The following is a 124738-nucleotide window of genomic DNA, read 5'->3' as shown; positions in this document are numbered from 1 at the left end:
GTACTTGTTGATTTAATTGCTTCCAAGATATCTGATGAGATGAGGTCTGTTGGAGTGGGTTCAGGTGCCTGAGGTGGATCTGGATCATCACTTTCCACAGGAGGACATCCTGAACCAGGGCAACTACCGTGTTTACGGAGGAAGCCATTAGAGTTGAGACAATGAAGCTGTGAGCACGACCGGCACTTGCCTCTCCTAGTAGTGCCAGCCGTGCCATTTCCCTGGCTGCTCACTTCCTCCTGGTTGGCATCCATCTGCCTAGACTAGACTGTAGGAGTGGAGTATGACATACATATGATATATTCTCTATAAGTATTACAATGCTGAGTTTACAGAATTTGGTTATTGTGTGGTTTACATGTAGTAAAATAATAATTACAGAGTGTACCACTAGAACACCTAGCATGGCTAGGCATTTCGGGCAGACTTATATTAAATCTTAGGTTTTAAAATGTTACAGAATTATGAGATAAGTTGGTATTATGGCTAAGTCATGAACAAATTATAGAGTAATGAGCAATAATTTGTTCATGATTGTAGCCAAAGTATAAACGTAAGTAACCATTCTACAGAATTCATTACCTTTGTAACTTGTGAGCTCATTACCTTTGTACCTAGTTCGGCTATCAAAACTTTGGGGGCCCAGTCCCTGGACCCATTACGTACCTCTGTAATCTGTAAATACCTTTGTAACTTGTCATGATTGTGACCAGACTTACCTGGAGTTCATTACCTTTGTAAATTGTGAGTTCATTACCTTTGTAAATTGTGAGTTCATTACCTTTGTAAATTGTGAGTTCATTACCTCTGTAACTTGCTCAGCTATCAAAACTTTGGAGTCCAGTCCCTGGACCAATTATGTACCTCTGTAATCTTTTGACTACCGCCCACAGGATGGGTATGGGGTGCATAATAAACATATTAAACTAACTAACTATGGCTAAGTGACTAAATACTAGTTGTGAGTTTAGCAATGTGAATGCTTTTGTTTTGGCACTATACATAGTTTCAGTATTGGAGTATCACAGGCCAACTTTTGACTAGTTAAGATTCATTATTTTGAGATTGAGATTGATATTTCTGTTTATGGTCAAATGGGTGAGTGAGTATAAGTGTGAACCACCAGGTGGTATTCGTATTATTAGTTGACAGGGTGTATCAGGGAGATAAGATGTTTTCTGATGGTAGTTTTGAAGGTGATGAATGTGTCTGCAGTTTTGGAATTTTCAGGTAGGGTGTTCCAGATTTTAGGGCCTTTGACATACATTGAATTTTTGTAAAGGTTTAGTCGGACACGGGGAATGTCATAGAGATGTTTGTGTCTGGTGTTGTGCCTGTGGGTTCTGTCACAACTATCAAGAAAGCGTTTTAGGTCAAGGTTAATATTGGAATTTAAGGTCATGTAGATATAGATTGCACAGTAGTAAGTGTGGATGTACTGAACAGGGAGTAAGTTTAGATCTATGAAGAGTGGGGAGGGGGGGTGTTGCCAGGGATGGGATTTAGTGATTATTCTTACTGCGGCTTTTAGTTGGGTTATTATTGGCTTTAGGTGTGTTGCTGCAGTTGAACCCCAAGCACAGATAACATAGGTGAGGTATGGATATATAAGTGAAGGGTATAGTGTGAGAAGGGCAGTTTGCGGCACGTAGTATCGTATCTTGGAGAGGATCCTAACCGTTTTGGATACTTTTTTGGTTATGTGTTGGATATGGGTGCTGAAGTTCAGGTTGTTGTCGAGGTATAGGCCTAGGAATTTGCCCTTATTATGCCTGGTAATTAGAGTGTTGTCGATCTTAATGTTAATTTGCGCATCTCCTGCTCTGCTACCAAACATAATGTAGTAGGTTTTGTCAGCGTTAAGCGTAAGTTTATTGGCTGTCATCCAAGTCGATATTTTGATCAGCTCCTCGTTAACAATGGTGTTGAGGGTGGCAAGATTAGGGTGAGAGATGACATAAGTCGTGTCGTCAGCAAAGAGAATGGGTTTCAGGTGTCGAGATACGTTTGGAAGATCATTGATGTATATGAGGAAGAGCAGGGGACCAAGGACACTTCCCTGCGGAACTCCAGTATCAAGTGGCTGTGTTGTTGACGCTGTGTCTTTAATGGTAACATACTGATACCTATTAGTAAGGTAAGATTTGAAATATGCAAGCGCATGGCCTCTTATACCATAATGGTCAAGTTTGTGGAGTAGCATGCCATGGTCTACTGTGTCAAAAGCTTTTCTTAGGTCAATAAAAATTCTTAGTGGATATTCCTTATTTTCCAATGCTGTGTAAAGCAGATCTAGCATTTTTATAATTGCATCATTAGTGCTTTTATTTTCCTGAATCCAAATTGGCAGGGGTTGAGTATGTTTTGTGACGTTATAAATTAATATAGTCTCCTGTGCACGAGTTTCTCAAAGATTTTGGATAGCAATGGTAAGTTTGATATTGGCCTATAGTTGTTTAAATCTGTAGGGTCACCACCTTTATGTATTGGTGTAACCCTTGCCGTCTTGAGTAGTTTCGGGAAGGTGCTAGCTTCTAGTGACTTGTTAAAAAGCAATGAGATAGTATGCGAGAGGACATGGGCCACTCTCTTGTACAATAATGGTGGGACATGAGACAGATTCCCTGAGTTATTTTTAAGTGACTTTATAATCTCGGTGACTTCCGTGGGCTCAGTTGGAGCAAGATAGAAGGAATTTGGGAAATTCCCATCTAGGTAGTCCCCGGCATGGGCATTGGTACGTGGGATTTTATTGGCGAGATTAGAACCTATGGAAGGAAGGCGGCGGCGGCGGCGGCAGCGGCAGCAACGGTATCCTACCAGCTCTTCTTTTTTTATTTATTTTATTTTATTTATAATTTGAGCACACATACAGAGGTACAAAAAAATACAGATAAGAGCAGCATGCCAAAGCCACTTATACTATGCATAGCATTACGGGCTGGCTTAAAATTAACTTAAGATTAACTAAGCAATGATGAAATCAGTGAAAAACATTAATGTAAACAGATTACTATAAAGCACAAGTGAGTATTACAAAGACAGGTCATATGGTTGCATGCATTGTTGTAAATTCAGTAGAATGGAGTATTCTGTTAGGTAAGTGAAAGTTCAACTACATGAACCCACGTAGACCACAACATGACCCAAGAATACTAAGAATGTAACCCAAATCTTGACAAAATTAGAAGATCTAAGGAAGACAGCCCTGCTAACCCAAACACTGCCTCCGCTGCCAAACAACCACTTAACCCAAGCTCCGAGAAAACAAGCCTTCTCCATTGCTACACAGTATCTACTTCAGTGATACTATGAAAGGATATCGCAGAAGAAACAACACCAGTAATAACAGAATAATAGCAAGGACCCTTGAACTCAACTTGTCTACCCAGCAGGACGCCGGTGTATCATCAACCCCCCTCACCGCCGCCACCCAGGGAACAACAACAAACAGGCTGACTCCCCCTCCAACTCCACTCCCTTCAAAGGATTCACCCATGATAACTCAGGTATGATTATTCCTGACAATATCAAGGACTACATCGTTGCTCTAGAAAATGAAATCAAAGATATCAAAGCAACACTCGAGCGACGAGAATCCAAGATAACCAACCTCGAGAACAAGATCCAAAACCTTGAAGAGAAGATTACATCGGGAAGTGTTGACACAGAAAATACTCTAAAAGCAGCTATAGCCAGTCACACTGAGCAAATAACAACAATAAATATGAAGGTTGAAGAAGCAATCAAGGCCGGAATCAGAACATGCACACTCGACTAAATGAATACCTTGATTTCCAAGACGACAAAACTGAACAAGATAAGTTGTCTGATGCAGTTATAATAAACAGTCCACACATTCCTAGTGACAAAACACAAGCACAGTGCAAAGAAACTGCTATCAGGATAATACAGAACCACGTACAAGTCATCAGAATCACTACCTAACTGAATGCAACCATATGACCTGTCTTTGTAATACTCACTTGTGCTTTATAGTAATCTGTTTACATTAATGTTTTATCACTGATTTCATCATTGCTTAGTTAATCTTAAGTTAATTTTAAGCCAGCCCGTAATGCTATGCATAGTATAAGTGGCTTTGGCATGCTGCTCTTATCTGTATTTTTTTGTACCTCTGTATGTGTGCTCAAATTGGAAATAAATAAAAATAAAAAAAAACACGTTTGCTAGGAAAACCAGGAAGTAAACACAGTATAATGATCCGACTTCATTCATACGATAAAAGAAAGGACCTAATTAAATCAGCAATTACAATGAAAAATGGAGTGTACATAAATGAGTGTAACAAAAAAACGTCAAAACCTTCTGTTCAGGCTGAGAAAACTTAAACAGGAAAACAAAATACATCAGTGTTTCACGCGAGATGGGAAAATACTAGTAAGGAAAACATCAACAGGACAACAATATACCATCTCAAACGAACATGATTTCTCTACCTTCCTTAGAAAAGCTGACATTTCTGTAACAGATTAGATAAGTGCCCTTAATACATATATACGTGTGGTGCATATAGTGTACCTTACTATTATATTGTGCATTATTATTTTTATTATTTTTCATCACTAGCTAATGCCAACTACCTCCAATACTCTATACTTCTTTCTTACTGCTATTAATTGCTCATAATTTTAAATTGCAAGTCAAATCTTACTCCAAATTAATAATATTCATTATTCTTACCTGTCCATTTAATTTTGTTTATCACTACTTGTTTTTTAGTCACTTTTCATTGTGTATGCAATTAGTGTATATTCAAATTACTTTTTTCCTCACTAACAGAACACAGAGAGTAGTCGTCAACAGAGTAAAGTCCGAGGCAGCTACGGTGAAAAGCTCTGTTCCACAAGGCACAGTACTCGCTCCCATCTTGTTCCTCATCCTCATATCCGACATAGACAAGGATGTCAGCCACAGCACCGTGTCTTCCTTTGCAGATGACACCCGAATCTGCATGACAGTGTCTTCCATTGCAGACACTGCAAGGCTCCAGGCGGACATCAACCAAATCTTTCAGTGGGCTGCAGAAAACAATATGAAGTTCAACGATGAGAAATTTCAATTACTCAGATATGGTAAACATGAGGAAATTAAATCTTCATCAGAGTACAAAACAAATTCTGGCCACAAAATAGAGCGAAACACCAACGTCAAAGACCTGGGAGTGATTATGTCGGAGGATCTCACCTTCAAGGACCATAACATTGTATCAATCGCATCTGCTAGAAAAATGACAGGATGGATAATGAGAACCTTCAAAACTAGGGAGGCCAAGCCCATGATGACACTCTTCAGGTCACTTGTTCTATCTAGGCTGGAATATTGCTGCACTCTAACAGCACCTTTCAAGGCAGGTGAAATTGCCGACCTAGAAAATGTACAGAGAACTTTCACGGCGCGCATAATGGAGATAAAACACCTCAATTACTGGGAGCGCTTGAGGTTTCTAAACCTGTATTCCCTGGAACGCAGGAGGGAGAGATACATGATTATATACACCTGGAAAATCCTAGAGGGACTAGTACCGAACTTGCACACGAAAATCACTCACTACGAAAGCAAAAGACTTGGCAGACGATGCACCATCCCCCCAATGAAAAGCAGGGGTGTCACTAGCACGTTAAGAGACCATACAATAAGTGTCAGGGGCCCGAGACTGTTCAACTGCCTCCCAGCACACATAAGGGGGATTACCAACAGACCCCTGGCAGTCTTCAAGCTGGCACTGGACAAGCACCTAAAGTCAGTTCCTGATCAGCCGGGCTGTGGCTCGTACGTTGGTTTGCGTGCAGCCAGCAGCAACAGCCTGGTTGATCAGGCGCTGATCCACCAGGAGGCCTGGTCACAGACCGGGCCGCGGGGGCATTGACCCCCGAAACTCTCTCCAGGTAAACTCCAGGTACCAAAACTATCTTTTGCTAGCTAGTACCAACTGGTCAGAGAAATAGCAAGCATCGAACTTAAGCTAAAAGAATCCTTTAGGAGTCAGGAATCGCGGGAAGAACTAAAAGCTATAAATGAAATCGAAAGAAACCCAAAGTATTTCTTCTATGCCAAATCAAAATCGAGAACAACGCCCAGTATTGGGCCCCTACTTAAACAAGATGGGTCCTACACAGATGACAGCAAGGAAATGAGTGAGCTACTCAAGTCCCAATATGACTCAGTTTTTAGCAAGCCGCTAACCAGACTGAGAGTCGAAGATCAAACTGAATTTTTTATGAGAGAGCCACAAAATTTGATTAACACAAGCCTATCCGATGTTATCCTGACGCCAAATGACTTCGAACAGGCGATAAATGACATGCCCATGCACTCTGCCCCAGGGCCAGACTCATGGAACTCTGTGTTCATCAAGAACTGCAAGAAGCCCCTATCACGAGCCTTTTCCATCCTATGGAGAGGGAGCATGGACACGGGGGTCGTCCCTCAGTTACTAAAAACAACAGACATAGCCCCACTCCACAAAGGGGGCAGTAAAGCAACAGCAAAGAACTACAGACCAATAGCACTAACATCCCATATCATAAAAATCTTTGAAAGGGTCCTAAGAAGCAAGATCACCACCCATCTAGAAACCCATCAGTTACACAACCCAGGGCAACATGGGTTTAGAACAGGTCGCTCCTGTCTGTCTCAACTACTGGATCACTACGACAAGGTCCTAAATGCACTAGAAGACAAAAAGAATGCAGATGTAATATATACAGACTTTGCAAAAGCCTTCGACAAGTGTGACCATGGCGTAATAGCGCACAAAATGCGCGCTAAAGGAATAACAGGAAAAGTCGGTCGATGGATCTATAATTTCCTCACTAACAGAACACAGAGAGTAGTCGTCAACAGAGTAAAGTCCGAGGCAGCTACGGTGAAAAGCTCTGTTCCACAAGGCACAGTACTAGCTCCCATCTTGTTCCTCATCCTCATATCCGACATAGACAAGGATGTCAGCCACAGCACCGTGTCTTCCTTTGCAGATGACACCCGAATCTGCATGACAGTGTCTTCCATTGCAGACACTGCAAGGCTCCAGGCGGACATCAACCAAATCTTTCAGTGGGCTGCAGAAAACAATATGAAGTTCAACGATGAGAAATTTCAATTACTCAGATATGGTAAACATGAGGAAATTAAATCTTCATCAGAGTACAAAACAAATTCTGGCCACAAAATAGAGCGAAACACCAACGTCAAAGACCTGGGAGTGATTATGTTGGAGGTTCTCACCTTCAAGGACCATAACATTGTATCAATCACATCTGCTAGAAAAATGACAGGATGGATAATGAGAACCTTCAAAACTAGGGAGGCCAAGCCCATGATGACACTCTTCAGGTCACTTGTTCTATCTAGGCTGGAATATTGCTGCACTCTAACAGCACCTTTCAAGGCAGGTGAAATTGACGACCTAGAAAATGTACAGAGAACTTTCACGGCGCGCATAACGGAGATAAAACACCTCAATTACTGGGAGCGCTTGAGGTTTCTAAACCTGCATTCCCTGGAACGCAGGAGGGAGAGATACATGATTATATACACCTGGAAAATCCTAGAGGGACTAGTACCGAACTTGCACACGAAAATCACTCACTACGAAAGCAAAAGACTTGGCAGACGATGCACCATCCCCCCAATGAAAAGCAGGGGTGTCACTAGCACGTTAAGAGACCATACAATAAGTGTCAGGGGCCCGAGACTGTTCAACTGCCTCCCAGCACACATAAGGGGGATTACCAACAGACCCCTGGCAGTCTTCAAGCTGGCACTGGACAAGCACCTAAAGTCAGTTCCTGATCAGCCGGGCTGTGGCTCGTACGTTGGTTTGCGTGCAGCCAGCAGCAACAGCCTGGTTGATCAGGCGCTGATCCACCAGGAGGCCTGGTCACAGACCGGGCCGCGGGGGCGTTGACCCCCGAAACTCTCTCCAGGTAAACTCCAGAGAGCTTGGTTTGGTTTGGTTTGGTTTGGTATTGTGCAATAAACTGCTCAATTTATTTAATATTACAAATCAAATCTTACTCCTAAACCAATATTATTTCATAGTGACCATCTGTCCATTTAACTTTGTTTACCATTACTTAATTTTAGTCCCTTATATATTTTCTCCTTTATTTTAGCTTTATATAACTACCCTAGTTTATATATTCACAATTGTTAAAATAATCAAGGTGCTATTCTCAGGTGCTAAAGTAGAATAAGTTCACAATTTTGTTATTATATTCCAAAGCTCATTTATTTGATTACCACTTTATTGTTCACCACAACTTATATTAGTCCCTTTTATATTATAATTTTATACTATAATTCTAACTTTAAAGAATTACCTTTATAGTACTACCTACTATCATATTCCCAAGCTCCATTATTTGATCATCACTTTATTTGTATTAGTCCCTTTTAAAACTACCTTAGCTCATTATTTTACATTTGTTAAATAATTCAGGTGCTATTTTTTAGCTTAAGACTATTTACTTTGTTTTATACTTAATTCTAACTATAGATTCACTACAAATCTTATGATTACAAGCATTGATCCTGATACCAACCTCTTATTTAATGACTTAAATGAATCAAACAGTTACTGTAATTACTACACTGCAGAACAATCAAAGGCACTTCTCAGTGCCAACAACAACATAACTATCTTTAACTACAATATCAGATCTTTAAGCAAGCATTACGATGACCTCATAGCATTACTAAATTCCTTACATGCCAATATGTTTACCTGGAGAGAGTTTCGGGGGTCAACGCCCCCGCGGCCCGGTCTGTGACCAGGCCTCCTGGTGGATCAGCGCCTGATCAACCAGGCTGTTGCTGCTGGCTGCACGCAAACCAACATACGAGCCACAGCCCCGCTGATCCGGAACTGACTTTAGGTGCTTGTCCAGTGCCAGCTTGAAGACTGCCAGGGGTCTGTTGGTAATCCCCCTTATGTGTGCTGGGAGGCAGTTGAACAGTCTCGGGCCCCTGACACTTATTGTATGGTCTCTTAACGTGCTAGTGACACCCCTGCTTTTCATTGGGGGGATGGTGCATCGTCTGCCAAGTCTTTTGCTTTCGTAGTGGGTGATTTTCGTGTGCAAGTTCGGTACTAGTCCCTCTAGGATTTTCCAGGTGTATATAATCATGTATCTCTCCCTCCTGCGTTCCAGGGAATACAGGTTTAGGAACCTCAAGCGCTCCCAATAATTGAGGTGTTTTATCTCCGTTATGCGCGCCGTGAAAGTTCTCTGTACATTTTCTAGGTCGGCAATTTCACCTGCCTTGAAAGGTGCTGTTAGTGTGCAGCAATATTCCAGCCTAGATAGAACAAGTGACCTGAAGAGTGTCATCATGGGCTTGGCCTCCCTAGTTTTGAAGGTTCTCATTATCCATCCTGTCATTTTTCTAGCAGATGCGATTGATACAATGTTATGGTCCTTGAAGGTGAGATCCTCCGACATGATCACTCCCAGGTCTTTGACGTTGGTGTTTCCCTCTATTTTGTGGCCAGAATTTGTTTTGTACTCTGATGAAGATTTAATTTCCTCATGTTTACTATATCTGAGTAATTGAAATTTCTCATCGTTGAACTTCATATTGTTTTCTGCAGCCCACTGAAAGATTTGGTTGATGTCTGCCTGGAGCTTTGCAGTGTCTGCAATGGAAGACACTGTCATGCAGATTCGGGTGTCATCTGCAAAGGAAGACACGGTGCTGTGGCTGACATCCTTGTCTATGTCGGATATAAGGATGAGGAACAATATGGGAGCGAGTACAGTGCCTTGTGGAACAGAGCTTTTCACCGTAGCTGCCTCGGACTTTACTCTGTTGACGACTACTCTCTGTGTTCTGTTAGTGAGGAAATTATAGATCCATCGACCGACTTTTCCTGTTATTCCTTTAGCACGCATTTTGTGCGCTATTACGCCATGGTCACACTTGTCGAAGGCTTTTGCAAAGTCTGTATATATTACATCTGCATTCTTTTTGTCTTCTAGTGCATTTAGGACCTTGTCGTAGTGGTCCAATAGTTGAGACAGACAGGAGCGACCTGTTCTAAACCCATGTTGCCCTGGGTTGTGTAACTGATGGGTTTCTAGATGCGTGGTGATCTTGCTTCTTAGGACCCTTTCAAAGATTTTTATGATATGGGATGTTAGTGCTATTGGTCTGTAGTTCTTTGCTGTTGCTTTACTGCCCCCTTTGTGGAGTGGGGCTATGTCTGTTGTTTTTAGTAACTGAGGGACGACCCCCGTGTCCATGCTCCCTCTCCATAGGATGGAAAAGGCTCGTGATAGGGGCTTCTTGCAGTTCTTGATGAACACAGAGTTCCATGAGTCTGGCCCTGGGGCAGAGTGCATGGGCATGTCATTTATCGCCTGTTCGAAGTCATTTGGCGTCAGGATAACATCGGATAGGCTTGTGTTAATCAAATTTTGTGGCTCTCTCATAAAAAATTCATTTTGATCTTCGACTCTCAGTCTGGTTAGAGGCTTGCTAAAAACTGAGTCATATTGGGACTTGAGTAGCTCACTCATTTCCTTGTTGTCATCTGTGTAGGACCCATCTTGTTTAAGTAGGGGCCCAATACTGGACGTTGTTCTCGATTTTGATTTGGCATAGGAGAAGAAATACTTTGGGTTTCTTTCGATTTCATTTATGGCTTTTAGTTCTTCCCGCGATTCCTGACTCCTAAAGGATTCTTTTAGCTTAAGTTTGATGCTTGCTATTTCTCTGACCAGTGTCTCCCTACGCATTTCAGATATATTGACCTCTTTTAGCCGCTCTGTTTTTCTTTTCCGTCGCCTGTAAAGGGAGCGCCTGTCTCTTTCTGTTTTACATCTACTCCTCCTTTTTCTTAGAGGAATAAGCCTTGTGCATACATCGAGTGCTACCGAGTTAATCTGTTCTAGGCATAAGTTGGGGTCTGTGTTGCTTAGTATATCTTCCCAGCTTATATCGGTTAGGACTTGGTTTACTTGGTCCCACTTTATGTTTTTGTTATTGAAGTTGAATTTGGTGAATGCTCCCTCGTGACTAATCTCCTTATGTCGGTCTGGGGCTCCGCGCATACATGACTGAACCTCAATTATGTTGTGATCTGAGTATATTGTTTTTGATATGGTGATATTTCTTATCAGATCATCATTGTTAGTGAAGATGAGGTCTAGTGTATTCTCCATCATTACACTAACTGAAACCTGGCTAAAGCCTGATAGTACAGATGTCTATGCCATTCCTGGTTACACAGCCATACACAACTGTAGGCCAGACCAACAAGGGGGTGGCACAGCCATATACTACTCAGACCAACTAGAATGTATCACTAATACTTGCACAAGGGATGAACATGGGGAATATATAATAGCCAAATTCAAATCCAAATACCTACAAAAACCTCTCACATTGATAAACATCTACAGAGTTCCACAGTCAAACATTAGCCAATTTAGTCAAAACCTAGGAAGTATGATAACTGATGCACGCATGAAAAAAGATCACTTACTACTCTCAGGTGACTTCAATATAAATCTCCTGCAAGACCAGGACCCACACGTTACTGAATTCACAAACACAATGAGTAACTGTATGTTGCTACCAACAGTAACAAAACCTACAAGAGTTACAGAGACTAGTGTTTCCCTACTTGACCACATCTGGACCAACACCATATCCCCTTTAAAATCAGGCATAATTACAGATAATACCACAGACCACTACCCTACTTTCCTCATAACAGCTCTTGGTAAACTACCCCAAGACACTACTAAAGTCATCTTCAGACTTCACAATGAGGCAGCCATTAATAACTTCACAACAGCAGTAGCAAACATTGACTGGCACACTGAGCTAGAAATCTATACAGATATTGACGAATGTATTAATAATTTTATAAAAAAGACCCAATACCTCTATAACAAGCACTGCCCTAAAAAAACTAAACAGATGACAGCTAAGAGACTGAACAGTCCCTGGCTAACACCCAGCATTCTCAAATCCATAAATACAAAACACCAATATGAAAAACAGTACAGAATGGGTCACATAACCAGAGACCAAACAAAACGTTACTCGTCAATCCTAACCAGCCTGATAAGAAGGGCAAAAAAATTGTATTATGAGAACAGATTATCCAACTTACGAGGTGATATAAAAAAGACCTGGAAAACTCTATCAGAAATTCTGGGAACAAAAAAGATATCACGAAATAGCGAAATAAAATTAGCAAAATCAGATGAACCCCAACTCCCACCAACAGAAACAGCAAACAGACTCAATGATTTCTTCTCCACTATAGGACAAAACCTTGCCAATAAAATCCCAAGCTCAGATACCCCACCAAATGACTACCTCACCGGCAACTACCCAAACACACTGTTCCTAGCTCCGACTAACCCATACGAAGTCTCCCTTATTATCAACGCACTAAAAAACAAGGCAGGAGATTTAAATACCTTACCACCCTTTATATACAAAAAAGTGTCACAAGTGCTATCACCAATCATTGCAACACTCTTTAACAAATCCATTGAATCCTCCACCTTCCCTACAGTACTCAAAATAGCAAGGGTCACCCCGATCCACAAAGGAGGAGACCAAACAGAGTTGAATAACTATAGGCCAATATCCAACTTACACCCTCTCTCAAAAATCTTCGAAAAATTAATTCATAAACGAATCTACTCCTACCTTATCTCCCAAAACATACTCAACCCCTGCCAATTTGGATTCAGGCCTAATAAAAATACTAATGATGCTATTATACACATGCTAGAACATATATACACTGCAATAGAGAAAAAAGAAGTCCCACTGGGGATCTTCATTGACCTACGTAAAGCTTTTGATACAGTTGACCATGACTTGCTCCACGTAAAATTGTCACACTATGGTATAAGAGGGCACTCCCTCAACTACCTCAAGTCATACCTCAGCAACAGAAGCCAATATGTGTACGCAAATGGGACAAACTCTTCTGCACAACCAATTACAGTTGGTGTCCCACAGGGAAGTGTCCTTGGCCCTCTTCTCTTTCTCCTATACATAAATGACCTACCAAATGCTTCGCAATTACTCAAACCCACACTATTTGCAGATGACACTACATACGTCTTCTCCCACCCGAGCCCAGTCACGCTAGCCAATACTGTAAATACCGAATTACAGAAAATATCTACCTGGATGAGGACTAACAAACTTACACTAAACATTGACAAAACCTACTTCATTCAGTTTGGTAACAGAGCTACAGATGTCCCTCTTAACATAATGATAAATGGATCACCTATCACAAAGCTAACAGAGGGAAAATTCTTAGGAATCCACCTTGATAATAGACTCAAATTTCATACACATATACAACAAATTTCTAGGAAAATTTCCAAGACTGTAGGCATACTATCGAAGATACGGTACTATGCTCCACAGTCAGCCCTCCTGGCCCTATATCACTCTCTTATTTACCCCTATCTCACCTATGGAATTTGTGCATGGGGCTCAACAACAATTAACCATCTCAGACCACTAATTACCCAACAAAAGGCTGCAGTTAGAATGATAACAAATTCTCACTACAGGCAGCACACTCCACCAATATTCAATACACTAAACCTACTCACCATACAAAACATCCATACTTATTACTGCACCTATTACATACATAGAACACTTAACTCTGATATTAACCCTCCCCTCAAACATCTCCTTGCCAACCTCAACAGAACACATGACCATAACACAAGGCACAGATCACTCTTTGATGTTCCTCGTGTCCATCTCACACTATGCAAAAACTCAATGCACATAAAAGGCCCTAAAATCTGGAATTCATTACCTGTAAATATAAAAGAAACACTACCTGTTTATAAATTCAAGTCTCTTCTCAAATATCACTTACTCACCCAAAACCAAATAAATACTGAATAACTGAACCTTATAAATTGTATATCTTAAATGTTTCTCACAATTATATCACATAAATGTTAAACCTAAAACCCAATCTAACTTTATTATTTTTTAAATACACTACCTAACAGAATACTCCATATGACTGAATGTACAACAATGCATGCAACCATATGACCTGTCTTTGTAATACTCACTTGTGCTTTATAGTAATCTGTTTACATTAATGTTTTATCACTGATTTCATCATTGCTTAGTTAATCTTAAGTTAATTTTAAGCCAGCCCATAATGCTATGCATAGTATAAGTGGCTTTGGCATGCTGCTCTTATCTGTATTTTTTTGTATCTCTGTATGTGTGCTCAAATTGGAAATAAATAAATACATAAATAAATAAATGGTTGAGAAGAAGTCGTTTATCTTGTTAGCTGTGTCGGTGGGTCCCCTCAAGGAAGGTTCCTTGATGTTGGTGAGGGGCTCTTGATTTAGGGAATTGGATCTGTGCTCCAGTTACCCGAATTAAGCCTGAATGCCTTCCAAATCCCCCCCCAGGCGCTGTATAATCCGCCGGGTTTAGCGCTTCCCCCTTGATTATAATAATAATAATAATAATAATGTGTCGGTGGGTTGCAGTGGTGTTTCATTAGGTTTAGTTAGGACAATATTCTTGTTTTTTTCAGTTTGTGGGTCCCTAGAATGTGAGAGAGTGTTTTCCAGGTCTTTTTTATCTCTTCTTGTGTCAGTGAATCTACTGGAGTAGTATAGTTGTTTGGCTTTCTTTATTACTTTGGTGAGGACTGATGAAGAGTGTTTAAGAATATCTTTGTGTATTAAGCCCTGTCTATATTGCTTTTCACACTGGTGTTTCTTATCAATGGATTTCAGAATGGTGCTGGTTAGCCATGGGCAACCAAGCCGTTTGTTTGTGATCTGTTTCGTTTTTATAGGACAATGTTTGTTGTATAGTCTAAGTAGTTTGTTAAGAAAAATGTCTGTCCAGTCGTCAATACCATTGGCCTTGGAGAATTCTGTAGGCCAGTCAACAGTCTCTAGGTCAGCTGTGAACTTCCTTATTGAGGCCTCATCATGGAGTCTAAATGAGACTTTATTGTATTCAAGTGGTGGTTTACTAATGTTTGTCAAGAGGAAGGTAGGGTAGTGGTCTGTAGTGCTATCTGTGATTATCCCTGATTTAAGGGGGGCTAGTATATTGGTCCATATGTGGTCTATTATGGTTGCACTTGTCTCAGTGAGCCTGGTTGGTTTAGTTATTGTTGGTATGAGAAGTGTGTTGTTCATATTGTTGATGAAATCAGTTACAGGCTGATCATCTAGTAGGCCAAGGTTGATGTTGAAGTCTCCATTATTATTATTATATTATAATCAAAGGGGAAGCGCTAAACCTGTAGGATTATACAGCGCCCGGGGGGGGGGGGGATGTGGAAGGCATTCAGGCTTAATTCGGGGAACTGGAGCACAGTTCCAATTCTCTAAATCAAGGAACCTTCCATGAGGGGTTGAAGTCTCCAGCTAAGAGAAGGTGGTGCTTATTCATTTGTCTGTTTGTTATTAGTGCCTTTAATTTCTCACTGAAGTTTGGGATGTTAGTGTGGGGTATCCGGTAAATGGCACCGATTGTTATAGGCGTCTTAAGGTTTTTTACAGTAAAATTAGCAAAAATGTATTCTCCATATTCATCACTAAAGCAATTGGTGCTGATACAAGATAATTTTTTAGAGTAATAGATTGCAATACCACCCCGAACTTGGTATGGTCTGCAGTTGTGGATTGCTGTGTATCCTGGTAGAGGGTAGATATCTATTGTGTCCTGTTTTAGCCAGGTCTCGATAAGAATAATGCAGGAGAAGGGTGTCTTTAGTGATTCAAGGAGTGCCTGGAGGTCATCATAGTGTTTGCTTAAGGACCTGATGTTGTAGTTAAGTACTGATAGACTTTTATCATTGTTTAGGATAGTGCTGGCTTGTGATGCTGTGTAGTAAAGGCAGTTAGTTTCCAATATATCATGCCGAATAGGTAAAATTGGTCAGTTAGCGAGAACTCATTTAAAATTAAGTCCTTTCTAAAAAAATTTTTTTTTTTTTCTCTTGTATGTTTAAAGGTATATATATATATTTTTTTTCATTTATGTTAATGTAAAAATTAATAATTTTGTACCAAAAGAACCTTAGAAAACTTAACTAACTTTATTATAACAAGTGCAATTTAATTTAGCCTAATCCAACTGAATATATTTTAGATAAGTTTACAAGAATTTAATAATAAACAAACAAACAAACACAGTGAAATCATTTTTTTCATTACGTTCAGAATGATCTTTGCGAAATTATTGCATACACAAATTTTCGCTTGCTTTATTCAGCAAGAAGAGCGTTGCTATTTAAACCAAAATTGCAAGTTTTACCTCTATGGCACGACATATATAAATAGAGACAGTGGAACTGCAAAGATGAGGTGTTCAATGAATTAGCTGAAGCAAATGATGGAGAAGAGAGGCTTGTATACTGCAATTCCTTCTTGAGGCATAGCTGTTTTACCAAGAATTTTACATATTATCCTTGTTCTTAACTCCTTATAACCATATGTGTAGAAATAATCTTCAGAGAACTTGTATTGCCTTGTGCTGTAATTTCTTATACTAGTACCATTCATCCTTTTGTAACTAGACAATTATAATTCTTATTTTTTTTAATTCATGAATTATTTTGTCATTTTTATGTTTTTTTTATAAATTCCTGTTCATACCAGGTACAGTACTTGATTCTTATAATATAAAAATATAACTACAGCTTGCATTAACAGCCTGATTGATCAGACCATGGACCACTGAAACCCTCTCCAGGTATAACACAATACGGTATGTACATTTTAGGACCAGCTTAAGTTTTGCTTCACTTGCTGTCCAATCTATAGGTCTTCAGTTTATTGTATACTATGTACGTATATACTTTAATTTTGAAATACAAATTGTATTGCTCTTGCAGGACTTCAGAGTGTAGGTAGTTGATGGTTCAAGTCGGACCAAAATGTCGTAAGTTTCTTTCTCCTATATGTGGGTTATTTGTGTATTGTTCCAGTCATGGTATTGTACCTTTTAGCTCTTCATACATTATTTTTACAATCATAACTAAGCGCTAAGCCCACTAGGGTCATACAGCACTGCAGGCTTTATACAGTGATGAAATCAGAGGGGAAAACAGAGCTTCGTATCATGCTAAAATAGTCTTCATTTACTTTGTTTAGTGCATATTCTTCAGCAGCATTAATAAGAGTACCTGTGGAGTAATTATAATACATACTATTTAAAAGCCATGTAAAAGCCATACAAAGGAGAAACTTGAAGAACAGGAGGAGAATGAGGTAATCAGTCCCTCAGCCTTGAGTCGATGTGGTCAGTCCATCAATCTTGAATAGAATACGGCATATGAGCGGAGCAGCAGCTTATAAACCGTTGACAGGTGAGGGGCAGCAGTCGTAGGTGGTGTCACATTTGTCCAATGTGGAAGTAGGTCGTGCCCAAGGGTTAGGCAAGTGAAGAATTACCAAGTATTAATATCCCAAGAAGTTGCAGTGTCTGACAGGATTGTAGATGAATGGTTCAGAGAACCGACATGTTGTTGAATTAGACACATGTGCAATTCTTCACTTGCTTAACCCTTGAGCACGACCTACTTCCACATTGGACAAATGTGACACCACCTACGACTGCTGCCCCTCACCTGTCTACGGTTTATAAGCTGCTTCTCTGTTCATATGCCGTATTCTATTCAAGATTGATGGACTGACCACATCGACTCAAGGCTGAGGGACTGATTACCTCATTCTCCTCCTGTTCTTCTTTTCTTTCGTTTTCATTAAGGGTTACCAAAAAAACATCGAAATTTCTGAAGGATATTAATCTTTGCAAAGTCATATTTTTAGACAATTGGCTTATTCTTTTTCATTGTTCATTTTTTAACCATGCTGGCCATCTTCCAGTAACAGCTGTCTTATTATATACATACCTTTCAGAGCTTCATTACAAACTAATTTTTATCCACTGTAGGTAAATATATACAGCCTCTCCTCACTTAGTGACGTACTCGTTTACCAACGACTCGGACTTACAACGGGCTCTCTGACCAGTATGCATACCTAAATAATGTATATTAGAGCTGATTTCCTATTTTCTGTTTATTACAATATATATAGTACAGTATACTACCGTATAAACATTTAAAAATACGTATACTAAAAATGTTATACATAAATGGTGCAAGGGTGACATTAAAGCAATATCAAAGATGGTTGAAATAAACCCACTACCATTATAGTATGCTCCTCGTTTAGCGATGAATTTGTTTACTAATGTGGTATTTGGAACGAAACTCCATTGTTAAGTGAGGAGAGGCTGTATTAATGGTATGATACATGGGATAACAGGTATGTTGCTACTTCTGCTTACACTTAGGTCACACTACACATGCATATACAAACATATATATTTACACACCCATTTGGGTTTTCTTCTATTTTCTTACTGGTTTTTGTTCTTCATTTTCTCTTACATGTATGGGGGAAGTAGAAAAGAATTCTTCCTCCGTAAGCCATGCGTGTTGTAAGAGGAAACTTAAATGCCAGGATCAAGGGGCTAGTAACCTTTTCTCCTGTATAAATTACTCAGTGGGATACGGCCAGTTTGTTGAAAAAAAATTAAGGGTATGCTGTATAATGCCAAAAAGCTAATGAATAAGACATGGGAAACACTTGGGTACTTTTATTGTTGAAATGTTTTGCCTTCACAGCAAGCTGCATCAGTTGAATACAGTGGGTGGAGTCTTTTAAACTGGAGACAATGCAGCTGGAAAGATAAGATATTCAGTTGTTTAGCCTTGATAGGTGTTCAGTCCTGTAACTGCCTCAAACAAAGCAATGAGCACAGAGGCTTGTATACTGGAGAAAGAGGTAAGGTGTAGCAGTTGGAGATAATATAGGTGGAGATAAATGGTATAAAATACCAACACAATGGAAAAATACACAAATGCAGTATAATGCGATCCTTTTTTGGCTACATTTCACCCACAGTGTACCTTATCAAGACACAAACAGATCTGTTTGTGATGTTTTGCCCACTGTGTGGGCAAAATGTAATCAGTGAAGAATTGCATTATATTGCATTTGTGTCTTTTTCTATGGTATATTATAATTATAACCAGGTGCTAAACCCATAAGGGTCATACAGTGCCATTTCCATGGTATAGGTGGGTGGGGCAAACTGGTGTTAGTAGATCGTGACAAACTGGACCTGTGTTAGGAGCGAGTGAAGATAAATGGTTTTTATGACTTGACGTGCTGTTGGAGTGTGAGCAAAGTAAAATTTATGAAGGGATTCAGGGAAACCAGTTAGCCAAACTTGAGACTTGGAGGTGGGAAGTATGGTGCCTGTGCTCTGAAGGAGGGGTTTGGTATGCTGTTTTTTTAACTATAGCATAGGCATGTCTCTGGCAAGGCAGTGATGGAGTGAATGATGGAAGTGTTCTTTTTCAGGTCACCTTGCCTTGGTGGGAAACGGCCAATGTGTTAGTAAAAAAAAAAAAAGTTATTAGGTTGGATGAACATATGAGTGGTAGATCTCTGTACTGAGGTTCCATGCTGTTGCTGTGTCAGACAATTATTATAATGGTATAGTATAAGTTCATCTACGGAGGAAGAAACGGGAATGTACCTGTGTTACAAGCACTTTTATATGGGTGTAATACATGGGCTTTGAACATTGTAGGGAGGAGGCTAGAGGTATTATAGATGTCATGTTTGAGAGCAATGTGTAGTGTGGTTTAGAAGAAAATTTGGACCGTGGAAAGTGAAAAAAAAAAATGGTGAAATCACAGTAATTCAGCTTGGTGTATATGTGTATTATACCAAAATTAATACAACATAAAACATTTCTATAGTTATATTAGTATTGAGAGCATCTGATATATATTTACTAGGCTGCCATATTTTTGTTCCCCAGTTTGTTTACATTTTATAATTACAGTAATATTCATAAGGATGATAAAATTATATTGACTGTATTGTGCTATGGAGAACAGAGAAGGTAGCTAGAATATATTGGTGACTAATTTTTTTATGAGAATCTGGGGTTTTAAATTAGTGGAGTGTAAGTTTTGTTGGGTAAAGAATAACACTGTTTATCAATTTTTTTTGAGATGTGTATCTTTTGAAAAAAGGATCATATACTATACTAATAGCACTTTCTGATCTGTAGAGTATAGTTTTCAATAAAATTTAAATTGTAATATGGGTATAAACTTTGTGGGACAAAAATATATTTTACTTCTCACAGATTCAGTTTAAATATATTAATCTTGTGTACCGTATTATGTAATAAAATATACTTATTGGTAAAAGAAAACTTGAAAAGATGGGGTGGTAGGGAAAGTGGAATATTCAAATGGCTCCAGAAAGAAATCCAAATATTCTTCCTTGAAGCCTTTTTATCCACAAAGATGCTACAAAATAATGAAATATATTTGTCCTAAAAGGTTGATATGCACATAACAAAAATTCTAAAAATACCCCTAACCCTACATTACAATAATCTAAACTTTATTGAAAACCATACTATGAGTATCAAAGAACCCTACTAGTATAAGATTATTCTAATCTCTTTCTCAAAACAGATTCAGTGGACCCCCGAGTTTCGGCAGCCTCGACTTTCGCGAAATTCGACCTTCAGCGAGTTTTTGGGGAAAAATTTGGCCTCGAGTTTTGTGAAAAAACTCGTGCTTCGGCGACCGTCCGGTACCCGTCCGCCCGTCACCGCGCACACAAAGCCAGTCTCCCACGCCATTCACGCTCAGTGTGCCATTGTTTACCAACACGTGACCATCACCCTGCGGGTTCATACATTTCATAATAATCCATTGTTTTTTGTGTTTGCAACTGCTAAATAAGTCATCATGGACCCAAGGAAAGCTAGTGCAAGCCCTTTGGTAAATAAAGTGAGTGACGGGGATGTGGTAGAGTTGGTGGAGGACCACAGGGAAGAGCTAACCACTGACGAACTGCAAGAGCTTCAACTGGAACAGCATCAGACCACAGCCGAGGAAGTTGCTTCGGAGGAAGAGGGAGTGGATGAGGTGCCTTCTTCAGTGATTAAGGACATATGTGGAATGAGTTGCAAAGTATCACCCTGACCAAGCTGAAACAAGCTGTATCTGCAACATGTACAATGACAGTGTTGTGTCCCACTTCAGGGAAATCTTAGAAACGCCAGAAAAAGACCTTTCTGGATAGGTACTTTGTGTGCCAGGGGTCCAGACTCAAGTTGTTCCCAGTGGCATTAAAAGAAGAAACCCCAGATAAGGACTTGCTACGTAAAGTCCTAATGGAAGGAGATTCTCCTTCCAAACAATAGTGTCCACCAACGACACCCCCAACCGGGGGCCACAGCTGGGTCACCATATGAAGTATTGGCGAATCTCTAATGAATGAATGAATAGTGTCCACCTTCCTCCTATCACCTCCTCCCATCTTCCATCCACCCAGAAGTCTTCAGTAAAGGTAAGTGTAATATTATTTATTTTAAATGCATGTACTTGTTTTCATTATGTAAATCTTTAATTTGAAAAAAAATATTTTATTTTAATATTTTTGGGTGTCTGGAACGGATTAATTTTATTTCCGTTATTCTTATGGGGAAAATGGTTTTGAGTTTCGTAAATTTCGACCTTCGGTGGGCTCTCTGAAACGGATTAATCACAAAACTCGGGGGTCCACTGTACATATACCCCTTATTCGAAACCCCAAATACGTACTTGTAAAAATAACTCTACAATCACCGATGTACTCTAGCAATCTTCTATGATCTCTATAGCATAACCGTGTCAATATAATTTGATCACCCTTACCTATGAATATGTCTTGTAGGATACATGTAAACCACACAGTAATATATCTAGCACACAACTACTGAGCATATTTGACATTCCATGCTCGTCTGTTAAAAGCTCCCAAGATTGGGGAGGCCTTGATGCTGGTGAAGAGCTCTTGGTCCAAGTAATTGGATCTACTCTATCTGGATCAAACCTAATTAGCTTCGACTCCTATAGGTTTAGTGCTTTCCCATGAATAATCTATTAAAGATCATCTGTTATGATCAATTTTAATTGCTTATTATATTCATGGGATAGAGCTAAACCTGTAAGGATCATCAGCTAACCAATGGCATTGTCTTAAACTCGTACAATATGGAAAATATTTATAATACATTTTGTGGTGGACATTAAACAAAGTACGTGTTCTCTTCATTATCCACTATTATTATTGTAATAACAGATTGAGATCATACATAGCCAGAAATTTATTAACAAAACATTAGTCTAAGGTTACACTGTTTCTCACATATTCTTATTTTACAGTTCCTTTTAAAAGCCAGCTTTGTGAAGCTCCCGTAGCTGTGCACCAAGTCGTTCACCTTTAAACTTCCTTAGATGAGTTTCCTGAAAGTAAGAACACAACATTAGTGGTGTATGCAATAAATCATTATCTGGCACCAAGGGAAAGGCTGCACCAGATTTTCTAAAAACACTAGATAAAGATGTGATTTTTCATGGCTGCTACTGAGGAAAATGGACACTAATGCATTCACTTGGGACACCTTCATTGAAAAAGTTTGTCTACAGACCTTGAACACTTCCAGTATGAGAGGAAACAGGAAGGAGTGTCTCCTTTCAAACCTGTTCATGGATCAAAACATTTTCAATAAAGGTGTCCTAAGTGAATGAATTTGAGAACACATTTCTAACTATAACATGAATGTCATTAGAAAAAAAAGGTTCTGACTTCCGAACAATTTTCAGGAATGCACTAGCACAATAAGTAAGGAGGAGCCATGTTTTGAAATACATTCAAAGTTAAGAGACACTGCCTTCCCAAGAACTGTTCATTTACTTCTGCAATTGTTATTGAATACTTGTGTGTGCAACATCTGGGTATATTTGAGACTTGTCACCTGCACAGCAGAGTTTAGCAGTCTGATAGACGCATGAGATGGGTGCTTATAAAGCTGAACCAGTGATGTGAAAATGAAGTGATGTAGCAGTAGTAATCACATCAGTGTTGGAGGGGCTCCTTTGGTAGATATGTAATTTTAAAGTGTTCACATAAGTCAGAGGAGCACTGCAAGAAGACTACCGACCGTTGCCTAACCTAACATGTACTGATTTATTCAGACTCTTATATAGACCAAGGCTAACAGACAAAACACCTTAAATTTACATATGCAGTGAGCATATGTAAATTTGTGTGACCACTACTACATCACTCCACTACTCTCTCATTACTGATTCAAGTATACCAGTTCTTTTTCTCATGTTTATTATAGTCATAACCAAGCTCTAAACTCACAAGGGTCATACAGCAATGCTTATTTTTCTTAGATGTGCAGGTGAAACCTGTCTTATTCAAGTTGTCTATATTATACACCTTTGATCTAATGAACTGCAATTATTTGTACATTAACATTAGATTCCTTGTTTCAGCTGTGATGGATGATACTGTGATATTAAGTGCAAAGACCTGTCAACTAGTGCAATCAGCATTTGAGGAGGAAAAATGTGCTTTCAAAAGAAGATGTCTCATCAGACTTTAAAAAATGGAAACTAATGGTCTAATGTGTTACGGTGTTTCTGCACTGGAAACATTTTTAACGAGTATTTACTGATATACATATTAAAAATTAAGTGTTAGTTTCAATTAAACTAGTATCCAAATGCATCCAACATATACTACATTTCTAGGGAAACATGAGGTATTTATTTATTTATCATCACACTGGCTGATTCCCACCAAGACAGGGTGGCCCGAAAAAGAAAAACTTTCACCATCATTCACTCCATCACTGTCTTGCCAGAAGGGTGCTTTACACTACAGTTTTTAAACTGCAACATTAACACCCCTCCTTCAGGGTGCAGGCACTGTACTTCCCATCTCCAGGACTCAAGTCCGGCCTGCCGGTTTCCCTGAACCCCTTCATAAATGTTACTTTGCTCACACTCCAACAGCACGTCAAGTATTAAAAACCATTTGTCTCCGTTCACTCCTATCAAACACGCTCACGCATGCCTGCTGGAAGTCCAAGCCCCTCGCACACAAAACCTCCTTTACCCCCTCCCTCCAACCTTTCCTAGGCCGACCCCTACCCCGCCTTCCTTCCACTACTGGCTGATACACTCTTGAAGTCATTCTGTTTCGCTCCATTCTCTCTACATGTCCGAACCACCTCAACAACCCTTCCTCAGCCCTCTGGACAACAGTTTTGGCAATCTCGCACCTCCTCCTAACTTCCAAACTACGAATTCTCTGCATTATATTCACACCACACAATGCCCTCAGACATGACATCTCCACTGCCTCCAGCCTTCTCCTCGCTGCAACATTCATCACCCATGCTTCACACCCATATAAGAGTGTTGGTAAAACTATACTCTCATACATTCCCCTCTTTGCCTGCAAGGACAAAGTTCTTTGTCTCCACAGACTCCTAAGTGCACCACTCACCCTTTTCCCCTCATCAATTCTATGATTCACCTCATCTTTCATAGACCCATCCGCTGACACGTCCACTCCCAAATATCTGAATACATTCACCTCCTCCATACTCTCTCCCTCCAATCTGATATCCAATCTTTCATCACCTAATCTTTTTGTTATCCTCATAACCTTACTCTTTCCTGTATTCACTTTTAATTTTCTTCTTTTGCATACCCTTCCAAATTCATCCACCAATCTCTGCAACTTCTCTTCAGAATCTCCCAAGAGCACAGTGTCATCAGCAAAAAGCAACTGTGACAATTCCCACTTTATGTGTGATTCTTTATCTTTTAACTCCACGCCTCTTGCCAAGACCCTCGCATTTACTTCTCTTACAACCCCATCTATAAATATATTAAACAACCACGGTGACATCACACATCCTTGTCTAAGGCCTACTTTTACTGGGAAATAATTTCCCTCTTTCCTACATACTCTAACTTGAGCCTCACTATCCTCGTAAAAACTCTTCGCTGCTTTCAGTAACCTACCTCCTATACCATACACCTGCAACATCTGCCACATTGCCCCCCTATCCACCCTGTCATACGCCTTTTCCAAATCCATAAATGCCACAAAGACCTCTTTAGCCTTATCTAAATACTGTTCACTTATATGTTTCACTGTAAACACCTGGTCCACACACCCCCTACCTTTCCTAAAGTCTCCTTGTTCATCTATCCTATTCTCCGTCTTACTCTTAATTCTTTCAATAATAACTCTACCATACACTTTACCAGGTATACTCAACAGACTTATCCCCCTATAATTTTTGCACTCTCTTTTGTCCCCTTTGCCTTTATACAAAGGAACTATGCATGCTCTCTGCCAATCCCTAGGTATCTTACCCTCTTCCATACATTTATTAAATAATTGCACCAACCACTCCAAAACTATATCCCCACCTGCTTTTAACATTTCTATCTTTATCCCATCAATCCCGGCTGCCTTACCCCCTTTCATTTTACCTACTGCCTCACGAACTTCCCCCACACTCACAACTGGCTCTTCCTCACTCCTACAAGATGTTATTTCTCCTTGCCCTATACACGAAATCACAGCTTCCCTATCTTCATCAACATTTAACAATTCCTCAAAATATTCCCTCCATCTTCCCAATACCTCTAACTCTCCATTTAATAACTCTCCTCTCCTATTTTTAACTGACAAATCCATCTGTTCTCTAGGCTTCCTTAACTTGTTAATCTCACTCCAAAACTTTTTCTTCTTTTCAACAAAATTTGTTGATAACATCTCACCCACTCTCTCATTTGCTCTCTTTTTACATTGCTTCACCACTCTCTTAACCTCTCTCTTTTTCTCCATATACTCTTCCCTCCTTGCATCACTTCTACTTTGTAAAAACTTCTCATATGCTAACTTTTTCTCCCTTACTACTCTCTTTACATCATCATTCCACCAATCGCTCCTCTTCCCTCCCACACCCACTTTCCTGTAACCACAAACTTCTGCTGAACACTCTAACATTACATTTATAAACCTACCCTATACCTCTTCGACCCCATTGCCTATGCTCTCATTAGCCCATCTATCCTCCAATAGTTGTTTATATCTTACCCTAACTGCCTCCTCTTTTAGTTTATAAACCTTCACCTCTCCCCTGATGCTTCTAGAAGATTCTCCTTGTATCCCATCTACCTTTTACTCTCAGTGTAGCTACAACTAGAAAGTGATCTGATATATCTGTGGCCCCTCTATAAACATGTACAGGTCTCCCTCAACATTCGCAAGGATTAGGGGATCAAGAGCCTCACGAATGTTGAAAAACCGTGAATGTTTGGTGCCCCAATATATTGTAGGGAAATATATTACAATACTGCTTCCTTAACTTGTTGAACCATGAATAATCATAATATACATGAAAACGTCATAAACTGTACTAAATATATACATGTTATGCTTTAATAAAGTTTTTTATTTTTACTATTATCACACTGGCCGATTCCCACCAAGGCAGGGTGGCCCGAAAAAGAAAAACTTTCACCATCATTCACTCCATCACTGTCTTGCCAGAAGGGTGCTTTACACTACAGTTTTTGAACTGCAACATTAACACCCCTCCTTCAGAGTGCAGGCACTGTACTTCCCATCTCCAGGACTCAAGTCCGGCCTGCCGGTTTCCCTGAATCCCTTCATAAATGTTACTTTGCTCACACTCCAACAGCACGTCAAGTATTAAAAACCATTTGTCTCCATTCACTCCTATCAAACACGCTCACGCATGCCTGGTGGAAGTCCAAGCCCCTCGCACACAAAACCTCCTTTACCCCCTCCCTCCAACCCTTCCTAGGCCGACCCCTACCCCGCCTTCCTTCCACTACAGACTGATACACTCTTGAAGTCATTCTGTTTCGCTCCATTCTCTCTACATGTCCGAACCACCTCAACAACCCTTCCTCAGCCCTCTGGACAACCGTTTTGGTAATCCCGCACCTCCTCCTAACTTCCAAACTACGAATTCTCTGCATTATATTCACACCACACATTGCCCTCAGACACGACATCTCCACTGCCTCTAGCCTTCTCCTCGCTGCAACATTCATCACCCACGCTTCACACCCATATAAGAGCGTTGGTAAAACTATACTCTCATACATTCCCCTCTTTGCCTCCAAGGACAAAGTTCTTTGTCTCCACAGACTCCTAAGTGCACCACTCACTCTTTTTCCCTCATCAATTCTATGATTCACCTCATCTTTCATGGACCCATCCGCTGACACGTCCACTCCCAAATATCTGAATACGTTCACCTCCTCCATACTCTCTCCCTCCAATCTGATATTCAATCTTTCATCACCTAATCTTTTTGTTATCCTCATAACCTTACTCTTTCCTGTATTCACCTTTAATTTTCTTCTTTTGCACACCCTACCAAATTCATCCACCAATCTCTGCAACTTCTCTTCAGAATCTCCCAAGAGCACAGTGTCATCAGCAAAGAGCAGCTGTGACAACTCCCACTTTGTGTGTGATTCTTTATCTTTTAACTCCACGCCTCTTGCCAAGACCCTCGCATTTACTTCTCTTACAACCCCATCTATAAATATATTGAACAACCACGGTGACATCACACATCCTTGTCTAAGGCCTACTTTTACTGGGAAAAATTTTCCCTCTTTCCTACATACTCTAACTTGAGCCTCACTATCCTCGTAAAAACTCTTCACTGCTTTCAGTAACCTACCTCCTACACCATACACTTGCAACATCTGCCACATTGCCCCCCTATCCACCCTGTCATACGCCTTTTCCAAATCCATAAATGCCACAAAGACCTCTTTAGCCTTATCTAAATACTGTTCACTTATATGTTTCACTGTAAACACCTGGTCCACACACCCCCTACCTTTCCTAAAGCCTCCTTGTTCATCTGCTATCCTATTCTCCGTCTTACTCTTAATTCTTTCAATTATAACTCTACCATACACTTTACCAGGTACACTCAACAGACTTATCCCCCTATAATTTTTGCACTCTCTTTTATCCCCTTTGCCTTTATACAAAGGAACTATGCATGCTCTCTGCCAATCCCTAGGTACCTTACCCTCTTCCATACATTTATTAAATAATTGCACCAACCACTCCAAAACTATATCCCCACCTGCTTTTAACATTTCTATCTTTATCCCATCAATCCCGGCTGCCTTGCCCCCTTTCATTTTACCTACTGCCTCACGAACTTCCCCCACACTCACAACTGGCTCTTCCTCACTCCTACAAGATGATATTCCTCCTTGCCCTATACACGAAATCACAGCTTCCCTATCTTCATCAACATTTAACAATTCCTCAAAATATTCCCTCCATCTTCCCAATACCTCTAACTCTCCATTTAATAACTCTCCTCTCCTATTTTTAACTGACAAATCCATTTGTTCTCTAGGCTTTCTTAACTTGTTAATCTCACTCCAAAACTTTTTCTTATTTTCAACAAAATTTGTTGATAACATCTCACCCACTCTCTCATTTGCTCTCTTTTTACATTGCTTCACCACTCTCTTAACTTCTCTCTTTTTCTCCATATACTCTTCCCTCCTTGCATCACTTCTACTTTGTAAAAACTTCTCATATGCTAACTTTTTCTCCCTTACTACTCTCTTTACATCATCATTCCACCAATCGCTCCTCTTCCCTCCTGCACCCACTTTCCTGTAACCACAAACTTCTGCTGAACACTCTAACACTACATTTTTAAACCTACCCCATACCTCTTCGACCCCATTGCCTATGCTCTCATTAGCCCATCTATCCTCCAATAGCTGTTTATATCTTACCCTAACTGCCTCCTCTTTTAGTTTATAAACCTTCACCTCTCTCTTCCCTGATGCTTCTATTCTCCTTGTATCCCATCTACCTTTTACTCTCAGTGTAGCTACAACTAGAAAGTGATCTGATATATCTGTGGCCCCTCTATAAACATGTACATCCTGAAGTCTACTCAACAGTCTTTTATCTACCAATACATAATCCAACAAACTACTGTCATTTCGCCCTACATCATATCGTGTATACTTATTTATCCTCTTTTTCTTAAAATATGTATTACCTATAACTAAACCCCTTTCTATACAAAGTTCAATCAAAGGGCTCCCATTATCATTTACACCTGGCACCCCAAACTTACCTACCACACCCTCTCTAAAAGTTTCTCCTACTTTAGCATTCAAGTCCCCTACCACAATTACTCTCTCACTTGGTTCAAAGGCTCCTATACATTCACTTAACATCTCCCAAAATCTCTCTCTCTCCTCTGCATTCCTCTCTTCTCCAGGTGCATACACGCTTATTATGACCCACTTCTCGCATCCATAATAAAGTATGTTATTTAATAACATGTAAATAACATATATGTTATTGAATACCACAGACTCCACCACTGCCTCCACCACTGCGAGCCCCTACTACCCTCCCTCCGACCCCCGCAACTGGCAGCCAGCACTCCCACCACTGTGTGGTGAGTGTTTTGTTTGTTCATTATTTGCTATTAAACTACAGAATAAATAATGTAAACCCATTCATGACTGCATATTGGAATGGCTATTCGGACAGGTATTAGACGGTGACATCATGTGTTTACTCTTGAGCACAGCAAAGAATTGAACATTTCTGCTATTGCTAATAATAACAATAGAAATAATAATAATAATAATAATAAATGCGATATAATTGAAGAAGGAAATTGTACAAAAATACGAGGGAGTGATTGACACATCGTCAGTGTGACTTTGTTTATGCTGGAGTGAACATTAGTCTTCCTGCTCTTCCAAACATTTCACAATAATTCAGCAATTGAGGCAGTGGTATTTAATAACATATATGTTATAAATAATAATAGTACATGTTATTATTAATAACATGTATTATTATTAACATGTATGTATTTAATAACATACGTTATAAATAATAATAGTACATATTATTAATAACATGTATTATTATTAACATGTATGTTATTAAATACCATTGCCTCAATCACTGCCTCTACCACTCCAGTCACACTCAATCTACAAGCACCAAACAGTGAATTATTGTGAAATGTTTGGAAGAGCAGGGAGACTAATGTTCACTCCAGCATAAACAAAGTCACACTGACGATGTGTCAACCACTCCCTCATATTTTTGTACAATTTCCTTCTTCAATTATATCATATTTATTATTATTATTATTATTATTATTATTATTATTATTACTATTGTTATTATTAGCTGTAGCAGAAATGTTTAATTCTTTGCAGTGTTCAAGAGTAAACGCATGATGTCACTGTCTAATACCTGTCCGAATAGCCATTCCAATATGCAGTCATGAATGGGTTTACATTATTTATACTGTAGTTTAATTAATAGCAAATAATGAACAAACAAAACACTCACCACACAGTGGTGGGAGGGCTGGCTGCCAGTTGCGGGGGTAGGAGGGAGGGTAGTAGGGACTTGCAGGTGGCGGGAAACTTAAATATGATTTGGCGGTTGGGAATTCGCGAATGTGTGAAGCCCGTGAAAGTTGAAAACATGAATGTTGAGGGAGACCTGTACATCCTGAAGTCTACTCAACAGTCTTTTATCTACCAATACATAATCCAACAAACTACTGTCATTTTGCCCTACATCATATCTTGTATACTTATTTATCCTCTTTTTCTTAAAATATGTATTACCTATAACTAAACCCCTTTCTATACAAAGTTCAATCAAAAGGCTCCCATTATCATTTACACCTGGCACCCCAAACTTACCTACCATGCCCTCTCTAAAAGTTTTTACTACTTTAGCATTCAGGTCCCCTACCACAATTTTACTCTCACTTGGTTCAAAGGCTCCTATACATTCACTTAACATCTCCCAAAATCTCTCTCTCTCCTCTACATTCCTCTCTTCTCCAGGTGCATACACGCTTATTATGACCCACTTTTCGCATCCAACCTTTACTTTAATCCACATAATTCTTGAATTTACACATTCATATTCTCTTTTCTCCTTCCATAACTGATCCTTCAACATTACTGCTACCCCTTCCTTTGCTCTAACTCTCTCAGATACTCCAGATTTAATCCCATTTATTTCCCCCCACCGAAACTCCCCTACCCCCTTCAGCTTTGTTTCGCTTAGGGCCAGGACGTCCAACTTCTTTTCATTCATAACATCAGCAATCATCTGTTTCTTGTTATCCGCACTTCATCCACGCACATTCAAGCATCCCAGTTTTATAAAGTTTTTCTTCTTCTCTTTTTTAGTAAATGTCTACAGGAGAAGGGGTTACTAGCCCATTGCTCCCGGCATTTTAGTCGCCTCATACGACACGCATGGCTTACGGAGGAAAGATTCTTTTCCACTTCCCCATGGACAATAGAAGAAATAAAGAAGAACAAGAGCTATTTAGAAAAAGGAGAAAAACCTAGATGTATGTATATATATATATGCATGTGCGTGTCTGTGAAGTGTGACCAAAGTGTAAGTAGGAGTAGCAAGATATCCCTGTTATCTAGCGTGTTTATGAGACAGAAAAAGAAACCAGCAATCCTACCATCATGCAAAACAGTTACAGGTTTCTGTTTCACAGTCATCTGGCAGGACAGTAGTACTTCCCTGGGTGGTTGCTGTCTACCAACCTACTACCTAAACATGAGGTATATTAAAAAGAAAAAACTGTGGTAAACCCACAAGTCACAGAGCACACGACAATGCACTGTATAGGGAAGATATTTTCTTACCACTTAAAATAATAACAGGTAGATGAATAAGAGACATGTGCAACACTTGGACATCTTTACTGTGGAGACATTCATCAACCAGCGGCTTTATCAATCCAAGTAATAATACTGCAGATGGAAGACGTGTAGTAATAGAGGTGATCAGTCCATCAAGACTAATGGGCTAAGAGACTACCTCATGTTTTTCACCAGTTCCTGTATTATTTTTGTACTGGACTGATAAACCCATTGGCTGACAAATAGTCTCCAAAATAAAGATACCGAAGAGTTGCACATGTCTCTTATTCATCTATTTGGCAGTTTTGTAAGCTGCTTTCCTAAAGGAATAATCATGGCAATGGACCCAATTCAAAAACATGTATGATTGCCTCTCAATCATTTCCTCATTCTCCACTCAACCTGCTGCCCATCATTGGAATTACCAAGCAATACAAGCCCTCCACACATGCACAACAATGTGTCTGGTGAAAGAATAACCAAGAAAAAATACTTAACTGAAAGTATTTTGCATTTGAATGTTTGCAACAAGATCTAACAAGTGACTGACAGATAAGAGATATATGTGCATTGTAAATTCATGAAAAAAAAGAAGTCAACCCATAAGTCAAACAGCACCTTGGGAATGGGAGATGATCAGATTAGTTACAAAGGAATGGTAGCTGCAGTTCTGTGGATCAAGAACCCTTCATCTTCAAGGGTACACAATATACTAAATTTCTCTTACTTCTATCATGTACAATACCACTATATTACCTACCAAAGTTCAGTGCATGATCCATACAAGTTTAGCACTCTAATTATAATCATGAAAACTAAGCACTAAACCCACAAGGGTCATACAGAACTATAATATTTTCTTTAAGGGAAAGGAAGGGGGGGTATGCCTTATGCTGAAGGGCTTTTTGATCCAAGAAATTGAAACCTTGCCTCACATCGACTGAACCTGACTGCCGTCCATTCCCAATGTGTTGTATGACCCCCCTTACCAGTTTAGTGCTTTCAATTAAATATAATTTCCCTGAATCAAATCTAATTATCACCCAATCCCAGGCACTGTATGCCCCCTACAGGTTGAGCCCTTCCCTATGAATATAATAGTTAACCAAGGCCAAAACACTGAGCATATTACAAGCAGCACAATTGTAATATATCTATTCTGTGTTTTTTTTTTTTTTTTCAACAAGTCGGCCGTCTCCCACCGAGGCAGGGTGACCCAAAAAAGAAAGAAAATCCCCAAAAAGAAAATACTTTCATCATCATTCAACACTTTCACCACACTCGCACATAATCACTGTTTTTGCAGAGGTGCTCAGAATACAACAGTTTAGAAGCATACACATATAAAGATACACAACATATCCCTCCAAACTGCCAATATCCCAAACCCCTCCTTTAAAGTGTAGGCATTGTACTTCCCATTTCCAGGACTCAAGTCCAACTATATGAAAATAACCGGTTTCCCTGAATCCCTTCACTAAATATTACCCTGCTCACACTCCAACAGATCGTCAGGTCCCAAGTACCATTCGTCTCCATTCACTCCTATCTAACACGCTCACGCACGCTTGCTGGAAGTCCAAGCCCCTTGCCCACAAAGCCTCCTTTACCCCCTCTCTCCAACCCTTTCAAGGACAACCCCTACCCCGCCTTCCTTCCCCTATAGATTTATATGCTTTCCATGTCATTCTACTTTGATCCATTCTCTCTAAATGACCAAACCACCTCAACAACCCCTCTTCTGCCCTCTGACTAATACTTTTATTAACTCCACACCTTTTCCTAATTTCCACACTCCGAATTTTCTGCATAATATTTACACCACACATTGCCCTTAAACAGGACATCTCCACTGCCTCCAACCGTCTCCTCGCTGCTCCACTTACCACCCAAGCTTCACACCCATATAAGAGTGTTGGTACTACTATACTTTCATACATTCCCTTCATTGCCTCCATAGATAACGTTTTTTGTTCTACATATACCTCAACACACCACTCACCTTTTTTCCCTCATCAATTCTATGATTAACCTCATCCTTCATAAATCCATCCGCCGACACGTCAACTCCCAAGTATCTGAAAACATTCACTTCTTCCATACTCCTCCTCCCCAATTTGATATCCAATTTTTCTTTATCTAAATCATTTGACACCCTCATCACCTTACTCTTTTCTATGTTCACTTTCAACTTTCTACCTTTACACACATTCCCAAACTCATCCACTAACCTTTGTAATTTTTCTTTAGAATCTCCCATAAGCACAGTATCATCAGCAAAAAGTAACTGTGTCAATTCCCATTTTGAATTTGATTCCCCAAAATTTAATCCCACCCCTCTCCCGAACACCCTAGCATTTACTTCCTTTACAACCCCATCTATTCTGTGTATGGTAGGTATATATACTTTGCTTGTGAGTGTGTGTGTATTAACCCTTTGTCGCAGGTCCCTTTCTGAAACTGTCATTCTATGTCGCAAAATATTCGAAAAAAAAAAATTCTTTCCAAAATGTTACGATTATTTTACTGAGTGTTTTAAGCCTAAAAAAAATGTTTGCCATCAGTACTTACCGAGATACAGAGGTGCAAAGTTGGCAGAAAATGAGCGTGTATGGCAACAGCGGCGAATGCTGCCCACCCGGTATTCTTTTATTTACTCCAATTCGAAGGTTTCTTGTATTTTCCAATGTTTTCTTTTCTAAGTAACTTATGTGGCCTGTGAGACCAAAGTAAGATGCATTGTTCAAATATACACTCATTGTTTACAACACAATAACTGAACAAACATTATCACTATTAGTGTATACAACTTTTTTACACAAACAATACAAAACATTGTTTATTACTAGTGTTCCATAATATATATACATATGTACAGTCACTGAACACTTTCCTAGAACTGCTGCAGCTTGTGGAACTCTTTGAAACATGGGTATATGCAGAGTGGCACTTCACACTCCTCACACATAAAACGAGTGTCTCTGCGTGTTTATGGGCGTTTTGTGGTATGTCCACACACAAAACACCTCTTCTGAGTATTTTTCTTGAAGGCAGTAGGAGGCAGTTGTATGGGGTAGTGATCACCAGGCCTCAAACGAGATGGCGTGTGTTGGTAATTTCGTGGGCGCTGGTCTATTGCAGGTGTTACTCCTTGGTACTTGGCAATTATTTATCTGATGACTGACAAACAAAATTCACCACATTCTGGTTTGTTGTTGGTCCTTAACTTGTATATGTTATAAGCATTTAGCATGGAAATATCAACAAGATGGAAAAAAAGTTTTATATACCACTTATAACTTTTGCATACACAATCAGCAAGTCACATTTGTCCACTAAGCACATATTGGGGTTGTAGTCCATGACAGCTGCAGGTTTTAGAATGGGTTCATTGGTCTCTCTACTGTGCCTGCCAGTATGTGCCATTTCGTTTTGGTAAACTGATGTCAACAATGTGACATCACGTTTGTCTTGCCACCGAAATGCCATGATGTCACTGGCAGCAAAGGCTTGCACCTCACCTCTGCGAGTGCCAGCATTGAACCTTGGCATATGTTTACGATTACCACACACTGTGCCCCACATGTCTGTCAGGTTCACTCACAAGAAATCACTGAGTATGGGGCTTGTGTACCAGTTACAGGTCCGCCACCACAAATCCGGCAATCAGTTATTCGATTCCTTCAGTTATTCGGCACTAATTTTGGCTAGCATAATTTCAAATTTCCAGGGTCGCCACACCAACCTGCTGGTACTGTTTGGTGGTGCTACTTGCTGCATAAGTCATTCCAATTTCTTTTTCTCCATTTATTGTTTTAACCTGCTTACTTTTAGCCCTAGCCATGGTTCCAATGAATAAAAGAAATGCTTCTCATTATGTAAAGCACCTACACAGTACATTATCCATTAAAGATAAGGTGGCTTTGAAGCCACTGTCAGTTGTCATGAGCTCAGTCTCGTGAAGCAGGAGAATATGCTTTATTATTCCGCTAATATCAACACTACAGTTTATTTGCCTATCACAATTGATCTAATATGACATAATAAACAATATAAATAACATAAAACATGTTAAATACTCCAGAATGAATAATATTTGGCATAACACCGAGCAGTTCGACAGAGGTATGAAGAGGATATGGTAAACAAATACCATTCTCCTATCCTTGTCTTGGTGGCTTATATTAGAGAAAACGGAGTATAGCACAGGGCTAACTATGATATACACTCGTACTCCACCATAAACATCAAACAAAAAAGTTATTTTCTCTCTATAGATTATCACACATAGCAGCATATGTGTAGAGAACCTAGGATAACCCCAAAAATGTCAACGTGGCTTATTTTTAGTACCTGGCTTGGATTAGCCATATATGATTTTTGGTAAATATTCGATTCCCAGCCAGGGTAGAAACATTAGGCGTGCTTCTTTACACCTGTTGTCTGTGTTTACCCATCAGTAAATGGGCACCTGGGTGTTATCTTGGGACACTGACCTAATTTTCTTGAAATACTCAGCAAAACAAGTGCCTTTCTATACAGTAGTATGTCACTCGTACTGTAGATAGTCTTAACCCTTTGACTGTCGCAACCCCCAATCCTGAGGTGTCTCCTGGTGTCGCAAAATTAAAAAAAAAAAAATTATTTTTTCTTATGAAATGATAAACAATCTTTTCCCGATTGCAATGACACCAAAAAAACGAAATTTGATGGAAAACTGACGGAATTATGCTCTCGCGAAGTTAGCGATCTCGGCGCTGTTTACAAATCGGTGATTTCGCCCACGTTGAGCCCTATTTTCGGCTAATTCCATTGTTCCAGTCGCCCAAACTCATAGCTATTTCTTTAGAACTCCATTTTTTCTATCGATTGAGCACAAAAAACTGCCCATTTACTGATTTTAACTACCTAATAATGTGGTCAGAAATTTGCAATTTGGCCAATTTCACAAAAACTAAAAAATATGACAATTTCAAAATAAGGTCCAGAATGAACAATGCAGACATTCCTGGCTCTAAAATAACATTTTCTTTGCTCATCAGTCATGTCTCCAGGCCCCTCTGATATTACTCTTGCTTTCTATTTTGAATTTTTATTCAAACAAAAAATAGAAGACTTACTATTATGCAGACTACTGCAATACTGTAATAATTGTATAAATAACATCAACCCATTCATGACTGCATATTAGAATGGCTAGTTGGACATTTATTGGACAATGGCATCATTTGTTTGCTTTTGAACATTGGCAAAAATCAAACATTTCCCCTACTTTGAGCTCCATTTCTAGGTTCTTTTTATAGTAAAATCAATCAAACTCACCTCTATTTCTATAATATGTTTTCCATTCTATCAAATGAGACCAAGAAAACGAGAATACAACCATAAATACTATACGAAAATAGACCACAAAGTCGGCATTTTAATTAAAAAAAAACGGTCAGTTTTTTTTTCTCATTATGCACTGCGTGCTCCAGAATTTTTTTTATATGGTGCATACTGACCACACAGACCCATTCTCTCACATGTGGGCCTACCAGCTTTCTCCTGCTTGATTTGAAGCCGCTAGAATTTATGAGTATATATACGTCAAACACGGTACCTCAAAGGGTTAATGACCCTCGTGTAGTAGATAGTCTTTTTAGTATGATAATGTGTTATCTTCATTATAGAATAATAAGAAAATATTATAACATTTTTTTTTTATTAACACACTGGCCGATTCCCACCAAGGCAGGGTGGCTCGAAAAAGAAAAACTTTCACCATCATTCACTCCATCACTGTCTTGCCAGAAGGGTGCTTTACACCCTTGCAACATTAACACCCCTCCTTCAGAGAGCAGGCACTGTACTTCCCATCTCCAGGACTCAAGTCCGGCCTGCCAGTTTCCCTGAATCCCTTCATAAATGTTACTTTGCTCACACTCCAACAGCACGTCATGTATTAAAAACCATTTGTCTCCATTCACTCCTATCAAACACGCTCATGCATGCCCGCTGGAAGTCCAAGCCCCTCGCACACAAAACCTCCTTTACCCCCTCCCTCCAACCTTTTCTAGGCTGACCCCTACCCCGCCTTCCTTCCACTACAGACTGATACACTCTTGAAGTCATTCTGTTTCGCTCCATTCTCTCTACATGTCCGAACCACCTCAACAACCCTTCCTCAGCCCTCTGGACAACAGTTTTGGTAATCCCGCACCTCCTCCTAACTTCTAAACTACAAATTCTCTGCATTATATTCACACATTTATATTATAATAATAAGGTAAAAGGACCCCAATGGAAATCAGTCACTGTGTCTGACTTTTTTGGGTTATCCTAGGTTCTCTACACATATGCTGCTATGTATGATAATTCTATGTAACTGTATTTGTGTATACCTGAATAAACTTACTTACTTACTGATGTCAGCTAGGCCTGTATACCTTGTACATGTACGTGTAGTAAATAAAGATATTATTATTATTATTATTATTATATTATTATTATTTTCTCAGTTGTTTGTTGGGTTATCTTATTCAAACTTGGGCAATGTACACCAAAAATGAAAGAAATCAGACCATAAATAGCGGAGTTCACTTCTCAGCCATTAGCAGCCGCTTAGCGGTATATTTTTGTATGGTTGTTATGGTTATATTCTCATTTTTTCGGTCTCATCTGATAGAATGAAAGATATATTACAGAAATAGATACGATTTTGATTGCTTTCATGACGAAAAGTACCATGAAATTGCGCTCACAGTAGCAAAAATGTTCTATTCTTTAGCGAAGCTCAAGAGTAAACAAATGACGTCACCGTTCAATACCTGTCCGCCTGCCAGTCCAAATTCCAATATGGAGTCAAGAATGGATTGACATTATTTATACAATTATTACAATAATGCAGTAGTCTGCATAACAGTAAATCTTTTTTTTTTTTTTTTTTTGTGAATAAAAATTCCAAATGGTAAGCAAGAGTAATATAAGAGGGGCCTGTAGCTGTGACTAATGAACAGAGAAAATGTTATTTTAGTGCCAGGAATGTCTACATTGTTTATTCTGGACACTATTTTGAAATTGGCATCTGTTGAAATTTGTGTGAAATCGGCCAAATTGCCAATTTCTGACCACTTTATTGGGTAGTTGAAATAAGTGAATGGGCGATTTCTTGTACTCAGTTGACAGACTAGAAGTAAATAAGTTTATTCAGTTATACACAAAAACAGTTACATTGATTATCATACATAGCAGCATATGTATAGAGAACCTGGGATAACCCAGAAAAGTCAGACAAAGTGACTTATTTCCAGTACCTGGCTTGGGCTTGCCATATATAATTTTTGGTAAATATTTTTTTTTTCTCGGTTGTTTGTTGGGCTATCTCATTGAAACTTGGGCAATGTATGATGGAAAGATGTTTCTTAATGTACAACAAAAATAAAAATGACGGACGATAAATAAGGGAGTTCACTTCTCAGCCATTAGCCGCCTCTTTGCAGTATATTTTCATATGGTTTTTATGGTTGTATTCTCATTTTTTGGACTCATTTGAAATAATGGAAGATATATTACAGAAATAGACATGATTTTGATTGCTTTCATGACGAAAAGTAGCTTGAAATTGAGCTCAAAGTAGCGGAAATGTTCAATTTTTGCCGATGTTCAATGAACTGTGTAAGTCAATTTGGTTAATTTAAGTGTACTCTAACTTAACCACTCTGTAATTCGGCAAACTCAGTAATCCGGCACACTACAGGTCCCAATGATGCCGGATTTGTGATGGAGGACCTGTATCAGTAAATAACATATCTCCCTTACCACGATATGGTGCCATCATTGTTCGAACCACATCACCAGAGATACCCAATACCTTCCTGGTATCTCTCAATGTATTACTGCCTGTGTACACAATGATATCCAAAACAAGACCACTTTTGCAATCACACAGTACAAATAACTTTATACCAAAGTGTTTCCTATTGCTTGGTATGTATTGTCTGAATGAGAGTCTTCCTTTGAATAAAATCAAAGACTCGTCAATAACAAGCTTCCTGAAGGGATAAAAATACATACAACACTTTTGTTTCAGGTACATAAACACATTTCTGATCTTATATAACCTGTCGCTTCTGTCAGGCCTTGTTTTGTCTGAAAAGTGTAATATACGTAACAGTATTAAGAAACGATTCACACCGATGATGTCACTAAAACCTGGGGTTGAAAACAGGCGTTCTGTTGCCTAGTATGTGGTGACAGTGTGCTTATACACATGTGGCATAAGCATTATTGTGGCAAAAAACAGGTACATCTCTGCCACAGTTGTGTCCTTCCACTGGTGTAGTTGTGATCTTGGTGAGAGAATTGTATTTGCCATGGTGTACTCACAGTATGTGTTGGCTTCCCTGACAATAATGTCCATCAGGGGTTTATCGAAGAATAACTGAAAGCATTCCAGTTCAGTAGCATTGTTCCCAAGTGTACACGATGGCTGTATTCCACTTTGCGTTTCATCAAAGTCATGGGGACTGGGAACAAACTCGTCACCTTGCTGCTAATCCCAAATATGGTCTGCTGGCGGGTTCTGGATATTGAAACGTGGTTGTGCAGGTTGTGGGAGTGTGGGGTTGGATGAGGCTGGTTGTGCAGAGTCAGCAACGTGGGTAGTAGCGTGGCCCGCTGCCAGTGCCACATGACTCATGCCACCATCACTATCACCACCACCACCTGCTGCCTCACTCACATCATTCATACCCATCATAACAATATCGTCATCTTCACTATTAGGTCGTGGTGTAGGGCCACGGGATGTGCTCCGAGATTTACTCCTTCCCCTTGGAACAGCATATGAAACACTACCAGACAGCATGCTACGTCGTATATACTGTCGCTTTACTGGGGAATATTCACCCTCACTGTCACAACTAGAACTGCTTTCAATAACTCTGAAATAACTATCACTATCACTTTCACTGTTCACATCTGAGTCTTGTACACGGGCAAATAGTTTCCTCTTTCGTCCTGGTAAAGGTGAACGTGAACGTGAATGTGACTGAGCCGGCACAGCACCAGAGGTGGAAGGTCGTGGGTCATCTGGGTTTTCATCACTAATTACGTTATCCTGGGAACTTTTTTCAGTCTCGCCCGCTTGAAAACCATGGAATTCACTTTCATTGACACTTTCATCGCTGTTAGAGCTATCACTTGGCAACAAAAGACCTCCAATCCGCCAAGGAGTGAAGTACTTCTTACTGCGAGGCATGGTGAAAATGGACTACCAAGATGGCGTTAACCAAAATGCACCACTGAGCCTCAGATTTTTTTCACAGGGTGCACACCCACCACTCAGACCCATTCTCTCTCATGTAAGCCTACCAGCTTTCTCCCGCTCGATTTGAAGCCGCTAGAATTTACATGTATAAATACCTCAGAAACGGTGGCGCGTAAGACGTATATATACGACGTAAACAGTCAAAGGGTTAAAAGATCTTATTCCTGTAACGGAGTACAGTACTAGAAACTCACCAGATTGCTCAGATAATCAGAAACTTCAGTTTGGTCCTTGGAAAATGCTAAAACCCTAGCAGAAAAATAAAGCTGCAAAAAAAAAAAAAAAAAAAAAAAAAATATTCAACTGCAGATTACACATACATGTAAAGGTAAATTTATGAAGTGTTTCAGGGAAAACCAGTTAACCGGGCTTGAGTCCTGGAGATGGGAAAGGGCTTTACCTACACTCCGAAGGATGAGTAATGATGTTGCATTCAGAAGGTAATCTCAATGTTATGTATACATTGAGTGAACCTAACACTGACCATATGAGTGATACATTAGAGTAACCTACATTCAAAATTAAAGAATACTAAAATTTTCAAACAACTTTAGACCCTGGTCAGCATTCTCTCTAGCAGACCAGAAACAGCATTATTTTTGTACTTCTGAATGTTGGTCACTTATACATGTATTTTAACTCAATGGCAGTCTCCCACAGATTACCCCTCCAACTGCGAAGTCCCCACCCCACCTTCAAAGTGCAGGCACTGCCTTTCCCACCTCCAGGACTTGAGTCTGGCTAACCAACCTCCCTGAATCCCTTCATAGAAGTTACCATGCTCACACTCCAACAGCATGTCCATTAAAAAACCACTTAAGTCTCCATTCACACCTAACATACTCGTGCAAGCCAGTTGAATGCTCTAACCTCTCAAACTCAAAGCTTCAATATACTCCCTTCCCTCCTATCATTCTTGGGACCTCTCCCCTTCCTACCTTCAACCCTACATTTCTACACCATCTTGATCAAACTATTCCTGTCCATCCTCTCTACATAACCATACCACCTCAACAATTTTCCCCGAGACCCATGAATTATACCTTTGGCCACCCCACCTTGTAATTTCTTTAATCCATTTTTTATATACAGCCTCTCCTCACTTAGCGACGTACTCGTTTACTGATGCCTCGGACTTATGACAGGCTCTCTGACCAGTATTCATACCTAAATAATGTATATTAGAGCTGATTTCCTCTACTCTGTTTATGTCAATATACAGAACACTACTTAATAAACATTTAAAAATATACCAGAAATGTTATAAATGGTGCAAAGGTGACATTAAAACAATATCAAAGATGGCTGACATAAACTCTCTACCATTATAGTATGCTCCTCACTTAGCGACAAATTCATTTAATGATGTAGTCTTAGTAACGGAACTCCGTTGCTAAGTGAGGAGAGGCTGTATATACTGAATAACAGATAATTGAAGCACTGTAGTGTACTTACTATTCTCTTTTCCAAATAGCTACCCAAAAATGATTCAACATCAATGTGTTTTTGTAAGAAGTCTTCTGCTATTTTTTCACTTTCTTCCTCAGACTGTATTGATGATATTAGTAGACTCTCCTGAGTGAAGAAAAAGGTTTATGGTTATTGCAATCACATTAAAAAATTGATGCAGAGTAGAATAACAAGTCACAATGTCACGGCTGGAACAATTCACCAAAAACCCGCACTTAGGGCAGTAACCCTATGATGACATTTCGGTCCAAGCTGGATTACCGTCAACTCACAACAATGGTTCTTCTCCTTAGTGTGGATATTTGGTGAAATGATGTGGAGTACTGTATAAGTACATACAAGAATACATTGTTTTAGCACAAATGACACTGGTTGCAAAGAAGGGAAGATATGACAGTATAGTGGTACCAACACTCTTATATGGGTGTGAAGCTTGGGTTGTAAATGCTGCAGCGAGGAAGCGGTTGGAGGCAGTGGAGATGTCTTGTCTAAGGTCAATGTGTGGTGTAAATATTATGCAGAGAATTTAAATTGTAGAAATTAGGAGGAGGTGTGGAGTTACTAAAAGTATTAGTCAGAGGGCTGAATAGGGGTTGTTGAGGTGGTTTGGTCATTTAGAGAATGGATCAAAGTAGAATGACTTGGAGAGCGTATAAATCTGTATGGGAAGGGAGGAGGGGTAGAGGTCGTCCTTGAAAAGATTGGAGGAGAGTGTGTGAGCGTGTTAGATAGAAGTGAATGGAGACGAATGGTTTTTGGGACCTGACGAGCTGCTGGAGTGTGAGCAGGGTAATATTTAGTGAAAGGATTTAGGAAAACCGGTTAGGCAGACTTGAGTCCTGGAAATGGGAAGTACAATGCCTGTACTTTAAAGGAGGGGTTTGGGATATTGACAGTTTGGAGGGACTTCTAAACTGTCGTATCTGAGCGCCTCTGTAAAGACAGTGATTATGTGTGAGTGAGGTGAAAGTGTTGAATGATGATGAAAGTATTTTCTTTTTGGGGATTTTCTTTCTTTTTGGGTCACCCTGCCTCGGTGGGAGATGGCAGATTTGTTGAAAAAAAAAAAAAAAATTGGTTGCTGTATTGAATAATGCTGCATTGAGTAACACTGAATAGCAATGTAATGAATAACCCTGGTTGCTGTATTGGCTACAGTATTCAAACATACAATTTTATTATTAGTTGTACAGTGGACCCCCGGTTAACGATATTTTTTCACTCCAGAAGTATATTCAGGTGCCAGTACTGACCGAATTTGTTCCCATAAGAAATATTGTGAAGTAGATTAGTCCATTTCAGACCCCCAAACATACACATACAAACGCACTTACATAAATACACTTACATAATTGGTCGCATTCGGAGGTAATCGTTATGCGGGGGTCCACTGTACTCCCAGTTCAATCTGTCCAAAATGCTGAATGTAATTACGGGCTTTTCCATATTTACCTTCCCAAAAAATACTGTAATTACAGCCTCTCCTCACTTAGTGACATACTTTTTTACCGATGGCTTGGACTTACTACGGGCTCTCTGACCAGAATGCATACCTAAGTGCTGATTTTCTTTATTCTGTTTATTACAATATATTGTACACTACTGTATAAACATTTAAAAATATACCAGAAATGTTATAAATGATGCAAAGGTGACATTAAAACAATATCAAAGACAGTTGGCACAAACCCATTACCATTATAGTATGCTCCTCACTTTGCGATGAATTTGTTTACCAGTGTGGTCTTAGAAACGAAACTCCATCATTAAAAATATGGCCTCATTCAGTAGGTCCAAGCTGGCGCAAAGGGAAGATTACCCACTGCACAGTCACCCGGTGTTTTGTAGGTCACTCTCAAGCCTATCACATGTGTGTCAGGTGATGTTTTTAAAGCAAAGTAAATTATAGTTGCTTTTTTAATTGCCTGTTGCTAAATTTGTATTTAAATTGCCTGTTCCTATATTATACTGTATTTGCATTCATGTGAACTATTTATGTACTGTACTGTATTTTTTTTTTTTCAACAAGTCGGCCGTCTCCCACCGAGGCAGGGTGACCCAAAAAAGAAAGAAAATCCCCCAAAAGAAAATACTTTCATCATCATTCAGCACTTTCACCTCACTCATACATAATCACTGTCTTTGCAGAGGCACTCATATATGACAGTTTAGAAGTCCCTCCAAACTGTCAATATCCCAGACCCCTCCTTTAAAGTGCAGGCATTTTACTTCCCATTTCTAGGACTCAAGTCCGGCTAAATCTATAATAACTGGTTTCCCTGAATCCCTTCACTAAATATTACCCTGTTCACACTCCAACAGCTCGTATATTAAATGGTTTTCTTCTTTTTCTTTATAGTAAGCTATACGGGAAAAGGGTTTACTAGCCTATTGTTCTCAACATTTTAGTTGACTTCTACAACATGCATGGCTTACGGAGGAAAGATTCTTATTGCATTTCCCCATGGATATGAAATGAAAAGCACTAAGAACAAGAACTATTAAGATATGATCAAAGAAAACTCATATGTGTGTGCATACATAAATGTGTACATGTATGTGTAGTGTGACCTAAGTGTAAGTAGAAGTAGCAAGACGTACCTGAAATCTTGCATGCTTCTTCTTTCAACACACCAGCCATATCCCACCAAGGCGGGGTGGCCCAAAAGGAAAAACAAAAGTTTCTCCTTTTACATTTAGTAATATATACAGGAGAAGGGGTTACTAGCCCCTTGCTCCCAGCATTTTAGTTGCCTCTTACAACACACATGGCTTACTGAGGAAGAATTCTGTTCCACTTCCCCATGGAGGTAAGAGGAAATAAACAAGAATAAGAACTAAAAAGAAAATACAGTGGACCCCCGGTTAACGATTTTAATCCGTGCAAGAGGGCTCATCGTTATGCGAAATAATCGTTATGCGAATGAATTTTCCCCATAAGAAATAATGGAAATCAAATTAATCCGTGCAAGACGCCCAAAAGTATGAAAAAAATTTTTTTTTACCACATGAAATGTTAATTTTAATACACACAAACTGAAAAAGGCATGCACAATTAAATGACACTTACTTTTATTGAAGATCTAGTGATGATTGATGGGATGGGAGGAGGGGAGAGCATTATCTTCTTACTGTTTAGAAGGGGAATCCCCTTCCATTACGACTTGAGGTAGCAAGTCCTTTTCCGGGGTTACTTCCCTTCTTCTTTTAATGCCACTAGGACCAGCTTGAGAGTCACTGGACCTCTGTCGCACAACAAATCTGTCCATAGAGCTCTGTACCTCCCGTTCCTTTACGATTTGTCTAAAATGGGCCACAACATTGTCATTGAAATAGTCACCAGCACGGCTTGCAACAGCTGTGTCAGGGTGATTTTCATCTATAAAGGTTTGCAGTTCAACCCACTGTGCACACATTTCCTTAATCTTTGAAGTAGGCACAATGGATTCCACAACTGGCATAGGCTTCTCAGGGTTAGCCCCAAACCCTTCAAAATCTTTCTTAATTTCCATACTAATTCTCACCCTTTTTACCACAGGGTTGGCACTAGAAGCTTTCTTGGGGCCCATGGTCACTTATTTTCCAGAAACAGCACCGAAAATACTGTAATAATACGAAATATTCCGAGTGTATGCTTGGATGTTACCGCGGAGGCTGGCTGGTAAACAATGGGACGGAGCGGCACATGTGAGGCTGGCTGAGGGCACATTGGACGCGTCTCGGACGAAAATCGGTATGCGGGTTTTTAATCGGTATGCGGGGCAAAAATTTTGCGATAAAAGTAATCGTTATGCGGAAAAATCGCTATGCGATGCCATCGTTATGCGGGGGTCCACTGTAGAAGAAAACCCAGAGGGGTGTGTATATATATGCTTGTACATGTATGTGTATGTATATGTATGCACCTGGAGAAGAGAGAAGTGTAGAGGAGAGAGAGAGATTCTGGGAAATGTTGAGTGAATGCGTGGGGAGTTTTGAATCAAGTGTGAGAGTAATGGTGGTTGGGGATTTCAATGCTAAAGTGGGTAAAAATGTTATGGAGGGAGTAGTAGGTAATTTTGGGGTGCCAGGGGTAAATGTAAATAGGGAGCCTTTAATTGAGCTATGTGTAGAAAGAAATTTGGTAATAAGTAATACATATTTTATGAAAAAGAGGATAAATAAATATACAAGGTATGATGTAGCACGTAATGAAAGTAGTTTGTTAGATTATGTATTGGTGGATAAAAGGTTGATGGGTAGGCTCCAGGATGTACATGTTTATAGAGGGGCAACTGATATATCGGATCATTATTTAGTTGTAGCTACAGTTAGAGTAAGAGGTAGATGGGAAAAGAGGAAGGTAGAAACAACAAGTAAGAGGGAGGTGAAAGTGTATAAACTAAGGGAGGAGGAAGTTCGGGCGAGATATAAGCGACTATTGGCAGAAAGGTGGGCTAGTGCAAAGATGAGTAGTGGGGGTGTTGAAGAGGGTTGGAATAGTTTTAAAAATGCAGTATTAGAATGTGGGGCAGAAGTTTGTGGTTATAGGAGGGTGGGGGCAGGAGGAAAGAGGAGTGATTGGTGGAATGATGAAGTAAAGGGTGTGATAAAAGAGAAAAAGGTAGCTTACGAGAGGTTTTTACAAAGCAGAAGTGTTATAAGAAGAGCAGAGTATATGGAGAGTAAAAGAAAGGTGAAGAGAGTGGTGAGAGAGTGCAAAAGGAGAGCAGATGAAAGAGTGGGAGAGGCACTGTCAAGAAATTTTAATGAAAATAAGAAAAAATTTTGGAGTGAGTTAAACAAGTTAAGAAAGCCTAGGGAAAGTATGGATTTGTCAGTTAAAAACAGAGTAGGGGAGTTAGTAGATGGGGAGATGGAGGTATTAGGTAGATGGCGAGAATATTTTGAGGAACTTTTAAATGTTAAGGAAGAAAGGGAGGCGGTAATTTCATGCACTGGTCAGGGAGGTATACCATCTTTTAGGAGTGAAGAAGAGCGGAATGTAAGTGTGGGGGAGGTACGTGAGGCATTACGTAGAATGAAAGGGGGTAAAGCAGCTGGTACTGATGGGATCATGACAGAAATGTTAAAAGCAGGGGGGGATATAGTGTTGGAGTGGTTGGTACTTTTGTTCAATAAATGTATGAAAGAGGGGAAGGTACCTAGGGATTGGCGGAGAGCATGTATAGTCCCTTTATATAAAGGGAAAGGGGACAAAAGAGACTGTAAAAATTATAGAGGAATAAGCTTACTGAGTATACCAGGAAAAGTGTACGGTAGGGTTATAATTGAAAGAATTAGAGGTAAGACAGAATGTAGGATTGCGGATGAGCAAGGAGGTTTCAGAGTGGGTAGGGGATGTGTAGATCAAGTGTTTACATTGAAGCATATATGTGAACAGTATTTAGATAAAGGTAGGGAAGTTTTTATTGCATTTATGGATTTAGAAAAGGCATATGATAGAGTGGATAGAGGAGCAATGTGGCAGATGTTGCAAGTATATGGAATAGGTGGTAAGTTATTAAATGCTGTAAAGAGCTTTTATGAGGATAGTGAGGCTCAGGTTAGGGTGTGTAGAAGAGAGGGAGACTATTTCCCGGTAAAAGTAGGTCTTAGACAGGGATGTGTAATGTCACCATGGTTGTTTAATATATTTATAGATGGGGTTGTTAAGGAAGTAAATGCTAGGGTGTTTGGGAGAGGGGTGGGATTAAATTATGGGGAATCAAATTCAAAATGGGAATTGACACAGTTACTTTTTGCTGATGATACTGTGCTTATGGGAGATTCTAAAGAAAAATTACAAAGGTTAGTGGATGAGTTTGGGAATGTGTGTAAAGGTAGAAAGTTGAAAGTGAACATAGAAAAGAGTAAGGTGATGAGGGTGTCAAATGATTTAGATAAAGAAAAATTGGATATCAAATTGGGGAGGAGGAGTATGGAAGAAGTGAATGTTTTCAGATACTTGGGAGTTGACGTGTCGGCGGATGGATTTATGAAGGATGAGGTTAATCATAGAATTGATGAGGGAAAAAAGGTGGGTGGTGCGTTGAGGTATATGTGGAGTCAAAAAACGTTATCTATGGAGGCAAAGAAGGGAATGTATGAAAGTATAGTAGTACCAACACTCTTATATGGGTGTGAAGCTTGGGTGGTAAATGCAGCAGCGAGGAGACGGTTGGAGGCAGTGGAGATGTCCTGTTTAAGGGCAATGTGTGGTGTAAATATTATGCAGAAAATTCGGAGTGTGGAAATTAGGAGAAGGTGTGGAGTTAATAAAAGTATTAGTCAGAGGGCAGAAGAGGGGTTGTTGAGGTGGTTTGGTCATTTAGAGAGAATGGATCAAAGTAGAATGACATGGAAAGCATATAAATCTATAGGGGAAGGAAGGCGGGGTAGGGGTCGTCCTCGAAAGGGTTGGAGAGAGGGGGTAAAGGAGGTTTTGTGGGTGAGGGGCTTGGACTTCCAGCAAGCGTGCGTGAGCTTGTTAGATAGGAGTGAATGGAGACGAATGGTACTTGGGACCTGACGATCTGTTGGAGTGTGAGCAGGGTAATATTTAGTGAAGGGATTCAGGGAAACCGGTTATTTTCATATAGTCGGACTTGAGTCCTGGAAATGGGAAGTACAATGCCTGCACTTTAAAGGAGGGGTTTGGGATATTGGCAGTTTGGAGGGATATGTTGTGTATCTTTATATGTGTATGCTTCTAGACTGTTGTATTCTGAGCACCTCTGCAAAAACAGTGATAATGTGCGAGTGTGGTGAAAGTGTTGAATGATGATGAAAGTATTTTCTTTTTGGGGATTTTCTTTCTTTTTTGGGTCACCCTGCCTCGGTGGGAGACGGCCGACTTGTTTAAAAAAAAAAAAAAAAAAAAAAAAAACATGTATGTGTAGTGTGACCTAAGTGTAAGTAGAAGTAGCAAGACGTACCTGAATCTTGCATGCTTATGAGACAGAAAAAAGACACTAGCAATCCTACCATCATGTCAAACAAATATAGGCTTCCTTTTTACACTCACTTGGTAGGATGGTAGTACCTCCCCGAATGGTTGCAGTCTACCAACCTACTGCCTACATATTATTGTATATTAGTGTATTATTTATTTGTACATAGTCAAATTACAACTAAAAACTGTTACTTTTTTTTGTTTTTTTTTTTGAGTCCAAAAGCTGTTTCCCACCAAGGAAGGGTGACCCCAAAAAAGAAGAAAGGACATATAGACCATCATTCATTAAATGGCTATTTTGCAAAGACATCACAATTAAGTGATCTTCCAAGCAACAACATCCCCACCCATCCTTCATAGTAAAGGTACTGTACTTCCCACCTCCAGATCCACAAAACCACTTGTTTCCACTCAATCTAACATATAGGGGAACCATTTATCGATATGTTGAGTTGGATATTTAAGGCTCTGTTGCCAAACGGCATGAAGTATGTTTTGTCTATGTTGAGAGTGAGTTTGTTGGTTATCATCCAATTATATATCTTTAACAGCTCGTTGTCACAGAGTTTCTAAGTACAGCCGGGTTTGAATGGGTGTAGACATAAGTAGTGTCATCTGCAAATAGAACTGGTTTAAGGAGTTGGGATGCATTGGGAAGATCATTGATGTAGATGAGAAAGAGGAGTGGGCCTAGGACACTATCCTGGGGTACTCCTACAGTTACAGGCTGGATAGTGGAGATGGCTCTGTCATTGAGATGGTATCTGTCATTGAGATAGGATTTTAGGTAATCAAGAGAATGTCCTCTGATGCCGTAATGGTTTAGTTTTAGGTGAAGAAGATTGTGGTCGACTATATCAAATGCTTTCCGTACGTCAATGAAGAGCCCTAGAGGGTATTCATTTTTTCAAGAGCTGTATATATTAGGTTAAGCATTTATATAATAGCATCATTCGTACTTTTTTCTGGTCTAAACCCAAACTGGCAGGGGTTAAGTAAGCTGCTAATAAAAATGTCCATGTCAAATAGTATATACACTATATAATATGCAGATTAAATACAAAATAAAATTTGATTTTCCATCAGATTTTTATTTTCCAGAAAAATCCAAGAATCATATCCATTCATGAGTTGCCAATAAGTAATTTTTTTTTTATTAACACATCAGCTGATTCCCACCAAGGCAGGGTGGCCCGAAAAAGAGAAACTTTCACCATCATTCACTCCATCACTGTCTTGCCAGAGGTGTGCTTTACACTACAGTTATAAAACAGCAACATTAACACCCCTCCCTCAGAGTGTAGACACTGTACTTCCCATCTCCAGGACTCAAGTCCGGCCTGCCGGTTTCCCTGAATCCCTTCATAAATGTTACTTTGCTCACACTCCAACAACATGTCAAGTATTAAAAACCATTTATCTCCATTCACTCCTATCAAATACGCTCGTGCATGCTTGCCAGAAGTCCAAGCCCCTCGCACACAAAACCTCCTTTACCCCCCTCCCTCCAACCCTTCCTAGGCGGACCCCTACCCCGCCTTCCCTCCACTACAGATTTATACACTCGATGCCATCCTGTTTTGTTTCATTCTCTCTACATGTCCAAACCACCTCAACAACCCCTCCTCAGCACTCTGGATAATAGTTTTGGTAATCCCACACTTTCTCCTAATTTCCAAACCACGAATTCTCTGCATTATATTCACACCACATGTTGCCCTCAGACATGACATCTCCACTGCCTCCAGCCTTCTCCTCGTTGCAACATTCATCACCCATGCTTCACACCCATACAAGAGTGTTGGTACAACTATACTCTCATACATTCCCCTCTTTGCTTCCACGGACAAAGTTCCTTGTCTCCACAGACTCCTAAGTGCACCACTCACCCTTTTTCCCTCATCAATTCTGTGATTCACCTCATCCTTCATAGACCCATCTGCTGACACGTCCACTCCTAAATATCTGAATACATTCACCTCCTCCATACTCTCTCCCTCCAAGTAAAAATATTTGATGAAATCCTCTGAATTAGAAATCCCAAAAATTTGGGAGCCTGACTACATGTACTGCATTCCTGTACTTACAAGATAGTTATGAACGTGGGAAAACTTGATTAAAAATCAGATGCAGAATTACTTTTAGTACTAAAGATAAGCAATGAATTGGTATTTTGCTTCCTAACTTAAAAATAAAAGAGCATAACATGACAGACAGACAGCAGTGTAGTCAGTCATTATTCAATACAAGCACAGCAGAGTTGAAAGACAATAATAAGAAAGAAGACAAGAGAACATGCATACGCATGGTAAAGACAAACAAATGAAGTCCACTATTAGAGAATCCTTTAAGATTACAATAATAATGCATCTACTGTCCTCCATCAAGAGCATCATCCCTTTTAATTTTTATCAATATTAAGACTAGTAAGTTTATTTAGGCACAGGTACACATAAGTACAATTTTCATACACAGTGTAAATTATTTAGGATAACCCAAATAAAGCTAGGTAGTAGGTTGGTAGACAGCAACCATCCAGGGAGGTACTACCGTCCTGCCAAGTGAATGTAAAACGAAAGCCTGTATTTGTTTTACATGATGGTAGGATTGCTGGTGTCCTTTTTTTCTGTCTCATAAACATGCAAGATTACAGGTACGTCTTGCTACTTCTACTTACACTTAGGTCACACTACACATACATGTACAAGCATATATATATATATATACAGGAGGGCCCCGCTTTACGGCGTTCCGCTTTACGGCGTTCCGCTAATACGGACATTTCAAATTATGACCAAAACTCACTATACGGCTCCCCCCACCTGACTTTCTAATACGGTCACCGTGCCCCACCCTGTTTGTTTACATTCTCCATGAGCTCAGTAAGCACTAAGTCTCTCCATTTTGTCTGGAAACTCCAAAATTTCAAATGTTTTTAAAAGTTATTTCATATTTTATATATACTCTGATAATTATACTTATGTATACCTGTACCTAAATAAACTTACATACATCGAGTCATTTAAATGTCGTATATTACGTTAATATACACATTTTCATTAATCCATCCATGATATTTTTTTCAAAATTATATAATAAACACGATGCATAACATATAAATAAGATAAATACACCCCACAGTAGAATAAATAAACAAATGTGAGATGTGAGCAGACGACTTGCACAAGTGGTGATAATAACAATACTGAGTCTCATTAAATGTCGTATATTACGGTAATATACACATTTTCATTAATCCATCCATGATATTTTTTTCAAAATTATATAATAAACACGATGCATAACATATAAATAAGATAAATACACCCCACAGTAGAATAAATAAACAAATGTGAGATGTCGTAGCAGACGACTTGCACAAGTGGTGATAATAACAATACTGAGTCTCATTAAATGTCGTATATTACGGTAATATACACATTTTCATTAATCCATCCATGATATTTTTTTCAAAATTATATAATAAACACGATGCATAACATATAAATAAGATAAATACACCCCACAGTAGAATAAATAAACAAATGTGAGATGTCGTAGCAGACGACTTGCACAAGTGGTGATAATAACAATACTGAGTCTCATTAAATGTCGTATATTACGGTAATATACACATTTTCATTAATCCATCCATGATATTTTTTTCAAAATTATATAATAAACACGATACATAACATAAAAAGATGATAAATACACCCCACAATAGAATAAATAAACATAAATATAAGATGTGGGAGCCACATAACTTGTACAAGTGACGGCAAGAATAACATTTTCTCTAATCTAACATAAGAGTAAATGTGTTACTGGGGGTAACTGTAGAAAATTATTCCTTTCGTATGTATGTAAGTAAGTTTATTCAGGTATACACAAATACAGTTACATAGATTATCATACATAACAACATACGTGTAGAGAACCTAGGATAACCCAAAAAAGTCAGTGTGACTTATTTCCATTGCCTTCACTCAGAGCTTCATTTCTTCTCAAAATGATGTTACATGAGAATGGGAGTGTTCTTCTTTATTAATTCTACCGTATCAATGTAGAGACAACCTGTACACAATGTAACTTGTACACAAACCAGACGTGTACATTTCGTTTGTTTACAAAACTTACCTTCCCCTGGTTTGTTTACATAACTGCGCCTGCCCCCTCTCATGTACTCATTCTTTCTCTCTCTCATTTATTCGTTTTATCTCATTTACTTACTCCTGACCCTACATTAAGACTACAAATATTTTAAGGTAAGTAATGAGTGAACTGTATATACATTTTATCGCTCTGGGATGCTTAAATATCATAGAATAGTATGTGTGGGTGGGGTGGCCTGGTGAGGCTATTACAATACATACCACACTTGATTTCTTACAATAAATACTACTTGTCTCACCCTAGATTAAGACTATAAATATTTTAAGGTAAGTAATGAGTGCACTATGTGTGTATTGTACCTTTTTATTGTTTTTTGATGCCTGGTTCTATTGCTAACTTAATATATGTTAGTGTAAACTTGTTATCTAGTGTTTGTATGCATTTATAAGTGGAAAAAAAGGGTGTTCCACTTTACGGCGATTTCCGCTTTACGGCGGTAGCCTGGAACCTAACCCGCCGTATAAGTGGGGCCTTCCTGTATACACCCCTCTGGGTTTTCTTCTATTTTCTTTCTAGTTCTTGTTCTTGTTTATTTCCTCTTATCTCCACGGGGAAGTGGAACAGAATTCTTCCTCCATAAGCCATGCGTGTTGTAAAAGGCGACTAAAATGCCGGGAGCAAGGACTAGTAACCCCTTCTCCCGTGTAAATTACTAAATTTAAAAAGAGAAACTTTCGTTTTTCTTTTTGGGCCACCCTGCCTTGGTGGGATACGGCCGGTTTGTTGAAAAAAAAAATTAAGACTAGTAAGTTTATTAAGGCACAGGTACACATAAGTACAATTTTCATACACAGTGTAAATTATTTAGGATAACCCAAAAAAAGCTAGGTAGTAAGTTGGTAGACAGCAGCCGCCCAGGGAGGTACTACCGTCCTGCCAAGTGAATGTAAAATGAAAGCCTGTAATTGTTTTACATGATGGTAGGATTGCTGGTGTTTTTTCTGTCTCATAAACATGCAAGGTTTCAGGTATGTCTTGCTACTTCTACTTACACTTAGGTCACACTACACATACATGTACAAGCATATATATATACACCCCTCTGGGTTTTCTTCAATTTTCTTACTAGTTCTTGTTCTTGTTTATTTCCTCTTATCTCCATGGGGAAGTGGAACAGAATTCTTCCTCCGTAAGCTATGCATGTTGTAAGAGGCAACTAAAATGCCAGGAGCAAGGGGCTAGTAACCCCTTCTCCTTTATATATTACTAAATGTGAAAGGAGAAACTTTTGTTTTTCCTTTTGGGCCACCCTGCCTCGGTGGGATACGGCCAGTGTGTTGAAAGAAAGAACCCCAAAAAAGTCAAAATGACTTATTTACACTAGGGTACTACTCAGTCTGAACATTATCAATCTACCAGCTAGGGTGGATGGGGTGTTCTGATGGTGAAGGGCTCTTGATCCAAGGAATCAGGGCTGCCACCCACTCCCCTGAATCAAACTTAACCCTTTCAGGGTCCAAGGCCAAAATCTGAAGTCACGCACCAGTGTCCAAGAAATTTTGAAAAAAAAAAAAATTATTTTTTCTTACAGAATTAAAGAGCATATTTTTGTGAAGGTAATAAAACAAAAAAAATTAGAATCTGATCAGTACTTACCGAGATACAGTGCCAAGAAGTTTGTAGAAAATGATGTGGTGGCGGCAACATCGACGAATTCCACATACGCGTATTATATTATTTTGTTGTTTTAGTTGTTTTTTCTTTTCTTTTCCAATTTTTTTCTATTCCTACTAACATTTGGGGCCTGAGAGACCAATACTGTATATAATTTATATATATAAACTCACTGTATTGAACACAATAACCGCACTAAAGTTATTATCATATTATTGTTTACCACTGTTGTTTATTACAATAAACATGCACAAATATTGTATAATACTAATGTTCTATCATATATTTACATATTTACAATCACTGGACATGGTTTTAGAACTGCTGGAGCTTGTGGAACTCCTTGAAACAAGGCACCATGCACAGAGGCACCTTACATTCCTCACACATAAACCGAGTGTCTTTGCGTCTTTGTTGCCGTCGTTTTGTTTGTGCACAGACAATGCATCTCTTCTGAGCAAATTTCTTTTGAGTTGAAGGAAGCTGTATTATGAAATGATCACCTTCTCTTCTCAAACGCTTGGGTATATTGTGATGAATTCGAGGACCATGTTGTATTGCAGGTGTTGTTACCTGGTACTTCATTATGAGTTGTCTGACAACAGACAAACAAAATTCACCATACGGTGGTCTGTTACCAGTCTTTATTTGGTACATATTATATGCATTCAGCATTGAAATGTCCATGAGATGGAAGAAAAGTTTCATGTACCACTTGTAACTCTTACGAACACAGTCAACAAAACCAATCTGCATGTCACACTTGTCAACCAAGCGCATGTTTTGTGTATAATCAATCACTGTCACTGGTTTTCGAATACGTTCATTAGTCACTCGATCAACTTTGCCACTGTCTTGCATTTCATTACGGTGAATGGTTGTCAACAATGTGACATCTCGTTTGTCATGCCACCGTAATGCCATGATGTCATTGGCAGTAAACACCTGCACGTCATCACCACGAACACCTGCGTTGAGCCTGGGCATATGTTTACGATTAGAACGCACTGTGCCACACACATCTGTCTTGTTCACTCGCATGAAATCACTGAGTAATGGGCTTGTGTACCAGTTATCGGTATATAATGTATGGCCCTTACCAAGATAAGGTGCCATCATGTTTCTCACTACGTCACCTGATATACCCAATAACATCTTGGTATCTTTCAATGTTTTACTACCCGTGTATACAACAATATCCAACACCAGGCCACTGTCACAATCACAGAGTACAAACAATTTTATACCAAAGCGGTTCCTCTTGCTCGGTATATACTGCTTGAATGACAGTCTACCTTTGAACAAAATCAAAGACTCGTCAATTACAAGATTCTTGAATGGATAAAAGTATATCCTGAACTTTTGTTTGAGATACATGAAAACATTTCTAATCTTGTATAACCTGTCACTTCTGTCAGGCCTGGTTTTGTCAGAGAAGTGCAACATACGTAACAGTAAGATAAACCTGTTCACTGGTATTATTTCACTGAAGGATGGGGTACAAATTAGCCGATCTGTGGACCAGTATGCTTTTATATTATGCTTATAGACGTGAGGCATAAGCATTATTGTTGCAAAAAGCAAATACATTTCTGCAACAGTCGTCTCTTTCCACCTGTGTAGTCTTGACTGTGGTGATAAGATCGTATTTGCCATGGTGTACTGAAAATACTTATTACTTTCCCTGACAATAGTTTCCATCAATGGCTGGTCAAAGAATAATTCAAAGAATTCCAGTTCATTGGCTGTGGTTCCAAGGGGACAGGTAGGTAGAATTCCACTTTGCGAGTCATCAAAGTGGTGAGGGCTGGGAACAAAATTGGGATTTTGCTGCCAATCCCAGATACGGTTTGCTGGTGGATACTGGACATCATAGGCTGGTTGTACGGGTGGTTGTGGCGGGCTGGTGGGTGACGCTCCGCTTTGTCCTTGAACTGACGAGTCAGCAGCGTGGGTTCCCGCGTGGCACAGCGAGTCACGCATGGCGGTGCCACTACCACCACCAGCCCCACTAACACCATCCACTGATGTCTGTGGCCCATCCATGCCAAGTGTAGCCACATCATCCTAACTATCACTACCTAAAACGGGTGTAGGGCCACGGGATGTACTCCGGGATGTACTACGGGATGTACTCTGTCCCCTGGGCACAGCATAGGGTACACTACCCGAGCGCATGCGGCGGCGAACATACCGACGCTTCACTGGTGAATATGTTTCCTCACTATCACTACTCGAATGATCGTCGAGCGCAATAAAATCACAATCCACGTCAGAATCATCGTCATTACTGAAGTCAGAGGCCAGGCCACGGGAAAATATTAGTTTTCTCTTACGTTTAGGAACACCCGACCGTGAGTCACGAGTGCCCACACCAGAGGTAGAAGGTCGAGGATCGTCGGGGTTTTCTGCACTATTATCGATATCCTGGTCATTATTTTCGGTCACTAACTTATCAAAGCCGTAAAATTCGTCTTCATTTCCACTTCCATCAGTGTCAGAACTATCAGACAGGAAGAGGAGAGTCCCAATTTTCCGGGGAGTGAGAGCTGACTTGCGACGAGACATGGTGAACAAGGGTGACTGAGCCGGCGTTCCCACAATGCTATGCGGGCGCCTAGATTTTTTGTTTACGGCGCACACCCACGGAGCAGACCCATTCTCTCATATGTAGGCCTATGAGCGCTTTCGCGCTAAATTTGACGGCGCTAGAATTTTGGCGTAGATCTACGGTTTGGACACTCACCGACCAGCCGTAGATCTACGGGACGGACCCTGAAAGGGTTAATTACCTCCCATTCCTCAAATGCTGTATGACCCTTATGGGTTTAGCATTTGCCCATATAACAGTAGTACTGAACTTTATCAACTGCAACTAATCTGTATTGAATCAGTTATATCAGGGGTCCCCAACTTGCTGCCTGCAGACCACATGTGGCTCTTCTATGAAATGGATGTGGCCCTCAAATGAAATCATGAATTCACTTTTATGTAGGTTCCACATTGCACAGTGTCAACAAAACCATGCAGCCCTCATTACATACATCTGACAATCAAATGTAGCCCACTTGTGTAGGAAGGTTGAAGACCACTGAGTTACATGGAATAAACACAAAAATAATGCTTACCTGTATGCTTGCTGGAGCCAGTTTCTCGGAAGCCTTCAGCTGCATTTGCGTCAATTCCTCAAAGCTGGTACGTAATGAGGTGAATTCTTCGAGCTTTTGGATTATTGCATCTCGTGTACGTTCATAGTCACCACTACGTTCCAAATTAGCCTCTGAAATATAAAAAATCAATCAGTTTGAGTAATAGTCCCTCACTACCTGGAGTTTACCTGGAGAGGGTTTCAGGGATCAACACCCCCGTGGCTTGATCTGAGACCAGGCCTCGTGGTGGATCAGGGTCTGATCAACCAGGCTGTTACTACTGGCCGCACGCAAACTGACATACGAACCACAGCCTGGTTGGTCAGTGTCATAAGGAAACCTCAACCAGGAAATGACCTGGATGGTGATGTATTTTTGTAGTCTTTTGTAGTTTTTTGTTTTTGTATTTTGTGTGTGTTTTTGTAGAGTTTCTGCAGTGTTTTTGTACCAATTTGGAGTGTTTTTCATAGCCAAAACTATGACAGTACAATTTTCATTAAATTTTCTCTATATTTTCCATGATTCTAAGGTTCATTACCCCTGTTGCCTGAACTCAGACAAAGCCTCCTCAAGTGGAAAGTAAATATAAAGAAACACTGGAAAGTAAAGTAAACAGAATGTAAGAGTAGGTTTGTAAAATTTACCTGCTATCTTACATGTTCATGAGACAAAGAGAAAACACCAGCAATCCTGTCAGAGTGCAAAACGTTTAACCGGCGCGTGCATTTCACATTAGTGGCAGGATAGTAGCCCAGGAGAATTTGGCAATAGAAGGTGCTGTACCCTAATCTATACCACTTGTCTACTCATATCTCACATATCTATGCATAGAGAACAACAACAGCAAACTATTTTTGTTTTGTTTTATTAACACATTGGCCATTTCCCATTGAGGCAGGGTGACCCAAAAAAGAAGAAACACATTCATCATCACTCACTCCATCCCTAACTTTAACCAATTATTTCACATAAAAATCTGCCATTAAAAATTGTACACCAACTGTATTCAAAGCTCTCAGCCTGTTAAAGATAATAAACAAGCTTTTTACACACTACACTCGACTTCTTCAGAATTGAACTGTAAGACTAACCCAGTGTTGCAACAGAATCCATGGACTGTAGGACTGAACTTATGATCCATGGACTGTAAGACTGAACTTATGATCCATGGACTGTAGGACTGAACTTATGAATAAACATTATTCAAATTAAGGATCCCAAAATATGGAACACCCTACAAAAAAAAAAAACTACACAATTCAAATACTGTACCCACAATAGCAAAATATTGTTCCTACAGTTACACAGTGTTTCAGTCGTTATAAAAAATCCTTAAGACAGTTAATATCTGTCAATGGTTTTTAAGGATTATCTTCCCAAGGCCTGGTCTCAGACCAGGGCTTGGGTCTTCGCAACCTAGGAGGCCTGGTCTGAGACCAGGCCTCCTAAGCTGCAAAGGAAATAAAAGCATTACAGGATTAAGAACTATTATAAAGCACAGGGGAAAGTAAAGGCTCTGTATGTACGTGGTGAATGTAAGTCGAAGTTTATAAGATTCACCTATCATCTTAACGTTAGTGAGAGAGAGAGAGAGAGAGATCAGCAATCCTGCCAGTGTAAACACATTAACAAGTTCTCACTTCACACTCATTTGACAGGATGGTAATACTGTACCTCACTAGATGGTTGCCGTTCACTAACTGTATATTAATATCCCTTTTTCAAGGATGGTTATCTTAAAACTTTCCCAAAATGCTACGGTACATATTGTTTGCAAAGTAATATACTCAATAATCACTCTTATTCACAATTCTAAAATTCTATTCTTCATTTCAATATGAAAATTTAATTCAGATTTCATTATAAGAAAGTTTGTTTACATTGCTCTAATTTACAAACCTCTGTACAGTACTGTATTCATCAAGTAATTTCAATATAAATAATAAATAAAAGAAAATAGTACTGTAAAAAACTATTTTTTTGAAGTTTGGACTATTTTCACACCTCATATGCCAACCAGCAACAGGAAACAGTACTGAAATTCAAAATAATTTGATCATCTGTATTAGACTAGACAAAACCAGATATGGTTTAGAAAGACACGAAAGCAAACACTATGACATATTTATTAGAAAACGTTTCGGTCCTGGGACCTTGATCACTTCTAACATACAGAGGTAGAAAGACATTATATATATATAGGCGGAGAGTGAGGTGTGAGTGACGCACATGACCTGAGGAATGTCATGTTGTGATGAGGACGGGTAGACGATGAAATCATGTGACTCCTGTGTTGTTGGGTTGGTGGTGCATGTTTTTGAAATTTTGTAGTTTCCAGTGTTGCGTTCTATAGTGTCGGTGACGGCGATTAGTGAGGCTTCTAGGCACCGTCGGCATCTGAGGTCTGGTTCTGTGAGAACGAGTTGTGCCTCATTCCAGTTCATCAAATGCCCCGTGGAGTCTCTGTGGAGGACACAGGCGTACCTTACATCGTCTCTGTTAGAGGCGTTTCGATGCTCATTCAGGCGGAATGCAAGATCTCTGCCTGTCTCGCCTACATATTTCTTGGGACAGAACCCACAGGGGATAGTGTAGACGCCTGCTGTAGAAGTTAGAGGTGTGGGGCTGCGTTTCGTAGTGAGGTCTTTGATAGATGATGTGTTTATGGTGGAAACGTTGATGTTACTCATAGTAAGTGCCCAGCGAGTATTCGTGGCAACATCACCACATGGGAGTACTATGAACTGCTTAGGGGGCTGTTCCATCGGCAGTTTGTTGAGGATAGCTTGTGCCTTGAGTCTGCAATCTCGGATGAAGAAAGATGGGAACTGAAGACATGTAAAGGCTTGTGTTATGTAAGTGCATTCTTCTTCTAGAAAACAAGGGCTGGAGATGCGAAGAGCTCTCAAGAAGAAGCCAATGAGGACTCCTCTCTTAGTGCGGGTGTCTTGGTGTGAATAAAAGTGTAAAAGATCGTCCTTGTTGGTAGGTTTTCTATACACTTTGAAGAGAAGTTTGTCACTGTCGGGAGATCTGCACAGAAGAACGTCGAGGAAAGGAAGTTTGGCAGACGCCGACGGTGCCTAGAAGCCTCACTAATCGCCATTACCGACACTATAGAACGCAACACTGGAAACTACAAAATTTCAAAAACATTGGCATACATGATACTTAAGCACCACCAACCCAACAACACAGGAGTCACTTGATTAATGATACTCAGCATGGATTCACAAGAGGCCGGTCTTGTCTAACTAATTTATTAACTTTCTTCAGTAAAGCTTTTGAGGCTGTTGACCACGATAAAGAGTTTGATATTATTTACTTAGATTTTAGTAAGGCTTTTGATAGAGTTCCGCACCAAAGACTGTTAAAGAAAGTGGCAGCTCATGGCATTGGGGGAAAAGTGCTCTCATGGATCGAGTCATGGCTCACAGACAGGAAGCAGAGAGTGTCCATAAATGGGGTTAAATCCGAGTGGGGATCTGTAACAGGTGGCGTTCCACAGGGATCAGTCTTGGGCCCGTTGTTGTTTATAATATATATCAATGACCTTGATGAGGAAATTACTAGTGATATGAGCAAATTCGCCGATGACACAAAGATAGGTAGGATAATTGATTCAAACGTAGACGTTAGGGAACTTCAGGAGGAGTTAAACAAACTATATTCTTGGTCAGAAAAATGGCAGATGCAGTTCAATGTAGATAAATGCAAGGTTCTGAAGCTCGGGAGTGTCCATAACCCTAGCACTTATAAGTTAAATGATGTAGAACTTAGCCATACAGATTGCGAAAAGGACTTGGGGGTTATGGTGAGCAGCAACCTTAAACCAAGACAGCAATGCCTAAGCGTACGTAATAAGGCAAATAGATTACTGGGATTTATATCAAGAAGTGTAAGCAACAGAAGTCCAGAGGTCATACTGCAGCTTTATACATCATTAGTAAGGCCTCACCTAGATTATGCAGCTCAATTCTGGTCTCCATATTACAGAATGGACATAAATTCGTTAGAAAACATTCAGCGTAGGATGACTAAATTAATACATAGCATTAGAAATCTTCCTTATGAAGAAAGATTGAAGACTCTTAAGTTACATTCACTTGTTAGACGAAGAATGAGGGGAGACCTGATCGAGGTGTATAAGTGGAAGATAGGTATTAATAAAGGGGATATTAATAGGGTCTTGAGGATATCTCTCCAAGAGAGAACCCGCAGTAATGGATTTAAATTAGATAAATTTAGATTTAGAAAGGACATAGGAAAGTATTGGTTTGGAAATAGGGTAGTTGATGAGTGGAACAGTCTACCTAGTTGGGTGATTGAGGCTGGGACTTTGGGTAGTTTCAAATTTAGGTTGGATAAGTACATGAGTGGGAGGGGTTGGATTTGAGTGGGACTTGCACATCAGAGCTTATTTCTTGGCTAGCATTGAAAATTGGGTTGGGCAAATGTTTTGTTAGTGGGATGAATTGTAAAGGACCTGCCTAGTATGGGCCAACAGGCCTGCTGCAGTGTTCCTCCTTTCTTATGTTCTTATGATTTCATCGTCTACCCGTCCTCATCACAACATGACATTCCTCAGGTCACGTGCGTCACTCACACCTCACTCTCCGCCTATATATATAATGTCTTTCTACCTCTGTATGTTAGAAGTGATCAAGGTCCCAGGACCGAAACGTTTTCTAATAAATATGTCATAGTGTTTGCTTACGTGTCTTTCTAAACCAACTTGTCGGTATTTATTACCAAGGTTTATACCAAAACCAGATATAAAATTAACAAGAACCTACTAGCTAAAGCTTCATTTTGGATGATGAGTTGATCACACTGTTTGTTAACTGCTGTCACCTGGGGAAGAGCAGCAACAAATTCTGTCAACTTGTCGTCACAGTTCAAAAGGTCTTCCAGCTCTTCACTGCTCAATGATGCTACTTCAGGTAACACACCAACTGAAAACAATGACAACACGAATTATGTAGAAGACTAAAAGTCACACTACAGCAGCTGGTAAAATCCACAGTTAACCTGCATTTAGGAACATAAGAATGGAGGAACACTGCAGAAGGCCTACTGGCCCATACAAGGCAGGTCCTTATCAAAACAATCCCTTCCCAAAGCTACCCAAGAATTTGGAAAGAAAACCTCAAACAATGCTTTCGTCTGTTCTGAATCCGATAATGAGTCAGTAAGGGCTGAGAAAACAAAGCTTGCTCTCCAAAATGCAGATTAACCCTTCAACTGCCCAAACATAGATCTACATTTGCACTGCTAATGTTTCGAATGTAGATCTACACTTCATTTTACATGCTTTCAAATGTAAAAAAAAAAATGTAGATCTACTTTCGGAGTGCTAGTGGTGCAAACGTAGATCTACATTTGAACAGTTTAAGGGTTAATAAATAGTAAATGAAATTGTGTTCTCTATGCAAGAGTGCAACATGTGCAATTATACAGGGTGTTTCAAAAAGATGGACCCGATCATGAAATATATGAAATTGGGTCCACCTTTTTGAAACACTCCATAGTACCTACCTATTTTTTGTTACATATGCAGAGCTATGCTCTTGCTCTCCCATCTGTAATTAATCAGACATAGCAAACCCTTGGTGTCATGATTATTAATGTTCCAAGAAAACCCAACAAGTTAAACTGTAAACATTGAGATGTTAATTAAGTGGGAAATAAAGGTTTAGGAACTGGGGGGTTACAGAATATTCCTTACTTTATACATCACCAATATTTAATTCAAAGAAAGACTAATTGTCCAGACTAATCAGTTATATACAATAAAATAATAAATCCATATACAGTAGGGCCCCACTTATACGGCGGGTTAGGTTCCAGGCTACCGCCGTAAAGCGGAAATCGCCGTAAAGTGGAACACCCTTTTTTTCCACTTATAAATGCATACAAACACTAGATAACAAGTTTACACTAACATATATTAAGTTAGCAATAGAACCAGGCATCAAAAAACAATAAAAAGGTACAATACACACATAGTGCACTCATTACTTACCTTAAAATATTTATAGTCTTAATCTAGGGTGAGACAAGTAGTATTTATTGTAAGAAATCAAGTGTGGTATGTATTGTAATAGCCTCACCAGGCCACCCCACCCACACATACTATTCTATGATATTTAAGCATCCCAGAGCGATAAAATGTACATACAGTTCACTCATTACTTACCTTAAAATATTTGTAGTCTTAATGTAGGGTCAGGAGTAAGTAAATGAGATAAAACGAATAAATGAGAGAGAGAAAGAATGAATACATGAGAGGGGGCAGGCGCAGTTATGTAAACAAACCAGGGGAAGGTAAGTTTTGTAAACAAACGAAATGTGCACGTCTGGTTTGTGTACAAGTTACATTGTGTACAGGTTGTCTCTACATTGATACGGTAGAATTAATAAAGAAGAACACTCCCATTCTCATGTAACATCATTTTGAGAAGAAATGAAGCTCTGAGTGAAGGCAATGGAAATAAGTCACACTGACTTTTTTGGGTTATCCTAGGTTCTCTACACGTATGTTGTTATGTATGATAATCTATGTAACTGTATTTGTGTATACCTGAATAAACTTACTTACATACATACGAAAGGAATAATTTTCTACAGTTACCCCCAGTAACACATTTACTCTTATGTTAGATTAGAGAAAATGTTATTCTTGGCGTCACTTGTACAAGTTATGTGGCTCCCACATCTTATATTTATGTTTATTTATTCTATTGTGGGGTGTATTTATCATCTTTTTATGTTATGTATCGTGTTTATTATATAATTTTGAAAAAAATATCATGGATGGATTAATGAAAATGTGTATATTACCGTAATATACGACATTTAATGAGACTCAGTATTGTTATTATCACCACTTGTGCAAGTCGTCTGCTCACATCTCACATTTGTTTATTTATTCTACTGTGGGGTGTATTTATCTTATTTATATGTTATGCATCGTGTTTATTATATAATTTTGAAAAAAATATCATGGATGGATTAATGAAAATGTGTATATTACCGTAATATACGACATTTAATGAGACTCAGTATTGTTATTATCACCACTTGTGCAAGTCGTCTGCTACACAGCTCACATTTGTTTATTTATTCTACTGTGGGGTGTATTTATCTTATTTATATGTTATGCATCGTGTTTATTATATAATTTTGAAAAAAATATCATGGATGGATTAATGAAAATGTGTATATTACCGTAATATACGACATTTAATGAGACTCAGTATTGTTATTATCACCACTTGTGGAAGTCGTCTGCTACACAGCTCACATTTGTTTATTTATTCTACTGTGGGGTGTATTTATCTTATTTATATGTTATGCATCGTGTTTATTATATAATTTTGAAAAAAATATCATGGATGGATTAATGAAAATGTGTATATTAACGTAATATACGACATTTAAATGACTCGATGTATGTAAGTTTATTTAGGTACAGGTATACATAAGTATAATTATCAGAGTATATATAAAATATGAAATAACTTTTAAAAACATTTGAAATTTTGGAGTTTCCAGACAAAATGGAGAGACTTAGTGCTTACTGAGCTCATGGAGAATGTAAACAAACAGGGTGGGGCACGGTGACCGTATTAGAAAGTCAGGTGGGGGGAGCCGTATAGTGAGTTTTGGTCATAATTTGAAATGTCCGTATTAGCGGAACGCCGTAAAGCGGGGCCCTCCTGTACTTGTTATTAATTACAGGTACAGAATTTATAATTTCATCAAGACAGTTAATATAACAAATTATGTCTTATCTTTAACCCTTTGACTGTCGCAACCCCCAATCCTGAGGTGTCTCCTTGTGTCGCAAAATTTAAAAAAAAAAAAATTATTTGTTCTTATGAAATGATAGAGAATCTTTTCCCGATTGTAAAGACACCAAAAAAAACGAAATTTGATTGAAAACTGACGGAATTATGCTCTCGCGAAGTTAGCGACCTCGGCGATATTTACAAATCGGCGATTTCGCCCACTTTGAGCCCTATTTTCGGCTAATTCCATTATTCCAGTCAACCAAACTCATAGCTATTTCTTCAGAACTCCATTTTTTCTATCGATTGAGTACAAGAAACTGCCCATTTACCGATTTCAACTACCCAATAACATGGTCAGAAATTTGCAATTTGGCCAATTTCACGAAAATTAAAAAATATGACAATTTCAAAATAAGGACTAGAATGAACAATGCAGACATTCCTGGCTCTAAAATAACATTTTCTCTGATCATCAATCATGTCTCCAGGCCCCTGTGATATTACTCTTGTTTTTTATTTTGAAATTTTATTCAAACTAAAAATAGAAGATTTACTGTTATGCAGACTACTGCAATACTGTAATAATTGTAAAAATTACATCAACCCATTCATGACTGCATATCAGAATGGCTATTTGGACATTTATTGGACAATGACATCATTTGTTTACTTTTGAACATCGGCAAAAATCAAACATTTTCCGTATTTTGTGCTCCATTTACAGGTATTTTATAATAAAATTAATCAAAATCACCTCTATTTCTATAATATAGTTTCCATTCTATCAAATGAGACCAAGAAAACGAGAATACAACCACAAATACTACATGAAAATAGACCACAAAGTCGGCATTTTAATTAAAAAAAAAACGGTCGGAGTTTTTTTTTTCTCATTATGCACTGCGTGCTCCAGGATTTTTTTTATATGGTGCACACTGACCACACAGACCCATTCTCTCACATGTGGGCCTACCAGCTTTCTCCTGCCTGATTTGAAGCCGCTAGAATTTATGAGTATATATACTTCAAACACGGTACCTCGCAAACGTATATATACGGCCGCGACAGTCAAAGGGTTAAAGATGAAAGACTAAATATTATATCAAATTACATCACTGATGAATAGTAACAAACACAAAAGCCACATGTCTTAAAACAATAAAGGATGATAATACCGTACTGTGCAAGCATGTTAGATAGGTGTGAGTGGAGGCAAGTGGTTCTCATAGCTTGACATGCTGTCGGCATGTGAGCAAAGAAACATTTATGAAGGGATTCAATGAAAATGGTTAGCCAGACTTGAGTCCTGAAGTTGGAAGGGAAGTACAGTGCCTGTACTCTGAAGGAAGAGTGGAGATATTTGCAGCTTTGAACTGTAGTATTGGCACTACTCTGGTACGACATGATGAAGTGTGTGTGATGGTGAGAGTGCTTCTTGTTTCCAAAGCATCCTACCTCAGTGAGGCAATGGCTGGTGTGTTGAAATACTGTACGGAATTTGAAAGCCAGAGTAAAAACCTGTACAGATCTCAGAAAATATCACAAAATCATTCAAATATTGTACATAAAACTTAAATCTTAATTAACCTTTCTCTGTTACATGTATATATAAGAACATAAGAAAGAAGGAACACTGCAACAGGCCTACTGACCCATGCAGAGCAGGTCCATGTCACCCCCCCCCCTCCCAGATTAGCCCAATGGAAATATAAACACAAATGCAGTATAATGTGATCCTTTATTGACAACGTTTCACCCACGCAGTGGGCTTTTTCAAGTCACACACGGATCTACCTGGGGTTGGAAGGTACTTAGCCCAATGACCCACCCAGTCTGGTCACCTCCACTCAAGGAAGGAGCACGGCACCAGATCCAGCAGCACTAGCTAGTCAGGTCCAACTCACACCCACCCACACCCACTCATGTATTTATCTAACCTATTTTTAAAACTACACAACGTTTTAGCCTGAATAACTGTACTCGGGAGTTTGTTCCACTCATCCACAACTCGATTACCAAACCAGTGCTTTCCTATATCCTTCCTGAATCTGAATTTTTCCAACTTGAAACCATTGCTGCGAGTCCAGTCTTGGCTGGAAATTTTCACCACGCTATTTACATCTCCTTTATTTATTCCTGTTTTCCATTTATACACCTCGATCGTATCCCCCTTAATTCTACGCCTTTCGAGAGAGTGCAGATTCAGGGCCCTCAGTCTATCCTCATAGGGAAGATTTCTGATACATGGGATCATCTTTGTCAACCTCCTCTGTATGTTTTCCAGAGCATTTATATCCATTCTGTAATACAGTGACCAGAACTGAGCAGCATAGTCTAAATGAGGCCTAACCAAGGATATATAGAGTTGAACAACAACCTGAGGACTTCTATTATTTATACTTCTAGATATGAAGCCAAGAATCCTGTTAGCTTTATTGCAAACACTAATGCACTGTTGTCTTGGTTTTAGATTACTGCTAACCAGAACTCCTAAATCCTTTTCGCAATCAGTAGTATTAAGATCTACATTATTTAGTTTATATGTCGCATGGTTATTTTCCTGTCCAACATTTAGAACTTTGCATTTGTCTATATTAAACTGCATCTGCCACTTCTCCAACCATTGCATCAGCCTATTCAAATCATCCTGGAGTGCTCTAGTGTCCTCATTAGAATGAAATGGATGGCCTATTTTGGTGTCATCATCAAATTTGCTGATGTCGCTATTTATTCCCTCATCTATGTCGTTTATGTAAATTGTGAACAACAACGAGCCCAACACTGACCCCTGAGGAACACCGCTTGTGACATGCTCCCATTCTGATTTCTCCCCATTTATGCAAACTCTGCTGCCTATTTGTCAGCCATGCCTCTACCCAGGAAAAAATTTCTCCTCCTATTCTGTGTGCCTTAAGTTTCCTAAATAGCCTCTGATGTGGAACTCTATCGAAAGCCTTACTGAAGTCCATATACACAATATCATATTCATTATCATGATCTACCTCCTCAAACACCTTAGTGAAAAATGTTAGTAAATTCGTAAGACAGGAACGCCCATTTGTAAAACCGTGTTGAGATTCATTAATCAATCTGTGCCTATCAAGATGGCTATGAATTGCTTTGGCAATTATTGATTCCAGAAATTTTCCCACTATGGAGGTAACGCTTATTGGTCTATAGTTCGAAGCCAAGGACCTGTCACCTGCCTTGTAAATAATTACATTTGCCATTTTCCACTTATCAGGCACTATGCCAGTTTGTAGTGATATGTTAAGAAGATGAGCCAAAGGTATGCTAAGTTCCTCTTTACAATCCTTAACACCCTTGCAAACAGTTCGTCATGGCCTGGGGATTTGTTGGGTTTTAATTTCTCTATTTGTCTGAAGACCATGGCACTAGTTACAGCAATCGTGCATAGTTTATTATCGCCCTGTTCTACATAATCTATTATTTCAGGAATATCGCTAGTATTTTCCTGGGTGAAAACTGAGAGGAAGTAGGTATTGAGAATTTCACACATATCCTTATCACTGTCAGTGGTCTGACCAGAGTTACTCTTAAGTGGGCCAATCTTGTCCCTAATCTTACTTCTGTATACCTGAAAGAACCCTTTTGGGTTAGTCTTTGAATCCCTTGCGACCTTAGCCTCATAATCCCTTTTTGCTTTTCTTATTCCTTTCTTTATTTCTCTCTTTAATTGAATATACTGATTTCTTAACTGCCCATCCCCTCTTTTGATATGCCTATATATGCCTTTCTTTTGACCAATGAGATTTTTAATATATTGTTCATCCATTTGGGATCATTTTTGTTAGATCTAATTTCCCTACTCGGAACAAAAGTTGTCTGGGCAACTAGAACTATGCTCTGAAAAACGTCATATTGGCAACCAAGATCACCTACCTGATCCATAGTCAGGACATCCCAATTTAGCTCACCCAGGTAATTTTTCAGTCCCATGAAGTCGGCCAAGCAAAAATCTGGGACAGAGATTTGATTGCAGTTATCTGGGTAATTCCATGATATATTGAAACTAAGTGATTTGTGATCACTTTCCCCAAGCTCATCATTAACCTCAAGATTATTAATTAGTGACTTTGTTGGCAAGAACCAAGTCAAGCAGATTGTTTCCTCTAGCTGGTTCTGTCACAACCTGTTCTAAAAAGCAATCCTGAACCGTATCAAGAAAGTCATTAGACTCAAGATTTCCTGTCATATTGTTCCAATCAATTTGTCTAAAGTTAAAATCTCTTATTATCACGACATTTTCATATCTAGATGCCTTATGAATTTCGTCCCATAACAGCTTACTGCACTCCCTATCATGGTTTGGGGCCTATAAATCACACCCAAAATTAATTTGTCACGACCCTCGAGAAACTGTAGCCAAAGAGATTCTGTGTTTGATGTTTCTAGTCTTATATCACGTCTAAGACAACAATTTAAATTTTCTCTGACATACATCGCCACTCCACCACCCTTCCTGTTGACCCTATCAGTGTGGAATAGTTTATAACCCTGTATGTTGCATTCAGAAGGAATTTCTCTATCTTTCAGGTTGAACCAGGTCTCTGTTATACTGCAAAAATAACATCTATATTACCTATATTTGCAAGTAATCTTAGCTCATCTATCTTATTTCTTAGATTCCTACTATTTGTATAGTAAACTTTAAGGGAGCTTGTCACTCGTTGCCCTCTGCTATCTCTCTTTGTTTGTTGATCAATTGATTTGTCATTACTAGCAACTTTTATTTTGAATAGTCTTTTAAACATATCCTGAGGTATCCCGGTAATAACTTCTGTTTTTAACCCTAATACTGCAGCCTGATTGTTTCCCATAAACACCCATACCTTTATCATCTATCAGTTTAAATTCCTAGACAACTCATCAATTACCCTCTCAATCGAATTTGCTAATGCAACCACTCCATCCCCAGAGAGATAAATCCCATCCCTTGCATACATATCACATTTGCCAAAGAATAGGTCCTAGTTATCAATGAATGGAACTGCAAGTTCCTTGCAGTACCTGTCTAGCCAGCAATTTATACCAATTGCCCTAGACATCCATTCATTGCCCACACCCTTTCTAGGCAAGATGCTACATATGACTGGGATCCCTCCCTTAGACCTAACTACTTCTATGGCTGACCTGTACTTATCCAGCAGCTCCTGTCTCCTGCCCTTCCCAATGTCATTACCCCCAGCACTAAGACAGATAATGGGCTTGTTCCCATTACCTTACATAATATTATCCAACCTGCTGACTATGTCACCAACACCAGCTCCAGGAAGGCACACCCTCTGTCTGACCTTTCTGTCTCTGTTACAAAAAGCACGATCCATATATCTTACCTGAGAATCTCCTACTATTAAAATATTCTTACCTTGATTAGCAGGGGAATCAGTGGTACCTTCATCCTCACTAACCATTGAAGTACACTCGTCCTGGAGAACAGAGAATTGATTTCCTACCTTCACATCTTCTCTGTTAACCCTCCTTATCTTCCTTCTTCCTGAACTGTGAACCATTTGCCACTTAAAGCAGTTGCCACTATCACTGCTAGTGACCATTTCCTCCTTACCAGCTAAATCCTTCTCACACTCCCAAACTCATCTAGGCAAAGCTTCAGCCTCCTATTTTCCTCCTGAAGAAGTAGAACCTCCTCCTTCAACACTTTAACCTGAGATTCTAAAACACTACAACAAGCCATGGAGCTTGGTAACACCCCACGCTAACTCCCAGAGCTTAGGACAGGTATGACCGCAGGTGACCACTGACCTCAGTGTACATAAGACAGTTAAAAGATTGGTGAGAGAAGGCAAATGGAGAGCCAAATGACAAAATGGGTGTCTATCAGCAAATTTTGCTGAGAACAAAAAAAATGGTTTTGGAGATCAATAGAGTGAGAAAGTCTGGAGAGTAAATTGGCTAGGCAGATGAAAACAAAAGAAGAGAGATGTTAGATGGGAAGATGAAGACAATATTTCAACAAATTGTTCAATGTTAATGATGAAAGAAGGCAGTGGTTTCATGCAATGAGCAGGGAGGCAAAACCATCACATAAAAGTGAGGAGGAGCCTGAGATGGATAAATCAAAATCAGTGGGCAGTGGGTAGAATGAAAAGGGGACAAGACATCAGGGAGAGGCTGAATTATGACAGAAATGTTAAAAACAGGTGGGGATATAATATTGGAGTGGTTAGTATTCAATATAAGCATGAAAGAAGGGAAGGTACCTAAGGATTGGCTGAACAAGCAGTGACTTTGTATAAGGTAAAAGGGGACAAGAAAGAGTGTAAGAATTATAAGATAAGCTTGTTGAGTATACCAATTCACATGTATGATAAATATTTTACTGAAAGAGTTAGGAGCAAGAAAGAAAATAGGATTGCACTGGAACAAGGATGATTTAGTAAGGGTAGGGGATGCATAGATCAGACCTTTATCGATTAGTAAAAGTGAACAATACTCAGATGAGGGGTAAAGATGTGTTCACTGAATTTATGGATTTAGAAAAGGCATATATATGATAGGGTGGATAGGGTAGCAGTGTGGCAGAGGTTACAAACAGGTTTCTAAAATCAGTAAAAATGTTTTTCTGTTGGTGGTGGGGCTCAGGTTAGGATATGTAGGAGAGAAAGAGATATAGGAACGTATTCAGATATTTGGGAGTGGACGTGTCAGCGGATGGGTCTATGAAAGATGAGGTGAATCATAGAATTGATGAGGGAGACTATTCCTCAGTGAAAGTAGGACTCAGACAGGGATATGTGATGTCACTATGGTTGTTTAACCCTTAAACGGTCCAAAGGTACATATACGTTCACTTGTGCAGCGCCCCGAATATTTTTGACAAAAAAAAAAAAAAAAAAATTATAGAAAAAAAAGAGCACAAGGTACTAAGTGGTCCCAGATTTTTTTAATATGATGTACATTGAGTGTTAAGACCCATTCTATGCTGACCAGGCATCTCAGGGCAATCGTGCCAAATTTGGAGGCAGGAAAATTAAAATGTATATACAGTGGAACCCCGCCTTACAATATTAATCCGTTCCTGAGAGCTCATCGTAAGCCAAAATTATCGTTAGCCGAATTAATTTTCTCCATAAGAAATAATGGAAATCAAATTAATCTGTTCCTGACACCCCAAAGTATGAAAAAAAAAGAAGACATGCACAATTACTACTCTACTAAGAATAGAAAACATGACACTTACCTTTATTGAAGATCTGGTGATGATTGATGTAATGGGAGGAGGGGAGAGTGTGAAAGTTATTGTTTAGAAGGGGAATCCACTTCCATTAGGACTTGTGGTAGCAAGTTCTTTTCCAGGGTTACTTCCCTTCTTCTTTTAATGCCACTAGAACCAGCTTGAGAGTCACTGGACCTCTGTCGCACAACAAATCTGTCCATAGAGCTCTGTACCTCCCGTTCCTTTAAGACTTTCCTAAAAATGGGCCATAACATTGTCATTGTACAGGTTGTGCAAGAAAGGTATAAAATACCGACAATATGAAAGTTAAGACACATGTGCAACATCTGGATATCTTTATTGTAGACGTTTTGCCAACCAGTGGCTTTATCAACACAGATTCTAGGACATAATTGGAAGACAGTAGAACTATATACACAAGATGAGGTAATCAGTCCCTCAGCCTTGGAGTTAGTGTTCGCAGCATCATGGTGAAGGAGAATCTGGAGCAAAGGCAAGAAGACTGGCAGTTATATAGGCGTCAGTGGATAAGGACGTGCAGCAGACAAGGGCATAGTCACTGGTAGGCGGGATTCCCCAGTGGAAGTAGGTCCTTCCCAAAGAGATGGGTTAGTTGTAGCAGCCGTGAAGAAGGTCTTGTAGATGTCCTCTGAACCAAGATTCCATGATGTTGCAGTGTCTGACAAGTTGTGCAAGAAAGGTATAAAATACCGACAATACGACTATGCCCTCGTCTGCTGCACGTCCTTATCCACTGACGCCTATATAACTGCCAGTCTTCTTGCCTTTGCTCCAGATTCTCCTTCACCACGATGCTGTGAACACTAACTCCAAGGCTGAGGGACTGATTACCTCATCTTTTGTATATAGTTCTATTGTCTTCCAATTATGTCCTAGAATCTGTATTGATAAAGCCACTGGTTGGCAAAACGTCTTCAATAAAGATATCCAGATGTTGCACATGTGTCTTAACTTTCATTGTACAGGTTGCCAACATGGCTTGCAGTAGCTGTGTCAGGGTGATTTTCATCCGTAAAGGTTTGCAGTTCAACCCACACATTTCCTTAATCTCTTCTTTCAATTCCATACTAATTCTTGCCCTTTTTACCACAGGGGTGGCACTAGAAGCTTTCTTGGGGTCCATGGTGACTTATTTTGCAGTTACAAGCACTAAAAACACTGGGATAATGTGAAATGTACCGAATGTATGCGCAGATGTGGCCGCACTGGCTGGCTTATAAACACTGGCGCTGAGGCCACACGTGGGACGCGTCCAAGATGAATCACGTAAGGCGAGTTTTTTATCGTGAGGCAAGGCAAATTTTTTGCATTCAAATGCTTTGTATGGCGGATTTAACGCAACACGATGCGTTCGTAAGGCAGGGGTCCAACGTATACGTTTGGGGCGCTACACGTAAGAACCTATATATACGTTTGGACTGTTTAGGGGTTAACATATTTATAGATGGGGTTGCAAAAGAAGTAAATGCTAGGGTATTGGATAAAGGTGTAGGATTTAAATATGATGGATCAGATACAAAGTAGTTGTCACAGTCACTCCCTGCGTATGACAGTTATTTTGGGAGAGATTCTGAAGATAAGCTGCAAGAGCTGGTTGATGAATCTGAGAGGGTATGTAAGAGAAAGAAATGAAAAGTGAACAGAGAAAAAGAGTAAGGAGATGAGAGGAACAAAAAAGTCTATGCAATGAAAGATTACAGGTCTCCCTCAACATTCACGTTTTCAGCTTTCGCGGGCTTCACACATTCACGAATTCCCAACCGCCAAATTCCCAACTGCCAAATTCCCAGCCGCCAAATCATATTCAAGTTTCCCGCCACCTGCGAGTCCCTACTACCCTCCCTCCTACCCCCGCAACTGGCAGCCAACCCTCCCACCACTCAGTGTGGTGAGTGTTTTGTTTGTTCATTATTTGCTATTAAACTGCAGTATAAATAATGTAAACCCATTCATGACTGCATATTGGAATGGTTATTCGGACAGGTATTAGACGGTGACATGTGTTTACTCTTGAACACAGCAAAGAATCAAACATTTCTGCTACTGCTAATAATAACAATAGTAATAGTAATAATAATAATAATAATAAGAATAATGTAGGTAGTAGGTTGGTAGACAGCAACCGCCCAGGGAGGTACTACCGTCCTGCCAAGTGAGTGTAAAACGAAAGCCTGTAATTGTTTTACATGATGGTAGGATTGCTGGTGTCCTTTTTTCTGTCTCATGAACATGCAAGATTTCAGGTACGTCTTGCTACTTCTACTTACACTTAGGTCACACTACACATACATGTACAAGCACATATATACACACCCCTCTGGGTTTTCTTCTATTTTCTTTCTAGTTCTTATTCTTGTTTATTTCCTCTTATCTCCATGGGGAAGTGGAACAGAATTCTTCCTCCGTAAGCCATGCGTGTTGTAAGAGGCGACTAAAATGCCGGGAGCAAGGGGCTAGTAACCTCTTCTCCTGTATATATTACTAAATGTAAAAGGAGAAACTTTCGTTTTTCCTTTTGGGCCACCCCGCCTCGGTGGGATACGGCCGGTGTGTTGAAAGAAAGAATAAGAATAATAATAATAATAATAATAAATACGATATAATTGAAGAAGGAAGTTGTACAAAAATACGAGGGAGTGGTTGACACATCGTCAGTGTGGCTTTGTTTATGCTGGAGTGAGCATTAGTCTCCCTGCTCTTCCAAACATTTCACAATAATTCATTGTGTTTGGTACTTGTAGATTGAGTGCGACTGGAGTGGTAGAGGCAGTGGTTGAGGCAGCTGTTGAGGCAGCTGTTGAGGCAGCTGTTGAGGCAGCTGTTGAGGCAGCTGTTGAGGCAGCGATTGAGGCAGCTGTTGAGGCAGCGATTATGGCAGTGGGTGAGGCAGCGATTGAGGCAGTGGGTGAGGCAGCTGTTGAGGCAGCTGTTGAGGCAGTGGTTGAGGCAGCTATTGAGGCAGTGGGTGAGGCAGCTGTTGAGGCAGCTGTTGAGGCAGCTGTTGAGGCAGCTGTTGAGGCAGCTGTTGAGGCAGCTGTTGAGGCAGCGATTGAGGCAGCTATTGAGGCAGTGGGTGAGGCAGCTGTTGAGGCAGCAATTGAGGCAGTGGTTGAGGCAGCTATTGAGGCAGTGGGTGAGGCAGCTGTTGAGGCAGCAATTGAGGCAGTGGGTGAGGCAGCTATTGAGGCAGTGGGTGAGGCAGTTATTGAGGCAGTGGGTGAGGCAGCTGTTGAGGCAGCGATTGAGGCAGTGGGTGAGGCAGCTGTTGAGGCAGTGCATAAGGCAGTGCATGAGGCAGTGCATGAGGCAGCTGTTGAGGCAGTGATTGAGGCAGCTGTTGAGGCAGCGATTGAGGCAGCTGTTGAGGCAGCGATTGAGGCAGTGGGTGAGGCAGTGCATGAGGCAGCTGTTGAGGCAGCAATTGAGGCAGCTGTTGAGGCAGCGATTGAGGCAGTGGTCACTGAGGCAGCTGTTGAGGCAGCGATTGAGGCAGTGGGTGAGGCAGCTGTTGAGGAAGCGATTGAGGCAGCTGTTGAGGCAGCTGTTGAGGCAGCGATTGAGGCAGTGGGTGAGGCAGCTGTTGAGGAAGCGATTGAGGCAGCTGTTGAGGCAGCTGTTGAGGCAGCTGTTGAGGCAACTGTTGAAGCAGCAACTGAGGCAGTGGGTGAGGCAGCTGGTGAGGAAGCGATTGAGGCAGTGGTATTTAATAACATACATGTTATTAATAATAATAATACATGTTATTAATATGTACTATTATTATTTATAACATGTATGTTATTAAATACCACTGCCTCAACCGCTGAATTATTGTGAAATGTTTGGAAGAGCAGGGAGACTAATGTTCACTCCAGCATAAACAAAGTCACACTGACGATGTGTCAACCACTCCCTTGTATTTTTGTACAATTTCCTTCTTCAATTATATCGTATTATTATTATATTATTATTATTATTATTATTATTATTATTACTATTGTTATTATTAGCAGTAGCAGAAATGTTTGATTCTTTGCTGTGTTCAAGACTAAACACATGATATCACCGTCCAATACCTGTCCGAATAGCCATTCCAATATGCAGTCATGAATGGGTTTACATTATTTATACTGTAGTTTAATAGCAAATAATGAACAAACAAAACACTCACCACACTGAGTGGTGGGAGGGCTGGCTGCCAGTTGCGGGGGTCGGAGAGAGGGTAGTAGGGACTCGCAGTGGTTGGGGAAGTGGTGGAGGCATTGGTGGAGTCTGTGGTATTTAACAACATACATGTTATTAAAGCATAACATGTATATATTTAGTACAATTTACGACGTTTTCATGTATTTTATGATTGTTCATGGTTCAACAAGTTAAGGAAGCAGTATTGTATTATATTTCCCTACAATATATTGGGGCACCAAACATTCACGGTTTTTCAACATTCGCGAGGATCTTGATCCCCTAACCCTCGCGAATGTTGAGGGAGACCTGTATATATACATGCATATCAGATTGGAGGGAAGGAGTTTTGAGGACACATGTATTAAGATATTTGGGTCTATGGAAAACAAGGTGAACTACACAATAAACGAGTTAAAAAAAAAAGGGTAGGTGGTGTGTTTAGGCATCCACATAAAAAATGCAGTTTATCTATGGACCCAAAAGACAAAAAAAAAAGTATCAGAGTATAGTGGTGCCAACACTTTTATATGGGTGAGAGGCATGAGTTTTGAATGTTGCGGCAAGAAAGTTAGAGACACTGGAGATGTCGAATATAAAAGCAATGTGTAGTATGAATATTATTTGCAGAATTGGTTAGTGGAATAAAGGAGATTTTGAGCATCGGCTGCTTAAGTATCCAGCCACTTTCAATGGATGTGCTGTTGCAGTGGGAGAAAGGTAACATTTATGAATTGATTCAAGGTAGGCAGTTAGCCAGACTTAAGTCCTGGGAGGTCAGAAGGGTAGTGTCTACATTCTAAAGAGAGATGGGGATGTTGCAGTTATAGGGGACCATCTGAATAATGATGTCAGAAGACCTCTGTCAAGACAGCAATTGAATAATTGATGGTGAATGTGTTTCCTTTTTAAGAATCACCCTACTCTGGTGGGAGATGGCTGAGGTAAAAAAAATGCCAGAAAAAGAATAAAATAATGTTTTACTATTTTTTATTAACACACAATCCATTTCCCACCAAGAAAGAGTGACCTGAAAAAAGAAGAAACACTTTCATCATCATCATTCGCTCCATCACTGTCTTGCCAGAAGCACTACACTACAGTTAAAAAACTGCAATAAATCAACACCCCTCCTTCAGAGTACTGGCATTGTAATTCCCACCTCTAAGATTCAAGTCAAGCTAACCAGTTTCCCTGAATCTCTTCATAAATATTACTTTGCTAACACTCCAACAGCACGTCAAGTCATAAAAATCATTTGTCTCCACCAGCTCCTATCTAACACACTCATGCACGCTTACCGGAAATCCAAGCTCCTCACATACAAAACCTCCTATACCTTTCCTAGGCCAAACCCTACCCTGCCTTCCTTCTACTACAGATTTGTTTGCTCTCCAAGTCATTCTATCTTATTCCATCCTCTCTAAGTGTCTGAACCACCTCAACAACCGCTTCTCAGCCCTCTGGATAATACTTTTAGTAACCCTACACTTTCTAATTTCCAAACTATGGATTCTCTGCATAATATTCACATTGCACACTAACCTCAGACACAACACCTTCACTGCCTCCAGCCTTCTCCTTGTTGCAACATTCACCACCCATGCTTCACACTCGTATAGGAGTACTGGTATAACTACAGTCTCATACATTCCCCTCTTTGCTTCCATGGGGCTCTTGATCTAGGGAATTGGATCTGTGCTCCAGTTTCCTGAATTGAGCCTGAATGCCTTCCATCCCTCTCCCCACAGGTGCCATATAATCCTAAAGGTTTAGTGCTCCCCCATGATTATAATAATAATAATCCACAGACCCCTCAGTGAACCATTTACCTTTTTTCCCTCATCAATTATATGATTCACCTCATCTTTCATATATAAATCTTGTGAAAATTCTAAGAATTGGTACAGTAGATGCAAGAGAATTTAAATAAAGTAACAATTGAATTGCAGTAGTTGAAGGTCAATTTAAGAAAATTGGACAGTACACCATATCCTAAGATTGTTGTTTTGTTAAATTTAATGCCTATCACCTACACAAAATTTTAGTTAGGAAAACGAATGTAGGTCAACTGTACACAATCACGAACGAGAATGATCTATCACGATTTCTCAGGGATACTAATCTTACAGAGAATAACTAAACAATGTCCAACCTAAAAGCCTACGTAGTGTAGTGCATGTTTTGCTCCATTATTGTTCAAATTTCATAGTATAATCTCTTAGTAATTAAATAATCAACTACCTCATTTTGTGATTTTACTAGTAAGCATAAGTCACCTTACGTAATTTTCTTATTTACTATTGTTTGCTTAAATACAGGTCCTCCATCACAAATCCGGCATCATTGGGACCTGAAGTGTGCCGGATTACAGAGTGGTTAGGTTAGAGTACACTTAATAAAATTAACCAACTTGACTTACACAAAGTTCATTGAACATCGGCAAAAATCGAACATTTCCACTACTTTGAGCTCAATTTCAAGGTACTTTTCGTCATCAAAGCAATCAAAATCATGTCTATTTCTGTAATATATCTTCCATTCTATTGAATGAGTCCGCAAAAATGAGAATACGACCATAAAAACCATACGAAAATATACTGCAAAGAGGCGGCTAATGGCTGAGAAGTGAACTCCCTTATTTATCGTCTGTCTTTTTTATTTTTGTTGTACATTAAGAAGCATCTTTCCATCATACATTGCTCAAGTTTCAATGAGATAGCCCAACAAACAACCGAGAAAAAAAAATATTTACCAAAAATCATATATGGCAAGCCCAAGCCAGGTACTGGAAAAAGTCACTTTGTCTGACTTTTCTGGGTTATCCTAGGTTCTCTATATATATGCTGCTATGTATGATAATCTATGTAACTGTATTTGTGTATATCTGAATAAACTTATTTACTTCTAGTCTGTCAACTGAGTACAAGAAACCGCCCATTCACTTATTTCAACTACCCAATAAAGTGGTCAGAAATTGGCAATTTGGCCGATTTCACACAAATTTCAACAGATGCCGATTTCAAAATAGGGTCCAGAATGAACAATGCAGACATTCCTGGCACTAAAATAACTTTCTCTGTTCATGAGTCATGGCTCCAGGCCCCTCTTATATTACTCTTGCTTACCATTTGGAATTTTTATTCACAAAAATATAGAAGATTTACTGTTATGCAGACTGCTGCATTATTGTAATAATTGTATAAATAATGTCAAGCCATTCTTGGAATTTAGACTGGCAGGCGGACAGGTATTGGATGGTGATGTCATTTGTTTACTCTTAGAGCTTCGCTAAATAATAGAATATTTTCGCTACTGTGAGCGCAATTTCAAGGTACTTTTCATCATGAAAGCAATCAAACTCATATCTATTTCTGTAATATATCTTTCATTCTATCAAATGAGACCGAGAAAATAAGAAAATAACCATAAAAAACATACAAAAATATACCACTAGGTGGCCGCTAATGGCTGAGAAGTGAACTCCGCTATTTATGGTCTTATTTCTTTCATTTTTGGTGTACGTTAAGAAGTATCTTTCCATCATACATTGCCTAAGTTTCAGTAAGATAACCCAACAAACAACTGAGAAAATAATATAATAATAATAATAATAATAATAATAATAATAATAATAATAATAATAATAATAATAATAATAATATCTTTATTTACTACACATACATGTACAAGGTATACAGTCCTAGCTGAGATCAGTGACATACTTGTTATACAGAGTACTGTATTTCAAGCAAATTAGGTCAGTGTCCCAGGATAACACCCACACCAGTCAACTAACACCCAGGTACCCATTTACTGATGGGTAAACATAGACAACAGGTGTAAAGAAACACACCTAATGTTTCTACCCTGGCTGAGAATCGAATATTTACCAAAAATCATGTGCTGTATAGCCCTTATGGTTTAGCACTTCTTTTTGATTATAATAATAATAACCAAAAATCATATATGGCTAACCCAAGCCAGGTACTAGAAATAAGCCACGTTGTCTGACTTTTTTGGGTTATACTAGGTTCTCTACACATGTGCTGCTATGTGTGGTAATCTATATAGAGAAAATAGCTTTTTTGTTTCAGGTTTATGGTGCAGTACGAGTGTATATCACAGTTAGCCCTGTGCTATACTCCGTTGTCTCTAATATAAGTCTCCAAGACAGGGATAGGAGAATGATATTTGTACCATATCCTCTTCATACCTTCGTCGAACTGCTCGGTGTTATGCCAAATATTATTTATTCTGGAGTATTTAACATGCTTTATGTTATTTATATTGTTTATTATGTCATATTAGATCAATGTTTATTTTATTATCACACTGGCCGATTCCCACCAAGGCAGGGAGGCCCGAAAAAGAAAAACTTTCACCATCATTCGCTCCATCACCCTTCTGGCAAGACAGTGATGGAGCGAATGATGGTGAAAGTTTTTCTTTTTCGGGCCACCCTGCCTTGGTGGGAATCGGCCAGTGTGATAATAAAATAAATAAATATTAGATCAATTGTGATAGGCAAATAAGCTGTAGTGTTGATATTAGCGTAATAATACAGCATATTCTCCTGCTTCAAGAGACTGAGTTCATGGCAACCGACAGTGGCTTCAAAGCCACCTTATCTTTAACCCTTTGACTGTTTCAGGCCCCTCTCTGAAACTGTCATTCTATGTCGCCAAATATTCGAAAAAAAATTTATTTTTTCTTATGAAAATGTTAGGAATATTTTTCTGAGTGTTTTAAGCCTAAAAAAATTTTTTTTGCCATCAGTACTTACCGAGATATAGAGCCGCAAAGTTTGCAGAAAGTGACGTGCGTACGGCAACAGCGGCGACTGCCGCCCACCCGGTATTCTTTTATTTATTCTAATTCAAAGGTTTCTTGCATTTTTCAATATTTAGTCGCCGCCCACCCGGTATTCTTTTATTTACTCTAATTCAAAGGTTTCTTGCATTTTTCAATATTTTTCTGTTCCAGGTAACTTATGTGGCCTGTGAGACCAATGTAAGGTGCATTGTTCAAATATACACTCATTGTTTACAACACAATAACAGAACAAACTTTATCACTATTAGTTTGTGTATACACTTTGTTTACACAAACAAACAATACAAAACAATGTTTATTACTATGGTTCCATAATATATATACATATGTACAGTCACTAAACATGTTCCTAGAACTGCTGCAGCTTGTGGAACTCTTTGAAACATGGGTATACAGTGGACCCCCGGTTAACGATTTTAATCCGTGCAAGAGGGCTCATCGTTATGCGAAATAATCGTTATGCGAATGAATTTTCCCCATAAGAAATAATGGAAATAAAATTAATCCGTGCAAGACGCCCAAAAGTATGAAAAAAATTTTTTTTTACCACATGAAATGTTAATTTTAATACACACAAACTGAAAAAGGCATGCACAATTACATGACACTTACTTTTATTGAAGATCTGGTGATGATTGATGGGATGGGAGGAGGGGAGAGCATTATCTTCTTACTGTTTAGAAGGGGAATCCCCTTCCATTAGGACTTGAGGTAGAAAGTCCTTTTCTGGGGTTACTTCCCTTCTTCTTTTAATGCCACTAGGACCAGCTTGAGAGTCACTGGACCTCTGTCGCACAACAAATCTGTCCATAGAGCTCTGTACCTCCCGTTCCTTCAAGACTTTCCTAAAATGGGCCATAACATTGTCATTGAAATAGTCACAAGCACGGCTTGCAACAGCTGTGTCAGGGTGATTTTCATCTATAAAGGTTTGCAGTTCAACCCACTCTGCACACATTTCCTTAATCTTTGAAGTAGGCACAATGGATTCCACAACTGGCATAGGCTTCTCAGGGTTAGCCCCAAACCCTTCAAAATCTTTCTTAATTTCCATACTAATTCTCACCCTTTTTACCACAGGGTTGGCACTAGAAGCTTTCTTGGGGCCCATGGTCACTTATTTTCCAGAAACAGCACCGAAAATACTGTAATAATACGAAATATTCCGAGTGTATGCTTGGATGTTACCGCGGAGGCTGGCTGGTAAACAATGGGACGGAGCGGCACATGTGAGGCTGGCTGAGGGCAAATTGGACGCGTCTCGGACGAAAATCGGTATGCGGGTTTTTAATCGGTATGCGCGGCAAAAATTTTGCGATAAAAGTAATCGTTATGCGGAAAAATCGCTATGCGATGCCATCGTTATGCGGGGGTCCACTGTATGCAGAGGGGCATTTGACACTCCTCACACATAAAACGAGTGTCTCTGCGTGTTTGTGGGCGTTTTGTGGTATGTGTACATACATAACACCTCTTCTGAGCATTTTTCTTGGCAGTAGTAGGAGGCAGTTGCATGGGGTAGTGATCACCAGGCCTGAAACGAGATGACGTGTGTTGGTAATTTCGTGGGCGCTGGTCTATTGCAGGTGTTGCTCCTTGGTACTTTGCAATTATTTGTCTGATTACTGACAAGCAAAATTCACAATATTTTGGTGTTTTGTTGGTCTTCAACTTGTATATGTTATAAGCATTTAGCATAGAGATATCAACAAGATGGAAAAAAAGTTTTATATACCACTTATAACTCTTGCGTACACAGTCTGCAAACCCAATCTGCATGTCACATTTGTCCACTAAGCGCATATTGAGGTTCTAGGCCATGACAGCTGCAGGCTTTAGAATGGGTTCATTGGTCTCTGTTGTGCCTGCCACTGTGTACCATTTCGTTTCGGTGAACTGATGTCAACAATGTGACATCACGTTTGTCATGCCACTGAAATGCCATGATGTCATTGGCAGCAAAGGCTTCCACCTCACCTCTGCGAGTGCCAGCGTCGAACTTTGGCATATGTTTACGATTACGATGCACTGTGCCACACACGTCTGTCAAGTTCACTCGCAAGAAATCACTGAATAAGGGGCTTGTGTACCAGTTATCAGTAAATAACATATGCCCCTTACCAAGATATGGTTCCATCACTGTTCGAACCACATCACCAGAGATACCCAATAACTTCATGGTATCTCTCAAAGTATTACTGCCAGTGTACACAATGATATCCAAAACTAGACCACTTCTGCAAACACACAGTACAAATAGCTTTATACCAAAGCGTTTCCTCTTGCTTGGTATATATTGCTTGAATGAGAGTCTTCCTTTGAATAAAATCAAGGACTCATCAATAACAAGCTTCCTGAAGGGATAAAAATACATGCAACACTTTTGTTTCAGGTACATAAACACATTTCTTATCTTATATAACCTGTCGCTTCTGTCAATCCTGGTTTTGTCTGAAAAGTGTAACATACGTAACAGTATCAGGAAACGATTGACACCTATGTCACTAAAACCTGGAGTTGAAATCAGGCATTCTGTTGCCCAGTATGTGGTGACAGTGTGCTTATACACATGTGGCATAAGCATTATTGTGGCAAAAAACAGGTACATCTCTGCCACAGTTGTCTCCTTCCACTTGTGTAGCCGTGATTTTGGTGAGAGTATTGTATTTGCCATGGTGTAATCACAGTATGTGTTTGTTTCCCTGACAATGATGTCCATCAGGGTTCATCGAAGAATAACTCAAAGCAGTCCAGTTCACTTGCATTGTTCCCAAGTGGACATGATGGCTTTATTCCACTTTGTGTTTCATCAAAGTCATGGGGACTGGGAACAAACTCGTCACCGTCCTGCCAATCCCAGATGCGGTCTGCTGGTGGGGTCTGGATATTGTACCGTGGTTGTGGTTGTGCAGGTTGTGGGAGTGTGGGGTCGGGTGAGGCTGGTTGTTGTGCCGAGTCAGCAGCGTGGGTAGTAGCGTGGCCCGCTGATGGTGCCACATGGGCCATGCCACCCTCACTATCACCACCACTGCCTGCTCCCTCACTCACATCATTCATACCCATCGTTACAATATCGTCATCTTCACTATCAGGTCGTGGTGTAGGGCCATGGAATGTGCTTCCAGAGTTTCTCCTTCCCCTTGGAACAACATATGAAACACTACCAGACCGCATGCTACGTCGTACATATTGCCGCTTCACTGGGGAATATTCACCCTCACTGTCACTAGAACTGCTTTCAATGACCTTGAAATCACTATCACTATCACATTCACTGCTAACATCTGGGTGTTGTACATGACAAAATAGTTTCCTCTTTCGTCCTGGTACAGGCGAACGTGAACGTGAACAAGCCGGCCCAGCACCAGAGGTGGAAGGTTGTGGGTCATCTGGGTTTTCATCACTAATTACGTTATCCTGGGCACTTTTTCCGGTAACACTCACTTCAAAACCCTGGAATTCACTGTCACTGACATTTTCATCGCTGTTAGAGCTATCACTTGGGAACAAAAGACATCCAATCCGCCAAGGAGTGAGGAACTTCTTACCGAGAGGCATGGTGAAAATGGACTAACAAGATGGCGTTCCCACAATGCACCGCTGGGTCCCAGATTTTTTTCACAGGGTGCACACCGACCACTGAGACCCATTCTCTCTCATGTAGGCCTACCAGGCCTTTCCCGCTTGATTTGAAGCCGCTAGAATTTGTGCGTATAAATACGTCAGAAACATTGGCTCGTAAGACGTATTTATACGTCGTAAACAGTCAAAGGGTTAATGGATAATGTACTGTGTCGGTGCTTTACATAATGAGAAGCATTGGAACCATGGCTAGGGCTAAAAGTAAGCAGGTTATAACAATAAATGGGGAAACAGAAATTGGAATGACTTATGCAGCAAGCAGCACCACCAAACAGTACCAGCAGGTTGGTGTGGCAACCCTGGAAATTTGAAATTATGCTAGCCAAAATTAGTGCCGAATAACTGAAGGAACCGAATAACTGATTGCCCGATTTGTGATGGCGGACCTGTATTAGCTGAATTGATACTTTCTCTGTCCATATTACTACCTTATATTTTTTTAAATATTATTAATTGATATTACTTACTAAAATTAATAATTAATTACCATTTTTACTATCAGTACAATTTAGGGGAAGGAAGGCGGGGTAGGGGTCGTCCTCGAAAGGGTTGGAGAGAGGGGGTAAAGGAGGTTTTGTGAGCAAGGGGCTTGGACTTCCAGCAAGCGTGCGTGAGCGTGTTAGATAGGAGTGAATGGAGACGAATGGTACTTGGGACCTGACGATCTGTTGGAGTGTGAGCAGGGTAATATTTAGTGAAGGGATTCAGGGAAACTGGTTATTTTCATATAGTCGGACTTGAGTCCTGGAAATGGGAAGTACAATGCCTGCACTTTAAAGGAGGGGTTTGGGATATTGGCAGTTTGGAGGGATATGTTGTGTATCTTTACATGTGTATGCTTCTAAACTGTTGTATTCTGAGCACCTCTGCAAAAACAGTGATAATGTGCAAGTGTGGTGAAAGTGTTGAATGATGATGAAAGTATTTTCTTTTAGGGGTTTTTCTTTCTTTTTTGGGTCACCCTGCCTCGGTGGGAGACGGCCGACTTGTTGAAAAAAAAAAAAAAAATTTACTCTTTACATTTTTGACATCATTTAATTACCATTACTTGTCTAATTACCATAACCTGTTTTAATACCACATTTACTGTCTTAGAGTACTCTTAAATACCTTGTACTGCCAAATAACCTCTAGTATAACCACCAGTGCAATATTGAATCCAAATAACTGTTCTTAAAATTTAATACTTGAAATAAAATTTACTTTTTCACTTTTTTTTTTCTTCTTGCTAATTAATCTTTTTTTGTAATCATTATTACTTACAAAAATTTTATTAAACACCCTATATACTACCAGTCAATTTTACTTTTGTACATTAATCATTATTTTATACTTTTCATAACATTTTGTTGCCAAATTTTCAAGTTTGTATATTCAACTCCAACCTTTATATTATCCTTTGTACCTGTGTACCCATGTACCTGTGTACCTGTCTTCCATCTTACTATCATATTATAACCAAGTCATTGCCATTGTTATTTTTTACTTATTATTCTTTTGGTACTTTAATTTGTGAATTTTATTTTGTCAATTTAAATTTAGTTATACTCTTGATCTTGTTAACAACCTATATCAGACCCTAGTGCAATTGCAAGTACTATTTTAATTTGTATTTTTATATTATAAGTTTATACCTAGTTGTACTTTAGCTCATTTTAGCTCAATACTTAGACAACACCTAAACAAACTATACCTAGTTGTACTTTAGCTCATTCTAGCTCAATACACAGACAACACTAAATTCATTATATTAGACCTTAGTGCAATTACAAGAGTGAGTCTGGTGCCACTTGTAATTTTTTTTTATAGTATTAGTTGTATATACCTAGTTGTTCTTTAGCTCATTCTAGCACAACACATAGACAATATCAATTTCATTATGTTTATTAGTGACTATACTCTATATGACCAAAGTGCTTTAGCAGTAAACTTATCCAAACTTCCCACCACTACAGAAATCAGTATTAGAACTCACCACATAATACAGGATATAAACAACCACTATTTAACCCTTTGACTGTCGCGGTCGTATATGTACGTCATGGGAGATACCGTGTTTGACGTATCTATACGCATAAATTCTAGCGGCTTCAAATCGAGCGGGAGAGGGCTGGTAGGCCTACACGAGAGAGAATGGGTCTCAGTGGTCGGTGTGCACCCTGTGAAAAAAATCTGGGACTCAGCGGTGCATTGTGGGAACGCCATCTTGGTAGTCCATTTTCACCATGCCTCGCGGTAAGAAGTTCCTCACTCCTCGGCGGATTGGAGGTCTTTTGTTCCCAAGTGATAGCTCAAACAGTGATGATAGTGTCAGTGAAAGTGAATTCCATGGTTTTGAAGCGGGTGTGACCGAGAAAATTACCCAGGATAACATAATTAGTGATGAAAACCCAGATGACCCACAACCATCCACCTCTGGTGCTAGGCCGGCTCGTTCATATTCACCTGTACCAGGACGAAAGAGGAAACTATTTGCCCGTGTACAAGACTCAGATGTGAGCAGTGCAAGTGATAGTGATAGTGATTTCAAGGTTATTGAAAGCACTTCTAGTTGTGACAGTGAGGGTGAATATTCCCCAGTGAAACGGCAGTATGTACGACGTCGCATGCGGTCTGGTAGTGTGCCATATGCTCTTCCAAGAGGAAGGAGTACATCTCGGAGCACATCCCGTGGCCCTACACCACGTCCTGATAGTGAAGATGACGATATTGTTACGATGGGTATAAATGATGTGAGTGAGGCAGCAGGCGGTGGTGGTGATAGTGACGGTGCCATGAGTCATGTGACACCAGCAGCGGGCCACGCTAGTGCCCGCGCTGCTGACTCTGCACAACTACAACCTGCTTCGGCCGACCCCACACTCTCACAACCACAACCACAACCTGCACAACCACAACGACATTACAATATCCAGAACGCACCAGCTGACCGCATCTGGGATTGGCATCAAGATGACGAGTTTGTTCCCAATCCCCATGACTTTGATGAAGGACAAAGTGGAATACGGCCATCATGTACACTTGGGAACAATCCCACTGAACTGGAATGCTTTCAGTTGTTCTTCGATGAACCCCTGATGGACATTATTGTCAGGGAAAGCAATACATACTATGAGTACACCATGGCAAACACTATGCTTTCACCAAGATCACGCCTACACCAGTGGAAGGACACAACTGTGGCAGAGATGTATCTGTTCTTTGCCACAATAATGCTTATGCCACATGTGTATAAGCATAGTGTCAGCACATACTGGGCGACAGACCGCCTGATTTCAACCCCTGCTTTCAGTGACATTATACCAGTGAATAGATTTGTGTTACTGTTACGTATGTTACACTTTTCAGACAAAACCAGGCCTGACAGAAGCGACAGGTTATATAAGATCAGACGTGTGTTTATGTACCTGAAACAAAAGTGCTGTATGTATTTTTATCCCTTCAGGAAGCTTGTTATTGACGAGTCTTTGATTTTGTTCAAAGGAAGACTCTCATTCAAGCAGTATATACCAAGCAAGAGGAAACGCTTTGGTATAAAGTTATTTGTTCTGTGTGATTGCAAAACTGGTCTGGTTTTGGATATAATTGTGTACACTGGCGGTAAAACAATGGAAGATACCAGGAAGTTACTGGGTATCTCTGGTGATGTGGTTAGAACAATGATGGAGCCATATCTTGGTAAGGGGCATATTTTATATACTGACAACTGGTACACAAGCCCTATACTCAGTGATTTCTTGCGAGTGAACATGACAGATGTGTGTGGCACAGTGCGTAGAAGTCGTAAACATATGCCTAGGTTCGAAGCTGGCAGTCGTAGAGGTGAAGTGCAGGTGTTTGCTGCCAATGACATCATGGCATTTCGGTGGCATGACAAACGTGATGTCACACTGCTGACATCAGTTCACCGACACGAAATGGTAGAGACTGGCAAGCAGAATAGAGAGACCAAAGAACCTATTGTAAAACCTGCAGCTGTGATGGATTACAACCTCAATATGCGCTTAGTGGACAAATGTGACATGCAGATTGGGTTTGCTGACTGTGTTCGCAAGAGTTATAAGTGGTACATAAAACTGTTTTTCCATCTTCTTGACATTTCCATGCTGAATGCTTATAATATGTATAAGTTGAAGACCAAGAACAAACCCAAATATGGTGAATTTTGTTTGTCAGTCATCAGACAAATAATATTCAAGTACCAAGAAACAACACCTGCAATAGACCAGCGCCCACGAAATTATCAACACATGTCCTCTCGTCTGAGGCCTGGTGATCACTACCCCATACCACTGCCTGCTACTACTGCCAAGAAAAATGCTCAGAAGAGGTGTTTTGTCTGTGGACATACCACAAAACGCCAACAAAAACGCAGAGACACTCGTTTTATGTGTGAGGAGTGTAAGACACCATTGTGCTTATACCCATGTTTCAAAGAATTCCACAAGCTGCAGCACTTCTAATAAAGTGTCCAGTGATTGTACATATGTATATATATTATAAAGCAATCGTAATAAACATTTGTTTACATTGTTTGTTTGTGTAAACAAGTTTTAGCAACATTATAATGATACGAGTGTTTTTGCTATAATTGTGTTACATTCAACGAGTGTATATTTGAACATTGCACAATAATTTGGTCTCACAGGCCACAAAAGTTATGTGAAAAAATAAAATAGTGAAAAAAACAAGAAACCATCGAATACAAGTAAATAAAAGTTTACCGGGTGAGCGGCAGTCGCCGCTGTTGCCGCCAGCAGATCAATTTCAGCAAACTTCAGGACTCTATATCTCGGTAAGTACTGATGGGAAAATTTTTTTTTGGGACTAAAACAATCAGAAAAATAATCTTAACATTTTCATAAGAAAAAATAATTTTTTTTTTTTTCGAATATTTTGCGACACCAGAAGCAACTTCAGGATTTGGCCCTTCGACAGTCAAAGGGTTAAACCTAAAAGATGAATGATCACGTTGACCCTGATCTAAACCTCCATAATCTAACACACAATCAAAACTTATTGGAAAGTAACTGCCTTTATTACACAGCATCACAAGCCAGCACTATCCTGAACACTGCTCAAAGTCTATCAGTTCTTAACTACAACATCAGGTCCTTAAGCAAACACTATGATGACCTCCTGGCACTCCTTGAGTCACTAAAGACACCCTTCTCCTGCATTATTCTTACTGAGACCTGGCTAAAGCAGGACACAATTGATATCTACCCACTACCAGGATACACAGCAATCCACAACTGCAGACCATACCAAGTTGGGGGTGGTACTGCAATCTATTACTCTAACCAACTATCTTGTATTAGCACTAATTGCTTTAGTGATGAATATGGGGAATACATTTTTGCTAATTTTACTGTAAAAAACCTCAAGACGCCTATAACAATCGGTGCCATATACCGGATACCCCACACAAACATCCCAAACTTCAGTGAGAATCTAAAGTCACTAATAACAAACAGACAAATGAACAAGCACCACCTTCTCTTAGCTGGAGACTTCAATATCAACCTTGGCCTACCACATGATCAGACTGTAACTGATTTCATCAACAATATGAACAACACACTTCTCATACCAACAATAACTAAACCAACCAGGCTCACTGAGACAAGTGCAACCATAATAGACCACATATGGACCAATATACAGTGGACCCCGGTTAACGATATTTTTTCACTCCAGAAGTATGTTCAGGTGCCAGTACTAACCGAATTTGTTCCCATAACGAATATTGTGAAGTAGATTAGTCCATTTCAGACCCCCAAGCATACACGTACAAACGCACTTACATAAATACACTTACATAATTGGTCGCATTGGAAGGTGATCGTTAAGCGGGGGTCCACTGTACTAGCCCCCCTTAAATCAGGGATAATCACAGACAGCACTACTGACCACTACCCAACCTTCCTCTTAACAAACATTAGTAAGCCACCACTCGAATACAACAAAGTTTCATTTAGACTCCATGACGAGGCCTCAATAAGGAATTTCACAGCAGACCTAGAGACTGTTGACTGGCCTACAGAATTCTCCAATGCCAATGGTATTGATGATTGGACAGACATTTTTCTTAACAAAATACTTAGACTATACAACAAACATTGTCCTATAAAAACGAAACAGATCACGAATAAACGGCTTGGTTGCCCATGGCTAACCAGCAGCATTCTGAAATCCATTGATAAGAAACACCAATATGAAAAGCAATATAGACAGGGCTTAATACACAAAGATATTCTTAAACAATATTCAACAGTTCTCACCAAATTAATAAAGAAAGCCAAACAACTGTACTACTCCAGCAGATTCACTGACACAAGAGGAGATATAAAAAAGACCTGGAAAACACTTTCCCAGATTCTGGGGACCCACAAACTGAAAAAAAAAAAACAAGAATATTGTTCTAACTAAACCTCATGAAACACCACTGCATCCCACTGATACAGCTAACAAGATAAACGACTTCTTCTCAAACATAGGATCTAATCTCGCCAGTAAAATCCCACGTACCAATGCACGTGCCAGGGACTACCTAGATGGGAATTTCCCAAATTCCTTCTATCTTGTACCATCTGAGCCCACGGAAGTCACCGCGATCATAAAGTCACTTAAAAATAACTTGGGGAATCTGTCTCATGTCCCACCATTATTGTACAAGCGAGCGGCCCATGTCCTTTCGCATGCTATTACCATTACTTTTTAACAAGTCACTAGAAACTAGCACTTTCCCGACACTACTCAAGACAGCAAGGGTTACACCAATACATAAAGGTGGTGACCCTACAGACGTAAACAACTATAGGCCAATATCAAACTTACCATTACTATCCAAAATCTTCGAGAAACTCGTGCACAGGAGACTATATTCATTTATAACGTCACAAAACATACTCAACCCCTGCCAATTTAGATTCAGGAAAAATAAAAGCACTAATGATGCAATTATAAAAATGCTAGACCTGCTTTACACAGCATTGGAAAATAAGGAATATCCGCTAGGAATTTTTATTGACCTAAGAAAAGCGTTTGACACAGTAGAGCACGGCATCCTACTCCACAAACTTGACCACTACGGTATAAGAGGCCATGCGCTCGCATATTTTAAATCCTACCTTTCTAATAGGTATCAGTATGTCACCATTAAAGACACAGCCTCATCAATACAGCCACTTGATACTGGAGTTCCGCAGGGAAGTGTCCTTGGACCCCTGCTCTTCCTCATTTACATCAATGATCTTCCAAACATATTCCAACACCTGAAACCCATTCTCTTTGCTGACGACATCACTTATGTCATCTCTCACCCTAATCTTGCCACCCTTAACACCATTGTTAATGAGGAGCTGCTCAAAATATTGACTTGGATGACAGCCAATAAACTTACACTTAACACTGGCAAAACCTACTATATTATGTTTGGTAGCAGAACAGGTGTTGCGCAACTTAACATTAAGATCGACAACACTCTAATTGCCAAACATAATGAGGGCAAATTCCTTGGCCTATACCTAGACAACAACCTAAATTTCAGCACCCATATCCAACACATAACCAAAAAAGTATCCAAAACGGTTAGGATCCTCTCCAAGATACGATACTACGTGCCGCAAACTGCCCTTCTCACACTATACCATTCACTTATATATCCATACCTCACCTATGCTATCTGTGCTTGGGGTTCAACTGCAGCAACACACCTAAAGCCAATAATAACCCAACAAAAAGCCGCAGTAAGAATAATCACTAAATCCCATCCCTGGCAACACACCCCCCACTCTTCATAGATCTAAACTTACTCCCTGTTCAGAACATCCACACTTACTACTGTGCAATCTATATCTACAGGACCTTAAACTCCAATATTAACCCTTTGACTGTTTACAACGTATAAATACGTCTTACGAGCCAATGTTTCTGACGTATTTATACGCACAAATTCTAGCGGCTTCAAATCAAGCGGGAAAGGCCTGGTAGGCTTACATGAGAGAGAATGGGTCTCAGTGGTCGGTGTGCACCCTGTGAAAAAAATCTGGGACCCAGCGGTGCATTGTGGGAACGCCATCTTGTTAGTCCATTTTCACCATGCCTCTCGGTAAGAAGTTCCTCACTCCTCGGCAGATTGGAGGTCTTTTGTTCCCAAGCAAAATGTCAGTGACAGTGAATTCCAGGGTTTTGAAGTGAGTGTTACCGGAAAAAGTGCCCAGGATAACGTAATTAGTGAGGAAAACCAAGGTGACCCACAACCTTCCACCTCTGGTGCTGGGCCGGCTTGTTCACGTTCGCCTGTACCAGGACGAAAGAGGAAACTACTTGGTCGTGTACAACACCCAGATGTTAGCAGTGAATGTGATAGTGATTTCAAGGTCATTGAAAGCAGTTCTAGTGACAGTGAGGGTGAATATTCCCCAGTGAAGCGGCAGTATGTACGACGTAGCATGCAGTCTGGCAGTGTCTCATATGTTGTTCCAAGGGGAAGGAGAAACTCTGGGAGCACATCCCATGGCCCTACACCACGACCTGATAGTGAAGATGACGATATTGTAACGATGGGTATGAATGATGTGAGTGAGGGAGCAGGCAGTGGTGGTGATAGTGAGGGTGGCACGGCCCAAGTGGCACCATCAGCGGGCCACGCTACTACCCACGCTGCTGACTCTGCACAACAACCAGCCTCACCCGACCCCACACTCTCACAACCTGCACAACCACAACCTGCACAACCACAACCATGGTACAATATCCAGACCCCACCAGCAGACCGCATCTCGGGTTGGCAGGACGGTGACGAGTTTGTTCCCAGTCCCCATGACTTTGATGAAACACAAAGTGGAATAAAGCCATCATGTCCACTTGGGAACAATGCCAGTGAACTGGACTGCTTTGAGTTATTCTTTGATGAACCCCTGATGGACATCATTGTCAGGGGAAACAAACACATACTGTGATTACACCATGGCAAATACAATTCTCTCACCAAAATCACGGCTACACAAGTGGAAGGAGACAACTGTGGCAGAGATGTACCTGTTTTTTGCCATAATAATGCTTATGCCACATGTGTATAAGCACACTGTCACCACATACTGGGCAACAGAACGCCTGATTTCAACTCCAGGTTTTAGTGACATTATAGGTGTCAATCGTTTCCTGATACTGTTACGTATGTTACACTTTTCAGACAAAACCAGGCCTGACAGAAGCGACAGGTTATATAAGATAAGAAATGTGTTTATGTACCTGAAACAAAAGTGCTGCATGTATTTTTATCCCTTCAGGAAGCTTGTTATTGATGAGTCCTTGATTTTATTCAAAGGAAGACTCTCATTCAAGCAATATATACCAAGCAAGAGGAAACGCTTTGGTATAAAGCTATTTGTACTGTGTGATTGCAGAAGTGGTCTAGTTTTGGATATCAGTGTACACTGGCAGTAATACTTTGAGAGATACCATGAAGTTATTGGGTATCTCTGGTGATGTGGTTCAAACAATGATGGAACCATATCTTGGTAAGGGGCATGTGTTATTTACCGATAACTGGTACACAAGCCCCTTACTCAGTGATTTCTTGCGAGTGAACTTGACAGACGTGTGTTTCACAGTGCGTCGTAATCGTAAACATATGCCAAGGTTCGAAACTGGCACTCGCAGAGGTGAGGTGCAAGCCTTTGCTGCCAATGACATCATGGCATTTCGGTGGCATGACAAACGTGATGTCACATTATTGACATCAGTTCACCGAAACGAAATGGTACACAGTGGCAGGCACAACAGAGAGACCAATGAACCCATTCTAAAGCCTGCAGCTGTCATGGACTACAACCTCAATATGCACTTAGTGGACAAATGTGACATGCAGATTGGGTTTGCAGACTGTGTACGCAAGAGTTATAAGTCGTATATAAAACTTTTTTTCCATCTTGTTGATATCTCTATGCTGAATGCTTATAACATATACAAGTTGAAGACCAACAAAACACCAAAATATGGTGAATTTTGCTTGTCAGTAATCAGACAAATAATTGCAAAGTACCAAGGAGCAACACCTGCAATAGACCAGCGCCCACGAAATTACCAACACACGTCATCTCGTTTCAGGCCTGGTGATCACTACCCCATGCAACTGCCTCCTACTACTGCCAAGAAAAATGCTCAGAAGAGGTGTTATGTATGTACACATACCACAAAACGCCCACAAACACGCAGAGACACTCGTTTTATGTGTGAGGAGTGTCAAGTGCCCCTCTGCATATACCCATGTTTCAAAGAGTTCCACAAGCTGCAGCAGTTCTAGGAACATGTTTAGTGACTGTACATATGTATATATATATTATGAAACAATAGTAATAAACATTGTTTTGTATTGTTTGTTTGTGTAAACAAAGTGTATTCTCAAACTAATAGTGATAAAGTTTGTTCTGTTATTGTATTTGAACAATGCACCTTACATTGGTCTCACAGGCCACATAAGTTACCTGAAACAGAAAAATATTGAAAAATGCAAGAAACCTTTGAATTAGAGTAAATAAAAGAATACCGGGTGGGCGGCAGTCGCCGCTGTTGCCGTACGCACGTCACTTTCTGCAAACTTTGCGGCTCTATATCTCGGTAAGTACTGATGGCAAAAATTTTTTTTAGGCTTAAAACACTCAGAAAAATATTCCTAACATTTTCATAAGAAAAAATAATTTGTTTTTTTTCGAATATTTGGCGACATAGAATGAGTTTCAGAGAGGGGCCTGAAACAGTCAAAGGGTTAACCTTGACCTAAAATGCTTTCTTGATAGTTGTGACAGGATCCACAGGCATAACACCAGACACAAACATCTCTATGACATTCCCGTGTCCGACTAAACCTTTACAAAAATTCAATGTATTTCAAAGGACCTAAAATCTGGAACACCCTACCTGAAAACTCTAGAACTGCAGACACATTCATCACTTTCAAAACTACAGTTAGAAAACATCTTATCTCCCTGATCCACCCTGACAACTAACTACATGATAACCACCTGGTGGTTCAAAATTACACTCACTCACCCACTGACTATAAACACAGAAATACTAATCTTAATCTTAAAATAATAAATCCTAACTAGTCATAAGTTTGCCTATGATACTCAAATATAGACACCTTGTATTGTGCCAAAACAAAAGCATTCACATTGCTAAACTCACAAATTATGATGTAGTCACTTAGCCTTAATACCATAATCTGTAAGGATTTAATGTTAAGAATTTATCTAAGCCTGCTCGAAATGCCTAGCCATGCTAGGTGTCCTAGTGGCCCCCTCTGTAATTAGTATTTTATAACATGTAAACCACAAAATACCCAAAACCTGTAAACCCCACATTGTAACCATTATAGAGAATAAACCTGAATTGAATTGAATTGAATCAAGGCTGCATTTCACCTGTACAACACCAATCAAGAATACTTTGATAACTGAACTGTGGAATTAAAGTACATTACGTGTAAATACACTGAAAGACATATATCTCTTAGGGTATATACAACTCTTATAATTCATATCTTGCAGAGATAAATGAATGTTCATAATTTGACTAACCTTGAGGAGAATGTGTCACAGGGAAATATGAATGTGGTGAACTCATACTAGGATCCATCCCAATATGTATCTATTTGCAATTTTAGTGTGTATCTGTTCGCAATTTCTGCACTAGCAATGCCCTCCAAGAGATCTGAAATGAGTATATATGTACAGTATATAATAAGCAGACTACTTTTGTGCAGGTACCATATACAAAAGACATCAAATTATGTGATCAATCTAGCAAGGCAAAAGATGATATAAGCCTTGGTAACTGATACCAGGAAAGTGGTTTGAAAACAGACACATGAGCAAACACAAGTGCTTCATGGGAAGCAAGCCACCATGAATGATCAACTACAGATAAAATAAAATCATTATAAATTCAACATACTGTATGCAGTATAGGATAAAAGCATGTCTTTCCCTGCAGGAAAAGATTGCTCCAATTTCCTGGACTGAGAGCCCTTCAATATCAAGGCATCCCCCCTACCCTTGAAAGATGTAAGAGAGTAAAGAAAGGAACTACAGTGGAACCTCGGTTTTTGTATGCCCTGGTTTTCGTAAGATTCAGTTTTCGACAACTTTTTCGTCAAAATTTTGTCCCAGTTTTCGTACATCGGCTCGGTTTTCATAGAGCTGACAATGGGGAAGCCCATGGGGTTGGATGTGAGTGGCCAGGATGTGAAAGAGTTGGTGGACAGCCACAGGGAAGAGCTAACCACTGAAGAGCTGAAAGACCTTCAACTGGAACAGCAACAGACTGCAGCTGAGGAAATTGCTTCAAAGGAGGAGGAAGAGAGAGGCGAGAATGTGCCTTCTTCAGTGATTAAGAATGAGGTAACAAGGTTCTGACCAGAGCTTTGGTAAGACGGGGGAGGAAGAAGCATGGGTAAGGATGGAATGTTGGAAAGGTTTGGGAGGGTGGTGGGGTAGGTAGGGTTTTAAAGGTAAGTGGCCTATCTACTTTGGTGCAATTTAAATATGCGTGTGTGTATGTTGTGTAATTTGTAGAAAAGTTGACTTCATGAGATAGGTATACCTACTGTCCATCAATTGCACACTGCTATATTGTCTGTATACCAGTGTGCCACTGAATTGGAAGGATGCATACTGTTTGCAATTGCCTTTTTTTTTGCAAGAGGTTGGTCGTAAGGCCGCAGCTGCAGGTGGTAGCTGCAGGTCATTTGATGGAGGTTGGTTGCTCCTGAAGTTGGCTGGCCAAGCAGTTTCTGAGGTGGTGTCCTGCTAGAGTATAATTGTAGGTGTTACAAGGTTAGTTGTGAGGTGTTGATTGATAGAAGTGGGTCACCCAGAATTGGGGAGCGTTAGTCCATGTTACTGGACGTAGAATGGTTCTGGTGGTATCCATTCTTCTTCTTCGGGGAGGTCACTTAAGATTTTTGGTCGAAGGAAGTTCTCCTTGTGGATGAAGCGTCGAACTCTTTGTTGGATGGCCATTCTTTGGTATCTGTGGTAGGGGATGCTAATGGTGTAGTTGATTGTGTTCGATGGTTGGGGAGGGTTCTCTCTGTCAGGTATAGTGTTCCTGCATGTCATATAGTTGTCTCTTCATTAGATTGAAGTGATTCTCTGTTGTATGTGCAGGTCTTCGGTCCTGATTCTGTCTCTGAATCTGGTGCCAGTGATAAAGCAGAGGGCTCTGTTTTGGACTCTTTGGAGTTTTAGCATGTTGGTTTTGTTTGTTAGTGACATGGGTACACAAGGGTATTCTATCAGAGGTCTGATCATCATCTTGTACAGGTGTTGTCTGATGTGGGAAGGGGCTGCTTTAAATCGATAAAGTTGGCCAAGGCGGGCTTTCGCTAGGTTTACTTTTTTGGTTATGTGGGATGTAGAGTTGAGTAATCTGTCGATCTTGTATCCTAGGATCTTGTTTGGATTCCTAACAGCAATTCGGGTGCCTCTGATGGAAATGCCCCTTTGTCTTCTATGGTTGATGGTAAGCAGCCGATGGTGCTGATGAGGACTTTGTCTGGGTTGGTTGTGATTCTCCATTTCTTCTCCCACCTAGCTGTTCTCCTTAGTTCTTCATTCATTTTATCTATTGCTCTCCTATGCTTATTTGCACCAGCGGTGGGGGTAGAAGAGACTACATGGATAACATCGTCTGCAAACTAGGTGATGATGGTATCATTGTGCTCAGGCTGGGGGAGGTCATTGACGTATATGTTGAAGAGTATAGGGCTGAGGCAAGAGCCTTGGGGTACTCCTGCTGTCGGCATGAAGGGAGTTGCTTCCGTGCCGTGGAAGATGGGGATGATTCTTCTTCCTGTTAAGAAGTTGTAGATGAGCCTGAGAAAGGTCCAGTTATGGTCAGGGAGGTCTACGAGTTTGAAAAATGAGACTGTTGTGCCACAGGCTTTCGAAGGCCTTGTGTACGTCCCTGGTGACAATCAAGGCCAGGTTCCCTTGCTTCTTCAGGCTGGCCACGGCATCGAAGATGATATTTATAGCATGCTGTGTACTGCAGCGGGACCTGAAGCCGAACTGCCTTTTAGAGAATAGGTGGTTGAACTTTTTTTTTTTTATTATCACACCGGCCGATTCCCACCAAGGCAGGGTGGCCCGAAAAAGAAAAACTTTCACCATCATTCACTCCATCACTGTCTTGCCAGAAGGGTGCTTTACACTACAGTTTTTAAACTGCAACATTAACACCCCTCCATTTAGTAATTCAGCCTGTTAGAGATTATTCTTTCGAAGACTGCCTGTGACTTCGAGTAAGGAGATAGGCCTATAGTTCTCGGGGTTGAGGTTGTCCTTGTTGGGTTTGGCAATGAAAATCATCAGTGATTAAGTACATGTGTGAAAAGTGGAATGAGTTGCAAAGTTTTGTGGAGAAATATCACCCTAACAAAGCTGTTGCAAGCTGTGTCTGCAACATGTTCAATGACAATGCCTTGTCCCATTTTAGACAAATCTTAAAGAGAGGCCAGAAACAGACCTCTCTGGACAGATCTTTTGTGCGACAGGGGTCCAGTGACTCTCAAGCTGGTCCTAGTGCAAGTAAATGACAAAAAAGGGAACCCTGGATAGGGCCTTGATACCTGAAGTCTTTATGGAAGGGGATTCCCTTTCCAAACACTATCCTCTCCTCCTCCCTCTCCCCTCCTCGCCGTCTTCCATACATCAACAAGAGTCTTCAATAAAAGTAAAAGTGATGTTAAATGTTTATTTATCCATTTCATTAGTCATTTATATTTATTTCTCATTGTTTTCTGTATGTAAAACTATAAAGGAGGAGACCAAACAGAGTTGAATAACTATAGGCCAATATCCAATTTACACCCTCTCTCAAAAATCTTCGAAAAATTAATTCATAAACGAATCTACTCCTACCTCATCTCCCAAAACATTCTCAACCCTTGCCAATTTGGATTCAGGCCTAATAAAAATACTAATGATGCTATTATACACATGCTAGAACATATATACACTGCAATAGAGAAAAAAGAAGTCCCACTGGGGATCTTCATTAACTTACGTAAAGCTTTTGATACAGTTGACCATGACTTGCTCCACGTAAAATTGTCACACTATGGTATAAGAGGGCACTCCCTCAACTACCTCAAGTCTTACCTCAGCAACAGAAGCCAATATGTGTACGCAAATGGGGCAAGCTCTTCCGCACTACCAATTACAGTTGGTGTCCCACAGGGAAGTGTCCTTGGCCCTCTTCTCTTTCTCCTATACATAAATGACCTACCAAACGCTTCGCAATTACTCAAACCCACACTTTTTGCAGATGACACTACATACGTCTTCTCTCACCCGAGCCCAGTCACGCTAGCCAATACTGTAAACACCGAATTACAGAAAATATCTACCTGGATGAGGACTAACAAACTTACACTAAACATTGACAAAACCTACTTCATTCAGTTTGGTAACAGAGCTACAGATGTACCTCTTAACATAACGATAAACGGATCACCTATCACAAAACTAACAGAGGGAAAATTCTTAGGAATCCACCTCGATAATAGACTCAAATTTCATACACATATACAACAAATTTCTAAGAAAATTTCCAAGACTGTAGGCATACTATCGAAGATACGGTACTATGTTCCACAGTCAGCCCTCCTGGCCCTTTATCACTCTCTTATTTACCCCTATCTCACCTATGGAATTTGTGCATGTGGCTCAACAACAATTAACCATCTCAGACCACTAATTACCCAACAAAAGGTTGCAGTTAGAATGATAACAAATTCTCACTACAGGCAACACACTCCACCAATATTCAAAACACTCAACCTACTCACCATACAAAACATCCATACTTATTATTGCACCTATTACATACATAGAACACTTAACTCTGATATTAACCCTCCCCTCAAACATCTCCTTGCCAACCTCAACAGAACACATGACCATAACACAAGGCACAGATCACTCTTTGATGTTCCTCGTGTCCATCTCACGCTATGCAAAAACTCAATGCACATAAAAGGCCCTAAAATCTGGAATTCATTACCAGTAAATATAAAAGAAACACTACCTGTTTATAAATTCAAGTCTCTTCTCAAAGTTCACTTACTCACTCAAAACCAAATAAATACTGAATAACTGAACCTTATAAATTGTATATCCAAAATGTTACTCACAATTATATCACATAAATGTTAAACCTAAGACCCAATCTAACTTTGTTATTTTTTTAAATACACTACCTAACAGAATACTCCATTCTACTGAATGAACAGCAATGCATGCAACCATATGACCTGTCTTTGTGATACTCATTTGTGCTTTATAGTTATCTGTTTACAATAATGTCTTATCACTGATTTCATCATTGCTTAGTTAATCTTAAGTTAATTTTAAGCCAACCCATAATGCTATGCATATAAGTGGCTTTGGCATGCTGCTCTTACCTGTATTTTTTTTGTACCTCTGTATGTATGCTAAAATTTCTAAACAAATAAATAAAGTTATTCTCTATAAAATGTATTTTTTGTTAAAATTTTTGGGTGTCTGGAATGGATTAATTGGATTTATATTATTTCTTATGGGAAATATTGATGCAGTTTTTGTACAATTCAGTTTTCGTCAGACTTTCTGGAATGAATTAATCACAAAAACTGAGGTTCCACTGTAGCTCTTAAAGAATGTAATAGAGGTAATAATGAAGAAACCCTGAAGTAATCTGTATTCTGAACAATCTTTATTATACATACACAATAGTAACTTATATTACTTTTTGATAAATTGCATTAATATTCTACTTAATGCAGGATATTAATACAATTTATCAAAAGAATTTACAGTGAATCCTCAATTTAATAGACTAATAAAGGAAAGGCGGTGGCTAATAATGGTGTGGTGGATAGACAAGATTGTTTTGCTGTGATCATACCAATAATGGACAAATTTCTAACCAATGGACTTTTTCTATTTTTATGAATCAGATGACCCAGATGTCCTATATTACCAAAGTCTATTAAATCAAGGTCCCTTAAATTGAGGGTTTACTGTAAATATATTCTTACCACTGTATACCATAGTACATATTGTATATGCAATTCATATTAATTTTGTCTCATCATTCACATTGCATAATGGAATAAAAATACAAACCTAACAAATAATGAAGACTTAATCAAGAATATCCCTATAATCATGATTGATTTCTACTGTAACTTACTGCTAGGATTTAAATAATAAGATGTTACAAGGCCACAAACGAAATAAGTTACTTTGTCTGACCTTTCTGGGGTTATAGTAGGTAAGTTACAAGTTACCAGATATGATAAATGTACTTATGTGTAACTGTACCTAGATAAACTTACTAACGTCTCCACCCCTCCCTCAGAGTGCATGCACTGCTCTTCCCACCTCTAGGACTCAAGTCCAGCTAACCAGTTAAACTCTCTTTGTCCCCTCAAGGAAGGTTCCTTGATGTTGGTGAGGGGCTCTTGATTTAGGGAATTGGATCTGTGCTCCAGTTCCCCGAATTAAGCCTGAATGCCTTCCACATATCCCCCCCCCAGGCGCTGTATAATCCTCCGGGTTTAGTGCTTCCCCCTTGATTATAATAATAATCTTCATAAAACTTACCTTGCTCACACTACAACAGCACATCCATTATGAACTACTTGTCTGTTTCCATGCACTCCTATCTAACACACTCACACAAGACTGCTGGATCTATCATGAAATGAATAATTATTAGTTTATTCATAACCAAGTGCTAAACTCGTAAGGGTCATACAGTGCGATGAACTGAATAAAGGAATTGATAAAACCCGTTTGATGGAATGTCTTCAAGCCTATTAGATACTCAAGCCTGTTAGATGTTCAAGCTTGTTAGAAACTTAAGCCTGTTAGAAGATCAAGCCTGTTAGAAGCCCAAGCCTGTTAGAAGCTCAAGCCTGTTAGATGCTCAAGCCTGTTAGATGCTCATGCCTGTTAATGTTCAAGCCTGTTAAATGCTCAAGCCTGTTAGAAGCTAAAGCCTGTTAATGTTCAAGCCTGTTAAATGCTCAAGCCTGTTAATGTTCAAGCCTGTTAGATGCTCAAGCCTGTTAGAAGCTAAAGCCTGTTAGATGCTCAAGCATATTAGAAGCTCAAGCCTGTTAGATGCTCAAGCCTGTTAGATGCTCAAGCCTGTTAGATGCTCAAGCCTGTTAGATGCTCAAGCCTGCTAGATGCTCAAGCCTGTTAGATGCTCAAGCCTGTTAGATGCTCAAGCCTGCTAGATGCTCAAGCCTGTTAGATGCTCAATCCTATTAGATGCTCAAGCCTGCTAGATGCTCAAGCCTGCTAGATGCTCAAGCCTGCTAGATGCTCAAGCCTGCTAGATGCTCAAGCCTGTTAGATGCTCAAGCCTGTTAGATGCTCAAGCCTGTTAGATGTTCAAGCCTGTTAGAAGCTTAAGCCTGTTAGAAGCTCAAGCCTGTTAGATGCTCAAGCCTGTTAGAAGCTTAAGCCTGTTAGAAGCTCAAGCCTGTTAGAAGCTCAAGCCTGTTAGAAGCTCAAGCCTGTTAGAAGCTAAAGCCTGTTAGACGCTCAAGCATATTAGAAGCTCAAGCCTGTTAGATGTTCAAGCCTGTTAAATGCTCAAGCCTGTTAGAAGCTAAAGCCTGTTAGACGCTCAAGCATATTAGAAGCTCAAGCCTGTTAGATGCTCAAGCCTGTTAGATGCTCAAGCCTGTTAGATTCTCAAGCCTGTTAGATGCTCAAGCCTGCTAGAAGTTCAAGCCTGATAGATGCTCAAGCCTGCTAGATGCTCAAGCCTGTTAGATGCTCAAGCCTGCTAGATGTTCAAGCCTGCTAGATGCTCAAGCCTGTTAGATGCTCAAGCCTGCTAGATGTTCAAGCCTGCTAGATGCTCAAGCCTGTTAGATGCTCAAGCCTGTTAGTATGTCTAATTTTATTGTAAATGATTTTCACACAGTTGAGTTACTCAACTGTTTTAACTTTCAGGGTTTAATTAATATTACAAAGACCCCGATGGAAATAAGTCACTTTGACTTTATTATCCAAGTAAGTAATTTACACATAAATTACTATGGATAATTATTTGTGTAATTGTATTTATGTGTACGTAAATAAAGTTAGGTAAGTTAATCTGGTTAATGGACGATAATCACAGCTGCTCAAGGGAAAAATTCTAACCCCTTGAAGCAAGAGCATCACAATTAGTAACTAATTAGGTAAAAATCACTATTAGTAAGTAAGTAATTAGGTAAATTACACATAACTGCAAATTACAAGTCCACAAAATAAACATATTAAACTAAAAACTAACGGCAACCTGCTACTAAATTACCAACGACACATGTGGATTACTTCCTCTAAGTTACACCTGGCAACAAAAAACCCCACATATATACAAGCTTCTAACATACAATTAATGAATACCTCACAGATATATCACCAGAAAATGATAATAAGAGGAGCGGCCGGTCTGCCCCTCAGCTCAGCTGACATAAACAAACATGTCTGCTCTTTACTTTCTAAAACCAACGAAACTTATATTTTTTAATTAAAAAATGCATAATAACAATACCCATTTCTACCAGAATAACAGTATAGCTTCATATTATTATTCTGCAATTACTCTTATTGAAGAATTGTCTATAAATTGTTGTTAATAAGTTAATAATGTTAGTGAATGAGTGTTGTTCTTATTAACTAAATTTGATTCTATGCACCACATTGTGTGGCTCTCCTCATCTATATGATGTTTGTGAGGTTATAGCAAAATATATGTTTGTTTAGCATATCTCATTACACTGGATGATTTTCCTGTCATCCTTCATCATACTGGATGAGTTGGCAGACTTCAGTAGTGTCAGCCTGAGCTGGGAGACTTCAGTAGTGTCAGTCTGAGCTGGGAGACTTCAGTAGTGTCAGTCTGAGTTGGCAGACTTTAGTAGTGTCAGTCTGAGCTGGCAGACTTCAGTAGTGTCAGCCTGAGCTGGGAGACTTCAGTAGTGTCAGTCTGAGCTGGGAGACTTCAGTAGTGTCAGCCTGAGCTTGGGGACTTCAGTAGTGTCAGTCTGAACTGGCATACTTCAGTAGTGTCAGTCTGAGCTGGGAGACTTCAGTAGTGTCAGTCTGAGCTGGGGGACTTCAGTAGTGTCAGTCTGAGCTGGCATACTTCAGTAGTGTCAGTCTGAGCTGGGAGAGTTCAGTAGTGTCAGCCTGAGCTGGCAGACTTCAGTAGTGTCAGTCTGAGCTGGCAGATTTCAGTAGTGTCAGCCTGAGCTGGCAGACTTCAGTAGTGTCAGCCTGAGCTGGGAGACTTCATAGTATCAGCCTGAGCTGGGAGACTTGACAGTATAAGCCTGAGCTGGGAAACTTAAGTAGTGTCAGCCTGAGCTGGGAGACTTCAGTAGTGTCAGCCTGAGCTGGGAGACTTCAGTAGTGTCAGCCTGAGCTGGCAGACTTCAGTAGTGTCAGCCTGAGCTGGGAGACTTCAGCAGTGTCAGCCTGAGCTGGGAGACTTCAGTAGTGTCAGTCTGAGCTGGGAGACTTCAGTAGTGTCAGCCTGAGCTGGCAGACTTCAGTAGTGTCAGCCTGAGCTGGGAGACTTCAGCAGTGTCAGCCTGAGCTGGGAGACTTCAGCAGTGTCAGCCTGAGCTGGGAGACTTCAGCAGTGTCAGCCTGAGCTGGGAGACTTCAGTAGTGTCAGCCTGAGTTGGCAGACTTCAGTAGTGTCAGTCTGAGCTGGGAGACTTCAGTAGTGTCAGCCTGAGCTGGGAGACTTCAGTAGTGTCAGCCTGAGCTGGGAGACTTCAGTAGTGTCAGCCTGACCTGGGAGACTTCAGTAGTGTCAGCCTGAGCTGGGAGACTTCAGTAGTGTCAGCCTGAGCTGGCAGACTTCAGTAGTGTCAGCCTGAGCTGGGAGACTTCAGTAGTGTCAGCCTGAGCTGGCAGACTTCAGTAGTGTCAGTCTGAGCTGGCATACTTCAGTAGTGTCAGTCTGAGCTGGGAGACTTCAGTAGTGTCAGCCTGAACTGGGAGACTTCAGTAGTGTCAGCCTGAACTGGGAGACTTCAGTAGTGTCAGCCTGAGCTGGGAGACTTCAGTAGTGTCAGCCTGAGCTGGGAGACTTCAGTAGCGTCAGCCTGAGCTGGGAGACTTCAGTAGTGTCAGCCTGAGCTGGGAGACTTCAGTAGTGTCAGTCTGAGCTGGGAGACTTCAGTAGTGTCAGCCTGAGCTTGGGGACTTCAGTAGTGTCAGTCTGAGCTGGCATACTTCAGTAGTGTCAGTCTGAGCTGGGAGAGTTCAGTAGTGTCAGCCTGAGCTGGCAGACTTCAGTAGTGTCAGTCTGAGCTGGCAGATTTCAGTAGTGTCAGTCTGAGCTGGCAGACTTCAGTAGTGTCAGCCTGAGCTGGCAGACTTCAGTAGTGTCAGTCTGAGCTGGCAGACTTCAGTAGTGTCAGTCTGAGCTGGCAGACTTCAGTAGTGTCAGCCTGAGCTGGCAGACTTCTATAGCGAGCTGGGTGACTTCAGTAGTGTCAGTCTGAGCTGGGAGACTTCAGTAGTGTCAGTCTGAGCTGGGAGACTTCAGTAGTGTCAGTCTGAGCTGGGAGACTTCAGTAGTGTCAGTCTGAGCTGGGAGACTTCAGTAGTGTCAGACTGAGCTGGGAGACTTCAGTAGTGTCAGTCTGAGCTGGGGGACTTCAGTAGTGTCAGTCTGAGCTGGCAGACTTCAATAGTGTCAGTCTGAGCTGGGAGACTTCAGTAGTGTCAGCCTGAGCTGGCAGACTTCAGCAGTGTCAGTCTGAGCTGGCAGACTTCAGTAGTGTCAGTCTGAGCTGGCAGACTTCAGTAGTGTCAGCCTGAGCTGGCAGACTTCTATAGTGAGCTGGGAGACTTCAGTAGTGTCAGTCTGAGCTGGGAGACTTCAGTTTTGTCAGTCTGAGCTGGGAGACTTCAGTAGTGTCAGTCTGAGCTGGGAGACTTCAGTAGTGTCAGTCTGAGCTGGCAGACTTCAGTAGTGTCAGTCTGAGCTGGGAGACTTCAGTAGTGTCAGTCTGAGCTGGGAGATTTCAGAAGTGTCAGTCTGAGCTGGGATACTTCAGTAGTGTCAGTCTGAGCTTAGAGACTTCAGCTTACCTGGAGTTTACCTGCAGAAAGTTCCGGGAGTCAACGCCCCCGCGGCCCGGTCTGTGACCAGGCCTCCTGGTGGACCAGAGCCTGATCAACCAGGCTGTTACTGCTGGCTGCACGCAATCCAACGTACGAGCCACAGCTCGGCTGGTCAGGTACCGACTTTAGGTGCTTGTCAGTAGTGTCAATCTGAGCTGGGAGACTTCAGTAGTGTTAGTCTGAGCTGGGAGACTTCAGTAGTGTCAGTCTGAGCTGGCAGACTTCAGTAGTGTCAGTCCAAGCTGACAGACTTCAGTAGTGTCAGTCTCAGCTGACAGACTTCAGTAGTGTCGATCTGAGCTGACAGACTTCAGTAGTGTCAACCTGAGCTGGGAGACTTCAGTAGTATCAGCCTGACCTGACAGATTTCAGTAGCGTCAGTCTGATCTGACAGACTTCATTAGCGTCAGTCTGAGCTGGCAGACGTCAGTAGATCTAAATTATTTTTTTATGAGAGAGCTACAGAATTTGGTAAACACAAGCCTATCTGATGTTATCCTGACGCCAAATGACTTCGAACAGGCGATAAATGACATGCCCATGCACTCTGCCCCAGGGCCAGACTCATGGAACTCCGTGTTCATCAAGAACTACAAGAAGCCCCTATCACGTGCTTTTAACATCCTATGGAGATGGAGCATGGACACTGGGGTCGTCCCACAGTTACTAAAAACAACAGACATAGCCCCGCTCCACAAAGGGGGCAGTAAAGCAATAGCAAAGAATTACAGACCGATAACACTAACATCCCATACCAAAAAAATCTTTGAAAGGGTCCTAAGAAGCAAGATCGCCACCCATCTAGATACCCATCAATTACACAATCCAGGGCAACATGGGTTTAGAGCAGGTCGCTCCTGTCTGTCTCAATTACTGGATCACTACGACAAGGTCCTAGACGCACTAGAAGACAAGAATGCAGATGTAATATACACAGACTTTGCAAAAGCCTTCGACAAGTGTGACCATGGCGTAATAGCGCACAAAATGCGTGCTAAAGAAATAACAGGAAAAGTTGGTAGATGGATTTATAATTTCTTCACAAACAGAACACAAAGAGTAGTAGTCAACAGAGTAAAGTCTGAGGCGGCTACGGTGAAAAGCTCTGTTCCGCAAGGCACAGTACTCTCTCCCATCTTAAACCATACCCCCGGCCGGGATTGAACCCGCGGTCATAGAGTCTCAAAACTCCAGCCCGTCGCGCTAGCCACTAGACTCTCTCCCATCTTGTTTCTCATCCTCATATCTGACATAGACAAGGATGTCAGCCACAGCACCGTGTCTTCCTTTGCAGATGACACCCGAATCTGCATGACAGTGTCTTCCATTGCAGACACTGCAAGGCTCCAGGCGGACATCAACCAAATCTTTCAATGAGCTGCAGAAAACAATATGAAGTTCAACGAGAAGAAATTTCAATTACTCCGATATGGTAAACATGAGGGAATTAAAACTTCCTCGGAGTATAAAACAAATTCCAGCCACAAAATAGAGCGAAAAACTAACGTCAAAGACCAGGGAGTGATCATGTCGGAGGATCTCACCTTCAAGGACCATAACATTGTATCAATCGCATCTGCTAGAAAAATGACAGGATGGATAATGAGAACCTTCAAAACTCGGGATGCCAAGTCCATGATGGCACTCTTCAGGTCGCTTGTTCTATCTATGCTGGAATATTGCTGCACACTAACAGCACCTTTCAAGGCAGGTGAAATTGCTGACCTAGAAAATGTACAGAGAACCTTCACGGCGCGCATAACGGAGATAAAACACCTCAATTACTGGGAGCGCTTAAAGTTCCTCAACTTGTACTCCCTGGAATGCAGGCAGGAGAGATACATGATTACATACACCTGGAAAATCCTAGAGGGACTAGTACCGAACTTGCACACAAAAATCATTCACTACGAAAGCAAAAGACTTGGCAGACGATGCAATATCCCCCAATGAAAAGCAGGGGTGTCACTAGCACGTTAAGAGACAACACAATAATTGTCAAGGGCCCAAGACTGTCCAACTGCCTCCCAGCATACATAAGAGGGATTACCAATAGACCCCTGGCAGTCTTCAAGCAGGCTCTGGACAAGCACCTAAAGTCGGTGCCTGACCAGCCGGGCTGTGGCTCGTAAGTTGGATTGCGTGCAGCCAGCAGTAACAGCCTGGTTGACCAGGCTCTGATCTACCATGAGGCCTGGTCACAGACCGGTAAATTCCAGTGTCAGTCTGAGCTGGCAGACTCAGTAGTGTCAGCCTGAGCTGACAGACTTCAGTAAGACAATGAGGATATGGTCAAGTATTCCATTAAAGGTTCAGCTACGACAGCATTAAAGGTTCATCAGCTACGACAGCATCAAAGGTTCATCAGCTACGACAGCATCAAAGGTTCATCAGCTACGACAGCATTAAAGGTTCATCAGCTACGACAGCATCAAAGGTTCATCAGCTACGACAGCATCAAAGGTTCATCAGCTACGACAGCATTAAAGGTCACCGTCCAGTAGAGCTGCAATTAAGGCAAATACTAGTTATACTTATAACCAAAGTTTTTAAAGGGAAGAGGGGCAGGGGTAAGCCAGTGGAAGGCCTCGGCCAGATGACCAAAAGCTCCAGCTGTGGGTCATCATATAACTAAGATCCGCGTTAGGAAACACTTGTCCTGTTTCCTGACAAACCTTACTTAACCTAGCACTCCGACCAGAGAAGAAAACCTTTAGTAAGACTACGTTTGGCTCATAACATCTCGATAGAGATATCCTTGAGTGAAATGTTGCCCGGAGTCACGTGATACTATCCTCCTTAGTGGTGGTGACCTTGTCCACTGCTAAAAAAAAAAAATAGTTTACGCTCGGTATATAGGGCAGCCCACTTATTGTGCTGTTTACTTAAGGCAAGTGGACTAGGTCATGTCTCTCCTTGAAAGTGGCTGCAACGAGTGACTCTTCAAGTAGCAGCATTAGAGAGAGTGAAACACTACAGGTTTCGTGCGAAATTCGTTCGCTTCTTGGAACAACTTTGGCTCAGAAATTCGTCTGTCTCTACAGTTAGGTTATTCGTGCATGTCCATACCTTTTTTTTTTCTTGCTGTTGAATTTACAGGCTAAGATTTGTTATCTCCAGCTCATTTACAAGTTAAAATTTGTTGTCATTACTCATTTCCTTTACAATCTAGAGATTTTATCCTCCCCATCTGGTTTACTGGTCCATCTTTAGCCCATTTTAAAGTCCTGTGTAAATTATATTACCCGTTGCCTCTGTTCACCTAACAGTAAACAGATACCTGACTGTTAGTCGACTGTTGTGGGTGGCACCCAGGGGGATTAAATACTATGCCAATGTACTAGAAACTCCAAAGCTCTTGTAAGTCACATCCTGGGCGAAACGTCTGTGAATTTTCACTAGGAAAGAACATTTCGACCTATGTAGAGATTTATGAAGTTGTTGATAGAGTTGTTTATCCCATGACGTAATTCCATTTCCTGGGATCAAGAGCCTTTCACTAGCATCAAGGCATCTTGAAAGGAAGTGTTCGTGAGGGTACTTGATTATATAAGTCAGTGACTGGTTAAGTCACTGGCTGGTTAAGTCAGTGGCTGGTTAAGTCAGTGGCTGGTTAAGTCAGTGGCTGGTTAAGCCAGTGGCTGGTTAAGTCAGTGGCTGGTTAAGTCAGTGACTGGTTAAGTCAGTGACTGGTTAAGTCAGTGACTGGTGAAGTCAGTGACTGGTTAAGTCAGTGACTGGTTAAGTCAGTGACTGGTTAAGTCAGTGACTGGTTAAGTCAGTGACTGGTTAAGTCAGTGGCTGGTTAAGTCAGTGGCTGGTTAAGTCACTGGCTAGTTAAGTCAGTGGATGGTTAAGTCAGTGGCTGGTTAAGTCAGTGGATGGTTAAGTCAGTGGCTGGTTAAGTCAGTGGCTGGTTGAGTCAGTGGCTGTGACTGGTTAGGTCAGTGGCTGGTTAAGTCAGTGGCTGGTTAAGTCAGTGGATGGTTCAGTCAGTGGCTGGTTAAGTCAGTGGCTGTGACTGGTTAAGTCAGTGGATGGTTAAATCAGTGGATGGTTAAGTCAGTGGCTGGTTAAGTCAGTGGCTGGTTAAGTCAGTGGCTGGTTAAGTCAGTGGATGGTTAAGTCAGTGGCTGTGACTGGTTAAGTCAGTGGTTGGTTAAGTCTGTGACTGGTTAAGTCAGTGGCTGGTTAAGTCAGTGACTGGTTAAGTCAGTGACTGGTTAAATCAGTGGCTGGTTAAGTCAGTGGCTGGTTAAGTCAGTGGCTGGTTAAGTCAGTGGCTTGTTAAGTCAGTGACTGGTTAAGTCAGTGACTGGTTAAGTCATTGACTGGTTAAGTCAGTGACTGGTTAAGTCAGTGACTGGTTAAGTCAGTGACTGGTTAAGTCAGTGACTGGTTAAGTCAGTGACTGGTTAAGTCAGTGGCTGGTTAAGTCAGTGACTGGTTAAGTCAGTGGCTGGTTAAGTCAGTGACTGGTTAAGTCAGTGACTGGTTAATTCAGTGGGTGGTTAAGTCAGTGGCTGGTTGAGTCAGTGGCTGTGACTGGTTAGGTCAGTGGCTGGTTAAGTCAGTGGCTGGTTAAGTCAATGGATGGTTCAGTCAGTGGCTGGTTAAGTCAGTGGCTGTGACTGGTTAAGTCAGTGGATGGTTAAATCAGTGGATGGTTAAGTCAGTGGCTGGTTAAGTCAGTGGCTGGTTAAGTCAGTGGCTGGTTAAGTCAGTGGATGGTTAAGTCAGTGGCTGTGACTGGTTAAGTCAGTGGTTGGTTAAGTCTGTGACTGGTTAAGTCAGTGGCTGGTTAAGTCAGTGACTGGTTAAGTCAGTGACTGGTTAAATCAGTGGCTGGTTAAGTCAGTGGCTGGTTAAGTCAGTGGCTGGTTAAGTCAGTGGCTTGTTAAGTCAGTGACTGGTTAAGTCAATGACTGGTTAAGTCATTGACTGGTTAAGTCAGTGACTGGTTAAGTCAGTGACTGGTTAAGTCAGTGACTGGTTAAGTCAGTGACTGGTTAAGTCAGTGACTGGTTAAGTCAGTGGCTGGTTAAGTCAGTGACTGGTTAAGTCAGTGGCTGGTTAAGTCAGTGACTGGTTAAGTCAGTGACTAGTTAAGTCAGTGGCTGGTTAAGTCAGTGGCTGGTTAAGTCAGTGGCTGGTTAAGTCAGTGGCTGGTTAAGTCAGCGGCTGGTTAAGTCAGCGGCTGGTTAAGTCAGTGGCTGGTTAAGTCAGTGGCTGGTTAAGTCAGTGGCTGGTTAAGTCAGTGGCTGGTTAAGTCAGTGGCTGGTTAAGTCAGTGGCTGGTTAAGTCAGTGGATGGTTAAGTCAGTGGCTGGTTAAGTCAGTGGATGGTTAAGTCAGTGGCTGGTTAAGTCAGCGGCTGTGACTGGTTAAGTCAGTGGCTGGTTAAGTCAGCGGCTGTGATTGGTTAAGTCAGTGGCTGGTTAAGTCAGTGGCTGTGACTGGTTAAGTCAGTGGATGGTTAAGTCAGTGGCTGGTTAAGTCAGTGGCTGGTTAAGTCAGTGGATGGTTAAGTCAGTGGCTGGTTAAGTCAGTGGCTGTGACTAGTTAAGTCAGTGGCTGTGACTGGTTAGGTCAGTGGCTGGTTAAGTCAGTGGCTGGTTAAGTCAGTGGATGGTTCAGTCAGTGGCTGTGACTGGTTAAGTCAGTGGATGGTTAAATCAGTGGATGGTTAAGTCAGTGGCTGGTTAAGTCAGTGGCTGGTTAAGTCAGTGGCTGGTTAAGTCAGTGGATGGTTAAGTCAGTGGCTGTGACTGGTTAAGTCAGTGGTTGGTTAAGTCTGTGACTGGTTAAGTCAGTGGCTGGTTAAGTCAGTGACTGGTTAAGTCAGTGACTGGTTAAATCAGTGGCTGGTTAAGTCAGTGGCTGGTTAAGTCAGTGGCTGGTTAAGTCAGTGGCTTGTTAAGTCAGTGACTGGTTAAGTCAATGACTGGTTAAGTCATTGACTGGTTAAGTCAGTGACTGGTTAAGTCAGTGACTGGTTAAGTCAGTGGCTGTGACTGGTTAAGTCAGTGGATGGTTAAATCAGTGGATGGTTAAGTCAGTGGCTGGTTAAGTCAGTGACTGGTTAAGTCAGTGGCTGGTTAAGTCAGTGACTGGTTAAGTCAGTGACTGGTTAAGTCAGTGGGTGGTTAAGTCAGTGGCTGGTTAAGTCAGTGGCTGGTTAAGTCAGTGGATGGTTAAGTCAGTGGCTGGTTAAGTCAGTGGCTGGTTAAGTCAGTGGCTGGTTAAGTCAGTGGCTGGTTAAGTCAGTGGCTGGTTAAGTCAGTGGCTGGTTAAGTCAGTGGCTGGTTAAGTCAGTGGCTGGTTAAGTCAGTGGCTGGTTAAGTCAGTGGCTGGTTAAGTCAGTGGCTGGTTAAGTCAGTGGCTGGTTAAGTCAGTGGATGATTAAGTCAGTGGCTGGTTAAGTCAGTGGCTGGTTAAGTCAGTGGCTGGTTAAGTCAGTGGCTGGTTAAGTCAGTGGCTGGTTAAGTCAGTGGCTGGTTAAGTCAGTGGCTGGTTAAGTCAGTGGCTGGTTAAGTCAGTGGATGGTTAAGTCAGTGGCTGTGACTGGTTAAGTCAGTGGATGGTTAAGTCAGTGGATGGTTAAGTCAGTGGCTGTGACTGGTTAAGTCAGTGGCTGGTTAAGTCAGTGGCTGGTTAAGTCAGTGGATGGTTAAGTCAGTGGCTAGTTAAGTCAGTGGCTGTGACTGGTTAAGTCAGTGGCTGGTTAAGTCAGTGGCTGTGACTGGTTAAGTCAGTGGCTGGTTAAGTCAGTGGCTGGTTAAGTCAGTGGATGGTTAAGTCAGTGGCTGGTTAAGTCAGTGGCTGTGACTGGTTAAGTCAGTGGCTGGTTAAGTCAGTGGCTGTGACTGGTTAAGTCAGTGGCTGGTTAAGTCACTGGCTAGTTAAGTCAGTGGCTGGTTAAGTCAGTGGCTGGTTAAGTCAGTGGCTGTAACTAGTTAAGTCAGTGGCTGGTTAAGTCAGTGGCTGTGACTGGTTAGGTCAGTGGCTGGTTAAGTCAGTGGATGGTTAAGTCAGTGGATGGTTAAGTCAGTGGCTGGTTAAGTCAGTGGCTGTGACTGGTTAAGTCAGTGGCTTGTTAAATCAGTGGATGGTTAAGTCAGTGGCTGGTTAAGTCAGTGGCTGGTTAAGCCAGTGGATGGTTAAGTCAGTGGCTGGTTAAGTCAGTGGCTGTGACTGGTTAAGTCAGTGGCTGGTTAAATCAGTGGATGGTTAAGTCAGTGGCTGGTTAAGTCAGTGGCTTGTTAAGTCTGTGACTGGTTAAGTCTGTGGCTGGTTAAGTCGGTGATGGTTAAGTCAGTGGGTAGTTAAGTCAGTGGGTAGTTAAGTCAGTGGCTGGGTATGTCAGTGGCTGATTAAGTCTGTGGCTGGTTAAATCTGTGGCTGGTTAAGTCTGTGGCTGGTTAAGTCTGTGGCTGGTAAGTCAGTGGCTAGTTAAGTCAGTGGATGGTTAAGTCAGTGGGTAGTTAAGTCAGTGGATGGTTAAGTCAGTGGGTAGTTAAGTCAGTGGATGGTTAAGTCAGTGGGTAGTTAAGTCAGTGGATGGTTAAGTCAGTGGGTAGTTAAGTCAGTGGATGGTTAAGTCAGTGGGTAGTTAAGTCAGTGGATGGTTAAGTCAGTGGGTAGTTAAGTCAGTGGATGGTTAAGTCAGTGGGTAGTTAAGTCAGTGGATGGTTAAGTCAGTGGGTAGTTAAGTCAGTGGATGGTTAAGTCAGTGGGTAGGTGGGTTACATATAAGAGGTCCTCGCCACCCACACACTCACAGTGTTGGCAGGAGCGAGACGGGAAACACTACTGGATCCTGTCCTCCAGGCACTCAGTCCTCACGCACTCAACATCGCACTCGCACACACTCAGAAACAAAGCCACTCAGACTCTTCCATAAGTGTTACACTGGATTGGGGAACAAGTGGAGCGCAGGTGGTTGGAATAAATGTGCACTTGTGCAGGTCGCTTCCATGACACGTAAAGTGGTCTCAGAGAACTGTGTAACTTAAGTGGTAGAAAAATAACAGTTATATGGACTGATCACGGGATACTGACTGTCACTGCCGTGTCTGAGACGACAGTAAACAGTGACTAGGAAAAATAATACCTTGGTAAGCTGTCGATGCTGGTAGTGTTGGGATTGTCACTGTTGGTGCACGGATAGGATACCTGGAAGGTGTTTCTGGGGGTCAACGCCCCCACGGCCGGTTCACGACCAGGGCTAGTGGTGGATCAGGGCCTGATCAACCAGGCTATTACTGCTGGCCGCACGCAAACCGACTTGTGAACCACAGCCCGGCTGATCAGGTACTGACTTGAGGTACCTGTGCAGCTTCCTCTTGAAGACAGCCAGGGTTATAAGGGTGCTCGTGTTAGATAGTTTAATATGTTTATTATGCATCCCATACCCATCCTGTGGGCGGTTGTCAAAAAATTAGAGGTACATAATGGGTCCAGGGACTGGACCGCAAAAATCTAATCGCTAAACAAGATACAGTGGGTGCTAGGGTGTAGAGGGAGTGGGGTGGCCACACTCCACACCCTCTGAAGCATCAGGGTTCGATCCCCGGACAAGCGGAAACGTTGTCTGGCACGTTTTCCGTCTAACCTGTTGCTTCTGTTCACTTATCAGTAATTAGGTACCTTGGTGTTAGCCGACTGTGAAATCGCATCCTGGGGGAGAGGATTCAAGGACCCCGGTGGTAATAAGCCATGGTGGGTTTATCACGTTATCCTGGTTAATAATTTGAATGAAATCCTTATGACATTACATGTGTTCTGATGGAGATAATATCGTTGGGGTGTAAACGCGACCCTATTTTAAATGTCCCACTAAAGGCAGTAATTTACTGGTGGCCTGGTGGTTAACGCTCTCGCTTCACACGGTGAGGGTCTGGGTTCGATTCCCAGCCAGAGTAGAAACATTGGACGTGTTTCTTTCCACCTGTTGTCTATGTTCCCCATCAGTAAAATGGGTACCTGGGTGTTAGTCGACTGGTGTGGGTCGCATCCTGGGACACTGACCTAAGGAGGCCTGGTCACAGACCGGGCCGCGGGGGCGTTGACCCCCGGAACTCTCTCCAGGTAAACTCCAGGTAAACACCGCTCTCTACCATATATACACGAATATCAAAACAAACACCTAACCATTAACCTGTTGTTTAACGTTACCTTAAACATCATTAAAATGATATTAATGTCTGCGTTATAATTGTGACTTTACCAACGACTGAATTCATTGGAAAAATTCTGCTCAAGTCTGGCGATTATGACCCTAATTAATTTTTAGCTATACAGTGGACCCCCGCATAGCGAACGCCTTGCATAGCGAACAATCCGCATAGCGAACGCTTTGTTCGCTGAAATTTTGCCCCGCATAGTAGACAAAAACCCGCTCAGCGAACTTCGTCCGAGACGCGTCCAATGTGGGCCCTCAGCCAGCCTCACATGTGCCGCCCGTCCCATTGTTTACCAGCTAGCCTCCGCGGTAACATTCAAGCATACACTCGGAATATTTCGTATTATTACAGTGTTTTCGGTGCTGTTTCTGGAAAATAAGTGACCATGGGCCCCAAGAAAGCTTCTAGTGCCAACCCTGTGGTAAAAAGGGTGAGAATTAGTATGGAAATTAAGAAAGATTTTGAAGGGTTTGGGGCTAACCCTGAGAAGCCTATGCCAGTTGTGGAATCTATTGTGCCTACTTCAAAAATTAAGGAAATGTGTGCACAGTGGGTTGAACTGCAAACCTTTATGGATGAAAATCACCCTGACACAGCTGTTGCAAGCCGTGCTGGTGACTATTTCAATGACAATGTTATGGCCCATTTTAGGAAAGTCTTGAAGGAACGGGAGGTACAGAGCTCTATGGACAGATTTGTTGTGCGACAGAGGTCCAGTGACTCTCAAGCTGGTCCTAGTGGCATTAAAAGAAGAAGGGAAGTAACCCCAGAAAAGGACTTGCTACCTCAAGTCCTAATGGAAGGGGATTCCCCTTCTAAACAGTAAGAAGATAATGCTCTCCCCTCCTCCCATCCCATCAATCATCACCAGATCTTCAATAAAAGTAAGTGTCATGTAATTGTGCATGCCCTTTTCAGTTTGTGTGTACTAAAATTAACATTTTTTTGTGGTAAAAAAATTTTTTTTTCATATTTTGGGTGTCTTGCACGGATTAATTTTATTTCCATTATTTCTTATGGGGAAAATTAATTCGCATAGCGAACATTTCGCATAACGACCAGCCCTCTTGCACGGATTAAGTTCGCTATGCGGGGGTCCACTGTATATACAATATTTTGTTTGCCTTTTCAAGACTATCTCTATATTATGAGTACTTTTATGCTATTGCAGTAGTTTCTGAAAGTAAGATTATATTGCGAGTGTTGTGAGGCTATCTTGGTGTAGGTTATTACATCCTTACTGACCATATGTCCCACAAAACTAGTTTATTTCTATTGTTGTTGCATCTGGTGGTGATGGTGGTGGTGGTGGTGATGGTGATGGTGGTGGTTTGTGGTGGTGGTGATGGTGATGGTGATGGTGATGGTGGTGGTGGTGGTGGTGGTGGTGGTGGTGGTGGTGGTGGTGGTGGTGGTGGTGGTGGTGGTGGTGTGTGTGTGTGTGTGTGTGTGTGTGTGTGTGTGTGTGTGTGTGTGTGTGTGTGTGTGTGTGTGTGTGTGTGGTTATATATTTATAATTATGTATAGCTACATAAGCTTGTAACAACCCATCTTCAATAGTCTACCGTAACGTTTTCCGTCACACTTCAAATATCTGCCTCATCTTGCAAATCATTCCATCAGTCTATAACTATTAAAAGCTATGCTTTCGACACGGCATTATCTAAATTGTAACTATAAATTTCATACCATTATTTCGTACACTTTGATGACATTTTGCGTATTCATGTCACCTCCTAGAAATGTTTTCTCTCTCTATTAATATTCTGTTGCGTCAGTTTACCTTCCTAAGCATCAATTATGGTGTCAGTTTCCTGCGTCATAAACAATGACGCATCTACGTCACTTTCTTGAACGTTATCTTAACAAGAAAACTCGTTTTTTTTTATTTTCAGGACCCATGATGTGAAACTCACGGAGAGAAAGAAACGTCTGTTTCACATCTGTGTGAACAATACGACGTTAAACTATATTAAACATTAGAAAGTGGAGAAGTTGAGAATATATATCACATATAGTTTTATTTATAAATATTTCTGCGCTGGAATAAAGGACAGTCGTGTGAGATGCAGCTTATTAGAAAGTCACAGAGGTGGGCGTCCCTATGTAGGCGTGGCGCCAGCACGCCCACATGCTGCGTGTGGGCGTGGGTAGTGGTAATGGTGGCGTTGGGCGGGGTGGTGACAGGAGGTGAGAGCCAGGAGGTGACCCTGGAGGACACAGTGAGGAGCCACACAGAGACACTCATCAACATGGGCAGGTACCTCAGACAGACTGACAAGTTCTGGAAGTGGTACCAACAGAACCACAGGTGAGTCCTTCAGGTCTCTTTTTAATTAATCCAGGTAAGTCTCTCTCTCCCTCTTCCCGTATCTTTACCGGCAAATTTACTTCATAATTAAAGTGTTCTTCATATAATTGTAATCATCATTTTCTGTTTCCAGATTCTGAATATCTGCCGCTTAACCATTAGTCGACCAGTGTCAATTCTTTGCCGTGTAAGTCTCAGCTCTTGGGCCCGACTCTTTCTGAGCATTCCCGAGAATTATCTCTACCTTATTTCAATATGTAAAGTAAAAGGACACAAATGCAACTAATGTGACATTTTATTGTGGCAACGTTTCGCTCTCCAGGAGCTTTGTCCTGGAGAGCGAAACGTTGCCGCAATAAAATGTCACATTAGTTGCACTTGTGTCCTTTTACTTTACATATTGTCGGTAATTCTACCAACTTTTTTACTACCTTATTTCAAGTTTGATTTCATTACCATTGATAGAAGTATTCCTTAGTGTAGCTAAGTGCCTTCCCGTTAGTCCTGCTTGCAAGATAGAAACCAAACCAGATACAGCAGCTATATTGAAAGCTATAGCAAATGCAATTTTCCTCAGTGTATATCACATAGAGTTTTGAAGATATAATAAGTGCCCTTGGTTCAATCACCGGCATGTTTCCATAGACCTACTGTCCCTATTCACCTAGCAGTAAGTAGGCACCTGGGTGCTTGTCGATTGTTATGGGTCACATTCTGGGGGACAAGACTGAAGGACCACAGCGGAAATAAGACAGTCCTCGATGACGCACTGGCGTTCTTGGGTTACCCAGGGTGGCTGACACATCCCCGGGTTACCCTGGGTGGCTAACACTTCCCCGGATTAAAAATCCAAGCAAATCTTATTTTAATTGCCTCTGTAGTGGAGACTCGACGCAGTAGTGACTGTAGTTACAGAAGGATGTAAGGTAGTTAAAGCAGCAGTGGACATTCTTGTCTTATACCTAACCAAGACAGGCGTACCAGAACAGAAGAATTACAAAGAACAAAAGAAGCACAATACCGTGACTCGAACAATACATAAATAACCGGCACATAGGAGAGAGGAGCTTACCACGACGTTTCGGTCCGACGTGTAGCACTGATTAGCCATATTAGTGATGTAAGTCGGACCGGAACGTCGTCATAAGCTTCTTGTTCCTATGTGCGAGTTGTGTTGCGCGCAGCAGAATTATGATGGAAGTCCAGGAGGAAGAAACACGATAGAACGAAGCCAAAAGAGAAATTACTGACCACGAGAGATTTTTCAACGACCTGACCGGAAGAGCTGAAAAATCACTCGAATGGTCAGAAACTGTATCTGGGGGTTTCTAAGTAATGTAGAAATATTTTTTCTTGCCTGATAGATCTCAAGGCGGAGAGAAACTTTGACGGGGATAAAACAAGGAGGGTATACGTGGAGAGGGTATACCTGGAGAGGTTTTCGTGGGTCAACGCCCCTGCGGTCCGGTCTGAGACCAGGCCTCCTGCTGGATTAGGGTCTGATCAACCAGGCTGTTACTGCTGGCCGCACGTAAACCGACATACGTACCAAAACAAACAAATTTGATAGACTGAAAATATAGACTCCAAGCTGAGGGACTGATTACCTCAAACTTCTTTTAGGCTTCCACCGTTCTTTGTTTTCGACTGAACAAGTCACTGGCTGGCGAAACGTTTCCAGAATAAAAACACCCAAATGTCGCACAAGTGTTTTATTCCTCAATTTGTCGGTTTTGTAAAAAAAAATTATTCACGAAGATTTCCAATCTTGAGGACGGTAATCTTGAAGACGGTAATCTTGAGGACGGTAATCTTGAGGACGGTAATCTTGAAGACGGTAATCTTGAAGACGGTAATCTTGAGGACGGTAATCTTGAAGACGGTAATCTTGAAGACGGTAATCTTGAAGACGGTAATCTTGAGGACGGTAATCTTGAAGACGGTAATCTTGAGGACGGTAATCTTGAGGACGGTAATCTTGAGGACGGTAATCTTGAGGACGGTAATCTTGAGGACGGTAATCTTGAAGACGGTAATCTTGAGGACGGTAATCTTGAAGACGGTAATCTTGAGGACGGTAATCTTGAGGACGGTAATCTTGAAGACGGTAATCTTGAGGACGGTAATCTTGAGGACGGTAATCTTGAAGACGGTAATCTTGACGGATCTTGGTAATCTTGAGGACGGTAATCTTGAAGACGGTAATCTTGAGGACGGTAATCTTGAAGACGGTAATCTTGAAGACGGTAATCTTGAAGACGGTAATCTTGAGGACGGTAATCTTGAAGACGGTAATCTTGAAGACGGTAATCTTGAAGACGGTAATCTTGAAGACGGTAATCTTGAAGACGGTAATCTTGAAGACGGCAATCTTGAAGACGGTAATCTTGAAGACGGTAATCTTGAAGACGGTAATCTTGAAGACGGTAATCTTGAAGACGGTAATCTTGAAGACGGTAATCTTGAAGACGGTAATCTTGAAGACGGTAATCTTGAAGACGGTAATCTTGAAGACGGTAATCTTGAAGACGGTAATCTTGAAGACGGCAATCTTGAAGACGGTAATCTTGAAGACGGTAATCTTGAAGATGGCAATCTTGAAGACGGCAATCTTGAAGACGGTAATCTTGAAGATGGCAATCTTGAAGACGGTAATCTTGAAGACGGTAATCTTGAAGACGGTAATCTTGAAGACGGCAATCTTGAAGACGGTAATCTTGAAGACGGCAATCTTGAAGACGGTAATCTTGAAGACGGCAATCTTGAAGATGGCAATCTTGAAGACGGCAATCTTGAAGACGGCAATCTTGAAGACGGTAATCTTGAAGACGGTAATCTTGAAGACGGTAATCTTGAAGACGGTAATCTTGAAGACGGTAATCTTGAAGACGGTAATCTTGAAGACGGTAATCTTGAAGACGGTAATCTTGAAGACGGTAATCTTGAAGATGACAATCTTGAAGATGGCAATCTTGAAGACGGCAATCTTGAAGACGGTAATCTTGAAGATGGCAATCTTGAAGACGGTAATCTTGAAGACGGTAATCTTGAAGACGGCAATCTTGAAGACGGTAATCTTGAAGATGGCAATCTTGAAGATGGTAATCTTGAAGACGGTAATCTTGAAGACGGTAATCTTGAAGACGGTAATCTTGAAGACGGTAATCTTGAAGACGGTAATCTTGAAGACGGCAATCTTGAAGACGGCAATCTTGAAGATGGCAATCGGACGGTAATCTTGAAGACGGTAATCTTGAGGTCGGTAATCTTGAAGACGGTAATCTTGAAGACGGTAATCTTGAGGACGGTAATCTTGATGACGGTAATCTTGAAGACGGTAATCTTGAAGACGGTAATCGGACGGTAATCTTGAAGACGGTAATCTTGAAGACGGCAATCTTGAAGACGGTAATCTTGAAGACGGTAATCTTGAAGATGGCAATCTTGAAGACGGTAATCTTGAAGATGGCAATCTTGAAGATGGTAATCTTGAAGACGGTAATCTTGAAGATGGTAATCTTGAAGATGGCAATCTTGAAGATGGTAATCTTGAAGACGGCAATCTTGAAGATGGTAATCTTGAAGACGGTAATCTTGAAGATGGTAATCTTGAAGACGGTAATCTTGAAGATGGTAATCTTGAAGACGGTAATCTTGAAGATGGTAATCTTGAAGACGGTAATCTTGAAGACGGCAATCTTGAAGAAGGTAATCTTGAAGAAGGTAATCTTGAAGAAGGTAATCTTGAAGACGGTAATCTTGAAGAAGGTAATCTTGAAGAAGGTAATCTTGAAGACGGTAATCTTGAAGACGGTAATCTTGAAGAAGGTAATCTTGAAGAAGGTAATCTTGAAGAAGGTAATCTTGAAGACGGTAATCTTGAAGAAGGTAATCTTGAAGAAGGTAATCTTGAAGAAGGTAATCTTGAAGAAGGTAATCTTGAAGAAGGTAATCTTGAAGAAGGTAATCTTGAAGAAGGTAATCTTGAAGAAGGTAATCTTGAAGAAGGTAATCTTGAAGAAGGTAATCTTGAAGAAGGTAATCTTGAAGACGGTAATCTTGAAGACGGTAATCTTGAAGAAGGTAATCTTGAAGAAGGTAATCTTGAAGAAGGTAATCTTGAAGAAGGTAATCTTGAAGAAGGTAATCTTGAAGAAGGTAATCTTGAAGACGGTAATCTTGAAGAAGGTAATCTTGAAGACGGTAATCTTGAAGAAGGTAATCTTGAAGACAGCAATCTTGAAGAAGGTAATCTTGAAGAAGGTAATCTTGAAGACAGCAATCTTGAAGAAGGTAATCTTGAAGACGGTAATCTTGAAGAAGGTAATCTTGAAGACAGCAATCTTGAAGACGGTAATCTTGAAGAAGGTAATCTTGAAGACAGCAATCTTGAAGACGGTAATCTTGAAGAAGGTAATCTTGAAGACGGTAATCTTGAAGACAGCAATCTTGAAGAAGGTAATCTTGAAGACGGTAATCTTGAAGAAGGTAATCTTGAAGACAGCAATCTTGAAGAAGGTAATCTTGAAGACGGCAATCTTGAAGAAGGTAATCTTGAAGACAGCAATCTTGAAGAAGGTAATCTTGAAGACAGCAATCTTGAAGACGGTAATCTTGAAGACAGCAATCTTGAAGAAGGTAATCTTGAAGACAGCAATCTTGAAGAAGGTAATCTTGAAGACGGTAATCTTGAAGAAGGTAATCTTGAAGACAGCAATCTTGAAGAAGGTAATCTTGAAGACAGCAATCTTGAAGAAGGTAATCTTGAAGACAGCAATCTTGAAGAAGGTAATCTTGAAGACAGCAATCTTGAAGAAGGTAATCTTGAAGAAGGTAATCTTGAAGACAGCAATCTTGAAGAAGGTAATCTTGAAGACGGTAATCTTGAAGAAGGTAATCTTGAAGACAGCAATCTTGAAGAAGGTAATCTTGAAGACAGCAATCTTGAAGAAGGTAATGTTGAAGAAGGTAATCTTGA

At 40.5% G+C, this 124738-nt stretch overlaps 2 protein-coding genes and 1 long non-coding RNA gene across 13 annotated transcripts in view; 2 read left to right on the top strand and 1 right to left on the bottom strand.

The window, feature by feature from the left end:
• The first annotated feature begins 3115 nt into the window (after nucleotides 1-3115).
• Nucleotides 3116-23653, top strand: LOC128698984 (uncharacterized). The gene is made up of 2 exons (XR_011393538.1): nucleotides 3116-3509; nucleotides 23453-23653. It is a non-coding gene; the product is annotated as an uncharacterized lncRNA (long non-coding RNA).
• LOC128698954 (vacuolar protein sorting-associated protein 37A) lies at nucleotides 18555-105625 on the bottom strand. Of its 3 annotated transcripts, XM_070096927.1 has the most exons (7): nucleotides 105527-105625; nucleotides 97649-97781; nucleotides 63179-63337; nucleotides 58362-58513; nucleotides 42495-42614; nucleotides 22314-22411; nucleotides 18555-18768 (listed from the first exon to the last, which is right to left on the bottom strand). In XM_070096927.1, exons 2-6 carry the CDS (start codon nucleotides 97704-97706, stop codon nucleotides 22337-22339), a joined length of 564 nt encoding a protein of 187 aa, XP_069953028.1. In that variant the 5' UTR covers nucleotides 97707-97781; nucleotides 105527-105625; the 3' UTR covers nucleotides 18555-18768; nucleotides 22314-22336. The 3 variants fall into 3 exon arrangements, with proteins under 3 accessions (XP_069953028.1, XP_069953027.1, XP_069953030.1); XM_070096926.1 differs by lacking the exon at nucleotides 18555-18768 and having other exon boundaries at nucleotides 22209-22411; XM_070096929.1 differs by lacking the exon at nucleotides 18555-18768 and having other exon boundaries at nucleotides 22209-22411; nucleotides 105543-105565.
• Nucleotides 105626-116042: 10417 nt separating this feature from the next.
• LOC128698953 (uncharacterized) overlaps nucleotides 116043-124738 on the top strand; it is a 70629-nt gene continuing 61933 nt past the window's right edge. For 6 of the 9 annotated variants that reach the window (XM_070096924.1, XM_070096923.1, XM_070096922.1 and 3 more), the window contains exons 1-2: nucleotides 116050-116381; nucleotides 119345-119760. In XM_070096924.1, coding sequence (XP_069953025.1) covers nucleotides 119516-119760 — 245 coding nt within the window. In that variant the 5' untranslated portion in view covers nucleotides 116050-116381; nucleotides 119345-119515. The other 3 variants (XM_070096920.1, XM_070096917.1, XM_070096919.1) reach the window with 3 other exon arrangements.

The sequence above is a fragment of the Cherax quadricarinatus genome, chromosome 55 (genome assembly GCF_038502225.1).
Source record: "Cherax quadricarinatus isolate ZL_2023a chromosome 55, ASM3850222v1, whole genome shotgun sequence".
NCBI classification, from domain to species: Eukaryota; Metazoa; Arthropoda; class Malacostraca; order Decapoda; family Parastacidae; genus Cherax; species Cherax quadricarinatus.
Note: the sequence above shows the minus strand (reverse complement) of the source record. Positions and strands in the feature narration are given on the sequence as shown.

Excerpts from the sequence above, each read along its gene's own strand:
- LOC128698954 (XM_070096927.1), bottom strand. The coding sequence starts at position 97,706 with ATGGATCCTAGTATGAGTTCACCACATTCATATTTCCCTGTGACACAT. Across the intron at positions 63,338-97,648 it reads TGTGACACATTCTCCTCAAG|TTGGTGTGTTACCTGAAGTA; the intron begins GTTAGTCAAATT and ends CATTGTTTTCAG. Across the intron at positions 42,615-58,361 it reads TGGCTCCAGCAAGCATACAG|GAGAGTCTACTAATATCATC; the intron begins GTAAGCATTATT and ends TTCTTCACTCAG.